Genomic DNA, 144,179 nt, shown 5'->3' with positions numbered 1-144,179 from the left:
CAGTCCAGGGATTTGAAATCCTCGCTCTTCTCCCTCTTCTTCATGCTGCACTTTCGGGATGGACCAGATCAATTCTGCTTGGCCAGCGCCATGATAGTAAATCTATCTAACCCTTTAACTGCAGCAGAGCAAAAAATCAGTTCTCCTGTTCTGCCAGACAGTGCTGTGTGGCACATCTCTGTCAGTCTCAGGACTGGATGGACAGAGATACAAACAGCTTCCATATGCAGTGGGTATAGAAAAAAATCACCCCTCCCCAGGTGACGTCCATGGACTGAGGACACTATCCCCAGACCAAGTCTGTCCCCGGTTTTGTCCCCGGCAGGGGCGGCGCCAGATAGGTGTTTGGGGGTGCTTAAGCACCCTCAAAAATTCTCACCCTCATAGCACTCCCAAAATTCAGATGCCATTACTTGCATATGTCACAATTTAGTTTTTTTGTACCTGCATATCCTTTATTGATGCCAGAAGGCTGGGGACTCTTTTTTTCCCTGTGGAGGGATACAGCTGCTCCAGCTGCATAAACCGATAATCTTTATTTAGACCCGGCAGCCTGATTTCAGAGGCGGATTGATATATAGTGTCAGGGACCTGCCAGCACCAGACCGGCGCATGTGCGTGCGCCAATGCGTCGACGTGCTTCTGCTCAGGCAATTTAGCAATCTCCAGCTGTTACCGTGCGTCAGCGCGGCGCTCGGGTGCGCGGCGCGTGTGTGTGCGCGCGCGGGTGCGTTCGCATTAGCGGCGTTTTGGCGCCAAGAGGTGCATAAAAGTTCTCCTATTGCAGGAATGCGCTGCTGTTTCGTCTCAGCTCTGTGGATCTGCTTAACCTGTACCTGACTGATTGATTACCTATTGACCCGGCTTGTCTGACCATTCCTCCTTCTCCAATCCGACCCGGCCTGCCTGATTCTGCTACTGCATCTACCAATACTGTTGCCGACCTCTGCCTGCCTACCGACTCTGCCTCTGCCTACTGTATTAACCGCCTTGCTGCCTGCTGACCCGGACTGTTTGACCTTGCCTGTGCCTGCCGTTTGCCTGCTGTACTGTTGCACCCTCAGCTCCAGCTCCAGTGACTTCTGCATCTGCATCTTCAGTGCTGCAGCCTGCTGCTTCCTGTCATCACCTTACCTGCAGTCCAGCCATCCCTGGAGGGATCTCTACTCTGCTCCAGCATCAGAGCCTTCATCTCAAGCAGGCACTCCTACCCCACTGTGCTCACAAGACCACTGTCCCCACTCCAGTGGCTCTTGAACCAGCGTTGTATGAGAGGTCTTCTCCTACAAGTCAGGCTCACTACCAGGTACCTAACAGTACGAAACAGCCATGACTGAGCCTGCAGGAGAGACCTCCCCGATGAAGGAGATCTGCACGCACCTTGCGGCCCTCACTCAAGCGGTGCAAGCCCTTCAGGACAATTATACCAGACTTGAGGGACAAGTTCAGAATCTCGCTGGCCCTAGTCCCATGGCTTCCTCCTCAGCTGCAGCTCCAACACCGCCTGCTCATGCTCCCTCCGTGGTGATGCTCCCACCTGAACCAAGGGTCCCCATCCCAGAGAGGTTTTCCGGAGATCGGACCAAGTTTTGGGCCTTTCGCAATGCCTGCCAACTCTTCTTTGCTCTACAACCCCGACCCTTTTCACTGGAAGTTACTAAAGTGGGGTTTGTGATTTCCCTCCTACAAGGGGGTAGAGTGGGAACCTCAAAAAATGGGGATTTTTAAGGCAACAAAGGCAAAAGTATTTAAAAATTGAATAAATTTATTGATACAAAAATAGTATTAAAACGTAGATTAAATAGATCACATGGACATGTACATTAGAAAAAATAAACAATATAATATATTACAGATGTGGCAAAAAAAATCCTGGGATAAACTTTGCCATAATCTGGAAAGCATAAGGATAACATAAGTGTACATACATACATATTTACAGTACCAAAAATAATAATGTGTGAAGAAAGCTTACAGTAATCATGATTGACCCAACGAATTCTCAGCATAGCGCTCCAAACATCTCCCCATCCGGTTAATGAACAGTCTTTTATCGTGCAGAAGAGCCCCCAGATATCAAAATCCAAGGAGAGACGCCAAATTACCCCAAGTGAAAGAAAAACACTTGGGGGGAGGGGGGTGTGTGCAATCTGAAAAAATATATATATATATATATGTAAATTTGTATATCCTCTGTGTGAAAATATCACATCTGCGGAGATCAAAACCAACCTTGTATAAAAAATGATTTGAATATGTCTTCGAGTATAAGAAGTTTATTTTCCGTATGTAATAGAGAAGGAAAGTATTCCTTCCTAAAAAAGAAAAAATCAATAAATAAAATGTAATAATTATGAATGGGCATAGAAGGTACAGCACAGCAGCGGAAATAATGCCAAAAAAAAAAAAAAAAAAAAAAAAAAAAAAAGGTTGGTAAAAAGATAGAGTATGTCATTCAAGCAAGAAGACAAAATGCGGTAATGATTAAACCTTACCGAGTATAGGATCCGCACGCAGTTCCAGAGGGGACAGAGATCAATTCTAGATCAGAGCACAGGCCCAAGGACTGTCCGTTCTCCTCAACAAGTAGCAGAGAAATGACGCTGGCGGCTCAGGGGCTCCCGGCTTTCTCCTTAAGAGTCCGTGCGCTTGTTACGTTTGACGAGCGTGGGACACTGACGTCACTCCGTCAGAGCGGAAGTGGCGTCACTTCCCTCGCTTCATTATTGATTCCTATTGTCAGAACATAGGGAAAGACAGGCCGATCCTCCACCCCGCCCCCCCCGGGCGTCAATGACCGGAAGGGTGCTGTGGAGGAGACATGTATTGCGGACACTGAGAAAAGGACACTCACGTGTCCGGAAATAGAGACAGGCTAATACTTAGGCTCCGCTCACCACTTAACCTCCATGGTCAAAGACACATGTAAGGACAGGGGCAGGACAGTACTGCTGCACAGACCATCCGCAGCAGATTCCAGAGGATGCAAAAACATCCTCAATCCGATCCACATGTGCACGGGAGCATGTCAAAAGGCAGCTCCCAACCCATTGTGGATCGAGCGGAAAGATTTACTGTACAATACGTATCCTGGTCTCAAATAAAAAAATATATATAAGTGTGAATAATGCATGGAAAGTCAATCACTACAAGATTATTGTGTATAACTGGGCAAGTGGGAAGGAAAAAATTACCACATGTCCAGTATACTTAACCTCCATAGTCAAAGACACATGTAAGGACAGGGGCAGGACAGTACTGCTGCACAGAACATCCGCAGCAGATTCCAGAGGATGCAAAACACATCCTCAATCCGATCCACATGCGCACGGGAGCATGTCAAAGGGCAGCTCCCAACCCATTGTGGATCGAGCGGAAAGATTTGCTGTACAATATGTATCCTGGTCTCAAAAATAAAAAAATAAGTGTAAATAATGCATGGAAAGTCAATCACTAAAAGATTATTGTGTATAACTGGGCAAGTGGGAAGGAAAAAATTACCACATGTCCAGTATTAGGGCAGAGACTCATTATAGGAGGAAAAGAAAACCTCAAAAGAGGAATAAATCCTCCAAAGGAGAATAAAAAGCCCCCGACACAGAAAAATCCATTATGGGCCAACCAGTGGCATCCAAAAGGCGCCCATGGATGGCAATGGAAAAAGGGGGCCCTTAAACAGAAGTCTGGGCCCCCCCACTGTGCCGGGTGCACGATACGACCACAAATCCGAATGGGGGGAGGAATAGGACCGCCATCTAAGAAAAACTGTCCCATCATGAGAGCTGAAGCAAAAACATTTTTGTGAAAACAAAATCATAAGAGATAGTGTCATGGACGAAAGAAGGGAGAGCAAGACAAAAAGTTCTCCCCACCAGCCCATGAGCTATCAATATGTAAAGGACAACAATAGAATATTTATGAATCATATATATATATTAGAAAATACCCCAATAGACATTATCATTTCATATATTAATCCTTGGGCTACATAAGTATGGAAATATAGAGATAGGAAGTGGGGAAATGGGGAAAAGAGGAAGGAGGGAAGAAAAGAGAGAAGACGTTCAAGCCATGAAAATACAAGAGAGGCAGGGAAGATTAAATTCAGTCTGTTTTGCCAGAGCTAAAGCCTTCAAGAAAAGGTCTGAAACTTTCTGCCTCGTTTAGGCCTGGCGGGGTGGTGGCATCTAGATGTCTAATCCAACGCATTTCGCGCTGCAGAAGAGTCTTATTCCAGTCACCCCCTCGCAGGGGAACATGGACACGATCAACCACCGTGAAATTCACAGATGGCATCCTGTATCCATGTTCCCTGGCTACATGTCTGCCTAGGGGAAGATACAGGTTTCCAATCTGCATACTTAGCAGGTGTTTGCTGACGCGCTGTCTGAATTCTTGTCGGGTTTTGCCAATGTAAAAGGCCCCGCATTGACATTGTACCATGTAAACAACCCCTTGGGTCTGGCAATTAGCAAAGTGTTTTAGTTGGAAATGCTCACCATTGGGTAGCAAAAATGAGGTCCTCTTCCCTATCACACTGCAAAAGGAGCAGTTGCCGCACGGAAAAGTCCCCCATGTTTTGCAGGGGTCCCTTCTTTGGTTCCCCTTATATTCACTTTGAGTGAGTAGATCGGCCAGAGAACCTGCCTTCCGGAAGGTGATTTGAGGTTTTGAGGTTAGCAGACTTCCTAGGATTGGGTCATCGGTCAAAATTGGCCAGTATTTCGTGAGAATTTTTCTTATGGTGCTGTGCTCGTTGGAATAGCGTAAGATGATCCTTGTGGTGTCATCAGATTTGCGAACTTTGGTCCCAAAGATTAAATTGTGTCTATCCAGAATTTTGACACGATTAAAAGCTTTTTTCAAGGAGGATTTGGTGTATCCCCTTGAAAGTAATCTTTTGCTGAGCTTATCCGCCTCACTCTGGAAAGTTTCCATCGTGGTGCAGTTGCGCTTCAATCTTAGGAACTGACTAAAGGGTATTGATTTTTTCAAAGGTTCCGGATGGAAACTGTCAGCGTGCAGGAGGGTATTGCCGGCAGTCTCCTTCCTAAACAATGTGCTGGCCACTTGCCCATTTTTGTTCTTGTAAATGGTAACATCTAGAAAATTGATTTGTTGGCGGTCATAGGACATGGTGAAAAATAGGTTCATATTGTTCTGATTCATTGCCTTGAGGCAACTTTTCAAAATATCCTCTGGGCCGTTCCATATCAGGAAAATGTCGTCTATGTATCTTTGCCATAAGACAACGTGTTCTGTATACATGGTTAGCTCATCGTTGGTCAAAAAACCCTTTTCCCACTCCCCCAGGTACAGGTTTGCGTAGGAGGGGGCACAACAGGTCCCCATAGCAACACCCTGTACCTGGAGGTAGTGGGAACCTCCAAAAAGGAACACGTTGTGTCGGAGGATAAAATCGAGCATTTCCAGAATGAATTGATTAAATTTCCATTCGGTGGTGGCCCTTTGGCCTAGAACACGACCCACCACAGCTACCCCCAAGTCGTGTGGTATACTGTTGTACAGTGACTCAACGTCTATAGTCACTAAAAAAGATGATTCTGGAATTATAAGGTCATCCAATATCTGTAATAAATGGATGGTGTCCTTGGTGTAAGATGCCAATTCTAAAACATGAGGTCTGAGATGTTGGTCGATGACCTGACTAATGCTTTCTGATATACTACCATTACCCGATATAATCGGGCGACCCGGAGGATTGTGTAAATCTTTATGCACTTTGGGAAGTGCATACATAGTGGGAATGCGAGGATGTTTGGTGCGTATGAATTCCAATAGCTCACCAGTAATTGCTCCTATTGCAAAAGCTTCATCCACTAGTTGATAGAATTCTTGATTGAATCCATCGACTAGGGATGCTGAGATTTTTCGATAACATTTACGATTATTAAGGATCTTTAAACACATCTCCTCATATTTGGAATTATCCATTAATACGATGTTACCGCCCTTATCAGATCCCTTGATTGTTATATCTAAGTTGTTTTTCAGAGAATGTAAAGCACCTTGTTGCTCATGAGTCAAGTTTCTGATAGATTTGTCTTTGTTTAATAATTCGATTTCCTTAGAGGTTTGTTTAACAAATAGAGCCAGAGCCGGGTTCTGGCTAAGTGCTGGAAATCTGTGCGATTTCCTCTTGAAACGTTTATGTTGTTTGGAAACATCAGTTTTTTCCTCTTCGCTATCATCACTTTCCCAGGCATCTAGCCAATTTGACTCAATTCCCTCATTTTCCTGTAACAGTAGATTTAGGTCTCGAAGGGCCCTAAAATCCGCTGCTTTAAGATTTGGTGCAATTGTTTCTTCCCCTTTCTTGGTTTTAGTATACATACTTTTGAAAAGTAATTTTCTTGCAAACATGAAAATATCTTTAACCACCTCAAAGTTATCAAGGCTTCTACTGGGACAAAAGGAGAGTCCCAGAGAGAGAACCTCCTTCTCAGCCTCAGTCAATATGTGTGAAGATAAATTGATAATATTTAGCCTCTCGTCTACACACTTGGAGTCGGTGTCGAATCCTGCTCCTTGTGTGTAGCTAGGGCCTGTGTTAGGGTCATCTTGTCTAAAAAAGTATCCAACTGAGTTTGATTTTTTGGAATAGCTCCTAAATCTTTAGTGGTTTTGATTGCTTTGCTTCTCCCGGAGCTGGGTGTCTTACTACTATCCATGGGTCTTGATGTAATCTCACCTTTACTTCCCCGTAAGGTGTGTGGGGTATCTATATTCTTTTTCTTATGGATTTGTTGTAATTCACCCTCCATTTCTTGAGTTTTAGCAAAAGGACCCTTTCTCTTCCTCACAAAACGATCTGTGAGGGAAGAGGCTGAGGAAGAAGCATTGGAATTAGTGTCTGAACTATAATCACTTTTTTCCCCTTTGTTTTTAGAGGGTTTTTTGGTGGTTTTATTTCTGAAATCTTTATTTTGGTGCCATCTATAAGCTCTATTTTCCCTAAATGCGTTTTTATCTCTCCAGAATTTTTTATCTTTTTTCTGGAGAATAACTTTGCTAGAGGTTTTGAGATGTTCCCTCAGTTTTTCTTCAAGGGTTAGATAGTCTTCATGTGTTTTCAGGGGAGTTAAACGAGCATAGAGAGCATCGATTTCAGTATCAAGATTGTTCAATTGTAATCTATATTCATCCTGCAACAACATCATAAGATTCCTAGAGCAATCATTCAGTTTGGATTCCCAATTTTTCTTCAAATTATCAGAGATATGATCCACCATAGGGAAGATTTGAATCCTTAAGCCTATTGGATTAATGTTTTCTTGAATGTACCGCTCAAGAGATTGTATGTGCCAATGTAAGGCACATTTCTTTTCCAAAGCTTTAGTAAGACTATGGAAAAGTGAGATCAGGTCAGTTTTAACTTGTTCTTTTAGTTGATAATTGCTTTTGATAGTGGACATGAGGTCCTCCCAATTCTCACCCAAAAGATCACCCATCCTGAATAGCCACAAAGAGAAACAGTAGAAGATAAATAGTTATGATATTTGGTCAAAAAAATAGCTAAGGACCAAAAAATGAAAAACCAGAAACCGGAAGTAACTCCCTTAACAAAGGGCCATCCCCGGAATTTCACAACCAATAAATATATAAGGTGGTCTAAGTGTGGGGTTCACAACTAAAAGAGAAAGTCTGAGATTTGAGGATATGGGTGTATTATCCACCCCAAGAATATAGAAATAGTATAGACTCCTCAGAGATAGTTATGAAAGAGTTGCCATCATCCCTAAACAGCATAGAGTGGGAACCTCAAAAAATGGGGATTTTTAAGGCAACAAAGGCAAAAGTATTTAAAAATTGAATAAATTTATTGATACAAAAATAGTATTAAAACGTAGATTAAATAGATCACATGGACATGTACATTAGAAAAAATAAACAATATAATATATTACAGATGTGGCAAAAAAAATCCCCAGACCTGGGCTCACCGTTTACTGGAGGGGGACTCAGCCTTAACCCAATCGTTACCCTCCTTTTTTGAAGCCATGGCTCAACTCTATGAGGACCCTCAGCGGACTGCCACAGCTGAGTCAGCTCTGTTCGCGCTCCAGCAAGGCCGCAGACCGGCTGAGGACTATGTCACTGACTTCAGATGCTGGAGCGCGGACACGCAGTGGAACGACGCGGCCCTGCGTCATCAGTTCCGCATGGGCCTATCTGAAGGGCTAAAAGATGAACTTGCTCGAGTTGGCATACCAGACACTCTTGAAGCATTGATTTCCTTGGCAATCCAGATTGATCGTCGTCTTCGAGAACGTCGACCCGAACGCTCTGCCCAGCAAACCCGCCCGGCCTGGATGACAGCACGGGCTCCGGTTCGTGCAGCACGTTACTTACCTTCACCCAGTATGAATCCAGTCAACACCACACCCGACACTTCGGAACCCATGCAGCTAGGACTGATGCGACCTGCCTTGTCCCCTGAAGAACGAGCACGTTGTCGTCAACTTAACCTATGCCTCTATTGCGGTGGAACTGGTCACTATGTCCATAATTGCCCAGTCAAGATAAGTAAGTGCTCATCCTCTATGTCTACCAATCTCTCTGCTTTGTCTGCCAACTCTACCCACCTTGCCATTCCTCTCTCGTTACAGCTCCAGGAAGAGATAATTCCAGTCAACGCCATCATTGACTCCGAAGCTTGCAGCTGCTTTATTGACTTGACCTTTGCCAGCCAACATAACATCCCGTTACGGACTAAAACCCATGGACTTTCTGTTTTCTTAGCTGATGGCTCCCGCATTAGATCTGGACAAGTAATTCAGGAAACACTTCCCTTGCCTAAGGCCATAAGGAACTGCTGACCCTTGATGCAATTACATCTCCTCTTTTTCCAATTATCTTGGGCATTCCCTGGCTTCAAGCCCACAATCCGCACATCAACTGGGTCTCTGGAGAAGTAAAATTTGTATCATACTACTGTCAGGAACACTGTCTGGTGAGAGACCCCGACTCTTCAGCTACTCTGCTATGCCTTGACACTGACCAGAAACTATGCCAGTCCATACCTAAACACTACCATGAGTTCATCGATGTTTTTAGTAAGAAGGGGGCAGACCCCCTTCCTCCTCATCGCCCCTATGACTGCCCAATTGAGTTGTTGCCAGGATCCAAAATTCCATTCGGACGTATCTTCCCTTTATCGGAGAAGGAACAAGAGGCACTAAAAACATATGTTGATGAGAACTTGGCTAAGGGGTTCATCCGCCACTCAACTTCCCCAGCAGGTGCCAGAATATTTTTTGTCACCAAGAAGGACAAGACTCTTTGCCCGTGTATAGAGTACCGGGAACTGAACAAAATTATGGTTAAAAATCGGTATCCCCTACCCTTGATACCTGAACTGTTCCAAAAGTTAAGGACTGCGGTTATCTTTACTAAACTCGATCTAAGAGGCGCTTACATCCTGATCCGCATTCGGGCCGGGCATGAGTGGAAAATAGCTTTTCGGACCCGATTCGGGCACTACGAATACTTGGTTATGCCCTTCGGACTCTGCACCGCCCCTGCGACCTTCCAACATCTGATTAACGATGTTCTCAGGGACTTTCTAGACATGTTTGTGATCGCATACCTGGATGATATCCTAATCTTTTCTGAATCTCTTGATCTGCATCGAGAACATGTCCGCAGGGTGTTGGGTCGCCTCCGTTTACACAGACTTTATGCAAAGGCAGAGAAATGCAAGTTCGAGCAACAAAGCATCCAATTTCTGAGACTAATAATCTGTCCAACAGGCATTAAAATGGATCCCCAGAAGGTATCCGCTGTGCTGGACTGGCCGGTACCCCTAGACTAGAAGGAAATTCAGCGGTTTATCGGTTTTGCAAACTTTTATAGAAAATTCATCAGGGGATTCTCGGCCATAATTGCACCCATCACGCAGTTGACCAAACAGAATGCCTGTTTCTCCTGGAACCAGTCAGCCCAAGATGCCTTTGAGAATCTCAAAAAACTGTTTACCTCAGCCCCAATCCTCAGCCATCCTGAACCGTCACTACCGTTCATTTTGGAAGTTGACGCTTCTAAAATAGCAGTGGGTGCAATACTATCACAACGAAGGGACAGCAAAGACCTAATGCATCCTGTGGGGTTTTTCTCCCGTGAACTTTCTCCCGCGGTGAAGAACTACGATGTTGGCGACCGGGAGCTCCTCGCTATTAAAACTGCTCTGGAGGAGTGGAGATACCTGTTGGAGGGAGCTGTGCATCCGGTATTAATATACACTGACCACAAGAACCTAGAGTACTTGAGATCTGCTAAACGCCTGAAGCCTCGGCAAGCCCGCTAGGCCCTGTTTTTCTCCCGTTTTTGTTTTCATATAACTTACCGGCCAGGCTCAAAAAATATCAAACCGGATGCATTATCACGCATGCATGACAACCCGAAGGACTCATCCATTCCTGACACCATCCTGCCCGCAAACAATTTCCTACTCCTGCAAACGGATCTACTCTCTCAGATTAAAGAAGCATCCGCTGAGTCATCTAGGCCTACAGGGATTACTCTGACATCCAGAGATGAATTGCTATGGAAGAAGAGTCAAATTTTTGTCCCTGAGAAGGTTCGGATCAAGGTCTTGACGCTTCTTCATGATCATCCACTAGCAGGCCATTTTGGGGTCCGCAAGACCCTGGAACTTGTGCAACGCACATTCTGGTGGCCCAATCTGAAGGACTTTTGTGAGAAATATGTCATCTCCTGCCCTACCTGCACCCAGAATAAGACATCTAGAAATCGAGCTTGGGGTCTGTTAAAACCTTTGCCTGTACCTGATAGACCCTGGAAAATGATTTCCATGGACTTTATAGTAGAGCTTCCATGTTCAGCCATCTTTGTGGTGGTAGACCGCCTAACCAAGATGGCCCACTTCCTTCCGTTAAGGGGAATTCCATCTGCTATTGAAACCGTCCGCATATTCATTAAGGAAATCATCAGACTACATGGAGTACCTGCAAGCATAGTTTCAGACAGAGGGGTACAATTCACCTCACATTTTTGGAGAGCCCTGTGTGAAATCCTAAAAATTGAACTGGCCTTGTCCTCGGCCTATCATCCTCAAACTAATGGGCAGACAGAGAGGACCAATCAGACTCTTGAACAGTATATCAGATGCTTTACTTCCTTCACACAGGATGATTGGGTGTCCCTGCTACCCTTAGCAGAATTTGCATACAACAATGCCAAACATTCAGCCACCGGTCAATCTCCTTTTTTCACCAATTATGGCTTCCATTTAACCTTTCTACCCGATTTCCTTTCAGAATCCTCATTTCCGGCAGTGCAGAATACAGTGGATTTCCTCAGCCGCAACAACCAGATGTTGCAAGAGGCGGTGTCCAAGGCCCAGGCGGACAGCAAGAGAGTCTTCGATCGAAGAAGAAGAGGGGAGTTGAAGTTACAACTTGGTGATCAGGTATGGCTTTCTACTACCAATATCAAGTTAGCATGTCCATCTAAGAAGCTGGCACCTAGATTTATGGGACCTTTTCCGGTTAAGAGAAAAATTAATGAAGTGTCTTATGAACTGACTTTGCCTGATTCTCTCAAGATTCACCTGGTATTTCATGTGTCTCTGCTTAAACCTGCTATACCTGATCCCTTCCCTGATAGAGGAACTAGACCTCCTGAACCCGTCTTAGTAGATGGAAGCGAGGAATTTGAGGTTGAGGCTATTCTTGACTGTAGAAGAAGACAAGGACAAAATCAATTTCTCATTAAATGGAGAGGTTACGGCCCAGAAAGTAACTCATGGGAACCAGACAGCAATGTCCACGCCAGGCGTTTAGTCCGCACTTTCTTCTCTGCCCACCCTGAGAAAAGAAGGCGTGTGGGCATCCGGAGGCTGCCCTTTGGAGAGGGGCAATGTCAGGGACCTGTCAGCACCAGACCGGAACATGTGTGTGCGCCAATGCGCCGACGCGCTTCTGCTCAGGCAATTCAGCAATCTCCAGCTGTTACCGTGCGTCAGCGCGGCGCTCGGGCGTGCACGGCACGTGTGTGTGTGCGCGCGCGTTCGCATTAGCGCCGTTTTGCCGCCAAGAGGTGCATAAAAGTTCTCCTGTTGCAGGAATGCGCTGCTGTTTCATCTCAGCTCTGTGGATCTGCTTAACCTGTACCTCACTGATTGATTACCTATTGACCCGGCTTGTCTGACCATTCCTCCTTCTCCAATCCGACCCGGCCTGCCTGATTCTGCTACTGCATCTACCAATACCGTTGCCGACCTCTGCCTGCCTACCGACTCTGCCTCTGCCTACTGTATTAACCGCCTTGCTGCCTGCTGACCCGGACTGTTTGACCTTGCCTGTGCCTGCCGTTTGCCTGCTGTGCTGTTGCACCCTCAGCTCCAGCTCCAGTGACTTCTGCATCTGCATCTTCAGTGCTGCAGCCTGCTGCTTCCTGTCATCACCTTACCTGCAGTCCAGCTATCCCTGGAGGGATCTCTACTCTGCTCCAGCATCAGAGCATTCATCTCAAGCAGGCACTCCTACCCCACTGTGCTCACGAGACCACTGTCCCCACTCCAGTGGCTCTTGAACCAGCGTTGTATGAGAGGTCTTCTCCTACAAGTCAGGCTCACTACAAGGTACCTAACATATAGCCTCTCTGTAGGGCCGGTGCTACCACTAGGCATAGTAGGCAGCCGCCTAGGATGCACTACCCCCTAGGGTGCAGCCACGGCCTCTGTCCCTGTGAATCTCAAGGCAAGTGTGAGCTCGCCCCTGTCCCGGGAACACATCTGCATGCCTCCAATCCCCCAATGTGTCCCGCTGAGCGCCCCGCTGTTCCCTCTCTTCACAGAGTAAAATCTCACAGCGCCGCTCTGGGACTCCTTTGCTCCAGCCTGTCCCTCTGGGAGCGGCGCTGTGTGTCTGTGTGTGTGCAGCGGAGGGGCGGGGCTCATTGGAGATCGGAGCATCGAGAAGTGCAGCGTCTGTTAGCTGACCTCCCGGCCGGTGGGGACAACATAGCAATACTGCCCACCCAGCGCTGAGGAGAGCCCGGATGTGATGGTCGATGAAGCAGAGGTAAGAAGGAGGATAGATCCTCCCTATCTACATCGAGCTGTGTGTGTGGGGGATGGGGGGGGTGAGTAGTGCAGGAAATAGGAGTCAGGTAGGTCAGTGTGTGTGTAATGGTCAGGTAGGTCAGTGTATGTTGAAGGTAGATGAGAAAATCCGGACAGCCGCACTCCAGGAAGATGTAGTTCAAAAATTGTTTATTTATACTTTCATGAGCATATAGCATACAAAACACTATGGCAGAAGGTACAGGCAATCAACTAACGCGTTTCGCACTTATGCTAAGTGCTTACTCATAGCTAACAATAAGAGGAGTGAGACCACATTTATATTTTCTGTTGGGAATTATGTGACTATTTGATAATGACAAAATCTGCATCAGGCGCAATGTGGCAGTGAGAAATGTATGCACCTGTTTATAGACAGCCAGTGCTATAAATAAATAAATAAATGAAAGATTCCTGTGAAAATATATTAAATGTGTGTAAGGGATGAGAAAATGAAAACCTAATGGGAATTGTAAATGTTAAAACAGATTTGGAATTAGAAATAAAAGTTAAAAATTAAAAACTAAATAATGTGAATGATTAAATGACATGTGAGAAATGATGGATATAAGTGAACAGTCATCAATATGGTTAATACTAGAAAGGAAACATACATATATGAAACTGTGTATGTGTGTGCCGTGTGAAAATTAAAGGGACATGTGTGTCACCGTGATTATCATATTTAAAAAACATTGTGAAAATAATAATAGTATATATGTGAATGAATAAATAACAATAAGTAGCAACGTGACATAAAATTGCCGTGAAATACACAAAAGATGATCAACAATGTGTATAATAACTGGAGGATATATATAAAAGAGAAAAATATTATAATAAAATATAAAAATGATATAAAGAAACTTTTTCTCTGTAGACGAGACACATGATTATATAAAATGTACAAATTTGTGTTTCTGTTATCCTTCTCAGTAAGACTGTATATCTAGGTAAAAGTACAAAAGTTCACATGTGTACCCACATATGAGTTGAATAAATGTATGATTTTGGGTCTCCACAATCTATGTATACGTAGCCTCTCTCTTGAAAGGAGAAAATAAATAAACAAATACATGTATCAATGGGAGAGATCGAGCAAATATACATAATAAACGAAAAATAAAGCATAAAAATCAAAATGTAAAAACAAATGTTTAAAACATATCTTTCCGTGTATGTATGGAAAAGGAGACGGGAAGGGCTGAAAACACGGGAACAGAAAGAAAAGAAAAGAAAAGAAAAGGAAAAGAGAAAAAGCGACATCCCCATTGATTACATGTATGTATATATATATATATATATATATCCATGCATAATATTAAAAAGTTATTTTGTATGTTCATATATGTCACCACCCACTGAACCACTCTGTATCCAGTTGTGTATATATCTAAATCCGGCGGATGACAAACTGTAGAGTGTTCTAATAGTGCAGGGGTGTGTATGTGTTGTATATACAAGACCCATACGTGCCTATGGGTATACTATATTTTTTTATTTTTTTTTCTACCTCAGTGAATCTTATAAGAGACTTAATCCACATTATCAGTGTCATCCATGTCCCTTCAACTTTTTCACATCATTGTAGCTTTGTTTGCAGATATATAAATCTTTTATTATTAATAACAGTATACAAAAAATACATACTAGAGGCCTTTACTTTATCTTTTACCCCAGCACTTCCCCAAAACCCCCCCCCCCTTACCCCCTCACCTTTACCCCTTCTTCGCCCCCCCCCCCCCCCCGTGCACTCTTGGTTAACTTTGTTCTCTTCAATCAAATCTAGTTTTCAATCCCTCAGTAATACTCCACGTTTTTTTAAATTCCTTCCAACACTGCCAGTTGTTGTTATCTCCTATTATGTCGCCATCCCTCCCATGACTCCCTTCCTCCATAAAGCGAATACCTTCCACTTCATTGACCCACTTCCATATTGATGGGCATTCTACCATCTGCCACTTTTTTGGGATAGTTTTTTTTGCCACGTTAAGCAAGTGTGGTACCAGGGAATCTTTATACTTTTTAACCTCCCCCCCTATTCCATGATGTAGTACTATCCAGGGGCATAGGCGTGCGCAGCCTATTACATTAGGGTGTGCACCGAAAGCTCAAGCACACATACGTGTGTGTGTGTATATATATATGTATTCAAAAGTATTGGGACACCTGCCTTTACACACACATGACCTTTAATGACATCCCAGTCTTAGTCTGTAGGGTTCAATATTGAGTTGGCCCACCCTTTGCAGCTATAACAGCTTCTACTCTTCTGGGAAGGCCGTCCACAAGGTTTAGGAGTGTGTCTATGGGAATGTTTGACCATTCTTCCAGAAGGGCATTTTTTGAGGTCAGGACTCTGTGCAGGCCAGTCAAGTTCCTCTACCCCAAACTCGCTCATCCATGTCTTTACAGATCTTGCTTTGTGCACTGGTACAAATCATTTGGTGGAGGGGGGATTATGGTGTAGGGTTGTTATTCAGGGGTTGGGCTTGGCACCTTAGTGCCAGTAAAGGGAACTCTTCTGTCGTCAGCATACCAAGACATTTTGGACAATTTCATGCTCCCAACTTTGTGGGAACAGTTTGGGGATGACCCCTTCCTGTTCCAACATGACTGCACACCAGTGCACAAACAAGGTCCATAAAGACATGGACTTAGCAGGGGTGGTGGGAAATTAACTTAAAGTGCAATAATTCACATTATAACCGTAACTAAAACATATACAATTAAGTGTAACACTCTAAAAAATAAAAATTCCAAAGTCCTATAATGGTGTGAACCTCCCAACTAAAAAGTTGTTGCACTTTAAGGTAATTTGTTTTGCAATTATCTGTAGAGGGGTTTCCACCATCCCTGCTAAGGCAGCACTGATGGGCACTGATAGGCTGCACTGATTGGCAGCACTGATTGGCAGCATTGATGGGCACTAATTGGTAGCACTGATGTGCACTGATAGGTGGCAACGATAGGCAGCACTGATAGGTGGCACTGATGGGCGCTTATTGTCAGCACTGATTGGCACTGATGGGCACTGATTGGTAGCACTTATGGGCACTGATAGGCTCTGATTCGCTGCACTGATAGGCAGCATTGGTTGGCACTGATTTACAGCATTGGTTGGCACTGATAGGGTGCACTGACTGGGACTGATTGCCACTGATAGGCAGCATTGGTTGGCACTAATAGGCAGCATTGGTTGGCACTAATAGGCAGCATTGGTTGGCACTGATAAGCAGCATTGGTTGGCACTGATAGGCAGAATTGGTTGGCACTGATAAGCAGCTCTGGCACGGATAGGCAGCACTGGTTGGCACGGATAGGCAGGCAGCATTGGTTGGCACTGATAAGCAGCACTGGCACTGATAGGCAGCATTGGTTGGCACTGGCACTGATAAGCAACACTGGCACTAATAGACAGCATTGGTCGGCACTAATAATCAGCACTGATTTGCACTGATAGGCAGCACTGGTTTGCACTGGTTGGCACTGAAAGGCAGCACTGGCATGGATAGGCAGTACTGGTTGGCACTGATTGGCAGCATTGGTTGGCACTGATAAGCAGCACTGGCACGGATAGGAAGTACTGGTTGGCACTGATTGGCAGCATTGGTTGGCACAAATAGGGGAGAGGGGGAGTTTCACATTCAGCAGATCATGAGAATTGCCAGAGCTGTTCAGTGTATGAAACTGTCAGATGATGACAGTGACACTGCATGCAGGGAGAGACACCAGCTGTTAAAAGTCAGCGGTGATGTTGGTGGTGGGCGGGACTGAAAAGTTACCAAACAGCAGCCAATAGGATGGGTCTGGGCGGGCCACTACATTTCTCTGGCTCCGCCCTCTCTCTGAAGTAGCCCAATCATTGGCTGGTGGTGGCGCTTGGTCCCGCCCACCCCCGACATCACGGCTGAGTTGTGATGACTTACAACTGAACCGCGATGTCGGGGGTGGGCGGGACCAAGTGCTATAAACACCAGCCAATGTTTGAGCTGCTTTAGAGCGGGGGCGGGGCCACATAAATGTAGCGGCCCGCCCAGACCCCATCCCATTGGCTTGTGTTTGATGGCCGTTCAGTCCCGCCCACCCCCGACATCACCCTGACATTAAGACAGCTGGTCTCACTTCCTGCATGCAGTGTCATTATCTGTCAGCTTCATACACTGATCAGCTCTGGCAATTCTCACGATCTGCTGCCTGTGAAACAGTTTCACAGGCAGCGGGGGCCACACACTCTCTTGGATGCAGCATTTTGGGGCAAATCTCTGGAGACAGCACCGGGTGATTAGGGTGTGCCCAGGCACACCCGGCACACCCCGTGCGCACGCCTATGTCCAGGGGTCTGCTTTTACTTCTATCTTTATTATTTCCTTGATAAACCCCAGTATTTTTACCCAGTATCTTTTAATTTCAGGACAGTCCCACCACAAGTGGGCCATATTGCCCACTCCTTTACATCCCCTCCAGCATTCCGATGTCTTATCCCTTTGGTATTTACATGTTCTATCTGGGGTAACATACCAACCCGTCAGGATCTTAAAATTCATTTCAGCAACATTGGTGTCAATTGACGAGCCATGAGTCAGTTCCAATATTTTCTATGTTGCTATCTATCTGCGTTCCTAATTCTCTTTCCCATTTTATGATGTATGGAGGTACCTCCCTCCTACCCGCCGCCAACCCCATTTTATAAATTTTTGATATTATGCCCTTATTATTATTAGCCAGACACAGCCTTTCCAACTCTGAAAGCTCCTTTCCCGACCTTATTGGCTGTGGCAGGCGATGAACAAAATGGCTTAACTGGAGGTATCTCCATCTATCTATCACCCAGGCTTCCCTATTGTGCTTTAACTCGTGAAACGGAACAATCTTCCCCTCTTTTATTATGTCCCTTAGTTGTGCCTTTTCCTTCTTAATCCAATTACCTCCTATTTTCGTTTTCCCCAGTGCAAAAAAATCATTTTCCCTAAGTGAAATTAAGGGGAAGTTGAATGTCTTGTTTATTTGTTTATGTATTGTGTCCCACTCTCTAATAACCGCCTTCGTCAATGTGTGTGTGTTTCCATCTAGTAATCTATAATGTGGGGGGTTCCAAATTATGTGTCCTAAGTGTGCCTTACTTAAATTATTTTCTATATTTACCCATCTCTTGTGTTTATTCTCTCTGACCCACTCGATCGCTCTTGACACCAATATTGCTTTATAATAGCCCTGAATGTCTGGGACCGCCAGGCCCCCTTTCTTTTTTTCCTGTTTTAGAGTGTCAAAAGAGACTCTAGCCCTTCTGTTTTTCCAAACTGTTTTCCTTATGATTGAATTGAGTTTCCTCAGATAAAACTGTGGTAATGCCAGTGGGAGGATCTGTAGCTTATAGATGATTTTTGGTAGCAGGATCATCTTTATAGCATTAATGCGGCCTAACCACGATAATGGTTTACCCATTATCCTTTTACTCTCGGCTTTTATTTCATCAAGGAGTGGAATAAAATTTAATTTATACATTTTCCCTAATAAGTTTGCTCATTTTATGCCCAGATAGTTTATTTCTTTTTTCCATGTAAATTGGAATTCTTTTTTCAGCTTACATTCCTCTCTTTTACCTAAGTTTATATTCAGTATTTCAGATTTTGCCATATTTATCTTGAAATTAGACACTTCTCCATATTGTCTCAATACCTTCAATATATTTGGCATTGTGATTCTCGGGTTGGCTATGAAGAGCAGCACATCGTCAGCAAAAGCTGCGACCTTATGCTCCTCATCTCCAACCCGAAATCCGCTTATATCCGGGTCCTCCCTGATCACCGAGAGCAGAGGCTCCAGGGAGAGGACGAAGAGCAGGGGGGACAAGGGACAACCCTGTCTCGTCCCATTTTCCATTTCGAATATGGCCGAAGAGGACCCATTGATTTTTATCGAGGCCGTAGGGTGGTTATACAAAGCACAGATCCATCCAATCATTTTCGGGCCCAGTCCCATGTGTTTGAGAGTTTGGAACAGGAACCCCCAGTCCACTCTGTCAAACGCTTTTTCTGCATCTATAGACAAGAGTAGACCTGGGGGTCCCCTATCCTTAATATTCTGCAGAAGGAGGAGGGTACGCACCCCATTATAACTCCCTTCTCTTTTTGGGGTGAACCCCACTTGATCTGGGTGTATCCATTCACTCATCCACTCTTTCAACCGATTTGCTAATACTCTAGCATATAGTTTCACATCTGTGTTAATCAACAATATTGGCCTATAGCTAGAGCAAATCTTAACATTTTTTCCCTCTTTTGGAATAACCGTGATCTCAGCTTTCAGCGCCTCCCTACTTAACTCAAACTCCGTGCCCAACCCATTCATATATTCGCAGAGTCTGGGGGTTAGTATATCTTTACATTTTTTATAATAAAGTGAAGCGAATCCATCCAGACCCGGACTTTTCCCCGGAGCTGACTCCCCTAGTGCTCTGTTGATCTCCTCCACTGTTATAGGGCTTTCTAAAATATCCCTACAGTTCTCCGTGATCTTGGGAAGATTTGCTTTTTTTAAAAATTCTCCTATCTTTAATTTATGAGATCCGTCCTGACTTCTATTTTTCCCTCCTGTGTATAAATCCTTGTAATAATTCCTAAAGGATTCCCCTATTTCGTTTGTTGTATGTACCATGACTCCTTTGCAATTTTGAATTCTTTCTATATAGTTTCTAGCTTTCTTTCTTCGCAGGATTTTGGCTAGTAGTCGGCTGCTCTTATTCCTACTCTGATAACTTTCTTTTTCTACCTTATAAAATGCTTTTTTAGTTTCTCTATCTATTCGACCTGTAAACCTCAAGTTGAGATTATTGTCATTGAAGTAAAAAAGCCAATCATTTATGTCAGCATTTTCATCAGATGTGATAAATAGGAGGTCATCTATAAATCGACAAAAGATTACTGTGTCAGCACGGCGGGGGCTATCACATCCAAGATCTCGTTTACTTTGTAGACGAGAGGTTTTCTGGATTTTTTCTTTGAACACTAGAATCCCTTTAGGAATGAATTTCGAATGGGATGTTTCTTACTATTATGATTAATGAATAGTTTTTTTGTTCCATCCCCTTCTTTCCCTTCCTTTTGTTCTTTTGTTTTTCTATTTCACTTGGAAGCTCTACCTCAAAGATTTAGATTGGATCCTCATATATCGTAGAGTCTGTGGATACAATGCGGTGTCGGTTTAACCCCCCGCTCTGTTTAGTTCCACACATATCTATTGCAGAGTGTAATATTAACTTGTTCACTCGCTTACACAGCTATATTAATATGTTTACACCACCACATCTACATGACAAGACAGATATTGTAGTTCAATATTACTATGAAGGGCTCTAAACATTTCAAGTTTTAAAAATCTTAATAGATACCCCCACTAATGGGCGCAGTAGATTAATAGCTAAATATTCTGATTAGTTCTTTTTAGCGCTCTTTCTCCCAAATGTCTTAATTGTTTCTATCATACAATATTTCTAGTGAGATTTAACACCTAAAGCTTTGTCTTGCTTTATCTTTGTCTTTTTATTACCTTGATTTAGACTGCCCATCATCATGACAGATCGCTGTGCCCACCGACACAGCGATATTCTTAACATAGTTCTCTTGTTCTTCTATTCTATTTTACTTGGAAGCTCCACTTCAAAGATTTAGATTGGACATCCTAAAACTCTTATATATCGCGTAGTCTGTGGATACAACGCCGTGTCGGTTTAATCCCCGCTCTGTTTAGTTCCACACATATCTATTGCAGAGTGCAACACCAATTTGTTTATTCGCTCACACAGCTATATTGATATGTTTACACCACCATATCCACATGGCAAGACAGATATGGTAGTTCAACATTGCCATAAAGGGCTTTAAACATTTTAAGATTTAAAAATCTTATTAGAGACTTCCGCAAATGGGTGCAGTAGATTAATAGTTAAATATCCTGATTACTCCTTTTTGGCGCTCCTTTCTACTGCTTTTCCTCTTTCCTTTCCCTAAATGTCTAAATTGTTTCTATCATACAAAATTTCTAGTAAAATTTAACACCTAAAGTTTTGTCTTGCTTTATCTTTGTCTTTTTATTATCTTGACTTAGTCTGTCCATCATCATAACAGATCGCTGTGCCTACTGACACAGCGACATTCTTGACATAGTTTTAACAAATACATATGCGGGGTTTAACGGTGTCTGTGGACTTCTGTCAAAGCGATTATGTTTATTTATATATATTTACACACACGGATTTCTAGGAATCGTTGTAGCTGAATTGTGCCATAGCTGGTTTAAAAAGCTACAAGATATCTATTAATGTTACTGATTTCCTTACAAAGCATAACAGGTGATCTTGTGAGAGTTCCTTTTTTCCCGTACCCTTTTCCCTTCCTTCCCTCTTTCCATGGGATTTATCTTTTTATTAATACTGGTTTAACCAATTATTTAACGTTATATAGTATACCCATGGTTAGAAACTTGGGCACGTATGGGTCTTGTATATACAACACATACACACCCCTGCACTATTAGAACACTCTACAGTTTGTCATCCGCCGGATTTAGATATATACACACAACTGGATACAGAGTGGTTCAGTGGGTGGTGACATATATGAACATACAAAATAACTTTTTAATATTATGCATATATATATATATATATATATATACATACATGTAATCAATGGGGATGTCGCTTTTTCTCTTTTCCTTTTCTTTTCTTTTTTCTTTCTGTTCCCGTCTTTCAGCCCTTCCCGTCTCCTTTTCCATACATACACGGAAAGATATGTTTTAAACATTTGTTTTTACTTTTTGATTTTTATGCTTTATTTTTCGTTTATTATGTATATTTGCTCGATCTCTCCCATTGATACATGTATTTGTTTATTTATTTTCTCCTTTCAGGAGAGAGGCTACGTCCACATAGATTGTGGAGACCCAAAATCACACATTTATTCAACTCATATGTGGGTACACATGTGAACTTTTGTACTTTTACCTAGATATACGGTCTTACTGAGAAGGATAACAGAGACACAAATTTGTACATTTTATATAATCATGTGTCTCGTTTACAGAGAAAAAGTTTCTTTATATCATTTTTATATTTTATTATAATATTTTTCTCTTTTATATATATCCTCCAGTTAATATACACATTGTTGATCATCTTTTGTGTATTTCACGGCAATTTTATGTCACGTTGCTAATTATAGTTATTTATTCATTCACATATATACTATTATTATTTTCACAATGTTTTTTAGAATATGATAATCACGGTGACACACATGTCCCTTTTCATTTTCACACGGCACACACATACACAGTTTCATATATGTATGTTTCCTTTATAGTATTAACCATATTGATGACTGTTCACTTATATCCATCATTTCTCACATGTCATTTAATCATTCACATTATTTAGTTTTTAATTTTTAACTTTTATTTTTAATTCCAAATCTGTTTTAACACTTACAATTCCCATTAGGTTTTCATTTTCCCATCCCTTACACACATTTAATATATTTTCACAGGAATCTTTCATTTATTTATTTATAGCACTGGCTGTCTATAAACAGTCTATAAACAGTCTATAAACAGGTGCATACATTTCTCACTGCCACATTGCACCTGATGCAGATTTTGTCATTATCAAATAGTCACATGATTCCCAACAGAAAATATAAATGTGGTCTCACTCCTCTTAATTTTAGCTATGAGTAAGCACTTAGCATAGGTGCGAAACGCGTTAGATGATTGCCTGTACCTTCTGCCATAGTGTTTTGTATGCTATATGCTCATGAAAGTATAAATAAACAATTTTTGAACTACATCTTCCTGGAGTACGGCTGTCTGGATTTTCTCATCTACCTTCAACATGATTGAGCATTAGCCAGCACCTGGGGCTCTTTATCCTGGAAGACAACGGAGTTCACACCTGGTGTAGATCCATACCTGTGCGGTGAGATTTTTTTCCTAGGTCAGTGTATGTGCCAGGTAGGAAGGTCAGTGTGTGTGTGTGTGTAATGGTAGGTTACATATTGCAAAGGGGGTGGAGTCATGGGCGGAGCCAATGGGGTGGCAAAATGAGGTTTCGCCTAGGGTGTCAAAAATTATTGCACCAGCCCTGCCTCTCTGCTGCTTCCTCAGCCAATGAGAAAGCATTGTACCCGCCCCCTTCCTCAGCCCGCCTGATTTAACTTCTAAGCTAAGCTGTATAAGGAGGAGGTGCCGGCAGATCGATAGGAGGAGAGGAGTGGAGAGAACACAGCCTGCTATGGAGGATGGATTACAAGAGGCAGCCTCTGCAGTGAGCCCATTAGTCTAAAGAAACAGCTTCTGCCAGCAATGAGGGAGCAGAGGCTGTTATCAGTGTGTGATACAGAAAGTTAGAAGAGCAACACCAGGACAGGATGTCTGTGTGTTCTATCCCTCCCTCCCTCTATCCATCCCCCCATCCATCCCTCCTTCCATCCCTCATTCCATCCCTCTTTCCATCCATCCCTCCCTCCATCCCTCCTTCCATACCTTCATCCATCCCTCCTATCCCTCCTTCCATCCATCCATCCCTCCCTCCATTCTCCATCCATCCATCCCTCCCTCCTCCATCCACCCCTCCCTCTATCTTAAATCCATCCCTCACTCTATTTAACCATCCCTCCCTCTATCCAACCATCCCTCCCTTCATCAACCCATCCCTCCCTCCATCCAGCCAACCATCCATCCCTCTTTCCATCCCTCCCTCATCCATCCAACCATCCCTCTGTCCATCACCCTACCATCTCTCCATCCATTCCTCTCTCCACCCATCCCTTCAACCATCCCTCCCTCATCCATCCATCCAACCATCCCTCCCTTCATCCCTCCATCCCTCCCTCCATCCAGCCAACTATCCATCCCTCTTTCCATCCCTCCCTGATCCATCCCTCCATCCAACCATCCCTCTGTCCATCACCCAACCATCTCTCCATCCATTCCTCTCTCCACCCATTCCTTCAACCATCCCTCCCTCATCCATCCATCCAACCTTCCCTCCCTCCATCCATCCAACCAACCATCTCTTGTTCTATCCATCTTATGATCCCTCCCTCTATCCATCCAAACATCCTCCCATCCCTCCCTCCAACCATCCCTTGCTCCATCCATCTATCCCTCCCTCCATCCATCCAGGCCATCAGGTCAGGGCTCTTGCACACAGGTGGCTGAGCCTATTCAGTGTAATTGCAGCCCAGGCGCTGTGTGCTGCTGTATTATTCTATACGGTGATCATAAACAGGAGTACAACAGCGTACAACTATTCATGTCAGTGAATATGTGTAAGTGTGAGTAAATAAGCGGTGTTGGTTCCTCCAGTATATCATGTATAGAGTTGTTTTGAGTAATCAGGCATCCAAGGTCCTGGGTTTGGTTTTAGTATACTATGGTATTTGTATGTTTCTTTAAATTATTTTATTTATGAATAAAATAGGTTGTTAAAGGAATCTCACTTCTAGTCCTTTGGTTTATACATTTTTTTAAGTTTTTTTTCTATAACACATTGGTGATAGGTTTTGGAAGTGGTCAATAGTAATTCACATGACCGGGAGATGTGTAACGTATTATAATACATTTTTACCAAGGATTCTGGACTCAACAGACAGGTAGATTTTTTTATTTAGAGTATTTCTAGCAATAAATCAATAGTATCACAATAGTTACCTTGCCCCAAGCTGAAGTGTAGCATTTATAGATTGTTAGTTGTCTGGCTGTCAGAATGAAGACATAAATACTTATTGACATACTTTCTCTCCGGTCACTTACTCATAGGGGGGTTTGTAGAAAAACTTCTGTTTGCAAATGTGTCAATCATTTCCATCAGCAAATCTTTACCATCATTTTCCTAATACATGTATGTTCTAGGATCATCAGCACCATCTAGTGGCAATAATGTAGTATTTTTAATGACTGCAGTATTTCAGTAAAAGTAAGCATTTTTGGTGAGATATTTCCAAAAGGAACACATCTAAAGGGGTGAAGGCCCAGCAGATTTCCTCATTAGTGCCCTGCAGCTGCCACAGCTGACTGATAATTATGAAACCACTCCCATTAGACCCACTCAGCTCAGAGGCACAGACAAACACACAGGGATTTTCTTCAGAATAACAAAAGGTAGGAATCTGCAACAAAGGTTGTTGTAATCCTTGCAATGTACAGAGATCACCCAAAGGGGAATGTTTATTTCAACAAAAGGGGAGTTACCCTTTAAGCAAATGACAGAGGAGATTTGTTGTGATTATGTGAATAATGGACATATTTGCAAACACATTTGTGATACATGAACCTCATAAAGTACTAAAGTCATCATCATGACAGCTAGGGAATTCATTTGCTGGAAAGATTCATCCTCACTAATGTCAGGAACCATAAACCAGACAGAGAGAGAAAGTGCAGTTTAAATCACACCTTTAACCACCTCAATACCGGGCACTTTCACCCCCTTCCTGCCCAAGCCATTTTTCAGTTTTCAGCGCTGTCGCATTTTGAATGACAATTGCGCGGTCATGTTACACTGCACCCTAATTAAATTTTTGACGTTTTTTCCCCACAAATAGAGCTTTCTTTTGGTGGTATTTGGTCACCTCTGTGGTTTTTATTTATTGCGCTATAAACAAAAGAAGAGGGACAATTTTGAAAAAACACAATATTTTTTACTTTTTGCTATAATAAATATCCAATTTTTTTTTTTTTTAACCACTTGACCACTGGGCACTTAAACCCCCTTCCTAACCAGACCAATTTTCAGCTTCAGTGCTCTCACACTTTGAATGACAATTACTCAGTCATGCAACACTGTACCCAAATGAATTTTTTGTCCTTTTTTTCACACAAATAGAGCTTTCTTTTGGTGGTATTTAATCACCGCTGGGTTCTTTATTTTTTGCGCTATAAAAGAAAAAAGACCGAAAATTCTGTAAAAAAATGCATTTTTCTTAGTTTCTGTTATAAAATTTTGCAAATTAGTAATTTTTTCTTCATATATTTTGGCCAAAATTTATACCGCTACATATCTTTGGTAAAAATAACCCAAATTAGTGAATATTATTTGGTCTTTGTGAAAGTTATAGAGTCCACACGCTATGGTGCCAATCTCTGAAAATTGATCACACCTGAAGTACTGACGGCCTATCTCATTTCTTGAGACCCTAACATGCCAGAAAAGTACAAATACCCCCCAAATGACCCCTTTTTGGAAAGAAGACATTCCAAGGTGTTTAGAAAGATGCATGATGAGTTTTTTGAAGTTGTCATTTTTTCCCACAATTCTTTGCAAAATCAAGATTTTTTTTTTCTTTTTTTTTTTTTTCACAAAATTGTCATATTAGCAGGTTATTTCTCACACACCGCATATGCATACCACAAATTACACCCCAAAACACATTCTGCTATTACTCCCGAGTACGGCGATACCACATGTGTGAGACTTTTACACAGCGTGGCCACATACAGAGGCCCAAAATGCAGGGGAGCACATTCAGGTGTTCTGGAGCACCCAGGCCAATTCTGACATTTCTCTCCTACATGTAAAAATCATCATTTATTTGCTAGAAAATTACATAGAAACCCAAAACATTATATATATTTTTTTAGCAAAGACCCTAGAGAATACAATGGCGGTCGTTGCAACTTTTTATCTCGCACTGTATTTGCGCAGCAATTTTTTGAACACGTTTTGTTTGAAAAAAAAACAGTTTTGTGCTTTCAAAAAAAACAAAACGGTAAAGTTAGCCCAATGTTTTTACATAATGTGAATAATGAAGTTACACCGAGTAAATAGATACCTAACATGTCACCCTTCAAAATTGCACACGCTCGTGGAATGGCGCCAAACTTCGCTACTTAAAAATCCCCATAGGGGACGCTTTAAAAAATTTTACTGGTTACATGTTGTGAGTTACAGAGGAGGTCTAGGGCCAAAATTATTGCTCTCGCTCTACCGATCGTAGCGATACCTCACATGGGTGGTTTGAACACCATTTTCATATGTGGGCGCAACTTACGTATGCGTTCGCTTCTGACTGCGAGCACACGGGGACACGGGGAATTTTTTTTTTAATTTTTTTTTTTTATTGTTCATTTTACTTTATTTATTTTAGTTTGAGGCTTTTTTCCAAAAAATAAATTTTTTGATCACTTTTATTTCTATTACAAGGAATGTAAACATCCCCTGTAATAGGAATATGGCATGACAGGTCCTCTTTACAGTGAGATATGGGGTCAATAGGACCCCACATCTCACCTCTAGGCTGGGAAGCCTGAAATTAAAAAAAAAAAAAAATGATCCTGGCTTCGATTGTAGCGGTGAGTCGGTAGAAGCACCTGAGGGCGGCGAGAGGGGGGGGGGGCGTCCCCTCTCGCCTCCCGTAAGAATGATCAAGCAGTGGGACAGCCACTATGATCATTCTTATGGTGTAGGGAATCGCCGGCTGAAAAAGATGATATCTGAATGATGCCTGTAGCTGCACCCATCATTCAGATATCCCCGCACAAAGTCAAGGACGTCGTATGACGACATACCAAAAATGACCCCCCAAAATAGATTCTCCTGCTCCTCCTGAGTACGGCGATACCACATGTGTGAGACTTCCACAGCCTGGCCACATACAGAGGCAGAGTACAGCCGAGCATGGCCGAGTATGGCTGAGCATGGCAAAGTATGGCGGGGCATGGCGGAGTATGGCGGGGCATGGCGGAGTATGGCGGGGCATGGCGGGGTATGGTGGAGTATGGCGGGGCATGGCGGGGCATGGCGGAGTATGGCGGGGCATGGCGGAGCATGGCGGGGTATGGCGGGGCATGGCGGGGTATGGCGGAGTATGGCGGGGTATGGCGGAGTATGGCGGAGTATGGCACAGGGTTGCACAGGATCATTGCAGAGTATTGCACAGGGTTGCAGAGTATTTCACAGGGTTGCAGAGTATTTCACAGGGTTGCACAGGGTTGCAGAGTATTTCACAGGGTTGCACAGGGTTGCAGAGTATTGCACAGGGTTGCAGAGTATTGCACAGGGTTGCACAGGGTTGCAGAGTATTGCACAGGGTTGCAGAGTATTGCACAGGGTTGCACAGGGTTGCAGAGTATTGCACAGGGTTGCACAGGGTTGCAGAGTATTTCACAGGGTTGCAGAGTATTGCACAGGGTTGCAGAGTATTGCACAGGGTTGCACAGGGTTGCAGAGTATTTCACAGGGTTGCAGAGTATTGCACAGGGTTGCAGAGTATTGCACAGGGTTGCACAGGGTTGCAGAGTATTTCACAGGGTTGCAGAGTATTGCACAGGGTTGCACAGGGTTGCAGAGTATTGCACAGGGTTGCACAGGGTAATTGCAGAGCATAGGGGGGGGGGATGGCTGAGCATGGAGGGATGGATGGATGTGACTGGACATGTCACTGAGCTGCGCTGTGGGCACTACACATCCAGCCCACAGCGCGGCTCACATCCGATCTCTCCCCCTCTGTACCGATCGGTACAGAGAGGGGAGGGAGGAACCGGCGTCATGACATGACGCCGGTTTGTTTACATGTGATCGCTCCGTCATTTGACGGAGCGATCACATGGTAAACGGCCGCGATCAGCGGACCAGAGGACCCGGCGGTCACGGATGTTCCCATGTGCGTGCCCCAGGGGGCGCGCGGGAGCAGTTTTCTGGAATCACGTCATATGACGTGATCCCAGAGTTATCCAGCCGCCCTGCAGCCGTCATTTGGCTATAGGGCGGTTGGCAAGTGGTTAAACAAATTTTTTCCTCAGTTTAGGCCGATATGTATTCTTCTACATATTTTTGGTTAAAAAAAAATTGCAATAAGCGTATATTGATTGGTTTGCGCAAAAGTTATAGCGTCTACAAAATAGGGGATAGATTTATAGCATTTTTATTTATTTATTTATTTTTTACTAGTAATGGCAGTGATCTGCGATTTTTATTGTGACTGTGATATTGCGGCGGACACATTAGACACTTTTGACACATTTTTGGCACCATTCACATTTATACAGCGATCCGTGCTATAAAAATGCACTGATTACTGTGTAAATGTGACTGGCAGGGAAGGGGTTAACACTAGGGGGCGATCGAGGGGTTAATGTGTGTCCTAGGGAGGTGATTCTAACTGTGGGGGGAGGGGACTCACTAGGGGAGGAGACCGATCGGTGTCCCTGTGTACAAGGGACATAACATCAGTCTCCTCTCCTCTGACAGGACGTGGATCTGTGTGTTTAAATACACAGATCCACGGTCCTGCTCTGTTAGCCGGCAATCGCGGGTGCACGGCGGACATTGCGGCCGCCGGGCACGCGCACCGGGTCCCGAGCGATGTAGCAGGCAGGCGCGCGCCCCCTAGTGGCTCGGGAGGGCGATCACGTCATATGACGTCCGCCCAGAACAAGAGCTGCCTCTTCCCACCGTCATATGGCAGTGGGCGGTAGCTTAGTGGTTAATGAAATGGCAAAAGTACACAGTTCAGGAACGTAGTCAAAAACAGATTCAGGGATTGGATGCCAGAGCGGGTAGTCAGACGAGCTGGGATCAGGAGACCAGAAGTCAGCGTAGTGAGGAGTAAAAATCAGGAACATGGATTGAAAGGGAAGTCAGCCTGGCCAAGTCATACACAGGAGCACAGGAAGGTATGCACTTATGCCCCGTACACAAGGTCGGACTTTCCGATGGAATATGTGCGATCGGAACGTGTTGTCGGAAATTCCGACCGTGTGTGGGCTCCATCGGACTTTTTCCATCGGAATTTCCGACACACAAAGTTTGAGAGCATGCTATAAAATTTTCCGACAACAAAATCCGATCCTTTAAATTCCGATCGTGTGTAGACAAATCCGACGGACAAAGTGCCACGCATGCTCAGAATGAATTAAGAGACGAAAGCTTTTGGCTATTGCCCCGTTTATAGTCTCGACGTACGTGTTTTACGTCACCGCGTTCAGAACGATCGGATTTTCCGACAACTTTGTGCGACTGTGTGTATGCAAGACAAGTTGGAGCCAACATCCGTCGGAAAAAAATTATGGATTTTGTTGTCGGAATGTCCAAAAATATGTCCGACCGTGTGTACAGGGCATAAGAGATTATAGACCACGCAAGGGCAAGGAGGAAATGAGCTAAGCTGTTTAAATAGTAAAAAGGGTCTGGCTGTAGGCTGGACTAATGAGGCAGGTTAATGGTAACCAGGTGAGTCACTAAGGTAACAAGTGGCTGATAATTAACTGACAGCTGAGCAGCTTCTGAGCACTGAAAGAAAAGAGCTGCTTGGTAAAGCGGAGTTCCACCAAAATTTTTTTTTTAAAGTCAGCAGGTACAAATTCTGCAGCTGCTGACTTTTAATATTAGGACACTTACCTGTTCAGAGTGCCCGTGATGTCCTCACCCGGAGCCGACCTGTCCCTCGGCACTCGGGTGGAGGTGCCGCCATCTTCGGTAAGGGAATCAGGAAGTAAAGCCTTGCGGCTTCACTTCCTGGTTCCCTACTGCGCATGCCCGAGTCAAGCTGCGCTATCTCACTGGCCCCTGCTGTCTTCTGGGACCTGTGTGTCTCCCAGAAGACAGCAGGGACGGATGGAGGAGGGGCATAGCGTAGATTGCCGCACATTCTGCGGCGATCTATGCCCGGAAGTGGGAGCAAAATACCTGTATTAGACAGGTATATGCCCCCGCCTCCCCACTGAAAGTTGCCAAATGTGACACCGGAGGGGGGGAGGATTCCGAAAAGCGGAAGTTCCATTTTTGGGTGGAACTCTGCTTTAAGTAGCAGGAGCCCAGGTCTGACAACTATTTATCCCAGTGACAAAAAAATGATGGAAAATGTTCCCAATGGAATACTATTTATAGATAATTTCCTGCTTAGAAACTGAATGTTGTTCTTGAAATGCACAGAGAAAAATTCTTTAGCTCTAGAGCAGCGGTTCTCAACCCTGTCCTCAAGTACCCCCAACAGGCCATGTTTGCAGGTTTTCCTTTATCTTGCACAGGTGCTTTAAGTCAGAGTCAATGGCTTGGTATTTTGGACAGCTATTTTATCTAAGAGAAATTCCCAAAACATGTCCTGTTGGGGGGTACTTGAGGACTGGAGGTCGAGAACCACTGGTCTAGGGAACATCCAAATAATTAACACATGTAACAATGATCGTGTGAAACTAACTACAGAGCTTTAACAATTTCTTTATGTACAGGGAAAATACTGATTTATGTCAATGGCTTTAAAAAAAAAATGTGTTTTGATAAAAATTGTGATTTTACAATACAATGATTAATTATGAATTTTAGACCAGTTTGGTAATTGATGTGGCACCTCTAAAGTCCTATTTAGCAATATGCTTGAGTTTAAAATCATTTCATTTGGACTTCGTTATGGGGTGACAACTGCCATTTGTGCTCTTGCATTGTCACCCTGTCACACACATGGCTCTGGGGGGACTACAAGCTGACATGCCAACATATTTGTTCAGGCATCGTCCACCATGTCTTAGAAGCCATTAGACAACTTACTGTACTTCTGAGATGTGCACGATGGAAATATTTGTTTTGGATTCATCCATTAAGTTAAAAAGTTTGTTTCATCATATTCGTTATGTTAGACTGATTTGTTTTTGGAATTCGTCATGTATATTCGCTATCTTCAAATCAATTCGAAATTCGAATTACACAAAATGGCTATATTCATTTTATTTTTATTCTATTGTATTCTTTTTTATTTAATTCTATTTTATGCTACTCTATTTCTTTTCCTTTCTATTTTATTTCATTTTATTTTATTGTTTTATTCTATTTTGCTTTATTCTATTCTATTTTTTGTATTCTACTCTTTTCTATTCGATTTTATTCTACTTTATTCTTTTCTATTCTACCTTATTCTATTTAGTTTTATTCTATTCTTTTCTATTCTATTTTATTTCTCTCTAGTCTTTTTTATTCATTTTATTCTATTCTATTTTGTTCTATTCTATCCTTTTTTATTCTATTCTCTAAGGCAGCTTAAAGTGGGGGTCCACCTACATCAACCAAAAAAAAAAAATATTAAAAGCCAGCAGCTACAAATACTGCAGCTGCTGACTTTTAATACATGGCCACTTACCTGTCCCAGGGTCCAGCGATGTTGGCAGGCGACGCCGAGAACCCGCTCAGTTCTCGGCAGCTGCCGCCGCCATCCTAGGTGAGGGAATCAGGAAGTGAAGCGTTACGGCTTCACTTCCCGGTTTCCTACTGTGCATGCGTGAGTCGCGCTGCGCATCGTAAATGGTCCCCGCTATCTCCCGGGAGCTGTGTGTTTCCCAGGAGACAGCGCGGAGGGACAGGAAGAGGCATAGACTCCCATGGGAGTCTATGCCGGAAGTGGGTGCAAATACCTGTCTTAGACAGGAATCTGCACCCCCCTCTCCCCTGAAAGGTGCCAAATGTGACACCGAAGGGGGGAGGGTTCCGAAAAGCGGAAGTTCCATTTTTGTGTGGAACTCTGCTTTAAGTAGGATTCCTCTTATGTCACTTTTTTACCCTATGCCGCATACACACGATCGCACATTCTGACAATAAAATCCATGTTTTTTTTCAGACGGATTTTGGCTTAAACTTGTCTTGCATAAACACGGTCACACAAATGTTCCGAACGTCAAGAATGCGGTAACGTACAACACGTACGACGAGCCGAGAAAAAATGAAGTTCAATAGCCAGTACGGCTCTTCTGCTTGATTCCGAGCATGCGTGGAATTTTGTGCGTCGGAATTGTGTACACACGATCGGAATTTTCCAACAACGGATTTTGTTGTCGGAAAATTTGAGATCCAGATCTCAAATTTTGTTTGTCGGAAATTCCGACGGAAAATGTCCGATGGAGCCTACACATGGTCGGAATTTCCAACAACAAGCTCACATCGAACATGTAACGGTTTCCGACCGTGTGTACGCGGCATTACTGTATTTATTACAATACTGTATGTTTCCATTTTGAATTTGAATTCAAATTCATTATCAAATTCATATTTAAATTCAGATATCATTTATTTCAGATTCGTTGAAATTTGCTAGTATTCTGATACGGAAATTAAGATGCATCCGAATCTACAAATAACGAAAATTGTGTCCAAATTTTGATTCTTAACACAACGAATCTCCAGCTGCTACATTTGTCTGGTACGCATTCATCCTATTATAATAGATAAGTAGCAGCTGCACTCTGAATTCTGGTCTCAATGTATTGATTGATGCCAAAAATTCTGACCCTGAACTTTCATAGAGCTCAATTAGGAGTGAAATGTGTCGCAAGGAGGGGTTGGTGCATTGCTACTCTCTAATCTGTGATTGGTCCGTTGGAATGAGCCATTGAAGGACCCACCCCCAAAGTGGAGGAGGCATGGCAGGACGGTGCGGTAAGGGGGGTCATATTTATTTTCTATTATACATAGGAGGAATGTGACTCTAGCATGCCAGGTGGATGTTAATTGGGCATATCCCCCAACTTTTAGAGATGGGAATGAGGGACACCTATCAGCAAAAGTATGCAGGCATAGGACACACCCCTTGCCACGCCCCCTTAAAGGAGAATCATACAAAAAAATAAAACATTGGTTCAACCCAAAAGTGCTTTTTTACCACTACTATTGCTTTATATTGGCTTTTGGAATTTACAAATGCAGCAATTTAGAAATCAGATGAAAGGTTTAGCACTGGGAAACACTTTTTCATAGATAAAAAGTGTATTTTTTATACATCTATATAGATCAGACCAAAATGAGGGAATGAGGGACAGAGGGACATTTCTCCAAATCAGGGACAGTCCATCAAAATCAGGGACAGTTGGGAGCTATGCTTGGGTGAATTCCCCAGTAAATCCTTTACAAATAGACCCATCTGATCTCTTTCTGTATTTGTACATCATGTTTAATCGTTCAAAGGAAAATAAAAAAATACACACCTTCACAATATAATAAAAATTCTGGGGCAACAAAAGTGGCTTTCAGAAGTGTGTTCAAGTTTATTACGATACTATATATTTTTTTTTTTTTCAAATTCTTTATTTATAGTAAGGAGGAAAACATCCATCAGGGCAGAACAATAGAGAATGGGATCAATGTCCCTCGTTAAGTAAATACAATCCAAAGTAACATGGTAGCATCATTTGAGGTACATACAGTACTATTATATTTTTATTTCATTATAGACAAAAAGATATGAGATTTATGTAGTAATTCCATTGCTACATGATTTTCTTAAGCATATACAGTACATTATTTACTTGTAATGCAGATACAATATGCGCTGTTCCACGCTATAAATTTAAAGAAAGGAAAAATCTATATATATATATTTCATAATGTGTGATTCTTTCTGCAACCACTGCACAATTAAATGAAATATTAAAGAAAACGTTGTGATTGGTAAGTGGTATATAGGATATAGAATACATAATATATGTCATAATTAATAACACTTAAAGCTCAACTCCAGGCAGAACCTTGTTATGCATAGACTGCGGGAGAGGTTTAAACCAATGATTGTTTTTTTATTGTGGACTTCAATTGCTATTGCTTAATAAATTGTATATTTAGACAATTTTAATTTACATTTTGGATAGTGTGGGGACCCCTCTCTCTTTTTTTTTTTTTTAACACCACCACAGTAGTCGTAAATAGGGAACAAGGGAATTACGGTCAGTTTTTTATTTTTTTCCCTGTTGGAGATTTTCCCTCATCTCCAATTTGATGAAACCGTTATCACCAGAAGAGAAACTGATGGGAAATCTCTAACGGAGCCACAGATATCAGTACAATTAAACACAAGTTGTATTCCCTCCCTACTCCATCCAAAACTGAAAAAAAAAAACACGTTTGGGCTAGACCATGGGTGTTCAACCTGTGGCCCTCCAGCTGTTATGGAACTACAACTCCCATCATGCCTCTGACTTTGGGAGTCGAGCTTGTAACTGTCAGCAGCATGCAATGCATCATGGGACTTGTAGTCCTGCAACAGCTGGAGGGCCACAGGTTGAGCACCCATGGGCTAGACTAATGATGTTAAAGAGACCCTGTCACCAGACCATTCATTTCAACAGCAATTTTCCTATAGGATTTTATGTGTATTTAACTTATTTTATCCCAGTTATTTATCTGTAAAATAATCTCTTGTGTTGACATCCAAAAGCCCTCAGACAGCTGCTTGGTGCCGCCATCTTGGATGTGATGTCAGCAGCCCCAGCAGACTCAGAGCTCTCATTCAAGTAACATTTTAAAGTATTTACCTTTGCTCCTCTTTTTGGCAGCTAGATAAAAAGTTAAGTGGGGAGGGGAAAATTAGCTGGGCCAGCACAGGCACTGAAAGTAAGCATTTAAAATACTGGATTTTCTGTGCTTTGCTTAATTTTTTTATTTTTATTTTTTAATTAGTGACAGATTCTCTTTAGATGAGGTTGTTAGACTACAGAGGCTAAACAAGCAACGTTTCCAATATCTTTTAGAGTAAGGTGTACATGGAAGAGCTGTGCATGGAGCAAACAAAGCAAAATTTCACAGCACACTTAGCTAGCCAGTAAAACATGACATTTGCACATACACTATATTACCAAAAGTATTCAGACGCCTGCCTTTACACACACATGAACTTTAATGGCATCCCAGTCTTAGTCCGTAGGGTTCAATATTGAGTTGGCCCACCCTTTACAGCTATAACAGCTTCAACTCTTCTGGGAAGGCTGTCCACAAGGTTCAGGAGTGTGTCTATGGGAATGTTTGAAGAAAGAAGGAGGGCGCACCGACCTAGTGCATTACCACTGGTGATGATGTATGTAGACGGCAGGCATTATTGTATGAAGTTGGTCGCACCACACACTAGGAACTAGACACCCGAGCGCAGGAAAGATTTCTATTGTTTTATGGGAATGTTTGACTATTCTTCCAGAAGCACATTAGTGAGGTCAGGCACTGATGTTGGACGAGAAGGCCTGGCTCGCAATCTCCACATCTAATTCTTCACAAATGTGTTCTATCGGATTGAGGTCAGGCCAGTCAACCCCAAACTCACTCATCTATTTTTTTTGGCCTTTGCTTTGTGCACTGGTCCAAATTATTTGGTAGAGGGGGGATTATGGTGTGGGGTTGTTTTACAGGGGTTGGGCTTGGCCCCTTCATTCCAGTGAAGGGAACTCTTAAGGTGTCAGCATACCAAGACATTTTGGACAATTTCATGCTCCCAACTTTGTGGGAACAGTTTGGGGATGTCCCCTTCCTGTTCCACCATGACTGCGCACCAGTGCACAAAGCAAGGTCCATAAAGACATGGATGAGTGAGTTTGGGGTGGAGGAACTTGATTGGCCTGCTCAGAGTCCTGACGTCAAACCGATAGAACACCTTTGGGATGAATTTAAGCGGAGACTGCGAGCCAGGCCTTCTCGTCCAACATCAGTGCCTGACCTCACATGTGCGGTTCTGGAAGAATGGTCAAACATTCCCATAGACACACTCCTAAACCTTGTGGACGGCCTTCCCAGAAGAGTTGAAGCTGTTATAGCTGCAAAGGGTGGGCCAACTCAATATTGAACCCTACAGACTAAGACGCTATTAAAGTTCATGTGTGTGTGAAGGTAGATGTCCCAATACTTTTGGTAATATAGAGTATGTGCAATTGTCATGTAATATAGTGTAGATGTAGAAGCCGCTTCGCCTCTCCTCTGTATAGTGCGGTCCTAACACTCATCTATGGCAGTCTCCTTATTGGAGCATACATAGCAATGGATAATTTAAGGTGAGGTACGCCCAGAGGGAGCCCATTACTCCTTAAAGGTGCAGGGACACATCAGAAGCCCAACACAGCACAATGGCAGCTGAAAACCTCCAATGTGTGCCCACCCCAATACTGGCAGGTTAAACAAAATTGCAACTGGCCAATAAACAGAAAACATGATAAGATTGTCAAGTTTTTTTGTTCAGCTCACAGGAAATGACGAGGACACTGCATTCCTTGCAAAATCAAGAGATTTCCCTACTAACTGCAAAACAAAACCACCATATGTAGCTGCCACATCTAAGGACTAGTAAGCTTCAGAGGAAACACTGATCTGTGCTGGATCTCATTGCTAGAGAATGGTTTGTTCATGTAAATTTAAGACTAAAGTGTGTATAGTGGAACCTGGGATTACGAGCATAATCCGTTCCAGGATCCAAAGTACTTGCATATCAAAGCAAGTTTTCCCATTGAAGTCAATGGAAACGAAAATAATTTGTTCTGCATTGACTTCAATGGGATGCAATACCACATGCGGCCAGAGGCGGGGGGCGCCGGAGAGCCTCGGAAACGGCCCAAAGGGCCCGAGCACACTTAGGCTGACCTCGGCAAACCTCGGAAAGACTCCATTCACAAGACTTTGCCGAGGTCAGCCAAACTGTCCTTGGGCCTTTCCGTGCATTTCCGAACGCCGCTGATCGGCGACTTTCGGCTCTGCTCGGCTCCAGCGCCTCCCACCTCAGGCCAAAAGCGGTACTGCACACCGCTTTTGGCCTGAATCCTGCTCGTTTTGCGAGACAACACTCGCAAACCGAGTTAGGATTTTTAGAAATACAGTGCTCGGTTTGCGAAACGCTTGTTAACCGCGTTACTCGCAAACCGAGGTTCCACTGTAGATACACTGCTGTCTTTCAGCCCATATGCTTCTTTACATTTACTCCCTGACTTTGGGAATTCAGCCACTTTCTAGAATGTTCTGGATTACTAGAGTGAGCGCCGGGAGTACAGCTATTGCTCTTCTTCTGATGCCCCAATACTGGACCCTCTGGTCTCAGCTCCTACAGCTGCAGAGTTGAATGCAGTCGCTGTGCCCGCCCCTCCCCTCCTACCAAATCACAGAGCACCAAGTATTATGTGAATATATTTATGAATGGGCAGCAGAGGGGAGGGGCGGGTAGAGATGCAGTGTATGAGAAAACAGAATCTATCCTCTCATAGCCCTGGGAGTGTAGAGAAAGCTGTGCTGCCAAAGCTCCATAAAATGGTCAGTTGGAAATAAAAGAAGCGTCCACAAGGTGGCATGCACATTGCTGGCCGTAACTCATAGTAAGCCAGCACATTTAAAAAAAGGGACTTAATACCCTGGAGTTCAGCCTTAAAGCGGAGTTCCGCCAAATTATTTTTTTTTGCTATACACTTTGTATATCTAGCTCTGGCACGGAATAACCACTTTTTTTGAGGAACCAACTGGGACGTTTATATATAAATGATATGTCTTGTTCCATAATAATTTTTTTCTTGTATAGTCACGTCATGTTGGACGTAAAGCAGAGTTGCGCCAATTTTTTTTTTTTACAATTACTGCAGCTGCTGACTTTTAAAAAAAGGACACTTACCTGTCCAGGGTGCCCGCGATGTCGGCACCCGAAGCCAATCTATCCCTCGGCTCTCAGGTGGAGGTGCCGCCGTCTTCGGCGGCTTCACTTCCTGGTTCCCTACTGCGATTGCGCGACTCACGCTGCACAATCCCACTGGTCCCTGCTGTCTTTTGGGACCTGTGTGTCTCCCAGAAGACAGCATGGGGGGGGCGGAGGAGGCGCCGGAAGTGGCGTAGACAGCCGCGGGTGGCTCGGCTATCTATGCCTGGAAATGGGAGCAAATACCTGTATTAGACAGGTATCTGCTCCCCCCTGAAAGGTGCCAAATGTGACACCAGAGGGGGGGAGGATTCCGAAAAGCGGAAGTCCCATTTTTTTGTGGAACTCCGCTTTAAGGTCACATAAATGTACCCAGATATTGCATAGGAAAAGGAAGTGCCGTGTTGAATATTTTTTTCTTCCAGTTTATTATTTTAGGGTATATAACACCTGGAGTTTAGCCTCAAAGGAGAAGTCCAGCCAAAGCTCGTTTGGCTGGGCTTCTCCTATGGATCACAGGAGTGCAATTCGTCTTGCAGAGAGTGGGCTGAAGTCCGCCCTCTGACGTCACAGAAATCAGTCCAGGCAATGGGAGTCTGGATCCGCCAGCTGCCTGGACTGACACCCATCTCAGCGAGTCACTGAGAGCCTGAGATGGCCGTTCTGCCCCCTCCACAGCTCAGCTCTCGGGTGAGCGTAGAGGGATAAGAGCGAAGAGTTGTGACTGACAGTCTGCAGCTCTCTGCTCACTTAACTCTGAAAAACAAGTGATCGGCGGTAATCGATTGCTCGGTTTTTAGTGCAGAGGCGCCGGGGGACAGATGCAGCATTCATCTAGGTAAGTATGATTATGGAAAAAAAAAAAGAAACCCTGACTTCTCTTTTAAGGTCAAAAAAACGTGCCCAGATTTTGCATATGAAAAGGAAGTGCCGTGAAGAATATTCTTTTTTTATCCTTCAATGTATTCTTTCATGTTATATAGCTCCTCTAGACTCTCCATTGCTTGTTGCTGTGTAATTTCTTTCCAGTCCTCTGGAAACTTAGCTGGTTTGGCCTTGTATTCTTTCGCAAACTGGTCATTAAATTTCATTAAAATGAACTTCCAGTAATCAGAGGCAGTGATGGTTTCATCAGCCTGAATGGCCCAGTCAGGAAAGAATTTTCGGTAATCCTTGTAAAGGTGAGTTTTCCATTCAGTTTCTCTACTCCGGAATGTACCATTTCCATGCACATTGGTTGAACATATATCGTGACTCAGGATTTCTGTTTCTGAACATCTATATCTTCCTAATCCTTCAGGTCGGTGCACTTCTGCAGAATGCTCTGTGTGATTTTTACCTCCAGCCTCACAGGGGACTTTACAGAATGGACACAGCTTTCCACATCCAAAAACTCTGGTGAAGAGCTCATCTTGTGGGTTCAGTGTGAGCCTGGAGAGAACGTCTTCTATATTTAAAGACCTCATCTCTCGTGTGATTTGTTCTTCTGTGTCAGTGAGAAATATCTTAATGTCACCAGAGAACTGACGCACAGAGGCCATATTTTTAAACTCTATTACCTTCAAGTCATTTGATGAAATAACAAGATCTTTATTTAACATTTTACAGAATGTTTTCAAAAACTCTTGCACGTTTAAACAATTTTGAAGTTTTACATCATTTAGAGCTTCAACCACAACATTCATAATTGAAGTCAGAATTTTAGATTGCAGCTTCTCAATATCTTTGTTCTGCTTGTATTTATCTTTAATGTATTGTGTGATCCAGTCTTTCACAAACATCTCATAGTTCCTAATGTAATCAACATACTGTTTAAAGTCATTATCTTTCAGCAACTTTTTGAGCAAGGAGAACTGGAAAAACTTCCGGCTGCGGTATGTTGTGGAGTTTTCTCCTTGTAAAATATTATCCACTATTTCTGTCCCAAGATTTTTATCAATGAATTTTATTAGTGCGGGTTTCAGGCAAATGTCACAGAAATCTTTTGCCCTGTTTTGGCAGTCATCTTTTTCATTAAAAATATTCTGAAATGTGGACAGATATTTTTCCTTGTGTTTCTCCAAACTGAGTTTTGGATCATTCTCTTGGATGAAATCGTGGTGCATCTTCTGAAGCAATGGTGCTAATTTGCCCAAAATGTGAAGTTTCACATCCAACTCAAACATGGGAGTGGTGTGGAGCTTCTGTGAGTCATTGTTATAAAGCTCTTCTCTGATCATTTTTAACAATTCCTGACAGTAAGTCTCATGATAGTCCGCTTTCAAATTCACTTTCTCTGTAACATAACTATTGCATTTCCTTAATAGAAGGAAATAAAGATTTTGGTAGTCCTTTAAATATTGCATTTTAAATATTTTTTTTTCTAAAACAGCTCCCATATCCCTAAAAATGTTTTCTACGTGTACTTCTGCAGCATTAAAGTCCTTGTGTTTGAAGTCATTTAAACTATGTATATTAGCTAATTTTTCTGTGACAGCTCCAACACTGTTGCTCATGTCTTTCTTCAGTTGTCTCAGGATGTCTTTCTCAATATTGCGCTCATGGAATCGGCTCAGCTTCAGACTTGACAGTGTGTCATTCCACATTTCTTCAAACTGGGATTTGACTTCCTTATTGCCTAAACTAAAGTTATTGTTTTTGCATTTGTTAAAAAGACTAGTCACCCTTTCGTCAATAACTTTCTTGAAATCTCCATGAATTCCTTTAACTGCATTTTTTCCTTTCTGAATTTGTACAAGTTCTTCTATTCTGTTGCTTAGCTTGTTTTCTTGATGCTCTCTGAGAAGTTTTACACTTGTGAAAAACTCTTCCCTGTATCTTTCTATTAGAGAAGCGTTCTCAGATCCACCCTCAAAATATTTTTCTAAAGATTCTCTCATAGTTGTCTCTTCTTTATCTACCTTGACATTCAGGTCATGTTGAAGCTTGTTACATAGGTCTTCTTGTGAACTATTTTCAGCTTTATTTTGTATCATATTTTCAGTCTTCATTATCCAGTTATACATCACTTTGGAGAAGTTCCATTGCAGATTATTGTACCTACTAGACAATTTCTCATAGGCCTCAGCAACAAGACTATTCCGGAAGTTGAAGATGAAGTTCTCGTGTTTCACAGCATTCCATAAACTTCTTATCCATTTAGAAAAATCACACAATCTTTGAGGGTTATATGACTTTTGAAAAAAATCAAGTAAATGCTTCTTAAGTTGGTTGATATTTTCACTGTAACCACTGTTCACTGAAGCCATTGGTGGTACACCGTGCCAAAGACCAGGGATATAACACGTATGGTTCTCCATGTCATGGTCAATAACATCTGAAAATGACGTCACTCCAGTTCTTTTCTCCATCTTTGCTGCAAGTTGTGTCATCTCATTCAGTTGCTCACTGAATTTCTTTCTCTCTCTCATGTTCTTTTCATAAGCAGAAACATCACCCACATTCTGATGTACAAACTGGCAGTAAGGTTTTTTTCCAGCACTTTCCATCCGAAGAAATGCATGGACAACAATTTGCAAAACATCCTTCATTTCTGTTGTGTTCTCCATTGCCATGTTGATCATTGTGATATCACTCAGTCCTATAAATAACGTTGCCAGTTCGTTGTCATGTTCATAACTGTCATTCAGTGACGCTAATTCAAGAGCCTTAAGTCCTTCAGTGTCAATTATGAGGATAAACTGACACCCCAGTTCCCTTTGGACATTTTCCTTCACTCTAATGAGAGTCATGAAGGCTCCTCGTGTGCATCGTCCACTGGCCACTGGGAACTGCAAACCAAACATGGTGTTCAGGAGGGTGGACTTTCCTGTGCTCTGTACCCCCAGTACAGTTATTACTCTCATTCTGCATTGACATTTCATCTTCTTATCAACCGCCTCTAGGACATCAGTTATCCATTGTAGGGGAATGTTAGAGGCATCTCCATCAATGAGTTCCAATGGAAACCCATCCAGCAGAAGATCAGACGCTATTTCAGGGAGTTTGTAAAATTGTCTCTCACTAATTTTACCATCATTTACCATAAAACATTCAGCTTCATAAAACTGCGCAAGCTCCCTTAGGAAGTGTTCAATACCAAGGGAACTTTCAGATATTCTTTGGTCCAATGCTTTAATTTCCATACGATTGATGGATTGAATATTACATTTTTTTTTATATTCATCCTGTAACTTTGACAGATTGACCCGAGAGGATGAATCAAGGAGAATTTTTAGCCATTTCAGGAAAAAGTGTTTCTCCTGTGGGTTTGACTGTATGATTGCATCTATAAAAGTCATTATACCAGGGGGTGGAATGTGTCGGTTTTGTTCTTTAAGTAACTCTTTTCTTCTGTTGATGAGCTTTGCTCTGTAATGTTCTCCATCATCCTGATCAGTTTGGTGTTTCATTCTACATAATTCTTTTTCTGTTTTTGCAAGCTCCTTCCATAGATGTCCCTGAAGCTTCATTGTTTTTTCCTTGTATTTTGCCACATCCTGTATGTTTTCAGTGATTTCCAGAGCTCGACGTTTTGCTGTCTGACACTCCTTTGACTTTTCATCCACATGGATGCCAAGCTCACTGGCGGTGTCAATCATCCCTTCAAATTTCACAAAGCAATTATGTATCAGTTCTTTCATGATTTTTTGCACATGCTTTACCAAAGTTGCATCATTAACTTTGTTTCTTTTTACCATTATTCGACTATCATCTAGGTTGAGCACTGGATATAGTTTTTTTAATGTGTTTTTTTCTATTTTTGAAGGATTTGTCAGAATAACAAAATATTTTGTTTTTGAATTATGAACACTTGATAACAGCTGGTATTCTGTCTCACTAATACTGTCTGCAAAAATGAACACAGCTGTTGATATCTGAGTTAGGAAAGTGAACTGAGTCCAGTTAGATAAAATGTCTCCTCTCAAATTCAAAACTGCAAGTGGGTCTGTAAAGATATCAGATATTTCTTTTCCAGAAGGAAAAAAACAGGACATCTCCACTAAACCATCTGATATTTTACGAGGGAGGTTTCCACCTTCCATATCTCTATGTACAAAATAATCATTGTGTTGCTGACTTTGGGTTAGAAGTTGATTAATAATAGCAGACTTTGATAAACTGCAATTTTTCAATCTCACAAAGGAGTAAAATGGTAAAGAAATGTTTACCAGGTTGTCCTCCATGAAGCCCTTTGTCTCTTTTAATGACAGAGGCCTCCACCTTTTCACTATGTCCCTCATTGCCCAAATCATAAAGGTACAGTCTGGACCATCTGCAGATGGCAGTAAGATGGGGACAGCAAACTGGCACATGGCCATTTTGGACACAATCTCCTGCTGTAAGAAACTGTCTGAACAATGCAGAAGAGTACACTGGACATCCAGAGGGTGAACAAGACAAGAATCTGCATCCGAGATATTATCATCAAAATGTATAAAGCTTATGTCTGTATCCTTGCTAGATTCCTCCGGCTGCAAGTTTCGTGCTTTTACATTTAAAGCCATGAGATTATATAAGAAATACCAAGGAACATCTTGTACTCGTTGAAGCTTGATCCCCTCTAGATTTTCTTCCCCAATTTCTAAAATGTTGCCCAAGGTGAGTTTAGAATTCATGTAATTTTCCATCTTGAGCTGTAATAGAATCTTCTGAAAATCTTGTCTTTTGACTGGGGAAACGAAAAAAAACATAAAACGTTTCATTAAGACTGTACGATTGGTAGATAGAAATAGAGAACATTGTTATAATGGAAGAAATGTCATCACTTGATTAAGAAATGTTGTCTTTAAAATTTAGGATAGCTGAATTACTTTCAAACACATGCAAGCTTTGTGTTTTTACTTTTGAATATACCTCTAAGATTGGTGATGGTCAACTTTAAAATCATAGAGGGTCTCAAGTGCAGCCCTTGACACTTCCAGAGGGCACAATAGCAGTTTATTTTCCTACACTGAGGTGTATTTACTCAAGTTAGGAAGCCCATCCAAAATGATTACCCAAAAATGTTGGTCCTGCGGCATTCTTTGCAGCATATTGCAATTCACACTGAAGAAATTAGAGTACAACAACCCACAGTTTTCGTTCTTAGGTACCTCTGGTGCGTGTGCATTGAATTTAATATGTGCATGTATGTCGGCTTAGAGGGGCCCAATATTTTTTGGGAGGAAGGAATGCTTGGACAATTTCGTTAATTCATTACCATTTTTTTCATTTATTTTTTATCTTGGAAGTGCAATAGTTTTAGTAAACATAAACTGCTTAATACCTTTTCTCCTCAGCAGTATATAGCACTCTTGTGACTTCTGTTAGTGTCTGGTCAAAGCTTGTAGGAGGAGATTTCATGCTGCATTGACTGTCCTTTCAGGATGCATGACCCCTGACCCTCTGTCTGGACAGTGCTGTCTGACCCTGTGCTGATCACATGCACTCTCCCAAGAAATAAAAAAATTCTCTAGCAATATACTCCAAACTGAGCATGTGCAGCCTGACTCCTCTAACACTGTCTTATCTGGACATGTTTTGGAGTCAGTGGAAGAAGGGGAGGATCTGTGCATACAGGATCAAACAACCTTTATACACAATGCAGATGATTAACCCATTAGGTTCCACAGTGAGTATAACAAGCATGCTTTACTGCATAGACAGACTAGACATGTGCAATTCATTTCGGTCCGAATTGCAGTGTGGGGCAGTGAGCAGTAAGAACTGGAAGTGCAGAAGTGTGGCGTTTGTGGTATGTAGCAGAGTAGTGAGTGCAGGGAAGTGACTGGCATGCATAAGCACTACATAGTACTAAATAGAGCAATGCACAATATCTAGTGGGAGTGTAAGGCAGGCCAAGAGCTTTATGCTGAAATGAATAACAGTAACCATGCTCCCACTTATAATAATCACTGGTGGGCACTGGTTAGCTGCACTGGCTGTAACTGTGTGGGACCGATTTTCCATTTACACAAGCTGGTAATCTGCTTTTTTTTTTCTCCTCACGCTGTCAACGTGAGGGGGAAAAAAAAGCAGATTACCGGCTTCTGTTTACATCATGTGATCAGCTGATCACTTGGTAAAGGGCCAGGATCGGCCCTTTACTCCGATCTGTAATTAGCCGAGTCCCAAGAACTTGGTGATTACAGAGCACGCTGCCCGCGTGCCACAGGGGGCGCGTGGGCAGTGTGAGCACCGGAAAACATCCATGTATGCCTTCCCGGCAATCTAAACCATGCTGCAGCTGTCTTTCGGCTATAGAGCGGGCATCAAGTGGCTAATTTCCTGTAAAGCCAGAGGCGGTACAAGAAAGTGTCTGTATATTTATTTCAATTGGCCATGTTCAACGCTTTTGTGCTATACAAAGCATCGGTAAGAAGTGGATCCTTCCTAAAATTTCAAGAAGAGATCACCACAGCCCTTTTGTATCCAGAAGGTGCTGTGGCACAATCACTTCTCCTCTGCCTCCTACACACAATTTGATTGCACGTGAATCAGTGTCACATGATTACAGGAGGCGGGACATTGTTACTGTGACCCGAGCCATTCAAATACATCTCCGTGACACACGGAGGAGATCGCTGCTGATCCGGGCACAGGCAGGCTGCATGACAGGCACTGGTAGGCTGCTGGGCACTGGTAGGCTCCTGGGCACTGGTGAGGCACAGGCAGGCTGCATATGCTGGGCACTGGTAGGCTGCTGGGCACTGGTGAGTCACAGGCAGGCTGTAAATGATGGGCACTGGTGAGGCTGCATTGATCTCCTGTACCATGTCTGCAGTCTCTGACCATCTCCTGTACCATGTCTGCAGTCTCTGACCATCTCCTGCATTATATCTGCTAGAGGTGCACCACATGGAAATTTTGTTAATACTATTAGCAATGTGTTGTATAAAAATACGTTTTATTTAACCACTTCAGCCCCGGACCATTTGGCTGCCAAATGACCAGGCCACTTTTTGCGATTCGGCACTGCGACGCTTTAACTGATAATTGCACGAAACAAAACAAAATTGACGTCCTTTTTTTTCCCCACAAATAGAGCTTTCTTTTGGTGGTATTTGATCACCTCTACGGTTTTTATTTTTTGCGCTATAAACAAAAATAGAGCGACAATTTTGGAAAAAAAGCAATATTTTTTACTTTTTGCTATAATAAATATCCCTAAAAAATATATTAAAAAAACATTTTTTTCCCTCAGTTTAGGCCGATACGTATTCTTCTACATATTTTTGGTAAAAAAAAAAAATCACAATAAGCGTTTATTGATTGGTTTGCGCAAAAGTTATAGCATCTACAAAATAGGGGATAGTTTTATGGGATTTTAATCTTTTTTTTTTTTTACTAGTAATGGCAGAGATCAGCAATTTTTATAGTGACTGCGACATTATGGCGGACACATCGGTCACTTTTGGCGCTATTATAGGACCATTCACATTTATACAGCGCTATAAAAATGCATTGATTACTGTGTAAATGTGACTTGCAGTGAAGGGGTTAACCACTAGGGGGCTAGGAAGGGGTTAAGTGTGTCCTAGGGAGTGATTCTGACTGTTAGAGGGCGTGGCTACGAGTGACACATCACTGATTGCTGCTCCCCATGAAAGGGAGCATACAATCAGTGACAGTGTCACTAGGCAGAACAGGGAGATGCTTGTTTACACTTGCCTCTTCCCGTTCTGCAGCTCTGTGACCCGATTGCGGTACACCGGTGGACATCGAGTCCGCGGGTCCCGCGTGCACGGTCACAGAGCTCGTGGCAGGCACGCGCACGCACACGGCGGCAAATTCAAAGTGACAGAAATATACATCTATTTGCCTGTCCGTACCATTCTGCCGACGCATATAGTCGTGAGCCAGTCAGCAAGCGGTTAAAATATATAAAAATATTTTTTAAAAACAGTAATTTTAGGTTTCGGTTTTCAGCCAAGTGTATTTTTCATTTTCTGTATCAGTTTCGGCATCAAAAATCCCATTTGGTGCTCCCCTAAAATTAATCGTCGCACCTTGGGACATTGCCACCATATATGGTATATCGTTCCATCTTGCCCACAACCTCGAAAACAGTTCGGAGAAGCTCCCGAAACATATATAGCCAGTCTGGTCGGCACCATGTACCATCTTAAAAGGACCTTATAGTTTGCCCCTATAATAGAGGTGTTAATAAGTGATTTGGAAGCTGCTTGGGCAATCGATTGGAACTCCTCTAGTTCGAGGTTTTCTTGGAGGTCTTGCTCCCATTTGATCATGTAATCTTGTTTGACTGACTTAAGATAGAATACAATTCAACAATATGACCTTTAGTTTTATCATATTTATAATATAGATATTCCATGGGCGACATGGTCGTCAGATCACTATTGTGAGATAAAGTGTTTAGGTAGTGTTTCAATTGAATATACCGATATTGTTCAATATCTGGCATCTGGTATTTATCTATTTATCTATTAGGGTCTGTTTAGTTAACATGCCCTTGTAACAAGGGAAGACATAGCACACTACTCAGCATATAAGACATCAAACTGATATAGCTCTACATGTTTGAATGCTTCTTCAGGAGCCCGTTTGAGTCACCTGTAATAGGGAGAGAGAGAGAGGAGACAAACACAAAAGTAATACAAAATGTTAATATTCACTTTAAACCTTGTTAGTAATGCGTCTCAATCAATATCCGTGAACACCATGGGGAAACCAGTCAGTGGACCTAACAGCCAACAAGCATAAGGTGACAAACAATTACATGCGGGGACATGTCTGGTAATGAATCCATAGCAGGTATAGACCCCGGGAAGGCGATAGAATAAAAAGTCCCGGCTGCCAAGTAAAAGTTATATAGAGCCAAATAAAGCTTAGAAGGTGGTAAAATTGTGGCAACACTCCATATGAGAGGAAAACAAAAAGAAAAAGAAAAAAGGGAGAAAAGGAGAGAAAAAAAGAGATGGGAGGGGGGAGTTGGCGGAAGGGAGGGCGGGCAAAAGAGAAAAGGGGGGAGGAAAAAGGGGGGAGGGGGGGGAGGAGGGAAAAGGGGGGAAGAAAGGGGGAGGGGGGGAAAAAAGAAGGGGAGGGGAAAAAACAAGATGAGGAGGTGAGCAGACACTAGATGGAATAAAAGGATTAATGATGTTACAGAGGCATGTACAATTAAGCCTACCTCAGAAAGAAATTAGATCTGCCAATAACTGGGAAGTGTATATTGCCATAATCGGCTTCCAGATAGCCAAGCTAAATTGGATAACCAATAGCATTGATTCTAATGCCGCGTACACACGGTCGGACTTTTCAGCTACAAAAGTCCAACGGACGCTGACGGACTAAAGCTGGCTGGTAATCCGATCGTGTGTGGGCTTCTCCGGACTTTCAACGTACTTTTTTAGCCTCAAATCCGACGTACTTTAGATTTGAAACATGCTTCAAATCTTTACGTCGTAACTACGACGGACCCCGAAGTCCGCTCGTCTGTATGCTAGTCCTACGGACAAAAAAACGACGCATGCTCATAAGCAAAAACTAAACGGAAGCACTCGGTCTAGTAAAACTAGTGTTTGTATTGTAGGTAGCACATTCATCACGCTGTAAAATCTGTGATCGTTGAATGCAGCGCATTTTATTTCTTCTTTACGAATGCTCTAAAGAACGAAGGTGTTTTGCTGTTCATAATCAGAGTTCTCCCAAACTGATTTCTGGATTCTTTTTCTCTTTGATCTCATGAATGATATAGTATGCTTTTTAAAAACAATGTTTCCATACTAATAATACTTTTTCCCTTATATTTTTTTTTTTTTAGGTTTGTAAAGTTACCACAAAGAACCCATTATTCTATTTTTTTTTTTCGAGTGATTATTTTTTAGTTTTTAGATAAAGTTAATCCAAAGCACCGTTTTTGGTTATGTAGATTTTTTTATTTTCAAGACTTACCACTTGAACATTATTAACATTAGTAATGTATTTTTGGTGTGTTTTTTTCAAACTCAATGAGATTGTTGTCCCTTGTTAATTTAACATTGTGTGTAAAATCAATGATTTAAAAGAAAACACATAAAGTCTTTTGCTAAACTCAAAAAAGATCCATTTATTCATGGTCAAAATAAAATAAAGAGGAAGTCAACGCTGGAAAAAGTCGTTGTACAAGAAAATTGGGATCTTGCGGAGTCCATATAAGAGGGAGCACAATCTGGTCCAAGAATCCCAGAGATCAACAGCACCAGCAGATGATCTAGATGTCCCCAGACTGTGGTCCTACAACAGCCTGCGTCTTCTGTCAGACCAGACTGAACCCAGGTCATCACTTTCTTCTCTTCCCTGCAGCCTTTCCTCCACGCTGCCCTGCAGCCTTCCCTGCAGCCTTCCCTGCAGCCTTCCCTGTAGCCTTCTTTTGAGGCTGTGGCTCTGGTGTTTCAGTTGTGGCAGGAGGAGGAGGAGGAGGAGGAGGAGGAGGAGGGGGGGGGGGCTGCCTCATGTAGCTGGGTGTTTTGTGTTAGCGTGCCCTGCAGCCCCTTATGGATTGTTTCCCCAAATAGTCGCTCACAAATGAGGCGCTGCTCCCAATCCATCTGAAGAAGCCTGCTGGCTAAGTAGCAGCCATAGGATTCTTCCGCTTCGGGGGGGCTCGTTAAAAAACGGGTGGCCTCTTGCATGAGGCGCAGGGATGCGTCCTGTGTGACCATCCCCTTCCTGGCCCTTTTTTTGGGAAGGTGGAGGGGAGGCACTTGGGATTGGGTCAGGCTCCTACTGGGCCCAGCCACCTCACTTGGCCCAGCCACCTCACTTGGCCCAGCCACCTCACTGGGAGCAGCCACCTCCTGCCTGACACTGGGCCCAGCCTCCTCCAGGATGATGGTGAATCCGGCCTCCTCCAGGCTGTCCATGGGCCCGGTCTCCTCCTGCCTGCCACTCTCCCCACATTCCTCCTGGATGGACTCATCCTGTGTATAAAAAAAGGACAATAGTTTTAGTATATTTTTTTGGGTTCATCAATGACACACAGTTTGCTTCTCATGACTAGCAAATTCAATGTGAATACATCTCTTTAATAAAAGAGTCTAATCAGACACCCTAATTATTTCAAGCAGGTGCCAAACATATTTAGCCACTACTTTTGATATGTATACACAATTTTGAGTGCAAAATTATTTTAGACAATTATAACATCCAGTTAACATCATTAATATTAGTACAGTAAATATTTGTTAAAATAATTTACCTGACTCCAGATGGTCATATCCGGTTCATCCAGGATGGAAGACCCAGCTTGCTCCTCATCAGCCTCTGCTGGGGTGGAGGGAAGGGTGGAGGGAAGGGTTGAAAGTGATGCCCTGGCTTCATTCTGGTCATCAAGAAAACGGAGTTGATTGTAGTACCACAGCCTGGGTACATAAACATCATCTGCTGATGCTCCTGATCTCCTTGATTCCTGGATCTTCCTATGCTCCCTCTTATACATGTTCCTCAAGACCCCAATTTTCTTGAGCACTGTCTCCATTGTTGCTCCCGGGATGGTCGCCTGGACAAAGGACAGAAGTCTCTCCAGCGTTGACTTCCTCACATGCTTTGCATAATACTGAGGGTGTTTCACCTCCCACAAATTCCTCATCTCTCGATATTTCGAAATAAAAGCTGTAAGGAACTCTGGATCCTTAAATAGGGGATTCATTATATCTGGAAAAGAGAAAGTCACAAGACCAAAAACACTTATTATAGGTTTCTGCTAACCCCTCATCATCTTCTCCCTATGTAGGCCTCATCAATCTATCAAGCCATATAGGCCGCTTGCTACAAAGTCATGACCTTAAAACCCCCCAAAAAAAAACAAAGAAAAAAAAAACAATAAAATTACCTTCGTTTTGTAACGTCCTGGTCCACTATCACCTACGCACAGAACGTACGTACGACACGTGCGCAAGGCCCCTCTTTATACACTACGCATGTGTGAAACTCCGCCTGCGTCGCCCGCCCCTGACGTTCGAAATTAACTCATGTTCTCCGCCCCCTAATTCGACGCACAGAACGTACGTACGACACGTGCGCAAGGCCCCTCTTTATACACTACGCATGTGTGAAACTCCGCCTGCGTCGCCCGCCCCTGACGTTCGATTTTAACTCATGTTCTCCGCCCATTTTTAGTTACGGCGCGTAGTGGGGTAAATAATGGCGGAGACACCTGACATGTCCTCAGGTAGTGGAAAAAGCCCGGAGGCTGGAACGTCCACAAAATCTGTGAGGCCTAGATTTAAGGCCTCCAATATGAGTTTTAAAGAAATGGTGGAGATGGTGGCCATTCTTCACAAAGACGACTATGATGGGAAGTATGGGCCGTACGCACGGCCAAATTTGCGCAAGGCCAAAATAATGGTGAAGGTCGTGGACACTTTGCAGGCTTCTTTTGGGGTACAGCGCTCCCGAGATCAACTTCGCAAAAGATGGTCTGACCTGAAACTCAGGGAGCCGGATCAATATAGACGGATCCGGAAAGTGCTTAAAAAAAGTAAGTACTTGTCGTGTTTTTCTCTTGTGTTTATTACCTTGTATACTGCTCCGTGTGCTTTTCCTTCCTATACGATTTTTTTGTTCATCGTTTCAAACGATCTTTTACAAAACCTCGTTACATATCTATAGATAGATCTATGTAAAAATATATATATATATCTAAAAATATATATATATATATCTAAAAAAAATATATATATATATATATATATATATATATATCTAAAAATATATATATATATATATATATATATATATATATATATAAAAATATATATATATATATATATATATATATATATCTAAAAATATATATATATATATATAAGATCAAAAGATTATTAACTATATTTTGAGATATTGATATCTAGATATCTATCTATCCGATATGTCTTTATAATTTTAAATATTGAGGTAAAATAGGAACTCTACACAAACCACTTCACTACAAATGTTAGAAAATGACTATGTACTAAAATATCTGTGTGCTAAGTAGATTAATAATTTTTGGTTTCACATAGGGGAAAAATCACTCAGCCAACAAGAAGACAGTCCACCCCAAGCCAAACATGATTGGGAAATCAGCCCAAGCCCCACTGAGGATGTGGAGGAAGGAGAGGTGGGCGACATGGGCACCCCACCAGGTGAGTGTCTGACACACCAGCTTACGGTAATCTATGCATGGCTGCCTTTTGTTTAATTTAATTTTTCTACTCTATTTTAGGGGATCTGGTTGTGCTTGAGTCAAGCAACAGTGCCACCCCCGAGGATGTGGAGGAATTAGGCTACATGGGCACCCCACCAGGTCGGTGTCTGAGACAACAGCTTTATTATGGTAAGGTAAACTATGTATGTGTGCATATTTCTAAATACATTTTTTGGTTTCATTCCACTTTAGGTACACAAAGTGACTATTTCACTTCTGAAAGTGCCCAACGGCTAATTGGTCAAATAATGGCCTGGAATAAGGACATGGATGAAATGCGGAATCGGCTGGATCGTATGCAGCAGGAAATGAAGGACATGATTGATGTTTTGGGCCGAATATAAATGCCCTTTTTGAAACCCCAAAACATCGATCATGTCCTTCATTTCCTGTTTTGCTGACCCCATTCTGGGCCTTCTCTTTATTTTTTTGGCTGAACATAAATGGCTGTTTAACCTAATTTTAAAAAGGAGGGCTGTTTCTCGAAAATACATTCAAAATCCACAAAAAAATAAAACTTGATTTTCAAAAAAACAACAACCCAAAAAAAAAAAAGATTTTAAATAAAAAAAAAAAGAAAAAATTGATTTTAAAACCCAAAAAAAAAAAAAAATTGATTTTCAAACCAAAAAAAAAAATAGAAAAATTGATTTTAAAAACACAAAAAAAAGAAAAAATTGATTTTAAAAACACAAAAAAAAGAAAAAATTGATTTTAAAAACACAAAAAAAAAAAAGATTTTAAAACACAAAAAAAAAAAAAAAAGATTTTAAAACCAAAAAAAAAACAAAAATTGATTTTCAAACCAAAAAAAATAAAAAAATTGATTTTAAAAACACAAAAAAAAGAAAAAATTGATTTTAAAAACACAAAAAAAAGAAAAAATTGATTTTAAAAAACACAAAAAAAAAAAAAAGATTTTAAAACACAAAAAAAAAAAAAAAAAGATTTTAAAACCAAAAAAAAACAAAAATTGATTTTCAAACCAAAAAAAATAAAAAAATTGATTTTAAAACCAAAAAAAAAAAATATTGATTTTCTCAAAAACAAAATAAAAAAATAAACTGGATTTAAAAAAAAAAAAAAGCCTGTTTGCGAAAATCAAAAAGCCAAAAATATTTTTTTGTGGATTATGTCTAAATATTTAAATATAATTATATTTTTCAAAATTATTAAGATATCATTATATTTTTGTCTATGAACATTTTATACTAAATGCAGAACTGAATGCATAACAACCATTAATAAAAACATCTCCTTATAGGAATTAAATAAATGTGTGGTTTGTTATTTCAATGCTCAGTATCAGTTTGGTTAGAATTGTCAAAAAGTTGTTTACAGTGGCAATGGAGCTTTTATTTAGACATTTAAAATGAAAATACAGTTGGCACTACAACTGCTCGACCATAACCTAGGAGAAAGCCCAAAAGAAAGGCAAGCAAGAAATATAATTCAAGATTTCATCCATATTTTTTTTATTTTAAAAAATTAAATATCATGGCCCATTGCAATGGCCCCCCTACCCATAAAATAATTAACATATTGCTGTCTAACTTGACGGGCACTTTGGGGGGCCAAGCCAGTACGGACATTATCCAGGCCCGTAAGGTTGTCATCTATAAGTCCGGCCTCAGGCCCAACTGTGCCTATATAATTCTGAGAATGTTTGTTTAAAAAGTTGTGCAGAATGCAGCACGATAAAATGATAAAATTAAGTTTGTATTCCGCCAAATTAATGGCTGTTTGAAACAGGCGGAACCGGCTGGCCAGAATTCCAAACGCATTCTCAACCACTCTTCTAGCTCTGGCCAGCCGGAAATTAAAAACCCTCCTCTCCGGGGTGAGGGTTCTTTGGGGGAATGGCCTCATGAGGTGCTTGCTCAGAGCGAAGGCTTCATCGGCAATGAAGACAAAGGGGAGTCCTTCCACATTATCCGCATCAGGTGGCAATCCCAGGCCACCACTCTGGAGACGCTGGCAGAACTCCGTCTGGGCAAATACTCCTCCATCCGACATCCGGCCATTCTTCCCCACGTCCACATATAAAAATTCATAGTGTGCAGACACCACCGCCATTAAAACAATACTGTGGAACCCTTTATAATTGAAATAGTATGACCCCGAATGGGGTGGTGGCACAATGTGGACATGTTTCCCATCTATAGCCCCTCCACAATTGGGAAAGTCCCAACGGCTGGCAAAATGGGATGCCACAGTCTGCCATTCCTGTGGCGTTGAAGGAAACTGGGGAATCAAACAAGAAAACCAAAATCAATTAATTTGGAAGCTAACATTGCAATAAAATTAGACAATTCAAAACATTATTCCCCAGCATCAGTATAACATTAAATAATTTAATTCTTCTGGAAAAACTAATATGGAAAGGCACACTTATCAGATTGCTCACCCCCTCTGATGGAACATTGATTACATTTTAGGGGGTTGTGAAATCCGTAAAATAGATTTCTTTTAGGACACGCAGGAATTTAGGGACTAAAAAGGCTACAAGACTGCAGTTGTCGCACTCTGCAGTTGCAGTTGCTAACCAGCTTACAGTAAATGAGGTAATGTAAAAAGGCATTCATGTTGCAAGGAGTACACAATCACATGCAAGGGCAATTAATGAGGCTTGCATATGATTTGATGATGGAAATCAGCAGAGCTTCTGCTCATTTACTAAAGCACTGGAACAAATGCACTTGTAGAGTGCACATGCATTTTGCAAAGTGCAACATATATTTTCTTTAGACAAATCAACACCACAGAACATTCAAGCAAATTTTTACGAGGGGGGGGGGGGGGGGGTTGGGAAATCTAGCTAATTGCTAATTAGCAGCACACTATTTGGAGTGAGTTTAGGTGGGGGGGGGTTGGGAAATCTAGCTAATTGCTAATTAGCAGCACACTATTTGGAGTGAGTTTAGGTGGGGGGGGGGGGGTTGGGAAATCTAGCTAATTGCTAATTAGCAGCACACTATTTGGAGTGAGTTTAGGTGGGGGGGGGTTGGGAAATCTAGCTAATTGCTAATTAGCAGCACACTATTTGGAGTGAGTTTAGGTGGGGGGGGGGTTGGGAAATCTAGCTAATTGCTAATTAGCAGCACACTATTTGGAGTGAGTTTAGGTGGGGGGGGTTGGGAAATCTAGCTAATTGCTAATTAGCAGCACACTATTTGGAGTGAGTTTAGGTGGGGGGGGGGGTTGGGAAATCTAGCTAATTGCTAATTAGCAGCACACTATTTGGAGTGAGTTTAGGTGGGGGGGGGTTGGGAAATCTAGCTAATTGCTAATTAGCAGCACACTATTTGGAGTGAGTTTAGGTGGGGGGGGGGGTTGGGAAATCTAGCTAATTGCTAATTAGCAGCACACTATTTGGAGTGAGTTTAGGTGGGGGGGGGTTGGGAAATCTAGCTAATTGCTAATTAGCAGCACACTATTTGGAGTGAGTTTAGGTGGGGGGGGGGGTTGGGAAATCTAGCTAATTGCTAATTAGCAGCACACTATTTGGAGTGAGTTTAGGTGGGGGGGGGGGGTTGGGAAATCTAGCTACTTGCTAATTATAAGCACACTAAATACACTCAAACAAAATACATTCAAAATGAGTAGACTAGGTAGATATGTTCCCATCACTGCATGCTGGGGAGGTTATTGAAGGAAAATATACATGCATGACAAAAAATAACAGGAAAAAAATCCAGCATGTGTGAGGATAAAAAGGGGACATTCACACTATATTGCAATGATGGTAAGTAGTGTTTGAAGCAATAAATACATTACATTATCAAAGATTACATAAAAGAACATGTGATGCTAATAAAAGCAAAATATCTTACCTTAATATAGTCCTTCTGCAGGACCTGGATGATGGCAGAACAGGTCTCTGGGATAATGATCCCCAGAGCCTGGGGGGAGATGCCTGTCGAGAACTTAAGGTCCTGCAGGCTTCTCCCTGTGGCCAAATACCGCAAGGTAGCGACCAGCCTCTGCTCCGGAGTGATGGCTTGCCTCATGCAGGTATCCTGCCTGCTGATATAGGGGGTCAGCAAAGCCACCAAACGGTCAAAAACGGGGTCCGTCATCCGGAGAAAGTTCCTGAAATCCTCAGGATTATTCTCACGGATCTCACGGAGCAATGGCATGTGACAGAACTGGTCACGCTGGAGCATCCAATTCTTGGTCCATGAACTCCTCCTCGCCCTGTTCATGGACTGGTCTTGGGCTGAAGAATAAACTACAGCACCAAACACATACAATGCACGAGCTCGACGACGAGTACGTACAGGTAACATGGTTTCAAAACGGTCGGCTGGTCAGAACGCACTAAACAGAACGCACTGAAGAACAGCAAGGCCTGTGAACGACCTGAAAATCAGGAACGAGCGGCCAATAAAACAAAGATTTCTCAATGCCAACTGACCAAACGCACTGAAAAGCAGATACAAACCTCACAAGCACAGACTGAACAACAGTTAAAACGAACTGAAAAATACGAGTCTCACAAGCGCGAATCGTCTCTCACCAAACTTCTACTAACACGAGATAAACACGAGATTAGCAGAAGGAGCCCAAAGGGTGTCGTACGGGCTATTGAACTTCCGTTTTATAGTCTCGTCGGACTTGGTCTACGTCACCGCGTACTAAGCTGTCGTACTTTTGTGTGATCGTGTGTGGGCAAGTCCGTTCGTAAGAAAGTCTGCCGCAAGTCCGCCGAAGGTACGCCGGAAGTATGTCGGACAGGCTGTCCGACTTTTGTAGCTGAAAAGTCCGACCGTGTGTACGCGGCATAAGGAGTACAGACAATATATAGTAAAACAGAGTTTAATATCGCTATATGTATATATGAAAACATATGTATAAAAAAGAGAGTGATAATAGTATAGAACTATTACAAAGGCTCCGATAAAGCCATATATATGTATACAGCAGAGTCTCACCTTGTGAGAGGTAATGCAAGCCAAACGAATCTTGTGAAAAACGATCACAAGTTGTTTCCTTACAAACCAACCACCAAGAGGAACGTAGCAGGCAGGGCTATACTGGGATTTTAAAAGTACCAATAAAAGCAGCTTGGCAGCAGTCAAACGAAAGCCATCTATAGAGGAAAAGACATAACTTAGTGTAACCAGTAAGCCCCCATACAAGGGGTGTAACCACCAGAAGTATGCCATAGCTAGAGTTAAAGCCAGAGGAAAATCTTACCAGGGAGCTTGTGGTGGTATGGATGACGCCCAGGAACCAGAGCGCCATCAACAAGAGTGGCGTGGTAGTAGGCTAAACTGTTAGCCTTTAATACACGCCCCAATCAGGTGTGCATCTAGTGCATCACCTGACTCGGCCAGGCAGGGCTGCGCGCGCATCCACAGCGAACCGCTCATGCGCAGTAGCCAAAAGGCCAACTGCCATAGACACGGATGTGTGGAAGGAGCGCAGTCCTAAAGGTAGCAGGACCGGGAGCTCCCCCAGTGGCTCCTCCTAGGTAACGGCGCTAAAGGCGCTGTATGAGGCAGATGACACTAGCCTGAAGATGGTATAACAAACGATGAGGAGGTCCACGACGCACACCTAAGGGGAAAGACACAAGCCTGCACCCAAAGCCGCAAAATCCGTTTCCTATGGAGCGGAATGCGGCTACCTGGCCACACATGTGGTTTAGTACACCAGCAAGTCGGCAGGGTCCAAAGGCTAGCAGTACCCGGGTCCTCATTGCAAGCCCGAAACGCAGGGCCAGTCAACACAGGTACATAGTAATGACTATGAAAGGGGATTCAACTCTTTCATAGTGCATAAAAAATGAATAACAAAATAATAATAATCATATACATCAATCTGCAGACATTTAGCGAAATACAGTGTGACTCAGATTGGAATTTCCTGACAGTGAAAGACAGTATGAATGAAGGAAACATCTGGGATAACAGAAATTAACTCAATCAAGGTATGTTCAACAATATCTAACGGGTAGGGAACCCCAAAAGCAGGGGAAGGGACAGGAGGATCATCAGCCTACAAAGAGGAAAAGTGGACTGATAATGTATATCGATACTATATGCTCACTGTAATAAATCAAAGATTTGTCCTTTTAAAATCGACAGAGGTCGTTATCAAAGGAAAGATTTGTAAGATTGTACTTCATTAATCCCTGGCCAACGTGTGGCATTCAAATGTTCAATTCACTTTGCCTCATGCTGAAGTATCCTCCTATCCCAATCGCCCCCTCTTGGGTCTTGTGGGATCACTGCCAAAGCAATGAAAGTTGCAACAGAAGTGTCGAATCTATGACAAAGATCAAGATGTCTGCTAATAGGGCTGAGCATCTTCCCATTAGTTGAGTAATAAACGTGATCGCGTATCCTTTGCCAGAATTGGCGGATGGTCTTGCCAACATAAAAGACCCCACATTTGCAAGTCATCAGATAGACCACCCCCTGGGAATGTGGGTAAAACATCTCGCCATTAGGTAGTTGGAATCTACGACCCGTGGAGACCCAAGAACAGAAGGAACAATGACCACATGTATGCATGCCCACTTGGTTGATCGTGTGATCCTGTAAAGGGACAAAATGACTTTTGGTCAGTTTGTCACGTAGGGAAGGTGCTCTTTTGAACACAATTTCAGGGTGGTCGCTGACGTATTTGCTCAGAATAGGGCCATCACCTGACAATTTCAGGGTGGTCGCTGACGTATTTGCTCAGAATAGGGTCCTCACATGAGGACCCTATTCTGAGCAAATACGTCAGCGACCACCCTGAAATTGTGTTCAAAAGAGCACCTTCCCTACGTGACAAACTGACCAGATTGGGATAGGAGGATACTTCAGCATGAGGCAAAGTGAATTGAACGTTTGAATGCCACACGTTGGCCAGGGATTAATGAAGTACAATCTTACAAATCTTTCCTTTGATAATGACCTCTGTCGATTTTAAAAGGACAAATCTTTGATTTATTACAGTGAGCATATAGTATCGATATACATTATCAGTCCACTTCTCCTCTTTGTAGGCTGATGATCCTCCTGTCCCTTCCCCTGCTTTTGGGGTTCCCTACCTGTTAGATATTGTTGAACATACCTTGATTGAGTTGAATTTCTGTTATCCAGATGTTTCCTTCATTCATACTGTCTTTCACTGTCAGGAAATTCCAATCTGAGTCACACTGTATTTCGCTAAATGTCTGCAGATTGATGTATATGATTATTATTATTTTGTTATTCATTTTTTATGCACTATGAAAGAGTTGAATCCCCTTTCATAGTCATTACTATGTACCTGTGTTGACTGGCCCTGCGTTTCGGGCTTGCAATGAGGACCCGGGTGCTGCTAGCCTTTGGACTCTGCCCACTTGCTGGTGTACTAAACCACATGTGCGGCCAGGTAGCCGCATTCCGCTCCATAGGAGATGGATTTTGCGGCTTTGGGTACAGGCTTGTGTCTTTCCCCCTAGGTGTGCGTCGTGGACCTCCTCATCGTTTGTTATACCATCTTCAGGCTAGTGTCATCTGCCTCATACAGCGCCTTTAGCGCCGTTACCTAGGAGGAGCCACTAGGGGGAGCTCCCGGTCCTGCTACCTTTAGGACTGCGCTCCTTCCACACGTCCGTGTCTATGGCAGTCGGCCTTTTGGCTACTGCACATGCGCGGTTCGCTGTGGTTGCGCGCGCAGCCCTGCCTGCCTGCACTAGATGCACACCTGATTGGGGCGTGTATTAAAGGCTAACAGTTTAGCCTACTACCACGCCACTCTTGTTGATGGCGCTCTGGTTCCTGGGCGTCATCCATACCACCACAAGCTGCCTGGTAAGATTTTCCTCTGGCTTTAACTCTAGCTATGGCATACTTAATCTTGGTGGTTACACCCCTTGTATGGGGGCTTACTGGTTACACTAAGTTATGTCTTTTCCTCTATAGATGGCTTTCGTTTGACTGCTGCCAAGCTGCTTTTATTGGTACTTTTAAAATCCCAGTATAGCCCTGCCTGCTACGTTCCTCTTGCTGGTTGGTTTGTAAGGAAACCGCTTGTGATCGTTTTTCACAAGATTCGTTTAGCTTGCATTACCTCTCACAAGGTGAGACTCTGCTGTATACATATGTATGGCTTTATCGGAGCCTTTGTAATAGTTCTATACTATTATCACTCTCTTTTTTATACATATGTTTTCATATATACATATAGCGATATTAAACTCTGTTTTACTATATATTGTCTGTACTCCTTAGAATCTATGCTATTGGTTATTCAATTTAGCTTGGCTATCTGGAAGCCGATTATGGCAATATACACTTCCCCAGTTATTGGCAGATCTCATTTCTTTCTGAGGTAGGCTTAATTGTACATGCCTCTGTAACATCATTAGTCCTTTTATTCCATCTAGTGTCTGCTCACCTCGTCATCTTGTTTTTTCCCCTCCCCTTCTTTTTCTTTTTTCCCCCCTCCCCCTATCCCTCTTTTATTCCCCCCCCTCCCCCTTTTCCCTCATTCACCCCCTCCAACCCTATTTCCCCTCCGCCCTTTTTCCTCCCCCTTTTCTCTTTTGCCCCCCCCTCCCTTCCTTCCCCCGATTCCCCTTCCCACCCCCCCCCCCCTTCCGCCAACCCCCCATCTCTTTTTTTCTCTCATTTTCTCCCTTTTTTCTTTTTCTTTTTGTTTTCCTCTCATATGGAGTGTTGCCACAATTTTACCACCTTCTAAACTTTATTTGGCTCTATATAACTTTTTTTGTCAGCCGGGACTTTTTATTCTATCGCCTTCCCGGGTTCTACACCTGCTATGGATTCATTACCAGACACGTCCCCGCATGTGATTGTTTGTCACCTTATGCTTTTTGGCTGTTAGGTCCACTGACTGGTTTCCCCATGGTGTTCACGGATATTGATTGAGACGCGTTACTAACAAGGTTTAAAGTGAATATTAACATTTTGTATTACTTTTGTGTTTGTCTCCTCTCTCTCCCTATTACAGGTGACTCAAACGGGCTCCTGAAGATGCATTCAATTGCGAAACATGTAGAGCTATATCAGTTTGATGTCTTATATGCTGAGTAGTGTGTTATGTCTTCCCTTGTTTTAAGGGATACCCCTCTGTAGGCTTGCACCTATGTTTGAGAGAGTACCAACTAGTGCTTTGCAATTTATTGCAATGTTTTAATATGTATGTGTTTTTGTTTTTTTGTACTTTTTGTATAATAAAATACCTATATTGAATTTTATGATTGGTGCCTACAAAGTCCATTTTTTCACTCCCTTGGGTGTTTTTTTGAGAATTTGTAGATTTAGGACGTTGGCACTGCTCTACCTATGAAATCTCCACATCCTGTGGTGAGATTTGTTACCCCGTTTCCTGCTCTAACATGCCCTTGTGATCACAAATGTCTGCAATGCGCAGGAGACCTTTATTGGTCCACCAGTTGAAATTATGAGGAGTGAGGCCTAGGGTGAAATCTTTGTTTTACAACAAAGGGGCCAATGGGCCACGCGGGGACTTGAACAAATGAGATTAAGATACTCCCAAATGCTAAATGATAGGGAGAGAGAGGGGCATAAAATCATAGGTCGGCCCGAGTCAGTATCCACATGATAAGGGATATCAAATTGGATGGAGATGAAAGTAATTCTATATGCAGCCACAATGAGTGGGGCTGAGAGGAGTGGAACCTGATAAACTGGGACAGTTGAGCGGCACAGAAATATTTGAGCAGGTCAGGGACTCCTAGACCACCCTTCATTTTTGGGTTATATAATGTGCGTCTATTCACCCTAGGCCTCTTGTCACCCCAGAGAAACTGAAAGAGCCTTCTTTGAAAATGTAATAAATCGGTTCTGACCAGAGCAATAGGCAAAGTGAGAAAAAGGTACAGAATCCTGGGAAGGATATTCATCTTTATAGAGTTTTGTCTGCCGAACCACGATGGAGTATAGATCTGTCAGTTAAACAAGTCTGCAGTTAAGCGCTTATAGAGTGCAGGGTAATTTTGGGAATACAGGGTGTGTATGGAGGGAGTTAGACATATACCTAAATAGGAGAAAGCAACAGGTTCCCAAGCAAACTTGTATGAAAGTTGGAGGGCTTTCATTATCCGATCCAGTAGGGAGATATTTAGTGCTCTGGATTTTTCCTGATTAATTGAGAGACCAGGGAGCTGTGAGAAGGGCTGTAATATGTCATAGAGATTGGGAAGGGTGGTGATGGGCATGGAGACCATCAGTAGGATATCATCCGCAAGAAATGCGCATTTATGTTCCCTGTGCCCACATTCTATACCTTTTATGTCTGGGCACTAGAGGATTTTGATAGCTAACGGTTCTATAGCCAGTACAAACAATAAAGGTGATAGTGGGCAGCCCTGGCAAGTCCCCCTTTGAATTGGAAAGGAGTTAGCTATTAATCATTAAAGACGCTGTAGGGGAACTGTACATTACTTTTTGAGTCGACAAAAACTGCGGACCAAATCTGTATCTAGATAAGACATAGAAGAGGTAGTCCCATGATAAAAAATCAAAGGCCTTCCAAATATCTAGGGATAGCAGCATGCCTCGTCTAGGCCCCTTCCCATCCCAATCTGGATAGACAGCTGAAATAATGTCTATTATTCTCCTGGTCTGGTCAGACGCCTGGCGGCCAGGAATGAATCCTGCTTGATCAGGATGTAAGAGCAAGAAAAGAATTCAGTCTACAGACCAATATTTTGGACATTATTTTCAAATCCACATTTATCAAGGCTATTGGGCGGTAATTGGAGCAATCTCCATGGTCCTTACTTGGTTTCGCTATGCCGTGTATATACACCATATTTTCATGAGCTGGGATGCAATCACCCCTATGGATGTCATTGAAATAGGTGCATAAGTGAGGGAATCTCTTAATATTTCTAGGTTGGGGAGTTAAAGCCATTGATGTTAAGGGTAGAAATGGAATATGTGGAGTCCTGTGTCTTATCCATCGTGGTGGGGCAGAGCACTCTCAGCTGGATATTTGTATTATGTTGTCAGGAGCCAAACGTTGGATATTGCAGCAATCTTCTCTTGTTGGGGTGGGCCGTCAGAACCAGAGCCCGGGGTCGGAGTCCAATGTGAGGGTAGGAGGGGAAACACAGAAAAAGGGTAAGAAAGTGAAAGCGAAAAGGAGAACATGTTATATGGCCATTTGACAGTTATGCAAAGTATTATAGTCATTAAATCGTACAAGTAGCAATGGGCTGGAGCCCTCCCTGGGGTCAAAGCCCAGGGCTCAAAACATGAAGTTGCCTCCATCATCTGGTAAACTCAAGATCATAGGAAGGGCATGTATATTCACCCCGGCTCAATATCAAAAACTCAAGAATAAAAATCAGAAGGCAGGTATAGGTGAGAGAATTGGCTAAAAAACAATAAACTCATCTTCAATGGTTAGGTAATGTCTGGGTGTTATCCAAGGTCCATCTAGGGTAAGCCCAAATCAAATAAAGCACACTTTGTGGACCGCAGATCAACCAATAAAACTATAGAGGAGTAACCAAGGTTAATCTATAATTATATAATCAGTTATCAGAACAGTAAACTCATCAACAATTAACTGAAGAAGGACGTGGTGAGTCTGGAGTGGTAGTGGTCATACCACTACGATCAACAGGAGGGATGAATTTCCTGCACAGTGTAGATTTGGGTAATCCCCCAGGAATGCCATGGGGGAAAGGGGTGGCAGTTCCTTCAGGTGTTGGGTGGGGACCTTCTAGCTGGTTGCGACCTCTGTGCCGACCACAACGGGGACAGGGGGCGGGTCATCTGACGCTGAGGGGAAGATGTTTGCGGTTTCTCTGGAAATGATGCCCAACTCCAGCAGCAGATCATCTCCATCTTAGAAAGTGGGGTTTGCCTCTATAAATGAAAGACAGTTTAAACGGGAATGACCATCTATATTTGATCCGTTGATTGAGTAGTTGCTGCAGTAGTGGCTTCAGGTTTCTCCGTTTCTGAATGGTCGATGGAGCAATATCATTGAATAATTGTATGGGCGCGTCATAGAGGAGTAAATCCTGCTTATTTCTGGCTGCCAGCATTATTTTTTCTTTTATGTTGTAGTAGTGTGGTTTGGCAATCACATCTCGCGGCAGACCGTCTGCCTTAGGGGCCGTCAGGGCACGATGGATCCTATCAATTTCCATCTAATGGGGGGGAATGTCCGGAATCAGGTTTTTCATGAGTACATGTATGGCTCTCTCTAGATTCGTGCAGTTTTCAGGGAGCCCCCTGATGCGCACGTTGTAGTGGCGTGACCTGTTCTCCAGATCTTCTGCTTTAGCGTTGGCATTCGCCAGCCTGTCCTGGAGCTCAGTGATCATAGTAGAATTTTCATTGACCCGTGCGGATGTGTTATCAACTTTGATTTCAATGGCCTCAATTCTGTCTCCTATGCTCTGGATATCTCGTTTGAGATCAGTAGTGATGATAGAGCAGGCTTTGGATAGCTCTTGCTGGAGCATGGTGGAGAATTGGGCCAGGAGGACTGCGTCCCCTGCATATGGGGCCTTCAGAGGGTTTCGGTTCGTCCTGTTCAGGGCTGGGTTGGCTAAACAGCAAGTCGGCCATTTCAGCCATATTTATGTCCATAGAAGATGTTGGGAAATCTGCAGCCTCAGTAGCGCATAGAGGGTTAGCATGGGAGGGGGACACTAAATACATCACCCCACCTCCATCTGCTGCTCATATCTGGATGGAGGTGAAGGTGATGGTGATAGGAGTTGAGAGGGGCCCGGGCTGCCTTGTGTCTCTCGTCTTTCCGCCGCCATCTTGGAAGACTGTGCAGGGACAGGAGGGGGGCGCACCGCTCTGCTTCATTTGTCCTGTTTATATTGCCGTTTCACCGGCTCTCTGGATCCCCGTCGGTGCATCACCCTCCCAGGATGGTGAACGGGTGGGTGAGCAATCTCTAGCTCTGCTTCTGCCCGCTGTTATCACTGTGTTGAGCTGGTGATGCATGGTGCTCACTCACTGCATGACAGATCCCGAGCCCGCACGCATGCGCACTCCATTTCAATTTTCAAAACCTTGTGACAAAGTCTCAAAATACTCACCATGCCTCTTAATAAATTCCTTGAGGTGTCTGCTTTCCAAAAAGGGGTCAATTTGGGGAGTTTTGTGCCATCTTGGGATTTCAGGGCCTCCAAAACTGTGACAGGTAGTGAGAGGTGCAATGAGTGAAAAAAAAAAAAAAAGTTTTTTGTCGTTTTCCAGAAACTTGTGGCAAAAAATAAAGTATTATATGGGCTCAACATGCCTCCCAGCAATTAGCTTGGGATGTCTACTAGGGATGGGCAAACGGTTCGGCCCGAGCATAAGTTTGGGCTGAACTTACGTTGTTCGGTCGTTCGGGAAACAGCCGAACTTTTGGGACGTTCGACCGTTTGTTCGCCACCCCCGAACCAACCACAATGCATTGCAGGGCTGAACAGTGCATTGCAAGCCCTGATTGGCTGAAGCAGTGAAAGCTTCAGCCAATCAGGGCACAGAGCACTGTCAGAGTCATGATTGGACACTGTCATCATGACTTTATCCAATCATGGCTCATTCCCACCCCACAGTATAAAAGTCTTCTTTCAATTGCAGCCATTATCAGTGTGATTTTGGCATGGAGAGATAGAACAGGGCTCTGTTCAGTGCTATTAGTTAGTTAGTGTGCTATTTTGCTTCAATTGTCAGTATAGAATATTAGTTTAGTGTCAGTCTAGGGATAGTGTGAGTGTAGTGAGGAGGACCATCATTCAGCTTTGCATAGTGTGCAGCTAGAGTAGGGACAGCTCAGATAGTTTACTGTAGTGTAGTGAGACCGTGTCATTCATAATACATTAGTGTAGAGTAGGGACAGCTCAGGTAGTTCCAGTGTAGTGTAGTGAGACTATGTCAGTAATCTTTACATTAGTGCAGCGGTTCTCAACCCCGGGGTCAATTGCCGATTCGCCAGGGGGTCGCGAATGCTAGTCCAATCTGCAAGGCTGGCCGAGACAAACCCGAAGTTACTGTGTGTACGCCAGAGTCTGTCCGTCTTGGCCAGCGAGACGTCACTTCCGGGAGAGGAGAGACCACGCGGAAGTGACGTTCCGTCGCTGCCATCTTGGTACTCTCGTCCGCAGTAAGGCTACAGTTAGATGTCGGTAAGCGGACATCTTTTTACACCCTCCGAAATCCTGCATTTTACAAGTATTTTTACCAGTAAACTGAGCTGATATACCATATAAAGCTTATATAGTATATCAGCTCAGTTTACTGGTAAAAATACGTGTAAAATACAAGACTTTGGTGGGTGTAAAAAGATGTCCGCTTGCTGACTTCTAACTGTAGCCTTACTGCGCACGAGAGTACCAAGATGGTGGCGACGGAACATCAAATTTTATTTAGTCAGCAACTACAAATACTGCAGCTGCTGACTTTTAAAATAAGGACACTTATCTGTCCAGGGCGCCCGCGATGTCGGCACCCGAAGACGATCTGTCCCTCGGCTCTCGGGTGCTGCCACCGCCATCTTCGGTAAGGGAATCAGGAAGTGAAGTCTTGTGGCTTCACAGCCTGGTTCCCTACTGCGCATGCGCGACTCGCACTGCGCTATCCCACTTGTCCCTGCCATCTGTCTTCTGGGAGACACACAGGTCCCAGAAGACAGCGGGGGGACAGAGAAGGTGCTGGACGTTTCTTAGATAGCCGTAGGTGGCTCGGCTATCTATGCCCGCAAGTGGGAGCAAAATACCTGTATTAGACAGGTATCTGCTCCCCCCTTCCCCCTAAAAGGTGCCAAATGTGACACCGGAGGGGGGGGGGGGAATCTGAAAAGCGGAAGTTCCATTTTTGGGTTGAACTCCGCTTTAACATCATCAATTGATTGTGAATAAATAACAGATTTATAATATTTTACACATAGGTTGGCGCAGTTATTCTTGTGTACTAATAAAAACCTATATGGTGTCACTAAAGTGCTCCGTGCAAAGTATTGGTAAAGGGATCTTCTCCCATGGACAATATAGAACACAAACAAGAAGTGCTCTGTGCTGGCAGTTATCTTGCCCAAATATGATTTTACAGCACTTTTCTGGTGGGGGATAGTGGCCCTTTGGGTGGGTCCTAGTAGTCCTATAATGGTCTCCTCTTGTCTCACATGTCTCCCGGGGTCAGTATTATACACTCCGCACTCCTCTCCCCGGTACACGGTCAGTATTATACACTCCACACACCGCTCCCCGGATCTCTTCCTGCCCAGCCAGGCACACCGCACACTTCACCGCATTCAGAGTCAGAGAGCAGTCCAGAAGTTGTTTGTGTTGTTTTATTGAGGGGTTAAACTTGGATTGCGATTGGGAATACAGGATGCCCACTTGATCAAAGGATAGTTAGAGTAGGACCAAAACTATGTACACTCCTTCTGCCTCCTGCACAACTCTTGCTTGCAGAAACTCTCCTCTTCCTCCAGCACAAACTCGTAGAACTACAGGTCCCAGGATTAGTTAGATAGCACAATTTTTGGTTGATCTGGCACAGACTTGCACAGCCAGATTGAGAGAACCGCCCTTTGCAGGCAAAGGCCCTCGAACCCCTTTAGTGTAGCAAAAATGTCCCTGTGCTAGCTATCTCACTTGTGGCTACTAAGCCCAGTACCACCTCTTCAGGCACTGCCAGCCCTCCTGGCTGCAACTGCCCCTTTCTCCTGCCCACTCCACAGTCCTCCTGACTGACCTTGCATTCATCCCAGACAGCTCCCAGTCCCATCAGGCATGCACTTCAGTCCTCTGACTGTGAACTCACCAGCCCACATGGCTGCTTCCTCCATGGAGACTCCCAGGCAGTGTTCTCCTGCTGTCCTCAACCTTGCTCCCGATGCCTTCAGGTGGAACTCTAGGGAAGATAACCCTGCCATCTATGATGTGCTCTGTCATTAACATCACAATGCAATGTTTGGTATGTCTGAGTCCCCTTTAGCAATTTTATCACCTGTTGGCCCCGCAGTACAGCTATTATTTTTCCAGTTCCTGTAGGAGGGTGACAACGCTCCATGTTCTGCAGTGAAATCACACAGCGGCCGTGTCACCCTGTAGGCAGGGTAGTCTTAGGTAAGTAAGATTTTATGATTTGCATATAAGCAGCTTGTTGATCATACTCACGCTGTCTGAGAACATGGTGTGGTCCGCTATGATGTAAATTTATTTACCGAGCTATGTGGCTGAGCACAGTCTATGCTATTGAAGCTATTCTTATAATATTTTTATCAGCGAGCCGATGACAATGGAGCATAGAAAAAGGAACCTTAACCACTTGCTTACTGGGCACTTAAAGCAGGGGTCCACCCACACTGCCAAAAAAAAAAAAATATTAAAAGCCAGCAGCTACAAATACTGCAGCTGCTGACTTTTAATACATGGCCACTTACCTGTCCAGGGCGCCCGCGATGTCGGCAGGCGACGCCGAGAACCCGCTCGGTTCTCAGCAGCTGCCGCCGCCAAGCGTTGCGGCTTCACTTCCCGGTTCCCTACTGTGTATGCGCGAGTCGCGCTGCGCATCCCAAGTGGTCCCCGCTCTCTCCTGGGAGCTGTGTGTTCCCAGCAGACAGCGCGGTGGGGACGGGAAGAGGCATAGATTCCCATGGGAGTCTATGCCGGAAATGGGTGCAAATACCTGTCTTAGACAGATATCTGCACCCCCCCTCCCCCCTGAAAGGTGCCAAATGTGACACCGGAGGGGGGGAGGGTCCTGAAAAGCGGAAGTTCCATTTTTGTGTGGAACTCCGCTTTAAACCCCCCTCTTGCCCAGACCAGTTTTCAGCTTTCAGCGCTGTCGCACTTTGAATGACAATTGCGCGGTCATACAACGCTGTACCCAAATGAAATTTTTTACATTTTTTTCCCACAAATAGAGCTTTCTTTTGGTGATATTTAATCACAGCTGGGATTTTTATTTTTTGCTAAACAAACAAAAAAGATGGAAAATTTTGAAAAAAAAAAATCATGTTTCATAGTTTGTTATAATATTTTGCAAACAGGTAATTTTTCCCCTTCATTGATATGCGCTGATGAGGCGGCACTGGTGGGCACTGATAGGCTGCAATGATGGGCACGGATAGGCACAGTTAAAGCGGGACTGATAGGCACAGTTAAGGCGGCACTGATAGGCACAGTTAAGGCGGCACTGATAGGCACAGTTAAGGCAGCACTGATGGGGACAGATAAGGCGTCACTGATGGGCGCTGATGGGTGGCACTGATGGATGGCACGGATGGGTGGCACGGATAGGTGGCACTGATAGGTACCACTGATGGGGGGCACTGATTGGCGGCACTGATGGGGGGCACTGATGGGTGGCTCTGACGGGCAGTGATGGGCGGCACTGATGGGCACTTATGGGCACTGGTAGGTGACAATGATGGGCACTGATAGGTGGCACTGATGGGCACTGATAGGTGGCACTGATGTGCAGCACTGTTGCACTGATGTGGGCGTTAATGGGTGGCACTGTGGGCACTGATGGGTGGCACTGTGGGTGGCACTGATGGGTGGCACTGTGGGCACTGATGGGTGGCACTGTGGGCACCGATGGATGGCACTAATGGATGGCACTGTGGGCACTGATGGGTGACGCTGGAACAGTTTTACCCCATATAGTTTTGCGTGCGTTACTGCCAGTTTAACGCCATATATTTTTGCCTGCGTTACTGCCAGTTTAACGCCATATAGTTTTGCGTGCATTACTGCCAGTTTAATGCCATATAGTTTTGCGCCGTTACTGCCAGTTTAACGTCATATAGTTTTGCGTACGTTACTGCCAGTTTAATGCCATATAGTTTTGCGTGCGTTACTGCCAGTTTAACGCCGTATAGTTTTGCGTGTGTTACTGCCAGTTTAACGCCATATAGTTTTGTGTGTATTACTGCCAGTTTAACGCCATATAGTTCTGTGCATCACTGTATGTTTGGCGCATTATATTGCAGTATATTATATTGTATCCGTGGAGTGTGTCTGTGTAGTGCAAGTACTCAAATTTAAGGGCACCAAACACCTCTTTACATTGATTAAAGTGCATCTACGTACAGATTTCAACTTCTCCTTTACATTTGCTTATAAGCACTGCCCCCTCCCTCCAAATAATGTCTGGGAGGACAACAAGGAGAGGCAGATATTCCCTTGGCACTGTAAGGGGGCCAGCAACAAATGTGTCCACAGGCAAAGGTGGATGTGGTGGTGGTCAGTCCTTAAGCAAGGCATCATTTGCTCTGTTTAGTGAGTTTGCCCGTGCTGTCCAGCCACAGCATGCAGAGGAGGTGGTGGACTGGCTTACTAAACCTTTCTAATCCTCCTCATCCTCTGTTACACAAGCAGAGAGAAATGTGCAGTCCTCTGCAGTTGTCAGAGTGGATAAACCTGCCTCCATGTCCACATCTATTCCTACCATAGCCCTAACATCAGCCATTGAGGAGTCAGCTGAGCTATCTGACCACAGCATCAGCCACTTGCGCCTTGATGATGCCCAGCCATTACTGGATTCAGATGCTGATTCTGAGGTTGAGGATGACAGGAACATGAGCCTAGATTGTGGGAGGAACACGGGTAGACAAATTGGCATTAATGTTCCGCAAGCCGCAGTGTATTGCCAAGTTGTCTCCAGTGGTAATGATGAAGATGGAGGGGATGGAGATGATGATGATGATGAGGTCACTGATGCGACTTGGGTGCCAGATAGAGCAGAGGAGGAAACTGAAGGTGAGGTGGCACAACCCCAAGGAGGTCGACATCAAGAAAGAATAGAGGGCAGCCACCCTATTCCATCACATTCTGTAGGTGTTATCTCCCGGCCCACTCCCCACAGCTCAGCTGTCTGGGCCTTTATCAGCACATCTGCAGCTGACCGCACTGTTGCTATCTGCAAACTGTGTCACAGGCACATCAAACGTGGCAAAAACACCAACCATTTGGGTACCACATGCCTAACAAGACATTTAGCGTCCAACCACTCAGCCCGTTGGCAAGAGCACCTAAAAGACACACAAAAGGGGCACAAATCTGTCCCTCCTCCTCCTCCTCCATACCCACTTCAGTCTGCCCCTGCGATACCGAGTCATTACCTTTCAGCAGCCTCCACTGACAGGGAAAAAAATACAGTCCCTGCCACCCACATGCCCAGCGCCTGAATGCAAGCTTGTCAAAGCTGTTGGCTCTGCCTTTCAGCCTGGTGGATTCTGCCCCCTTCCGTGAATTTGCACAATGTGCTGTACCACAATTGCAGGTTCCCAGTCGCTACTACTTTTCACGTAAGGCCGTTCCATCTCTCTACCATCACATGGAAGGGAATATTCTGGCATCATTGGGCAAGGCAGTCAGCCGTAAAATCCACCTTACTGCTGACACGTGGGCATGGGCAGGGACGATATATTTTGTTCACAGCACACTGGGTAACGCTTCTTGCAGGATGCAGGACAAGGCTCAGTGCTGCAGCTTGTTGTGCCCCCATGTCTCCATACACTGGTGGTGATGATGCCAGACCTGTGAGCTCTACCCCCACCTCTTCCTCCGCCACCTCCATGCCCTCCTCTGCAGAATTGTCCTATGAACATCAGGTACCCCCTAAGGGTTCAAAGGGCTTTTCCCAGAGTCTAAATGGTGCCATGCAGTGCTTCAGCTGGTGTGTTTAGGGGACAGGAACCACACCGGAGCAAGGATTCTTGCAGCTCTGCAAGGACAGGCCCTAAGGTGGTTCACATCACACCACACCAGCTGGAGCCAGAAATGGTGGCTCAAACCTCCTGTCCGCCCTTAGACAGGGAAAGTTGACACATGTGCCATGCCTGGCACATGTCCTCAATTTGGTGGTGCAGCGTTTCCTAAGTACGTACCCAGGGTTGCAAGATGTACTAAAGCAGGCCAGAAGAGTCTGTAGCCATTTCAAGTGGTCATACACAGCCAGTGCTCGGTTGGCTGAAATTCAGCGGGAATTACACCTGCCCATAAACCGCCTGATTTGTAACATGCCCACCAGGTGGAACTCAACTTTGGGAATGCTGCAGCGGCTATACATGCAGCAGAGGGCTGTCAACAAGTACTTGTGTCAGTACGGCACGACGACAGGCTCAGGCCGCCTCGGCTTTTTTTCCCCACGCCAATGGCTGATCATTAAGGATGCATGCACTGTATTGTCACCATTTGAAGAGGCCACAAGGATGGTGAGCAGTGACAGAGCATGCATCAGTGACACAATCCCTGTTGTGTTCCTGCTGGAGCAGACTCTGCGTGGCATTATGGACAGGGCACTGGAGGCAGAGCAGCAGGAGGAAGAGGAGGACTTCCTTTCCTTTCAAGGCCCACTTTATCCAGACACCATCATTCCTATGTCACAGAACACACAGGAGGAGAGAGGGGAGAAGGATGAGGAGGAGGATTCTGGCACTTTCATAGGCTTTGAAGAAGAGGAAGACATGCGTCAATCTGTAAGCGATGGCTTTCCAACCCCAGGATCTTTGGGAGTAGTACGTGGCTGGGAGGAGGAAGTTCCAGATGCTGTCATCCTGAGTGACCCCGAGGAGTCTGCTTCTCAAGCCTCTGCAAATTTGAGGCACATGGGCAACCTCATGCTTCAAAGCCTGAGAAAGGACCCAAGAATATGTGGCATAAAGGAGAAGGATGATTACTGGTTGACAACCCTCCTTGACCACCGTTATAAGGGGAAGGTCTCTGAACTCATCCCGTCCCCACAGAGAGTGCAGAGGATAAAATCTCTTGAGGACACATTAAAGAGGATTTTATTGAACGTTTTTCCTGACTCTAGTAGGTTACAGTGTGGTGGAAAACGTTGTTTTGAGTCTTCCGTTGGTCAAGAAAGGAGCATTGGAGCAGGCGTTCCTATGTCACAGAACACACAGGAGGAGAGAGGGGAGAAGGATGAGGAAGAGGATTCTGGCACTTTCATAGGCTTTGAAGAAGAGGAAGACATGCATCAATCTGTAAGCGATGGCTTTCCAACCCCAGGACCTTTGGGAGTAGTATGTGGCTGGGAGGAGGAAGTTCCAGATGCTGTCATCCTGAGTGACCCCGAGGAGTCTGCTTCTCAAGCCTCGGCAAATTTGAGGCACATGGGCAACCTCATGCTTCAAAGCCTGAGAAAGGACCCAAGAATATGTGGCATAAAGGAGAAGGATGATTACTGGTTGACAACCCTCCTTGACCACCGTTATAAGGGGAAGGTCTCTGAACTCATCCCGTCCCCACAGAGAGTGCAGAGGATAAAATCTCTTGAGGACACATAAAGAGGATTTTATTGAACGTTTTTCCTGACTCTAGTAGGTTACAGTGTGGTGGAAAACGTTGTTTTGAGTCTTCCGTTGGTCAAGAAAGGAGCATTGGAGCAGGCGTTCCTATGTCACAGAACACACAGGAGGAGAGAGGGGAGAAGGATGAGGAAGAGGATTCTGGCACTTTCATAGGCTTTGAAGAAGAGGAAGACATGCATCAATCTGTAAGCGATGGCTTTCCAACCCCAGGACCTTTGGGAGTAGTATGTGGCTGGGAGGAGGAAGTTCCAGATGCTGTCATCCTGAGTGACCCCGAGGAGTCTGCTTCTCAAGCCTCGGCAAATTTGAGGCACATGGGCAACCTCATGCTTCAAAGCCTGAGAAAGGACCCAAGAATATGTGGCATAAAGGAGAAGGATGATTACTGGTTGACAACCCTCCTTGACCACCGTTATAAGGGGAAGGTCTCTGAACTCATCCCGTCCCCACAGAGAGTGCAGAGGATAAAATCTCTTGAGGACACATAAAGAGGATTTTATTGAACGTTTTTCCTGACTCTAGTAGGTTGCAGTGTGGTGGAAAACGTTGTTTTGAGTCTTTTGTTGGTCAAAAAAGGAGCATTGGAGCAGGCGTCCGCCTAAGTGAGGCATTTCTGAATTTTTTTAGTCCTCGCCACCCAGGCTGTCAGCTTCCACTTCCCATCAGCAGCGTCTGCATCACAAGGTGGACGATTACCTCGGGGCCAAAAAAGAGATGGAGAGCTTTCCAGCTGACGATCCACTGGCTTACTGGTTCATGGGAATAGACCACTGGCCAGAACTTGCCCAGTATGCTATTGAGTTGTTGGGCTGCCCGGCATCCAGTGTGCTTTCAGAACGGGCATTCAGTGCTGCAGGAGGTTTCGTTACTGATCATAGAACGCGTCTGTCCACAGACTCTGTGGACCGTTTGACTTTTATAAAAATGAATCAGTCCTGGATTACCAGCTATGAAGCCCCTGATGCCGATGTCACTGATTAAGTCTTTTTGGCATGTGGAATCTCTGCAGGACTTTGAGGCTGCCTAGCTTTGAGGGTGTTCAATCATTTCATCTGCAAGAATGTTTTTGGTACAGGTTTCATGGGCACAATTAACACCCAAAGACCAATTTTTCAGCACCTGTTTGACAATGCAATTTTTTACAGCAAGGCAAATTCTTGCTTTCATCAAGAGTACTGTAACGATACCCCGAGTATGAAAGGGGTTAAAGTCATTTAGGACATTCCATACCCAAACACAAAGGCAGCTACCGAGCACTTCAATCAGCCGAACAAGGAACCCATACAAATAATTCTCCCCCAAGTACGAGACAAGATGCTCTGTCTTGAGGTTCAAGCAGGAATGACTCTTTATTCAAACACATGTTATACAGATCCCACTTCAAAACACTTCCCCCAACCCTTGGAAAACAGGGCGGATTAAACTGTCCAATGACAATGGACACACAGGTCAGGTGTGCTTAACTTCTCATCAGTAAACAGTCTTAGCAGGGGGGCTGCTGGAGGAATCCCCCCTCCCTCCATAGAGATAAACATCCCATAATCCAAGGCAGACAGACACAATAGAACATTGGAATACAACCACACCCCAAACTAGCACAGCAAATAGTACACAACACAATGAGACAGCACACATTATATATACATATATACAGCATTGAGTCTGACTATCACAGATCACAGTGGGGTTCTCACCCACCCCGTGCCCCCACCAGTGACTCTCGTCACAACGGCACATCCTGGGTCCCCAGAGTCTGTGTGTCTTGAGGGTCATGGACCCGAATCTAAAGTAACGTCACCTCAAGGGCCCCCAGAGCACACAGCTCACAAAGAGCACCGCTCCCCCAAATGCCAGGGCCCATAATCAGTGGGCAAGAGGCTAGCATTCAGTCCCCTCCAAAAGCCTCTGTCCTGCCTAGGTCTGTCACAAGTACCTCTATAGAGTTACGGTGAGAAGGCGCCACCGACACCTAAACACCAATTTTTCAGCACCTGTTTGACAGGTGCATATCGTTGCAATTTTTACAGCAGGGCAAATTCTTGCTTTCATTAAGAGTACCTCTATAGGGTTACGGTGGGAAGGCGCCACCGACACCCAAAGTCAAATTTTTCAGCACCTGTTTGACAGGTGCATACGTCTCCCAGGCTCCTCTCGAACACATTCAGGAATCTCTGATCCATGATCCAGTTCGGGTCTTGGTCCTCTTCCCCAGGCTAATTTAAGCTCACCTGAGGAGACAGCCTTTGCTCTCTGCCTGGGAAACACAGACAACACTGGTCTGTGAGAGCAAAAAGGTTGGTAAAAAGCTGTTAAGCAGTTTATGTGGAAACTGATAAGTGGTAGGCTTGCTCAGCCTGGTAGTTAGGGCCTGCATAGTGTATAGTTAGAACCGAGCCACGGCTAGGTTTTTGTTTGGCTATTTTGTTCTGTTTTTTTTTTTTTAACACTGTACAGCACCTCTATAGACTTGTAATTATCACCATTAAACACTTCACTGTTTGTCACTACTTCACTTGTTCTGGTATCTGTGCCTGAAAGCCTGCTTATCCCAGGAAGCTTTTGTACCTGCTACCTGTCCCCCAAGTTACAAGGGTTACGGTGGGAAGGCATCACGATACCCAAAGACTAATTTTAACACACCCGTTACTTCTATCCAAAGTCAAAGTGACACCAGAATGTATCCAAAAAATCTCTAATCTTGTTCCCAATGCACTACATTGTGGCCTCATCATACACACTGGCTCCCCAGCTGTTGCTGAGCAAAATAAAGGCAGCTTAAAGGAAAAATATCAAATTTTTTTGGCTTTATAAATTCAATTATTGCTACAGCAGATTCTAGACATGGTACAGATCTGCCACTTTACAGTTAGACTAATGCCGTGTACACACGGGCGGACTTTTCGGCATCAAAGGTTCGACTGACTTTTGACAGACTTCCGACGGACTTTCGAACGAATGGACTTGCCTACACACGATCACACCAAAGTCCAACGGATTCGTACGTGATGATGTACGACCGGACTAAAATAAGGAAGTTGATAGCCAGTAGCCAATAGCTGCCCTAGCATCGGTTTTCATCCGTCGGACTAGCATACAGACGAGTGGATTTTTCGACCGGACTTCGAGTCCGTCCCAAAGATTTGAAACATGTTTCAAATCTAAAGTCCGTCTGATTTTCGCCCGAAAAAGTCCGCTGAAGGTCCGATGAAGCCCACACACGGTCTGATTGTCCGACGGATTTGTCCCGTTGGACCAGTCTGGTCGAAAAGTCTGCCCGTGTGTACACGGCATAAGGGGACCCCCCAGACACTATATTGGAAGGAATTTTTCATTTTTAGGTTTTCATTTTAAAAATCCAAAAATCACTACTCATTTAAAAATGGCGTTTTTTACAAAGTTTTTTTTTTATTGATACATGTCCCCCAGGGCAGGACCTGGACCCCTATAACCATCGTATGCCTAATTACTTGCATTTAAGCCTTCAAAATGGGCATTTTTGATATTTGACATTCGGGTTCCATTGACTTTAAAGGATCACTAAAGTTAATTTTTTATTTTTTTTTTTAAATAACAAACATGTTATACTTACCTCCACTGTGCAGCTCGTTTTGCACAGAGTGGCCCCGAACCTGGTCTTCTGGGGTCCCTCGTCGGCTGTCTCGGCTCCCCCCTGCAAGGACTCAACACCTTCATGCGAGCTCCCTCACATGGTGTTGAGTGCTTGCGGGCGCGCTCCCGTGATACAGCCGGCGGCCATAGCCGCTCACTGTATCACTCGGCCCTACCCCCCCGGCGTGGCGCGTCATTGGATGTGATTGACAGCAGCGCGAGCCAATGGCTGCGCTGCTTTCAAGCCATCCACTGTAACCAATCAACAGCCAGGCTGAGCGGCAAAGAGGATGTCGGGAGCGAGCGCGGGACTTTCGAGGGGTCAGGTAAGTAAAACGGGGGGGGGCTGGGGGGGCGGTATTGTCAGATGTTTTTTCACCTTAATGCATAGAATGCATTAAGGTGAAAACTTTTACCTTTGCAACCTCTTTTAATGGGGTTCGTTATTCGGGTCCGAACTTTCGCGGTGTTCGAAAGTTCGGGTGCGAACCGAACAGGGGTCCGTTCAGCCCATCCCTAATGTCTACTTTCCAAAAATGGGTCATTTTGGGGGGGGGGTTGTGTTATCTTGGCATTTCAGGGCCTCCAAAACTGTGAGGTCGTGAGGAACGAAACAAGGAATTTACGGCCTTTAAAATCCTGAAGGCACTCATTGGTTTTCGGCACCTGTGCACAGCTAGGTTGCCAAATAGTCTCACACATGTGGTATCCCCATACTCAGGAGAAGCAGCAGAATGTATTTTGGGGTGTAATTCCACATATACCCATGGCATGTGTGAGCAATAAATGGTTTAAATGACAACTGTGTAAAAAAAATTTTTTTCATTTTTTAGAAACTTGTGGCAAAAAAATAAAATATTCTATGGGCTCAACATGCCTCTCAGCAAATGTCGTGGGGTGTTTACTTTCCAAAAAGGGGTCATTTAGGGTGGGGGGAGGGTTTGTCCTATCTTGGCATTTCAGGGCCTCCGAAATTGTGATAGGTAGTGAGGAAGTGAAATAAGCAATTTACGCCCTTTGAAATCCTGAAGGCATTGATTGGTTTCCGGGGTTCTGTACGCGGCTAGGCTCCCAAAAAGTCTCACACATGTGGTATGCCCGTACTCAGGAAAAGCAGAAGAATGTATTTTGGGGTGTAATTCTACATATACCCATGGCATGTCTTAGCAATATCTAATATATAGGTGACAGCTTTGTGTAAAACCAAAAAAAAAAAAAAAAAAAAGTTTTTTTTTTTTTTTTTTTTAAAGAGGTTGTAAAGCCGCGTGTTTTTTCACCTTAATGCATCCCATGCATTAAGGTGAAAAAACAACTTGCACTGTCCGGGCCCCCCCCAAACCCCCGTTTTACTTACCGGAGCCCCAAACTTCCATGGGCGCGATCCTGCATCGTTCTGGGCTCTTCATTGGATAGATTGATAGCAGCGCAGCCATTGGCTCCCGCTGCTATCAATCAAATCCATTGATGCAGCCGCCGGGGGGGGCGGGGCAGAGTCATACACTTGGCATCTATGTACGCCGAGTGTATGACACGGGAGCGTGCCCGCAAGGGGGTTAGCTATTGCGGGGAGGAGCCAAGAGAGCTGCCATGGGACCCCAGAAGAAGACGATCGGGCCATTTTTTTAAATGTAAACCTTTAGCACAACTTTAATTTTTCAAAAACTTGTGACAAAAAATAAAATCTTCCATGGTCTCCAGTCACATGCCTCTCAGAAAATTCCATGGGGTGTCTACTTTCCAAAAAGGGTTAATTTGGGGGTGGGGGGTTGTACTTCCCTGGCATTTTAGCACCTCAAGAAATGTGATAGGCAGTCAGAAAGTAAAGGCTGCATAAATTCCAGTATATACAGTATCTCACAAAAGTGAGTACACCCCTCACATTTTTGTAAATATTTTATTATATATTTTCATGTGACAACACTGAAAAAAATGACACTTTGCTACAATGTAAAGTAGTGAGTGTACAGCTTGTATAGCAGTGTAAATTTGCTGTCCCCTCAAAATAACTCAACACACAGCCATTAATGTCTAAACCGCTGGCAACAAAAGTGAGTACACCCCTACATGAAAATGTCCAAATTGGGGCAAAAGTGTCAATATTTTGTGTGGCCACCATTATTTTCCAGCACTGACTTTAACCCTCTTGGGCATGGAGTTCACCAGAGCTTCACAGGTTGCCACCTGAGTCCTCTTCTACTCCTCCATGACGAAATCACGGAGCTGGTGGATGTTAGAAACCTTGCGCTCCTCCACCTTCCATTTCAGGATGCCCCACAGATGCGCAATAGGGTTTAGGTCTGGAGACATGCTTGGCCAGTCCATCATCTTTACCCTCAGCTTCTTTAGCAAGGCAGGGGTCATCTTGGGGGTGTTTTTGGGGTTGTTATGTTGGAATACTGCCCTGCGGCCCAGTCAGACCATGACACTCCCACCACCATGCTTAACTGTAGGCAAGACACACTTGTCTTTGTACTCCTCACCTGGTTGCCGCGACACATGCTTGACACCATCTGAACCAAATACGTTTATCTTGGTCTCATCAGACCACGGGACATGGTTCTAGTAATCCATGTCCTTAGTCTGCTTGTTTTCAGCAAACAGTTTGCAGGCTTTCTTGTGCATCATCTTTAGAAGAGGCTTCCTTCTGGGACAACAGCCATGCAGACCAATTTGATGCAGTGTGTTGCGTATGGTCTGAGCACTGACAGGCTGACCCCCCACCTCTTTACCTCTACTGGCAGCACTCATGTGTCTATTTCCCAAAGACAACCTCTGGATATGACTCTGAGCATGTGCACTCAACTTCTTTGGTTGACCATGGCGAGGCCTGTTCTGAGTAGAACCTGTCCTGTTAAACCGCTGTATAGTCTTGGCCACCGTGCTGTAGCTCAGTTTTAGGGTCTTGGCAATCTTCTTATAGTTTAGGCCATCTTTATGTAGAGCAACAATTCTTTTTTTTTCAGATCCTCAGAGAGTTCTTTGCCATGAGGTGCCATGTTGAACCTCCAGTGACCAGTATCAGAGAGTGAGAGCGATAACACCAAATTTAACACACTTGCTCCCCATTCACACCTGAGACCTTGTAACACTAATGAGTCACATGACCTCGGGGAGGAAAACATTTTCACTTAGCCTCTAACCATCTCCTGTACCATGTCCGCAGCATCTAACCATCTCCTGTACAATGTCCGCAATATCTAACCATTGCTTGTATCGTGTCTGCAATCTCTGACCATCTCTTGTATCATGTCTGCAATCTATGACCATCTCTTGTCTTTTATAATGTCTGCAGTCTCTGAGGAGGAGTCTGGAGAGGAGTCAAGAGTGGGAGCGCTGCTGGGATGGGGGTCACGGGAGAAGTCAGATGTGTGTGGACCTTGGAGAGGAGATTACCTCTAATAAAGTAGAAAGTAGTAGAAGTTTTTGTATAAAAGTATTGTAGTTTATTAATTTGCCATCTAAAAATCATTACACATGACCTAACCGTATATATAATACAATGGATGCATGCAAACAGGGAGAAATAGATCTATGAAGAGAATGACCAATTGCAATGATACAGGTAAGTAAAAAACCAATGATCAAAGAAACCCGACGTTTCGAGGTAAGCAAAAGGGTTGACCTCTTCTTCAGGGGTAACGACAATTGGTCAGAGTGGGTATTTCATCTAAAAAGTTAACAAAAAGCAGAGCAGGAGTAAGTGGATGAACATCTCAGACATTCACAGCAGGAGGCAGTAGAGAGCATGTAGTTTACATTACAAAGGTCAATTGACATTAACATGTATTACATCATTTGTAGGTTCTAGGCATATACATACAGAAATTTCATACTGACCCCTTAAAATTCATATGGTAATTCCCATGGACATTTCCAGCATCCAGTGCAAAACAAGGGATTGCCGTCCGTCACGGCCACACAGGGATCACAGGCCCGAGGTTCGAGGAGAGAAAGAGGAGGCCAGGTAGATCACAGGAATAAAAGGCCAGTTAACCGTTTATTTACTTATAATATTTCCCTGATGTGCTTTATAATCTGAAGACCTATGCGGGCTTACACCCAACCTGGGAACCTGCATACCTTTTTGGATTCCTGCCCACTCTGACCTTGGGTATTATCTAAATATCTCCTTGCTGCATGAACTGGGATCCATGATCTGATTTCACTCACCCCCATTTTCTTAGGTACGTGTCTGATATGTTTTATACCCACAATCCCGGGTAGATCTTATCTGCTAACCCCAATACCCCTCATACTTTTGAGAATAGTATTGCATTCATACTAGGCTCCCTTAAGATTCTCATTAAAGTATTTATATTGCAGCGGGATTTTACCCCCCACCCTCTAATTCCACCAAACAGGCTGTTTTAAGCCTCGCAGTGAAGGGGTGACGGTGTCTGTTTCCTTTGTTGGGGATATTCTTTGTGAAGCAACCTCAGTCTACCCTGGCCTTTTATTCCTGTGATCTACCTGGCCTCCTCTTTCTCTCCTCGAACCTCGGGCCTGTGATCCCTGTGTGGCCGTGACGGACGGCAATCCCTTGTTTTGCACTGGATGCTGGAAATGTCCATGGGAATTACCATATGAATTTTAAGGGGTCAGTATGAAATTTCTGTATGTATATGCCTAGAACCTACAAATGATGTAATACATGTTAATGTCAATTGACCTTTGTAATGTAAACTACATGCTCTCTACTGCCTCCTGCTGTGAATGTCTGAGATGTTCATCCACTTACTCCTGCTCTGCTTTTTGTTAACTTTTTAGATGAAATACCCACTCTGACCAATTGTCGTTACCCCTGAAGAAGAGGTCAACCCTTTTGCTTACCTCGAAACGTCGGGTTTCTATGATCATTGTTTTTTTACTTACCTGTATCATTGCAATTGGTCATTCTCTTCATAGATTTATTTCTCCCTGTTTACATGCATCCATTTTATTGTATATACGGTTAGGTCATGTGTAATGATTTTTAGATGTCAAATTAATAAACTACAATACTTTTATACAAAAACTTCTACTACTTTCTACTTTATTAGCAGTAACCCCATGTAAAAAGTCCCGTCAGAGGAACTGCACTCCGATAGGGGGTGCTTGGGTTTGGTAAAAAAATTGGGATGGGGGTTCACCTCTAGAAACATACAGTGCCTATTGGGACGACACCTCCCTCCTTTCTAGATTCGCCAAGATGGAGCCATCTGACTGAGCCCTGCATGGTGCACTTGGTGTGAGGTCAGTGACAGCGCCGCCAGGCCAGTCTGAGGGGGGGTCACTGATGTAAGGGGAAGTGAATGCAATAATGTAAGGGGGCACCGATATAAAGGTTCCACCTTATATCAGGAACCCCCCCTTACCTTTGGGTATTCACTCTGCGGAAGGTGATCTTTGGTCACCAAAGTCCCCCCCACCCCACATCAGAGTTCCCGACATTCCCCTTTACATCAGAGCCTGCAGGATTCCCCCTTACAGTGCAAGGGGGAACTCTGTGGACCCTGATGTAAAGGCAAACTCTGATGTAAAGGGCAATTCTGCAGACACTGATGTAAGTGGGATCTCTGATATAAAGGGGAATGCAGTGGACTCTGATATAAGGTGGTCTTTGTTCACCAGAACCCCCCTTACATCAGAGTTCCCCCTTAGATCATGATCTGCAACGTTCCCCTTTGTCAGAGTTCCCTTGCACTATAAGGTGGCATCTTGCAGACTCTGATGTATGGGAGAACTCTGTGCTGGCAAGCTTATATTAACCTGACCGTCATGTAAATGGAGAAATATAGGTTTTTTTACTTTCGTTTAACTTAAACACATCGCTAATAGCTTTAGCTACGTGTTTATAGCTTAAATATTGATATTTGCACTGTTTAGCACTACAAAAGGCCATTTTAGGTACTTTTTTCTGTGTCAGTAAAAATTTGTGGGGGGGGGGCAGGAAACTTGGGTTAGTTCCCAGACGTTTTTTCCCAGGACTTGACCCCTGATCTCACCAATGTAGAAAATCATAGTTATAAAAATGACAGATGTACATGAATTAGATCACCTTATAGTTGGTAAATTGAGTGTTGTGACTGCACCCTGTAATGCATGTTTTAAATCAGAAAAGTTTCTCCTCTACCTCAGTCATTTAATAATTATAAATGAACTTACTTTTCAGAAAACATAAGGATGGAAATTTTGATGTCATGTTCTCCAAATGCTCCAGCAATGTTTTAGAGGCCAATTCTCCTTCCTTCAGAATAGTGTTTAATATATTATGAACTTTCTGCACGGGGCTATTATACAGGTCAACATCATTTTCCTTGGTTATTAAACTCAGAGAGTCCAACTCATCACACAAACCATCCACATCTTCTGAAAATATGTCGATCAATTTTCCTTTCAGATGGTTCAAAATGTGTGACGCTGAGTTGAGGAAAGCCATCACTTCAACACTTCAGGATTGCTTGAGGCTGTAGAAAAAGAACATAGATGATATCATTGTGGAAATGTATACTTAGTCAAGACTTAGTTCTGTCAAAACTTGACAGAACTAAGTTGTGCAGGAACAATTAATGTATCTCTGAGGGAAACAGACACAGTATGATCTATAGAAGCGGACCCCAACCTCACTAGACTCTTGGCATTTCTCGGCTTATTAGGACAGCCAGCGACAAAGTGGCCGTGGTTGCCACAATATAAGCAGAGTCCCTGAGATCTCCTTCTAGCCTTTTCCCCAGGGGATAAATGGGTAGCACCAATTTGCATGGGTTCATCCTTCTGGAGAGGTTGAGAGGGCTCAGGAAATTATGAAGAAGAAGGCAGCGTACTGGGGGACAAAGAAACAAACCTCTCTGTACGCCTTTCCTGTAAACGCCTGTCTATACGGATGGCTACTTGCATGGCTTCATTCAATGACTTTGGTTCAGGTTATTGTACTAAGGAGTCTTTGATGGGGTCTGATAAGCCTAACCTGAACTGACTTCTTAGAACTGGGTCATTCCACCCAGAGTCAGGTGCCCAGCGGCAGAAATCAGAACAGTATTGTTCAGTGGTGCGTTTATCCTGACGTAATGACCTAAGGTTAGCTTCAGCTGAATGGGCACGGTCAGGATCATCATATAGTAAACCTAAGGCTTTGAAAAAGGCTCCAACTGACCCTCTGGCTGGTTCATCTGCGAGGAGACTAAAAGCCCAAGAGTGGAGATCCCCCTGCAACCATGTAATAATCAGGTTAACCCCCTGCGCTTCAGAACCAGAGGAGTGTGGCTTAAGCTTAAAGTATAGCATACTATTTCTAAAGTTGTAAAGCACATGGGGGTCAACAGAAAAACGATCAGGTGGGTTAACATTGGACTCTGGCTCCTGCATTACTGCTGGAGGTGTGTTTACATGCAAAGACAGTTCCTAGACTTGGCGTGTCCGTTTGCAAATTTAGCGAGCCTGTGTAGAGTCCATCTTCACAGAAAATTTGTGTTAAAGGCTTGTGATAATGGCACGAAGGTCACGTCTACCCCAACGCAGGTGGTCAGACACTACATCTAGCTACTATGTGCTTCACCTATAGCAGCCCCCTTTCCCTTACGACAAGCAGGCCTACTGGTACTTGTTTGCCCCCAGGACTTATACACAATGCTATAGTGCCTGGCCACCACGCCAAGGCAGATGCAAACTGAGTAAAGCAAACAAATACTTGCAGTTTAGCAGACAGATAGCATGGTTCTATGATAGTCTATGATAGTCCAGGTAAAAGGCAGGCTGAGTTCAGGGAATAGTCCAATATCCGATCTGGGTCATACACAGGGAAATCCAGACTAGCATAGCAGGGCAGACAAAGGCAAGGCTTGAACAGGAACAATGCAGATATACTGTCTCCATCACAAGCTAGGGATAGAGTGTTTGGTTTGCTTATAACAGGTGACTGACCACCTTGCAGGTTGACACAAACAGGGAGAATGCAGCAGCCAACACCCGGATGCTGGAATGAGGAGCAGGAGCACAAAAGTGATCCTGACAAGCGCGATGTGCAGTGAGAGCCAGTGGTGTATTTAGGTTTTGTGCTGCCCTAGGCCTGACTAAATTCATGCACCCCCTAATTTAAATACGACCCACCCATCCTGTCGAAGCCACACCCCTTCTTATTTAAGACCCACCCTACATCTGTAAACCACACCCCTTCCAGACCCCCGACCCTCCATCTCTCCCTAGCAGCAAAAATACCCCCTTTCAGCACAAATCCTCACCCTCATATAACCCCTTCCAGTACAAATCCCCCTTCTCAGCACAAACCCTTGCCTCAATCTCCCCTTTCCCAGCACAAATCCCCCCTCTTAGCACAAATCCACCCCCCATCTCACTCTCCCAGCATAAATCCACCCCATCTCCTCCTCCCAGCATAAATCCACCCCATCTCCCCCTCCCAGCATAAATCCACCCCCATCTCCCCCTCCCAGCATAAATCCACCCCAATCTCCCCCTCCCAGCATAAATCCACCCCCATCTCCTCCTCCCAGCATAAATGCACCCCATCTCCCCCTCCCAGCATAAATCCACCCCCATCTCCCCCTCCCAGCATAAATCCCCCCTCTCATCACAAATCCTCCCCCATCTCCCCCTCCCAGCATAAATCGCCCCTATCTCCCCCTCCCAGCATAAATTCTCCCTCTCATCACAAATCCTCCCCCATCTCCTCCTCCCAACATAAATCCTCACTTTCAGAAAAAAAACCTCATCTCAAACCTGTGCCTCCTTCTCTCCCCTCCCAGTACAACCCCCCCCCCCCCAGCTCCTTCTCCTGTTCTGTAAGAGCAGCCTCCTATGCTGGGACTTGTAGTGCCCTCTGTGGGGGGCTGAGATATGGCAGCCTCCTATACTGGGACTTGTAGTGCCCTAGACTACAGGGGACTGAAGAATGGCAGCCCACTCTGCTGAGACTTGTAGTGCCCTCTGTGGGGGACTGAGGATTCCTCAGTCCCCCCACAGTCTAAGGCACTACAAGTCCCAGCATAGGAGGCTGCCATATCTCAGCCCCCCCCCCCGAGTGCACTACAAGTCCCAGCAGAGGAGGCTGCCATATCTCTGCCCCCCCCCCCCCGAGTGCACTACAAGTCCCAGCACAGGAGGCTGCCATATCTCTGCCCCCACAGAGGGCACTACAAGTCCCAGCACAGTAGGCTGCCATATCTCTGCCCCCCACAGAGGGCACTACAAGTCCCAGCACAGTAGGCTGCCATATCTCTGCCCCCCACAGAGGGCACTACAAGTCCCAGCACAGGAGGCTGCCATATCTCTGCCCCCCACAGAGGGCACTACAAGTCCCAGCACAGGAGGCTGCCATATCTCTGCCCCCCCACAGAGGGCACTACAAGTCCCAGCACAGGAGGCTGCCATATCTCTGCCCCTCACAGAGGGCACTGCAAGTCCCAGCACAGGAGGCTGCCATATCTCTGCCGCTCACAGAGTGCACTACAAGTCCCAGCACAGGAGGCTGCCATATCTCTGCCGCTCACAGAGGGCACTACAAGTCCCAGCACAGGAGGCTGCCATATCTCTGCCCCCACAGGGGGCACTACAAGTCCCAACACAGGAGGCTGCCATATCTCTGCCCCTCACAGAGGGCACTACAAGTCCCAGCACAGGAGGCTGCATCTAAGCGGGAGGAGGCTACGGGAACCGGGACTCAGGAGGACAGGACAGGGGAAGTTTTTTTGCAGGGGGGGCGGCTGTTCTGCCACCCCCCGCAGAGTGCCGCCCTAGGCCTGGGCCTTGTTGGCCTAGGCCAAGACACAGCACTGGTGAGAGCCGTGCTTTGTTTTTTTATTTTTTGCGCTATAAACAAAAATAAGGCCACCGTGTAAGCAGCCTTATATAGTTTGGGGCGTGGAATTGGCCAAAGACACCCTGCCTTTGGCCAATTCCACATCCCAAACTATATAAGGCTGCTTACACGGTGGCCTTATTTTTGTTTATAGCTCAAAAAATAAAAAAACAAAGAGGTGATCAAATACCACCAAAAGAAAGCTCTATTTGTGGGGAAAAAAGGACATCAATTATGTTTGGGTACAGCGTCGCACGACCGCGCAATTGTCAGTTAAAGTGACGCTGTGACGTATCGCAAAAAATGGCCTGGTCATTAAGGGGGGAAATCCGTCCGGGGCTGAAGTGGTTAACAAGGGGGCCCCCCAGATCCCGGTCCCCCCCCCATGTGAATAGGAATCGGGTACCATTCCCAAAAAAAAGTGTCAAAAAGTAAAAACCACAAGAGGCAGTTTTTGACAAATCCTTTATTAAAAACGAAAAAATAAATAAAAAAGCTACACTCCTGTCACCCCTATCCCAGCCCTGCAGAACATCACACCTGTCACCCCTCTCCCAGCCCTGCAGAACATCACTCCTCTTACTTCTCTCCTATCCCTGCAGAACATCACACCTGTCTCCCCTCTTCAAGCCATGTCTACCCTCTTCCAGACTTTGAGACTCCTGCTTTATTCTGTTTGAAACTCGAATTTCCAGGGTGCTAAAAGACTAAAGGAATGCTGGGCAAGCAGAATGACGTCTTGATGATGAAACACGTAGGGATGAGCTTCTAGCGTCTTTGCATTACTTGGAACGCAAACCGCCCCGGCTTCCTGGTTTTAAAAGCTTTTTACTTACTGAGATAATGTGAGTATGTTATTCATTGTTTACATTTAAATAAACCCACTTGAAATACGGAATTATGCTATGGGAGTATCTCTTTCCTACATGTGGGTGATCTGGAGTAACATCTAAAATGTAAAGAAAAGATATAATTGGGCAAGTAAAGGGGCACATTAATACACATACTACAGGAGAGTGTCAGAGGGTGAAGACATACTGCGTAAGAGATTCAGAGACTGCGGACATACTGCAGGAGACAATCAGAGACTGCAGACATACTGCAGGAGATTACCAGAGACTGCGGACATACTGCAGGAGATTACCAGAGACTGCGGACATACTTCAGGAGACAATCAGAGACTGCGGACATACTGCAGGAGACAATCAGAGACTGCGGACATACTGCAGGAGATTACCAGAGACTGCGGATATACTGCAGGAGATTACCAGAGACTGCGGACATACAGCAGGAGATTACCAGAGACTGCAGACATACTGCAGGAGATTACTAGAGACTACGGACATGCTGCAGGAGACAATCAGAGACTGCGGACATAATGCAAGAAATTACCAGAGATTGCGGACATACTGCAGGAGACTACCAGAGACTGCGGACATACTGCAGGAGATTACCAGAGACTGCGGACATACTGCAGGAGATTACCAGAGATTGCGGACATACTGCAGGAGACAATTAAAGACTACGGACATACTACAGGAGACAACCAGAGACTGCAGACATTATACAGGAGATGGTCAGAGACTGCAGACATTATACAGGTGATGGTCAGAAACTGCGGACATACTGCGTGAGAGGTTCAGGGACTGCGGACATACTGCAGGAGACAATCAGAGACTGCGGACATACTGCAGGAGATTACCAGAGACTGCGGACATACTGCAGGAGATTACCAGAGACTGCGGACATACTGCAGGAGACAATCAGGGACTGCGGACATACTGCAGGAGATTACCAGAGACTGTAGACATACTGCAGGAGACAATCAGAGACTGCGGACATACTGCAGGAGATTACCAGAGACTGCGGACATACTACAGGAGATTACCAGAGACTATGGACATACTGCAGGAGATTACCAGAGACTGCGGACATACTGCAGGAGACAATCAGAGACTGCGGACATACTGCAGGAGACAATCAGAGACTGCAGACGTTATACAGGTGATGGTCAGAGAACTTTCAGCAACGCACAGCTTTACAGTTGAATAACACAGCTCAGGGTTTAAACAGTCAGGCATTTTATGGGTGTAAGGACATACCTGGCCAGCCAAACTTACTACATACATTCAGGTCTGTGGGCGGGGCTTTCACTCTCGGCTCTCACTACAACAGCCGGGAGCTCCACTGATGCTTTGTTGGGGGACCCGCGTCACCCGTGAATTGGGGCCCCGATGACGGCTTTGCAGAGCGCACAGAGGACACGGGAGGATGTATTCCCGTGCTAGCCAGCTGAGGGGGGCGGGGCCGGGAGCTCCACTGACGCTCTGACCCCGCCCACATGCAGCCTGTATATTCGGAACAGAGCGACTGTAGAGAGAGCCAGTGATCGGAGTGGGATCGTCAGTGGAGCTCCTGGTCGCAGCCCCCGGACCTCTGTATTCACCAGCCAGTATAGATGGGGCGGGGCCGGGAGCTCCACTGACGCTCCCACTCCGATCACTGGCTCTCACTACAGACGCTCTGTTCCGAGTATACAGGCTGCACGTGGGCGGGGTCAGAGCATCAGTGGAGCTCCCGGGCCGGCCCCCTCTCAGCTGGCTAGCGTGGAAATACATCCTCCCGTGTCCTCTGTGCGCTCTGCAAAGCTGTCATCGGGGCCCCAATTCACGCGTTGTGCGGGCCCCCCAACAATGATTGGGCCCAGGGCAAGTGCCCCGTTTGCCCTGCGCTAAAGACGGCTCTGACAGTGGCAAATACTGTGAAAGTGTGAGGGGTGAGTAGTTCCGGTGAGTGCATTACCTATAGGGGGCACTGTAAGAAGCACAAAGGAACACGTTTGAAGAGCACCTGTCACTTTTTGAAAATTTAAATTTTTATATTTTTATATATTTTCAATTTATTTTTATTTTTTGCATATGGACTGAATTGCACGACATCATTTTCAATTTGCAATACTGCATAACAATCAGCACTGTTTTTCATATTACAGAATCACTCAACACTTGGCACTTTGTATATAATTTGCACAACTGCATGTCATATATGTATAGCAGATTTATGCTTATATGTGCATTTTTGCACGTTATATCTGTATAGCAGATTTATGTTTACATATAGCACCAGATATTTATCACACAAACGTTTTTATTAGTGTAACGGTACCCCCCCCCCCCCCCCCCCGTAAGGGCTGCTGAGTTGGTTATAGCAATCCGCCAATCACCCTGCTGTCAACCACTCATCCACCATTTTATAAACAATAAACAGTATCCATTTTGTTGCTTTTTATTGTGAGGGTGCAACTTGGTTGAGAGAAAAGGGGAAATATGAGATGCCACTGATACAGCACATTCTTGAGATTACTTGTGACCTTGGCCTTGTATCTTTATATTACCATGCATTAACTTCTTTACTAACTGGTGCTTCTTTACTTTGTGCAAATCCTTTACTGCATAGTTACTGAGTTGCTGGCTTCACTTCCAATGGAACAGTCACTCAGTCTTTGGAAGTTATTACCAATGTGCTAACCAGGCCGGAGACGACACGGCATCTCTCCCCATTGACCTGACACATGGCAATAAACGGACTACTACTTTCAGCCAGTCTATTCTTAACAATGCTGTGCTCCCCGGCCACACAGCATTCTACACTGCTCTGACCAGTTTGTCTTCTTATATTACACTGACCTTCTCCTCCAGAACAGTTCTGTGTCCCAGGTCACAGAATGCTGCTCTTAGCTCTCCGCTTAACTGCTACTTGCTCTGCTCGATCCTCTTTACATCCAAGTCCTGTGTTCCCCGGTCACAGCAACTTGATGCCTCCTTAGAGATGAAGATCCTCATCTTTAGCTCCTTCTGATGGTCCCTCCATCCCTCCTCCACGCATGGCGCATCCCCGCATGGGGATGCCCAGAACAGCACCTGCTACTCCATGCTGTCTTTCCTGGAACTCCAGACTCCCCCTGGAAGCATGTGACCCCAGCTCATATGAGGGGCCTGCCCCCTGCCAATGCAAGTTAATGATTGGTCAGGGCTCCTCGCATGAGCTGCCTGCCACTTAGATCTCAAGTCCAACCTCTCTTCCAGAATCATCCCTCTGAAAGCAGGGGAGGCATCTCTGAGTCAGAGTGTAGGTGGCCACATCCCCCACTACACTGATCACTCCCAGTCCCAAATCACAACAACCAGACCCAGCCTAAAGCATAAGCCTGGTTAAATTTACCTGCACTTGGGCCCTGCAGCTAGAAAAATACTACTCTAGCACCTACCTTTAAGTAGAGGCTAGAGTTACATTCGATTTATATTAGACTTTGCATATGTGAAGGAGGTGCAGCATTGGCATATGTCAGACCCTAAGGGGTTGTGTCACCTGAACAGCGCCATACCTACCCTTAAATTTCATATTTGCATTTTTGACTCCACTTAGGTGGTTGTATTGGTAGGGGCAGTAGTTCCTAAATATTCAGTTACAGCCATCTGTGTGGGATCATCCATAATCTCTTCCAGATAAATTGGACTGTGCTGGGCTCTTGGGACACAGGCTTCAAAACTTCAAGAGCCAGAGGCTGTCCCTCTGGATGCTGTTGGCGGAAACCGTGGCCTAGGCAGAGCTGGGAACTCTCACCCTGAGGGCTGCATCGCTGGGCACAGGCTGGCTGTCACCGCATCCGCTGCACAGCTGATCAGGTCCACATTTCATGCACAACCATGCGGTCATCGCTGAGTTCCGGAGTCCACAGGAGGCCAGTCAAGCACCTCTGTCAGGAAAGGGTCCATCCGCTGGTGAGATATATCATTTGGCGTGCAGTACTGGGGTCCACCAGCAGGTGTCTCCTGGCAGTTTGGAACTGTCAGGGGAATCTTTCCCTGCTGGTGTTATTTCATCTTTTGGCCACAGTACTGACGTCCACCAGTGGATGGGTCCTGGCAGTATGGAGCAGACAACACTCCCTGCGCTCAGGTGTTACTTGAAGTCAATTATTGTCAGTCCCATAAATACCCGGCAAGGCCTCACATGCTTGCCTTGGTATCTCTCTCCTTGAGCCCTGACCTTGTTCGCCTGTTACCCGCTCCTGAGCCTGCATCTGACCTTGTTCCCGAGCTTATCCTGACCCGGTCCCTTCTGTGTTCCTGTACCCTTCAGCCCGATCCATTCCCCCTCTGTCCTGTTGGTTCCCTGTTCCTCGTTTATTGATCTCCCTGTGTATGACCTTGGCTTGACTAACGTTTACGTTCTTGGAATATCCCTTGTCCTGCTGACCTGCTGTGTATGACCCTGGTCTGGCTGACTTCTGTGATTCTGGTATTGCCCCTTGCTGTATATTTTGTTGTTGGTGGGTTTGTTGGGCTGTTTGGGCACTGTTTGTATTTTTTGATTATCATCTATTTTAATAAATATCATTATTCACTCTACATGGGTTTTGGGTTATCTCTGTGCAGTCCATACAGTCTGGTCTACTTATTCTCCTGACAGTATACCAAGGCCATCCCTGACCAGAAGTGACTGCACTGAGGAGCCTTTTTGAAAATGCAGGCAGAAATAGTGATTTATCTTTCCTCATTTGTAACTGAGGATAATAGTTATTGCCGTCTGGTATTGAAGGAGTGGGCCAGGGATCAACTGTTAGAGTGTATCTGTCTGGCCCATTCTCTGGTGGATCAGGGCGGTATGCTATTTGAAAATGTTCAGCCTCTGATTCAGCTGTGTGCAGAGCTAGCCTTGTCCAGTACTCCAGAGGGCAGGGATGATTTTTCTCCCCCCTTCAGTTTTGATCAGGTTAAGTCTCTGGTGTGGTTATTAGAAGATGACTCGGTTTCTTTCTTTGAACATTATTAAGTGTTCTTGCATAGCAAGACCACTTACTGTTATCTCACATATATATTATTCTTATTATTATAGCCAAATTTACCACCCTAAGTCCTCCCACAGTTTTTACACTACATAGACAAGTAATATACCGAAACGTGCGGATTGTTCCCGAATGGTGTGCTATTACTTTGTGGAACGTTTCGCCGAATGGTTCACGAAATATCGTCGTTTTTGCGGCGAAATTGGTCCCATAGGAATGAATGGGGAAACTAGAGTGGGAGATGACAAAAGCTGGAAAATCAGAACATGATTTCTAAACTGCCGCCACTCCCTCATTTTCAAGCCCACCTACACAAATCTTATATCAAAACGTTCAGCTATCCCTGCTGCCACTAAAAATGTCCACGGCTAAGCCATAGTCCTGATAGTTTTCACAATATGACCATTTGTTTGCAACTCACGCCGTCCATTGACATTCATTGAAACTACACTCTAGCCCCCTCCAAATTTGAAGGGCAATTTCTAAACTGCGACCGTGCCTTCATTTTTAATATTTCAGAGACATACTATACATCAAAATCTAGGTCTGGGTCTTGTGATTCTCACAATATAAAGATCTTCGCTGTAGGATGTATAGTTTTTAAAATACGGCCATTTGTTTAGAGGTCATTTCAGGAAATTTTAGCCATTAATCAGAGTGTACTGTAATGCCGCGTACACACGAGCGGACTTTACGGCGGACTTTGCCCGGCGGACTGGATTTCGTCGGACAATTCGATGTGTGTGGGCTCCAGCGGACTTTGTTTTCTCAAAAGTTGGACGGACTTAGATTTTAAACTTGTTTAAAATTTATCCGTTGAAATCGAGTCCGGTCGAAAAGTCCGCTCGTCTGTATGCTAGTTCGACGGACAAAAAGGCACGCTAGGGCAGCTATTGGCTACTGGCTATGAACTTCCTTGTTTTAGTCCGGTCGTACGTCATCACGTACGAATTCGACGGACTTTGGTGGATTGTGTGTAGGCAAGTCCGTTCATTCACAAAGTCCGTCGGAAAGTACGTCGAAAAATCCGCCGGGCAAAGTCCGCCGTAAAGTCCGACCGTGTGTACGCGGCATTAGTGTTTGTTTTGTTGCCATGGTTAGCAAAGCTTCTGTTATACACAGGGAGGAAGGTGCCTGGAGCATCTCAGCTGATTACAGAGCCCGGGGGAGGGGACAGACACACCATGTACTGATTTATAATAGAGGAATACTAGAAAAGGTACAATTTCTGGGGAAATTGTGAAAAGTGTTCTTGCCTCTACATCTGGAGTGAGCGGAGTAACTGGGGGGAGTGCCTGGAGTAACTGTTGTGTGGTTGGAGTAACTGTGGAAAGGTTGAACTGGGCAGATGGGCAGAGTAACTGTGTGGAGTGTTTGTAGTGAGTAAAGATAGTAAACATTACACTAACCAATTGATTGATCAAATTTAAAAAGTGCACAAGTGCTAATGATGTAGAAGGTAGAAATATCAGTAAATGACTTTGTCGGACACAGACTTAAGGGTTACCAGGATTTATTCCGCCCCAGCCAAAGCATAGCACCTGACGGACTCGCGTCCCAAAATCAAGTGTGTCAAAAACAGTTTACACAGTGTACATATAATTTCAATATATTGCATCACAAGCGAACTGGCGGTATATTTCCGTTATACATTAACATTAACATTAACATTTTGAACAGTCAACTTTTTGAACTTTTTGGATACAAGGCAATTCATTAAAGCATATACTTTAAACCCTTACAAATTTTCAGTTTCTCTGCAGTTTTGCTCCTTGCTGTTTCTTTGTCTTACTAATCAGCAAGCAGGCTATAGCACAGGAAGGAGAGGGTGAGTGTGATGAGGACAGTGTGATAGGGCGAGCTGACGTGCTGCATCTACCGTCTGTAGGACGGGTGATCGTTTTAGCCAGCCGGCTTCTTATGCTTATTTGAATCTGCTACACTGTAAGTGTTATTTTAATTCTTTTAATAAACCTCAAAACCAGGATTACGCTATGTTGTTTCCCTCTCTTTTCCCGGGGTACCCCTAAATGAGAACAACCCCCCAGCTAGGAGTCTTTTATTAATCTCCATGATAAGAGTGATTTCCTGTGACTTGGTGGACTAGTGGTATCATCACCCTTTGGCTGTATGAAGTGGCATGTCGTTTCCTAGAAGCCCATCCAATGAAAGGCCCTGACCGGGTTAAGGTCGCAAGCCCCCTTGTGCTTGCCGTTTGGTAAGCGCGCATTTTATTTTCAGCTACCACCGTGGTGCGGTGGAGGAATTTTTTCTATTTTACATTTCCTGCTTTAAAAAAATGGGGTCTGAGCCTATGTATTTTCACAACATTTATTTGGACTTTATTCACTGTGTTAGGACTGTCCAGTGAACACTTATTGATTTAGGTTTCAAGAACTGTGTTAGTTATTTAATTTGGGTTCTAACCAATTAGTCCTATTCAACACTGGTACTAGTATTTACTCCTATTTACAGCGCTGCTATATTTGTTATATTGTTGTATTAGTGTGTGTATCTCACATAGAGTGGCTGCTTTTGTTATTATGCAGTTTTTTTTAATTTTTTTTCACTAAGTTATTTTCATCACTATTTTGGTTATCCCCTATTTGGTCATTCACAATATTTCACGAACAGGTACCCTTTTTGGGTGCACTACAGCGCGGTATTCCTCTTACTATATGATGAGGACAGATGTCTGTGATGGATGGGGGGGAGTAAGTGAGTTCAGTGTCTAACAAGTACACCGAACATGAAATATAGAGAATGATGTTTAGCTAATTGTAAATGGTCCCACATAACTATGGCCACGTAAACTGACCCTCATTGCCACTTTATCTGTTTGATGACCACTGTCTCACAACCACTGTTTCCTGGCAACACTCATGCCCTGTTTATGCAGGCTCTAAGCGTGTTCACAACCACTGCTCAAAACACAATACACAGGATAATGGTAGCTGTAATAACTGTGCAGTACTCCTGACTGGAGACACTGCTGCACCCTGAGGATGTAAATGTGATCCAACAGTGTGTTTTTTTCTGTGGTGGCTGCCCAGACCAGTTGAGTATATCCTCTTGAGTGAAGAAGGTCAGATATTGGCTTCTTTTCTCTGCACAGAAAATCTTCATTGAAATCTCCACAGAGTATTATAGGTTGGCAATCCATTATTTCCAAAGATTCCAAGAGGCCCAGCAGGTTAGTAAGGAATTGGCCAATACTGTAATCCGGTGGCCTGTAAATGACAGCGATCAAAGCTTGTACAGGGGACTCCAGTTTGACAACCAAGAACTCCAAGTCAGTCACATTGTGATGATACTGCTTTTCATAGGCCTTGAAATGGTTTCTGACATACAAGGCGACACCTCCGCCACTTTTACTTGCAATGTCAGGAAGGTTTGTGTACGAGAGGTGTCTGTTGCGTTTGAACAGGTTGTAGCCCTCCAGCTGGAGACTTTCAGCAACAGAAGAGCCTGAGAGATGAGTTTCAGTGAAACATAAAACATCTCCAAGTGTCAACTCATGGTGAGATTTGATATCTTCAATGTGAGCTGGTAATCCTTCCGTGTTGTGATGGATAATTGTTAATGTTTGCTGTTTGTCTGTTGTCTGTAGAAACTTTAAGAGGGGCATAACACTTTCCAGTGATGCTTTCTTCATTGAATCCAGGGAAGCTGTGATTTCAGGATCAGCAAAGATCTTCTTCTCATCAAAGTCGGTTATGTACAGTCCTTGTAGTGTAGTCGTTCTACTCAGAGCAACATAGGCCATTCCCGGTTGGAAGACCCGTTTCAATGAGACCACTGCCGACTGTATCGACATCCCCTGACACTTATGAATCGTACATCCAAAAGCCAACTTCAGGGGGAACTGCCTGCGAACAACTCCTTTCTGTCTCAGGTTTTCCTCTACCCTTTCTATGTACACCAAGTTGTCAGCATCACAAGACGACTTGTTACGGTATCTCTGTCCTGCATTTGGATTGTCCAGCACAAGCCCAAGCTTGTTTACCGTAGTAGCACCATTCTCAGTCTGGATGATTATTCTTGCAATCTTGCCAAATGTCCCGTTAACAAGCCCGTCTTCTACATCAATGTTTCTTGTGATCATGATACGGGCACCTTCAGCTGCTTGCAGTGTGTCAATCAGGATTGTCTTTGTGTCCTTTGAAAGGTTGGTGTTGCCTCAGCATCACTCCTGTCTTAGGGTCTTTTCTGTAATCGTCGGCATCTATGTTGGTGATGTTTGAATGGAGAACAGACACAGTTGCAGCATTATGTTTGTGAACCTCTTTGTTAGTGGCAAATATGTGTAGCACGTCATTAGGGCAGTGGGTGGGATATGTAAAAGACTGAGCAAGCAGAGCTTTGTCATCATTGCTTAAGGTGACAGTCTTCTGCTTGACTCTGATTCTATTCAAAAGCTCAGCAAATGAAATGTCATCCTTCTGTCGCATGATCTCTGTCAGCGTGATCATCTGAAAGTTGTCTTTCCAGACGTCATTGGTATTTTCCTCAAACACGCAGAGTGGCTTACTTTTTCCCAGCGGGGGACCTGGTAAAAGTCTCCTACTGCTAGTACTGACATACCACCAAAAGGTTTCTTACTGCCTTTGATTTGCTGTAATCTCCAGTTGATGTAGGCAAACAGAGGCTTTGAAATCATTGACACCTCGTCAATAACAATGATCTCCGCATTTGACAGCCGTGCCCTCACTTCATCTATTAGATTTCCAAGTCCTTGGTAGGGTGGCTTCAAGCTTCTTGGCAACTTCAGCAGAGAATGCAAAGTGTTGCCTGAAATGTTGAAAGCTGCTGTTCCTGTAAATGCAGTTAGTAAAATGCTGGGCATGGATATGTCTGCTTCCTCACGTAGTCTGGTAAGTTTACAGAGTATCTTTGTCGCCTCAGCATAGATGCACTTTATCAGGTGTGATTTGCCTGTCCCTGCACCACCAGTGACAAAGTAATAGAATGGGTCAGGATTTAGGCCACGCACACGGTTAGTGCACCAGTCACAAACTGAGTAGAATGTCTGAGCTTGTGTCCGGTTAAGGTTTCTGTACATTTTCCGAAGGAAATCAGGGCACATTTGTGGGGCCTTCACAGTAAGCGCAATTCCACCTGTTTATTTGTGACGTGTATACTCCGGAACATCATCTTGTTCATTCTCATGAAGTGGCTCCCCTTCTTTGCGTTCCTCTATACATTCCAACCTATCCAACTCAGCTTCTGGGGCAAAGGTGTTCCAAGCATCTTCAACAGGGCCGTTTTTTACAAAGTCATCCAAGACTTGTTCCACAATTTTGTTGTGTTGTTCGAACTTCTTTTGGTTGCTGGTAACAATTGCAGACACTGCTCGGATTGCTTCTTCTCCTGGTAAGCTCACACAGGCGCCTTTGGAAAAATCCTGGTATGTTGGGAACCTTACAGTTTTCAGTGATGACTCTGAACGGTGGGGGAGGTAGAGTTTAAGCAGTCTGCCGTAGTAGTTCTCAGGGTCCTTCTTCTCTGAGAAGCGTGCGTACCTGATGATTGCAGGCTTCCCTCTCGTGCGTTTTTGAATCATTCCCATTTCATTCAATAGGCTGACACGCTTGCTGTCTTCCTTTTGCTTGCCATCTTCCTTCTGCTTGCCATAGACAACCCTGTAATGGGATGCAAAGTCTGCCAGACACATGGACTCAAACTCTGGTGTTTCGGGTCTGGCTCTGTATTTGTCGACAAAACTCGTCATCCACACATTAAGAGAATCGGCTGGTTTGTTCTGCAATGCACTGAGCGGGAGACTCATTTTCAGTGCGTTGTCCCCAGTTGGCAGAAAAACAACCTCACGTGAGCAAGACTTCATTTTCAAGCTGCACGTACGGGCCACAGACTCCTGGGCGCTGACCTCTCTGTGTTTTGAATAAGCCTGAAGAACCTCTTTCATTTCTTCTCGTTCTGTCGCTGTTTCTGGGCTCATTTCTTTGACTATTGTTTTGAGATAGTCACTCAGCTCCCGTTCTGGCTTGGATATGTAGGACAACATGTACATGATGCAACCATACTCATCAAGAATGTACTGGATGTCCATGTTGGCGGTCCAGGCCGTCAGTAAATGTGGATTGTAGTTGTTCACCCAGCAGTCCTTGACATCGCGCTTCATTAGAATCACGCTTGAGGAGGTCAATGCCTGAATGTACGAGGTGTACTGATTCAAAGTCATATCACACTGTGCCAGTAGCTGTGACATGTCTTCAAGCTGCACTTTTGGGTTATTAAGCAAATCCCAGACTGGTTTCAGTTTGTTTTTGGCTGCTTGTGGTTTCATTGCACAATCTCCTTGTTCTTCTGGCATCGGGTAAGTTATCCTCGTTTTTCTAATAGGTGGCTTTGGAAATCCAAATCTGCATACTCTGTTACCTCTCTTGCATGATTTTGAATGAGATCTGCTGTGCATTTGAAGTTCTGTTACAAATCTGTGAAGTAAGGCCTGTTTGGCTTCATCAGGCAGCTGGCATGAGATGTTATGATCTATAAAGGCACACACCTTGTCATCACTGTCTTGTCCAAATATAGGAGCTCCTGCTACCCAACAGAGACAATGTATATGAGGGCTCCCTCTCGCCTGAAATTCAACCCGGTAAAAGTAATCGATAACTTCACCAATTGGCTGTGCAGGACCCAACAGCAGCTCTCGCATCAGAGCATCAACCCGTTTGTCAAACATGCGCATGGTGGTCACTGGGTTGCCTCGAAGAATGTCACACTTTTCAGCCCAGTCTAGCCCCGCAAAATCCACCTTTTGACCTTGTTGTGCCTTTATTGCCGTTATTACCTCTGGCCATCTGAATTCTGCAGCAGAGAAGGTAAGAAAAAATGTTGGCTTACCCAATTGTCTGACCATGGCTAGCAAATTCTTCAGATTTTTATCCCAGTAAGCTGGACTCCCTCTCAGTGGTTGCATGAACCTTGTGGCATCTCGGTTTCGCACCAACCTCTCAACCTCACACTTGTCCTGTAGCAGCTTGTTGGATATTTTCCGTCCATCCCTGGTATTGGGTTTTCCTTTCCTTAACTGGATGGACATGCTGCTTTTGGCCATGTGTGTTTCTGTGACAAACTGCGCAAAGAAGAGGTAGCTTGTGTCTCTTGCAAAACGAGTATCAACACAAAAAAGCCTTGCATTGAAATACATGCTCGGGGACAGTTTGACTTGTCTTGCCTGTCAAATTCTGTCCAGTAGGGAACTGAACAGGGAAAGCCATTGCCTCAAGCCTAGGAACTTTAAAGAAGCTGACAGGTGTGTTTCCTCGTGCAGGTGCAATGCTGAATATTCCATCACCGTGTGTCAGTGCTTCCTCTCCAAGGTCAGATGGCTGCAAACAACTGTCTAGGCCAATTCCAGGTCTTAGTGTATCCTTCTCATCCTCTGCATTGGGAGGTTGTTGGTCATGGCCTTCCTGTTGCTCAGAAGCAGCCGGTAAACATGCAGACTGTACCTCTGATGGATCACAATTTTCGATGCGTTCAAGTATCTCCATCATTTCAGTTTCGTCACAACTGTCGAGTTCCATCCCATCATCATTATCATCATCATCAGCGATTGTCTCATCCACTCTAATTGAAATGTCACTGTAGTCGGGGTGTGTGTCAATGAGTTTTGACAGACCTGCTACTACATTTCCCATGTTGACATAATGAAACAGCTGGTGGCCTTTGTAAGTCAGACGCCTTTTCAGCTTCACTCTGTGTAACTGGGATTTGCTGTGCGATCTTGGTAGAGTATTGACCGTGGTTTCCACCTCGGATGGCACACACACTACAGCGCCATGTATAGCTGCCTGTCGACCTTTGGGAAGTGTGATGATCTTGGCAAATGGCAGTATTTTGGCCAAAAGTTGCCTTTCCAGCACATTCAAATCGCAGAGCTCTGGGGGAATGGGCGCCAGCTCCATGTTGTTAGCTACAGCGATGGATGATTTGTGTCCTGCTTTTAAATGTAAATCACAGTTGTGACAAATCCATTCTTTGGTCCTTTCATCTGGTACGGTGCATTGTTCAGGTCCTTGACAGTGATTGTTGCACACATGGACATATTTCCCTGTCAAACAGGCAGCAACAATGTGTAGATTCTTCTTGTAATTGCTGTGAATGCAATGTTTCACTTGGTTAGGGAAAAGGGTGCGATGACACATCGTGCACACAAATGTTGGCCCAGCTTTAATGCATTCATGGAAAGTGGATATAGCTGTCTGCATTAGGCTGTTGTCCACTGGTTGACTGCATTCCCGCATGACACGAGTCCATCGTCTGTATTTCATTCTTATTTTGAAGGCACATTGCATCTTATGGGTTATGCGAAAATCTGCTTGGGTTTGACGCTTCATTTTCATGTAACTCATGCAATGTTGCAAGTGACGTTTTCTGAAAGCAGGATCATTATGATATTTTCTGGTGATGTATTGCTTCTGCTTCAACTTGAAATCGACATTTGTGGCATATTTTCTGGTGATGTATTGCTTCTTCTTCAAGTTGTAATCTGCATTTGTCACATATTTTCTGGTGGTGTACTGCTTCTGTTTCAAGTTGAAATCTGCATTTGTCGCATATTTTCTGGTGATGTATTGCTTCTGCTTCAAGTTGAAATTGGCATCTGTTGCATATTTGCGAATGATATATTGCTTCTGCTTCAACTTAAAATCAGCATCTGCTCTGTATCGGCTGGTGATGTATGTCCTTTTCTTATTGGTGACAGACATCTTTGTAGCCTTGAAATCACGCCTTCTTTCATTTCTGTGTCTTGTCTTCAGTTTTTGTCGTCTCTGTGCATTTAATTTGGACAATGCCTTACTGTCCTTCCATATGCTCTGTGAGGATTTCGCATCAACTGACCGTGGAGAATGCTTGCTGGCTGGGAATCCAGTGTGTGTTACATCTTTGGTCATCTGTGTCACTTTGTTCTCCACATGCTTTGCATTATGTGGTTTGTCAGATTGCACCAGTGGGGACAGCAAACCATCTGACAGACGTCTTGCACGATGAAATGAGACTGGCATGAAGTCATACTGCAGTCCATCAATAGGGCCTCTGGTGTCTGTAAGGAGCAATTCATACAACTTATAAATCCTTGCCCCCATATCACTCAAATGTGTAAAAGTGATCATAACAGCTTTTCCTTTTCCAGTGGCAGGAAGTCCATCCTTATTTCGACTATGAGAATCAAACAGTCCATATCTCCCAGACTTGTCTCTGAACAATGCAATGCAATATGGCACTACTATAAAAAGTGCATGTGTAACATCTGCATTGAGGCACTGAAGTCTTGTGGAGAGGTCAACAAACCAACCTTGGTTGTCACCGTCTACCGTGTCTCTCATACATCCCGATAACACTGGAGATTTAACAACGTTATACTCATATTTGTCAGTGTTGACTCTGAGGGGCACTTCTTCCATTGTCAAGTGTTGATGCTGATAGACATTTCTTTGTTTTAGCTGTTTTATTGTTGAGCCATACAAGCTGTTGCCCTTCTTCAGTATTTGATCAAGATCACCCTTTCTCACATCATCAAGCTCACTGTGGTATGCCAAAAATGTCAGAGCCATGCATGTACACTGTTTGTTCCTTAACCTTCCATAGCCATGATGACCCTGATGAAATGATGCCTGCACAGAAATCTCACTTGGTACACATGGTTCTTGCATGCCATGGTTTTCAGAAGTGCCCATCACACTGTCACTGTGCTCTTGAACTTGACACTGAGTTGAACATGAAAATGACACCACAGGTTCACTATGTACCTCCTGGGCACATTCACTGTCACAAACCTCCATATCCACTATGCTGCTGTGGGGCTCCGGATCCAGTTTAGTCCAGCGTATCTTTGCAGCTTTAGATCTCTTTCCTTTAGATGGCATGATGATATTTGTGGAAGGAGCTATAATTCTCCTCAGAGCTTTGTTCGAAGAGCTATAATTCCCCTCAGAGTTGTGTTGGAGGAGGAGCTATAATTCGCCTCAGAGCTGTGTGGGAGGAGCTATAACTCCCCTCTGAGCTGTGTGGGAGGAGCAATAATGCTATAATTCCCCTCAGAGCTGTGTGGGAGGAGATACAATTCCCCTTAGTGTTGTGTGGGAGGAGCTATAATTCCCCTTAGAGCTGTGTGGGAGAAGCTATATTTCCCCTCAGAGCTGTGTGGGAGAAGCTATAATTCCCCTCAGAGCTGTTTAAAAGGAGCTATAATTCCCCTCACAGCGGTGTGGAAGAAACTATAATTCCTCTCAGAGTTGTGTGGGAGGAGCTCTAATTCTCCTCAGCTGTGTGGGAGGAGCTATAATGCTAAGCTGTAATTCCCCTCAGAGCTGTGTAGGAGGAGCTATAATTCCCCTCACAGCGGTGTGGGAGAAACTATAATTCCCCTCAGAGTTGTGTGGGAGGAGCTATAATGCTAAGCTATAATGCTATAATTCCCCTTTGAGCTGTGTGGGAGGAGCTATAATTCCCCTCAAAGCTGTATTGGAGGAGCTATAACTTCCCTCCAAGCTGTGTGGGAGGAGCTATAATGCTATAATTGTCCTTAGAGCTGTGTGAGAGGAGCTATAATTCCCCTCAGAGCTTTGTGATTTTTTTTTTTCAAAAATGATTTTGTTTTTTTGTTTTTTCAAAAATGATTTTTTTAAATGATTTTTTTTTTCAAAAATGAAATTTTTTTTTTCAAAAATGAATTTAGTTTTTTTCAAAAATGATTTTTTTTTTTATTTTTTTTTTTTCAAAAGTAATTTTTTTTTCAAAAATATATTTTTTTTTTTCAAAAATATTTTTTTTTTCAAAAATTAATTTTTATTTTTTTCAAAAATATTTTTTTTTTTACATGGGGCGGTCATAATGTTTTGGCTGATCATGGGGTGGTCATAATGTTTTGGCTGATCATGGGGTTGTCAGCTTTTGTCACCTCCCACTCTAGTTTTGAACATTTCGCCATTCATTCCTATGGGACCAATTTTGCCGCAAAAACGACGATATTTCGTGGACGATTCGGCGAAACGTTCCACAAAGTAATAGCACACCAATCGGGAAAAATCCGCACGTTTCGGTATATTACTTGTCTCTGTAGTGTGGAAAATGTGGGAGGAGTCTACAAGCATTATCAAGTCTAGCAGATGAAGTCACATGCATTTGGGGTGTCTCAGCATCTTGTGTTTACAACCACTGTTTCCTAGCAACATTTCCTTTTGAACATTTTGCCATTCATTCCTATGGGACCAATTTCACCGCAAAAACGACGATATTTCATGGACCATTCGGCGAAACGTTCCACAAAGTGATAGCACACCAATCGGGAACAATCCGCTCGTTTCGGTATATTACTTGTCTCTGTAGTGTAAAAACTGTGGGAGGAGTCTACAAGCATTATCAAGTCTAGCAGATGAAGTCACATGCATTTGGGGTGTCTCAGCATCTTGTGTTTACAACCACTGTTTCCTAGCAACGCTCATGCCCTGTTTATGCTTCCCAAATACTACTTCATCAAAACTGCCCCATCAGAATTACCCCATCAAAACTGCCCCATCATATTCCTCTATTATAAATCAGTGCATGGTGTGTCTGTCCCCTCCCCCGGGCTCTGTAATCAGCTGAGATGCTCCAGCCACCTTCCCCCCTGTGTATAACAGAAGCTTTGGTAACCATGGCAACAAAACAAACACTAACAGTACACTCTGATTAATGGCTAAAATTTCCTGAAATGACCTCTAAACAAATGGCCGTATTTTAAAAACTATACATCCTACAGCGAAGATCTTTATATTGTGAGAATCACAAGACCCAGACCTAGATTTTGATGTATAGTATGTCTGTGAAATATTAAAAATGAAGGCACGGTCGCAGTTTAGAAATTGCCCTTCAAATTTGGAGGGGGCTAGAGTGTAGTTTCAATGAATGTCAATGGACGGCGTGAGTTACAAACAAATGGTCATATTGTGAAAACTATCAGGACTATGGCTTAGCCGTGGACATGTTTAGTGGCAGCAGGGATAGCTGAACATTTTGATATAAGATTTGTGTAGGTGGGCTTGAAAATGAGGGAGTGGCGGCAGTTTAGAAATCATGTTCTGATTTTTCAGCTTTTGTCATCTCCCACTCTAGTTTCCCCATTCATTCCTATGGGACCAATTTTGCCGCAAAAATGACGATATTTTGTGAACCATTCGGCGAAACGTTCCACAAAGTAATAGCACACCAATCGGGAACAATCCGCACGTTTCGGTATATTACTTGTCTATGTAGTGTAAAAACTGTGGGAGGAGTTAGGGTGGTAAATTTGGCTATAATAATAAGAATAATATATATGTGAGATAACAGTAAGTGGTCTTGCTATGCAAGAACACTTAATAATGGGGCAGTTTTGATGGGGTAATTCTGATGGGGCAGTTTTGATGAAGCAGTATTTGGGAAGCATAAACAGGGCATGAGCGTTGCTAGGAAACAGTGGTTGTAAACACAAGATGCTGAGACACTCCAAATGCATGTGACTTCATCTGCTAGACTTGATAATGCTTGTAGACTCCTCCCACAGTTTTCACACTACAGAGACAAATAATATACCGAAACGAGCGGATTGTTCCCGATTGGTGTGTTATTACTTTGTGGAATGTTTTGCCGAATGGTCCACGAAATGACGTTTTTGCGGCGAAATTGGTCCCATAGGAATGAATGGCGAAATGTTCAAAACTAGAGTGGGAAGTGACAAAAGCTGACAACCCCATGATCAGCCAAAACATTATGACCACCCCATGATCAGCCAAAACATTATGACCGCCCCATGTAAAAAAAAAAATATTTTTGAAAAAAAAAAAAAAAATTTGAAAAAAGTAAAAAAATAATTTTTGAAAAAAAAAATCATTTTTGAAAAAAAAAAAATATTTTTGAAAAAAAAAAAAATATTTTTGAAAAAAAAAAAATTATTTTTGAAAAAAATATTTTTGAAAAAAAAATTACTTTAAAAAAAAAATTATTTTTGAAAAAAATATATATTTGAAAAAAAAAATATTTTTGAAAAAAAAAATTATTTTTGAAAAAAAAATTACTTTAAAAAAAATAATAATTTCGAAAAAAAAATTATTTGTGAAATAAAAAAATTCATTTTTGAAAAAAAAAATTACCTTTGAAAAAAAAAATCACTTTTGAAAAAAAAAATCATTTTTGAAAAAAAAAAATCATTTTTGATTAAAAAAAATTCATTTTTGAAAAAAAAAATTACTTTTGAAAAAAATGTTCAGCTCTTTCAGCGAATGATGGAACTTTTTTACTTCTATTTATACTTTTTAAAATATTAAGCTTTTTAACACTTTTCACAGTTACTCAAGCCACTCCACCCCACCCAGTTACTCCGCCCACTCCAGTTGTAGAGGCAAGAACACTTTTCACAATTTCCCCAGAAATTGTACCTTTTCTAGTTCCTCATGTTCTCAGCAGGTGTGTTAACTCAGTGCAATCTCTTGTTAGACAGGCAGCATGTAAACCAAGTTTTGTTCAGACATTATTCCAAGCCTGGTCTAATATATTGCACTCAGCCTCACTCCGCTCACAACACCCCATGTCTGCTACCAAACACCTACCTTCCCAAGAATCTTTCTCTCAGTCGCCCATGGCAACCTCAGCTACAGTCCAGTATACACAGCTTCCCACTAAGTACTACACACTGCACCTATCCTGCTTTCAATCCACCTGCCTCTTCTCTTCCACTTGTAAAAATCCCACAGACGCCTCCTCCAGCCACTGTTCCCTGGTATTCCTTTTGCCCAGTTACATCCCTTCCTTACAGCCCTGCAATTACCTACAAGGCTGTGCTGGCTAAACCAAAAAAGAAACGAAAGTTCTTTCCTACCCACACAATCCTGCCAGTAACCCAACCTGCTTCCACACCAACACACTCACTCGCTAAACCTGATAACCCACCTGATTCTGCCAAACCTCTGCCTGCTATCCAGCCCGAAGTCTCGGTGCCCACTTTCCAGTCTGATGTGCCTGCTATCCAGTCTGATGTGCCTGCCTCCCAGTCTGATGTCCTGATGTCTACCTTCCAGCCGGATGTCTCGGTGCCTGCCTTCCAGCTTGATGTCTCTACCTTCCAGTCTGATGTGCCCGTCTTCCAGTCTGATGTGCCCACTTCTCGGTCTGATGTCTTGATGCCTGCCTTCCAGCCGGATGTCTCGGCGCCTGCCTCCCAGCTTGATGTCTTTGCCTCCCAGTCTGATGTGCCCGCTTTCCAGTCTGATGTGCCCGCTGTCCAGTCTGTCCTGATGCCTGCCTTCCAGCCCGAAGTCTCGGTGCCTGCTTTCCAGTCTGATGTGCCTGCTATCCAGTCTGATGTGCCTGCCTCCCAGTCTGATGTCCTGATGCCTACCTTCCAGCCTGATGTCTCGGTGTCCGCCTTCCAGCCGGATGTCTCGATGCCTGCCTTCCAGCCGGATGTCTCAGTGCCTGCCTTCCAGCTTGATGTCTCTGCCTTCCAGTCTGATGTGCCCGCCTTCCAGTCTGATGTACCCGCTTTCCAGTCTAATGTGCATGCTTTCCAGTCTGATGTCCTGATGCCTGCCTTCCAGCCTGAAGTCTCGGTGCCCCCTTTTCAGTCTGACGTGCCCGATTCCCAGTCTGATGTCTTCATGCCTGCCTTCCAGCCTGATGTCTCGAAGCTTGCCTTTCAGCCTGATGTCTCGGTGTCGGCATTTCCACCTGATGTCTCGATGCCTGCCCTCCAGCCTGATGTGCCAGCTTCCCAGCCTGATGTGCCAGCTTCCCAGCCTGATGTGCCAGCTTCCCAGTCTGTTGTCTCAGTGCCTGCCTTCCAGCCTGATGTCTCGAAGCTTGCCTTCTAGCCTGATGTCTCGAAGCTTGCCTTTCAGCTTGATGTCTCAATGCCTGCCTTCCAGTCTGATGTGCCAGCTTCCCAGTCTGATGTGCCAGCTTCCCAGCCTGATGTGCCAGCTTCCCAGCCTGATGTGCCTGCTGCCCAGCTTGAAGTGCCCGTGCCTGCTGCCCAGCTTGAAGTGCCCGTGCCTGCTGCCCAGCCTGATGTGCATGCTGCCCAGCCTGATGTGCCTGCTGCCCAGCTCGAAGTGCCCGTCCCTGCTGCCCAGCTCGAAGTGCCCGTGCCTGCTGCCCAGCTCGAAGTGCCTGCTGCCCAGCTCGGTGTGTTCCTGTCTGCTGCCCAGCTCGGTGTGTTCCTGTCTGCTGCCCAGCTAGGTGTGTTCCTGTCTGCTGCCCAGCTCGGTGTGTTCCTGTCTGCTGCCCAGCTTGGTGTGTTCCTGTCTGCTGCCCAGCTCAATGACCCGGATGTGCCAGCTGTCTGCCCGGATGTGCCTGACGACCAGCCTGAAATACTTTCTTCCACCATTCTGCCTGATGCCATAGACTATGGACAATTAAGACTAGTTGGAGCGTCCGGAGGCCGCTCCTTTAGGGGGGGGTACTGTCAGGAAAGGGTCCATCCTCTGGTAAGATATATCATTTGGCGTGCAGTACTGGGGTCCACCAGCAGGTGTCTCCTGGCAGTTTGGAACTGTCGGGAACCTTTCCCTGCTGGTGTTATTTCATCTTTTGGCCGCAGTACTGACGTCCACCAGCGGATGGATCCTGGCAGTATGGAGCAGACAACACTCCCTGCGCTCAGGTGTTACATGAAGACAATTATTGTCAGTCCCATAAATACCCGGCAAGCCCTCACATGCTTGCCTTGGTATCTCTCTCCTTGAGCCCTGACCTTGTTCACCTGTTACCCGATCCTGAGCCTGCATCTGACCTTGTTCCCGAGCTTATCCTGACCCAGACCCTTCTGTGTTCCTGTACCCTTCCACCCGATCCATTCCCCCTCTGTCCTGTTGGTTCCCTGTTCCTCATTTATTGATCTCCCTGTGTATGACCCTTGGCTTGGCTAACGTTTACGTTCCTGGAATATCCCTTGTCCTGCTGACCTGCCGTGTATGACCCTGGCCTGGCTGACATCTGTGATTCTGGTATTTCCCCTTGCTGTATATATTGTTGTTGTTGGTGGGTTTGTTGGGTTGTTTGGGCACTGTTTGTATTTTTTGATTATCATCTATTTTAATAAATATCATTATTCACTCTACACGCGTTTTGGGTTATCTCTGTGCAGTCCACACAGTCTGGTCTACTAATTCTCCTGACAACCTCACTACGGACATTTAAGAGCCTGCACAGGGACTTCGTGCTTCACAGATACCCTTCACAGATAGGATTGGTGAGTGGGCAGGACACTGTTCTCAAGGACACTGCATGCAGACGCCATTACACCTGACCAATTGGAGGGTCTTTGGTGGGAAAATATAACACCTTTTACATTCAGCCTCATTGCCTTGTAACATCTCTGGGTCCCACCATAGCTAGCTGAAGATTGTGGGTACCCACATTACAAGGACCTTCTTTGCTTCAAATGAGACTCTGCTTACAGAACTTGTGGCAGAATATAATTTACCAACCATTACATTACTGTTTATTAAAAAGGGAATTCCTTCTAATTATCTCATTGGGAGAAGGCTCCCCTTTCATTAGTGGTCAGTGAAAGAAGGCTCCCCTTTCATTGGTGGTCAGTGGGAGAAGGCTCCCCCTTGTATTGGTGTCATTGGGAGAAGACCCCCCTTTTATTATTAGTCAGTGTGAGGGGGCCTCCCTTATATTGGTGGTCAGTGAGAGAAAAAGCCCCTTTTATTAATGGTCAGTGGGAGAAGGCTCCCCCTTATGTTGGTGGTCATTGTGAGAAGGCCCTCCTTTCATTAGTGGTAATTGGAAGAAGGCTACCCCTTGTATTGGTGTCATTGGGAGAAGGCCCCCCTTTCATTAATGGTCAGTGGGAGAAGCCTCCCCTTATGTTGGTGGTCACAGGCCTTTTGTATTATAGAAGACACGTGACGGTGTCGTAACGCGTAGGGATTGGCTGGAGCGGTACACACGATTTGAAGCACAAAGTGAGAGGGCGCTGAGAACGCCAGACCTTTTTCTCATTTACTCTGCCTGTTTTTAAAGTTATAAATGTAAGAGCAATACTTAAAATAAATATCCCCCTTCCAATTTTAAAACTATATCACACTAGTGGAGCCTTCTTTTCTCCCCCTCCCCTATTTGTTTATTCCCTCCACTGCTGAAAAAACTAGAGCCGAGCCATACAGAAGGAACCATGGAGGAATAGTAACAAAGAAAGTGAGGTTCCCAGTGACCACGGCTACATCTTAAAACTACAATCACTGAATGCCTGTTTACTACAAATTGAAGGTGAGGGTCCTGTGAGACCATATTAGGAGACACCACCAGCAGGAATACATATTTACTATACTCTACATGCCAGAATTGAATAGAAGAATTATTTATAAACTGTTTATATGCTGCTACCCATTTATCTCCTTCAAGAATTTTTCATTCCTATAATCTGCACTTAAAATGAACACTGAAGCGGACTGTCATTGCATATTTTTTATGCTTGCCATTTTTTATGTCTGTTGTTTTATGATAATATTTATAATATTTATTGTTTTGGTGCACAAATCACCCATCAATAATTATTTATTACTGCAGAAAGTTTTGTTTTTATTCACAGTACTTTTAAATATAATTTATATCACCACTGCAGGTAGTTTTTGTTTTTTATTCACGGATATTTCAGATATAATATATCACTACTAGAAGATAGTGGCGATAGCTATATGCTGCAATATAGAGATCTTTGATCCTTGCAACAATAGCTTCAGCAACCACTACCCTAATTGTTATCACCTTGTTTCTCTTTTGCACAGATTCCACATATTTTTGATTTATTATTTATAATAGTAAAGAACCCAAAAAGGGTTAACGCTGCGCTAGAAAATTATATATTTAAAAGTAAATTGTAAAAGCCGCCAGCACTAAAAGTCTAATACTAAACTCCAATACATCAGATAACAAAAGTAAGTGCAGCGCTAAAACTTAATATGAAAATAACACATATCATACTAAAAATACCTGAAGAGTGATTAACCCACCAAAAGTAAAATAAATGAAAAGAAACAAATCTCCCATAGAGAACTAAAACAAATATCTCACCATATATAAAAAGTGAAAAATGAAAAATATTAAATCCAGATTACAAAAGTGAATCAAGTCCCAATGACAAGCAATGCAAAACTCAAAAGTCCATAAACAAGGTGAATTGAAGACCAATGTGCATATATTCAGAGGGAATGTGAAACAGGTGAGTCCAACATCCAGAGTAATTCACACCCAAGTAAGATATGAGGCTCCTTACCAGCTCGAGGTGACCACCATAACAGTGGTCTCACCAGGCATTTGGGAAATTATCAGGTCACCCACAAACCTATGCCGATATTCACAGTTGAAAACGTAATACTCAAAAGACAAAAACAAGAAAGGCTCCCATAGTGTAAAATTGCAATACAGTGTGGTTTTATTGGACTATAAGGTTGCACTTACAAGAATTTTCATCCATTAAAAGCATGTAGCCAAACATGAGGATCGCGGCGTCTCCATGAGCTTCCGCCTGCTTACTGTGTATGTCCCATCAATCACAAAAGAAAACGTAATGACGTCAGCGTCACAGGCTTCTCCCTACGCGTTTTGTCACGATAGGACGTCGTCTGGGGATTGGCAGAGTCTGATTAGAAAGACATGGAAGCGGTTGGGCGCTGTTATTTAGCTGACAATTTAAATACTTTTTTCTTGTACAAAAGGTTTTTATTGAAAATATATATCAACAAAAAAAAGAATACAAAACAGTGATGGATACATCATGAATTAACTGGTATTCTGACGTAACGGTATGATATCAGTACGTAATAATATGATTGCAAACATACATAGATAACTAAAAGTTACAATGCGAAATGTTGTTGCAATACATAACTTTAGATGAAGAAACATATATATATATATATATATATATATATACATACATATACATATATATACACATACATATACATACACATACATACACACATACATCTACACATACATACATACACATATACATACATACACACACATAAAAAAAGCAGAATAAAAATAAAATAAATACAAAAAAAAAATTATAAAAACCAGTATAAATTCAGATTAAATGGAATAACCTCAGAGAGAATGAGATAACTCTGAATGCAATAAAATTGTTTGTTATGGTAATTTTCTGATCATTGTAGAATTAAGCCCGAGGGCCTGAATAAAGAGAAGGAGAAAGAAATTGAAAGTAAAAAAAAGGAGGGGGGAAGAAAAAAAGAGAAGGGAAGGGAAGGAAGGACCCTGGGGTGGGGGGAACGAAGGCTTATTATAAGGAGAGGAGCGTTAGGTCAAATCTTGATGGGCGACTGTAAGTCACCCAGGGTTGCCATATCCTGAGGAACTTATCGTGTTTGTCCAGCAATATGGCCGTAAGTTTCTCATTTACCATGATATCATTCACGGTATTTTTAACTGCTTCAAAACTAAGGTTCGGGGTTTTCCAGGCTCTTGCTATGGTAAGTTTAGTTGCAGTGAAGATCTGTGCTGCTAGCTGACGTTCAGGACGAAGAAGTTCTGCAATTGGTTTCCATAAAAGGGCTTCGAAAGGATCCCGCTTTATGTTAGTATTTAAAAAAGATTACGTAATAGTGCATATACTCTAACCCATAGTCTGCAGACCCTGGGACAGGTCCACCAAATATGCGCCATCGTGCCCTCCTGTGAGCACCCGCGAAAACATAGGGGGGAGTAAGATGGGATAAAACTTGCTAATTTAGCCGGAGTATAATACCATCTGTAGAAGACTTTATACGCATTCTCTAAAAAGAGAACATTCTTGGAACACTTAGATAGCGCAGTAGTCATACTATGCCAGTCCTCCGGGTCTAATTGTTTCCCAAACTCAGCCTCCCATTGTAGTTGGTAAGGTCTCAATGATGTTGTCTTAGAGTTAATTATTGCGGTTTAAATACTTTTTTTCCTATGTAAATGTCAGTGTTGCTATAGTAGGTTGTATACACAGGGAGGGTCAGGGAATCCCCAATGCTTCACTTTAATAATTACTAAAATTTCTGCTCCCGGCAAAACTGAGTTTTTACAGTTTTTTTGCTTCAGCACGTTTCCCCACAGATCAATGCCCAAGCCTCTGCCCTTCCCCCATGCCATCTGTATGACAATCCCTTGCCTGTTAGCTTGGAAAATAGACATTCCTGTCTTTTAACATTCGATCCCAATCAACTTCAGATTCTGAACCCAAACTTTAGAAATGTTTGCCAAACATGCCCCGAACCATTAGTGGTCATTGGTAGAAGAATCCCCCTTATATTGGTGCTCAGTGCAAGAAGGCCCATCTATCATAAGTGACCAATAGTAGAAAACCTCCCTTTCATTAGTTGTCATTGGGAGAAGGCTCTCCCTTATATTGGTGGTCATTGACAAACGGCCCCCCTTTCATTAGTGGTCATTGGTAGAAGGCTCCCCTTTCATTAGTGGTGAGTGGGAGAAGGCCCTCCCTTTTCATTAGTGGTCAGTGGGAGAAAGCTCCACATATTGGTGGTCAGTGGGAGAAGGCTTCCCTTGTATTGGTGTCATTGGTAGAAAACCCCCCTTTAATTAGTAGTCAGTGTGAGGGGGCCCCCCATATATTGGTGGTCAGTGAGAGAAAAAGTCCCCTTTATTAGTGGTCAGTGGGAGAAGGCCCACTCTTAAGTTTGTGGTCATTGGGAGAAGGCTACCCCTTATATTTGTGTAATTGGGAGAAGGACCCACTTTCTTTAGTGGTCTTAGGAAGATGGCTGCTCTTTCAATAGTGGTCAGTAGGAGAAGGCCCCACTTTCATTAGTGGTCAATGGGAGAAGATTTCCCTTATGTTGGTGGTCAGTGGGAGAAGAATCTCCTTACATTGATGGTCAGTGGGAGAAGGCTTCCCCTTACGTTGGTTTTCAGTGAGAGAAGAGTACCCGTTACATTGATGGTCAGTGAAAGAATATTAGATTGGTGGTCAGTAGGAGAAGGCCTCCTCTTTCATTGGTGGATCAGTGGGAAAAGGCTCCTCTTTAAATTGGTGGTCAGTGGGAGAAGACTCCCCTTATCCTAAAGGTCATTGGAAAGAAATTCCCTTACATATGAGATCACTAAGAACAATGCCTCCTTACAGAGACCTGTGGGAACATACTGTATCTGAGAGGTAGAAATTGCTCACAGCTCAATGATCCCCTACCAACCTCTGGAGGAACCCTAGAGATACACAGAACCTTGGTTGAAAATGGCTTCACAAGACAATTTAAAGATTGCAAATTGTGATCTATGTGTAACTCTCAAGGTGTTCGTTCAGAAATACAAAGCATAAAAATGTCTTGCTTACCTTACTGACCCTGGCCAGGTCTATAGCATTGTAAATTGCGTCCGAGAGGAAGTCTTCAGAAGTCTCCACATAGAAAGCAATGCCACATACAATCCCTAAATCAAAATAATATAACCGTCCTGGCTGTGGGTTTGTCTCCTTGGTTTTCCCCTTCTCAGGTTCTCATATAAGGAAGGTTCCCCAGGTGCAAAGGTTCTTCTGCAGTTTCCGCAAAGATCTGAGCCTTACATTCCTGACCTTTTACTGATTGGAATATAGCAGCCAAACTGTTCCTGGTTGCCGAATATGTTTTAGTGGGTTTATGTTTATTAAAGATGATAAAGATGCAAACATAAAATACAAAATGAATATATTTTAGCTGCATTCACATTGCCGTGCAAGTGTTCACGTTTTTAACTTGCTATGTATTGCATGAGCCTCGCAATGCACAAATATGAGTAAAACAAATGCACCGGACTCTCATCGCACCCTGCTGTGCATTGGAAAAATTGGGGTATGTGCTTTTTTTTTTTTTTTTAAAGTGCAAATAATGCAGGTCTGTGTTCATTAATATATCAATAAATACTATTTTTTATAATTACAAGCAGTATAAACTAAATCTGAATCAGCTTCTTGCAGTCCCCTGTACAGCAGAGCTAAGACTAGGAGAGGGGAAGAAGAACAAGGAGCCAATCAGTTGTGCTGTATTGCTCATGTGCTAACAGGGAACATACTGATAGGAAGGAGAGAGCAGGGTGCCAGAGGGAAGAGCTCATCGGTCTGCTGCTTGTCCTTTACCTCCACAGGCTGGGGAAGGAACACAACCTGTAAGTGTTATTCAAGGTGTTAGTTTACCTTTACAGAAAAAATGTAAATGTGAACTAATACCAGACACCCTCCCCACCGCCCTGGTCACCGATATACTTAGGGGTTGGCAAGCTGTCAGCACCCCAGCAGTCCAGGAATTTGAAATCTCCGCTCTTCTCCCTCTTCCTCATGCAGCACTTTCAGGAAGGACCAGATCTATTCCGATTGGCCAGCGCAGTCACTGTGATTATATATAATCCTTTAACTGTAGCAGAGCAAAAAAAATCTGTTCTCCTGTTCTGCCGTATAGGGCTGGGCTGTGTGACACAGCTCTGTCAGTCTCAGGACTGGATGGACAGAGATACAAACAGCCCCCAAATGCAGCGGGTATAGAAAAGAATCACACCCCCCTTTAAAACAATTTGAGCTCCAGTAGCTCTTATATTGGATCGGACTACACTAGGGTGACCAGACGTCCCCAGACTGAGGACACTGTCCCCACACCAAGTCTGTCCCCGGTTTTGTCCCAGGCAGCAGGGCGCCAGGTGGATGCTTGGGTGTGCTTAGAGACTAATGCCGCGTACACACGGTCGGACTTTTCGTCTACAAAAGTCCAACGGACGCTGACGGACTAAAGCTGGCTGGTAATCCGATCGTGTGTGGGCTTCTCCGGACTTTCAACTGACTTTTTTAGCCTCAAATCCGATGTACTTTAGATTTGAAACATGCTTCAAATCTTTCCGACGGACTCGAGTCCGGTCGAAAAGTCCGCTCGTCTGTATGCTAGTCCGACAGACAAAAACCGACACTAGGGCAGCTATTGGCTACTGGCTATGAACTTCCTTATTTTAGTCCGGTGTACGTCATCACGTAAGAATTCGACGGACTTTTGTGTGATCGTGTGTAGGCAAGTCTGTTTGTTAGAAAGTCCGCCGCAAGTCCGTCGAAAGTCCGCCAAAAGTCCGTCGAAAGTCTGTCAGACAGGCTGTCGGACTTTTGTAGCTGAAAAGTCCGACCGTGTGTACGCGGCATAAGTTCACCTTTTTTTTTTTCTCTAAGAGCCCTTGCACACTGGGGCGGGGGGCGGCGTCGGCGGTAAAACGCCGCTATTATTAGCGGCGTTTTACCGTCGGTATGCAGCCGCTAGCGGGGCGGTTTTACCCCCCGCTAGCGGCTGAGAAGGGGTTAAATACCACCGCAAAGCGCCTCTGCAGAGGCGCATTGCCGGCGGTATAGCCGCGCCGTCCCATTGATTTCAATGGGCAGGAGCGGTAAAGGAGCGGTATACACACCGCTCCTTCACCGCTCCGAAGATGCTGCTGGCAGGACTTTTTTTACCGTCCTGCCAGCGCATCGCTCCAGTGTGCAAGCCCTCTAGGCTTTCACACTGGGATGAAAGCAGCGGCACTTTCGGGGCAGTTTGCAGGCGCTATTATTAGCGCAATAGCGCCTGCAAACCGCCCCAGTGTGCAAGGGCTCTTAATTCCAGCTCCCCTATGCACCAATATAGCATTCATGTACTTTTTTTGCAAAAATATCAAAGCTTTCCAAAAAATCTACAGACACGTACCTTACTGTCCTTCATCAATGATTCTAAACGTATCTATTGCAGACATCCCAAACTGCAAAAACTCATTTCAGGGAGGTGGCAAGCTCATTTCAGGGAGGTCACGCTCCGTGCCGACAACCCCCCCCCCCCAATTCATAATAAATTACTATAATAAAATAATACTTTAAAGATAATTAATAATATAATGCCATAAAAAAATAATACTTTAACCACCTCAATACTAGGCACTTTCGCCCCCTTCCTTCCCAGACCAATTTTCAGCTTTCAGCGCTCTCACACTTTTAATGACAATTACTCAGTCATGCTACGCTGTACCCAAATGAAATTTTTATCATTTTGTTTGCACAAATAGAGCTTTCTTTTGGTGGTATTTATTCACGACTCCGTTATTTTTTTTTCGCGATATAAGCGCAAAAATAGTGGAAATTTGGAAAAAAAACAATATTTTCTTTTTTCTGTTTTAAAAGAAATCCAGTAAAATCGAATTTTGTCATAAATTTGAGCCAAAATGTATTCTGCTACATGTTTTTGATAAAAAAAATCCTGTTAAGTGTATAATAATTGGTTTGTGTGATCACGGACATATGTACGCAAATGATCATGTACAGATGTGTGCAGGTGATCACGTACATATGTGTGCAGATTACCATTGGGACATGTGATTTTAGTGGGACATATGTGGGGCACAGCTTTTTTTATTATTTGGGGACATGTGTTTTGGAAACATGTGTGTTTTACATTATGTGGGGACATGTGTGTGTGTTTACATTATGTGGGGACATGTGTGTGAATTACATGTATGAATTTACATGTTTGTTGACACTAGGCTGGTGATCAGTGAGTAAAAAGCTGTAAAAAACAGCTCATACTCACTGATCATCAGCCGGCTGCAGCGATCCCCTCTCCTCTCCTCCTCAGCGACAACTTCCGTGTGAGGAGAGGAGAGCTGATCGCCTAGCAACCGGCTGTGTTTACATCACATGACGGCTGTGATTGGACACGGCCGTCATGTGATCAGGAGGGCCAATCACAGAGCCCTCCTGCCGATCCGAGATGCGCCGTGTCCGGGTGACACGAGCGCATCGGGATCGCGCCACTGTGCGGGCACGCGCGCGCGCGATCCCGCTTCTTCTGAGGGACGTTCCTGAACGTCCACTCAGAAGGAGAGAGCACCCACCCGGCCGTTTATGTACATTGGCCGGGTGGGAAGTAGTTAAAAGATAATGTTGTGTCACACTCACCAACAATGCACCCTCACGGCGCCCATTTGCAGCCTCATCAGTGCCAACAATGCAGCCTCACTGTGCCAATCTGCAGCCTCACTGTGCCCATCTGTGGCCTCATTATGCCCCGTACACACAAAACCGTGGAATTTTGTTGGAAGGTTGTTGGCTCCAACTTGTCTTGTATACACACGGTCACGCAAATGTTGGCCAACAATTAAGAGCGTACTGACATACTACGTGGTTTTTCAGCTCTTTAGCGCCACCCTTTGGGCTCCTTCTGCTAATTTCGTCTTAGTGGAAGTTTGGTGAGTGTTGATTCCCGCTTTTCTTTTTGCGTTTTTCATTTAGCGCTATTATTATTCTTGATACCACTAGAAAAAAAAAGCCTTTGAAAATTAGTTTGCAATAACTCCATCAGTATCACCAGCAAAGCAGCTTCATTATTATCCCATTAAAGAAGAAGAGAATTGTGCGCTGCATTTCGAGATTTCATAATTTGCCGCGTCACGAATGTTAATTCTCCATTACGAACGCTAGTTTACAAGACCGACCGCTTCTGCTTCTGAGCATGCGTGGACTTTTGTCCGACGGACTTGTGTACACAGGATCGGAAAGTCCGACAACAAAAATTTTGTTGGCGGAAAATTTGAGAACCTGCTAGCCAACATTTGTTGGCGGAAAGTCCGACAACCAATGTTCGATGGAGCGTACACACGGTCGGACTTTCCGTCAACAAGCTCACATCCAACAATTGTTGTCAGAAAATCCGACCGTGTGTACGGGGCATAAGTCTCAACATTGTGTCATCGCATTGCTGTGCAGATCACATGCAACGTCTGTGTGATACGAATTCCGCCATACAAAATGGTGCAGGACCCTTTTTTTTGGTCAGCGCTGGAATCGGATTGCATGGGTGTTCACACGTATGCGATCCGATTCCTGCACCATTTGACAGTTCGCACTGCGATCTGCGAACCAATCTGGGGGTGTCATTAACTTTCTATTGACAGCCACAGCAGTTTGCATAGTGCAGTGTGAACTGCCTGCCAGTCCTATACGATGTGGGGACTGAGACATGGAATCGCACTGGTTCCCGCATCGCGCTAGTGTGAACGAGCCTTAATGATAATGGTAAACAGAGAGGGTAAATCTCTTTAGTGGTTCTAAACCCTTAGGTCCAGTTCACACCATAGATATGCGTTCCAGATGCTTTTCTGCATGCAAGTTTTTGATGCATTCCAGTGCGTTTTTGATGCAGTCCAGTGCATTTTTTCCCCCCTCTTTTTTTCTTCACCTTAAATAATGACATGTGTGTTCCAGTGCGTTTAGGTAGGTTTCAGTGTTTTTGATGCGTTTTACAGCGTTCCTGTGCAGGAATAATGCAGCATGGAACGTACTGGAACTGCAAGCACTGGTGTGAATTATGCCATTGAAATCCATATAACCTACTTTCCATGCATTTTTGATGCAAAAAAAAATGCACTGGACTGCATGTGGTGTGAACTGGCCCTAAGTAAGGACATATGTGTTCCAGTGCGTTTTTGGTGCATTCCAGTGCGCTTTTTATGTGTTTTACAGCGTTCCAGTACAGTCCAGTGCAGGACAAATGCAGCATGACAGGTCCACCAAATATGCGCCATCGTGCCCTCCTGTGAGCACCCGAAGCTCCAAAGATGCTGCTGGCAGGACTTTTTTTACCGTCCTGCCAGCGCATCGCTCCAGTGTGCAAGCCCTCTAGGCTTTCACACTGGGATGAAAGCAGCGGCACTTTCGGGGCGGTTTGCAGGCGCTATTATTAGCGCAATAGCGCCTGCAAACCGCGCCAGTGTAAAAGGGCTCTTAATTCCAGCTCCCCTATGCACCAATATAGCATTCATGTACTTTTTTTGCAAAAATATCAAAGCTTTCCAAAAAATCTACAGACACGTACCTTACTGTCCTTCATCAATTATTCCAAACGTATCTGTTGCTGACATCCCAAACTGCAAAAACTCATTTCAGGGAGGTGGCAAGCTCATTTCAGGGAGGTCACGCTCCGTGCCGACAACACCCCCCCCCCCCCCAATTCATAATAAATTACTATAATAAAATAATACTTTAAAGATAATTAATAATATAATGCCATAAAAAAATAATACTTTAAAAGATAATGTTGTGTCACACTCACCAACAATGCACCCTCACGGCGCCCATTTGCAGCCTCATCAGTGCCAACAATGCAGCCTCACTGTGCCAATCTGCAGCCTCACTGTGCCCATCTGCAGCCTTGTCAGTGCCCATCAATGCAGCCTCAGTGTGCCCATCTGCAGCCTCAGTGTGCCCATCTGCAGCCTCACTGTGCCCATCAAGGCAGCCTCATTGAGCCATCAATGCAACCTCACTGTGCCCATCTGCAGCCTCATCAGTGACAAACAATGCAGCCTCACTGTTCCCATTTGCAGCCTCATTAGTGCCAACACTGCAGCCTCGTCAGTGCCCATCAATGCAGCCTCACTGAGCCCATCTGTGGCCTCATTATGCCCCGTACACACGAAACCGTGGAATTTTGTTGGAAGGTTGTTGGCTCCAACTTGTCTTGTATACACACGGTCACGCAAATGTTGGCCAACAATTAAGAGCGTACTGACATACTACATGGTTTTTCAGCTCTTTAGCGCCACCCTTTGGGCTCCTTTTGCTAATTTCGTCTTAGTGGAAGTTTGGTGAGTGTTGATTCCCGCTTTTCTTTTTGCGTTTTTCATTTAGCGCTATTATTATTCTTGATACCACTAGAAAAAAAAAGCCTTTGAAAATTAGTTTGCAATAACTCCATCAGTATCACCAGCAAAGCAGCTTCATTATTATCCCATTAAAGAAGAAGAGAATTGTGCGCTGCATTTCGAGATTTCATAATTTGCCGCGTCACGAATGTTAATTCTCCATTACGAACGCTAGTTTACAAGACCGACCGCTTCTGCTTCTGAGCATGCGTGGACTTTTGTCCGACGGACTTGTGTACACAGGATCGGAAAGTCCGACAACAAAAATTTTGTTGGCGGAAAATTTGAGAACCTGCTAGCCAACATTTGTTGGCGGAAAGTCCAACAACCAATGTTCGATGGAGCGTACACACGGTCGGACTTTCCTTCAACAAGCTCACATCCAATATTTGTTGTCAGAAAATCCGACCGCGTGTACGGGGCATAAGTCTCAACATTGTGTCATCGCATTGCTGTGCAGATCACATGCAATGTCTGTGTGATACGAATTCCGCCATACAAAATGGTGCAGGACCCTTTTTTTTGGTCAGCACTGGAATCGGATTGCATGGGTGTTCACACGTATGCGATCCGATTCCTGCACCATTTGACAGTTTGCACTGCGATCTGCGAACCGATCTGGGGGTGTCATTAACTTTCTATTGACAGCCACAGCAGTTCGCATAGTGCAGTGTGAACTGCCTGCCAGTGCTATACGATGTGGGGACCGAGACATGGAATCGCACTGGTTCCCGCATCGCGCTAGTGTGAACGAGCCTTAATGATAATGGTAAACAGAGAGGGTGAATCTCTTTAGTGGTTCTAAACCCTTAGGTCCAGTTCACACCATAGATATGCATTCCAGATGCTTTTCTGCATGCAAGTTTTTGATGCGTTCCAGTGAGTTTTTGATGCAGTCCAGTGCATTTTTTTCCCCCCTCTGTTTTTCTTCACCTTAAATAATAACATGTGTGTTCCAGTGCGTTTAGGTAGGTTTCAGTGTTTTTGATGCGTTTTACAGCGTTCCTGTGCAGGAATAATGCAGCATGGAACGCACTGGAACTGCAAGCACTGGTGTGAATTATGCCATTGAAATCCATATAACCTACTTTCCATGCGTTTTGGATGCAGAAAAAAATACACTGGACTGCATGTGGTGTGAACTGGCCCTAAGTAAGGACATGTGTGTTCCAGTGCGTTTTTGGTGCATTCCAGTGCGCTTTTTATGTGTTTTACAGCAATCCAGTACAGTCCAGTGCAGGACAAATGCAGCATGTTCTACTTTTTTTCTGGAACTGGAACGCACTGAAACTGACTGCATTGGTGTAAACTGATGTCATTAAAGACCATATAACCTACTTTCCACGCGTTTTTGATGCAGAAAAATAACGCACTTGACTGCATGTGGTGTGAACTGGCCTTTTTCCTGTTTTTTTTTTTTTTTCACTGTACTGGGGTCTAGTGCCTCTTTGATGCATTTTTGATGAGTTTTACTGCGTTCCAGTACAGTCCAGTGCAGGAAAAATACAGCATGTTCTACTTTTTTTTTTATGGCACTGGAATGCCCTGAAAACTGACCGCACTGGTGTGAACTACATAACCTACTATCCATACATTTTTGATGCAGAAAAAAAATGCACTGGACTGCATATGGTGTGAACTGGCCCTAAATGCAGGTAAACTGACAGTTCAAAATCGCATGGTAAGTCGCATCCCTTTACCGGCAATCAGTGGTGGCTGGTGCTGGAGGATTTTGGGGGGGGGCACAGGCGGGCCCCTTCAGGTCCGCACTCACCCTACACTGGAGCGTAGGTGAGTGCACACCTAAAAGGGGCCCTCCTGCGCCCCCTCCAAAATCGCCCATCACCAGCCACAACTGATTGCCGCTAAAGGGGTGCGCCTTGCCACGGCTCCCCTAATGCCAGACGCCGTGGCTTCTGTCTTCACCCAGTTTTCTTTCTGGGTTCTGGGACCTGTCGTGATTGGCTGCAAAGCCGCTGGTATTCGCTGATATTGCAGGGGGGTGGGAGGGCTCTGCGCCCCGAGGACAATATAAAACTAGCATCTTGGGGCCTCAGCTCTGGTCACGTGCCTGTGAGGGGGTGACGGACCTGGTAGAGACCTGTTGGTCCAGAGCCCCGCACAGTGCACTGCCACACAGATGGTGTAGGCTGGGGGTGGGGGAGTGGGCGGAGCCCCTTGTGGACCGGCCGCCACTGCTGGCAATGGAACCGTTCATGTCGCAGTGACTTTGAAAACGGTTCCTGTACTATTTCTGTACAATAAAATGTGTGACCTGTGTAAATTAGACATGTGCACACTGAAATATTTTGTTTCAGAATTTCGGTTTCGTCCAAAAAATACATTTATTTAGTTATGCCCAAAATTTGTTTTTTATTTATTTAGTTTAGTTAAAAACGCATTTGTACGAAAATCCAAATTAATTAACTAATTGCCGCCTGCCATATAATGACGGCGGCAAATTGGTTGTGTTATCCTGACCGGATGTCATATGACGTGATCAGGATAACAAGCCGCTGCACACCCCCCGGGGCGCGTGCCGCGCCAATCGTTGTTGCAGCGTGTCACTCTGACACACCGCAACTCCGATCTAGGTAAAGAGTCTCTGGCGGAGACTCTACCACGTGATAAGCCGTGTCCAATCACGGCTGATCAAGATGTAAACAGGAAGAGCCGTTAATCAGCTTTTCCTCACTCGCATCTGACAGGCGCGAGTAGAGGAGAGCCGATCGGCTACTCTCCTGACAGGGAGGGTCAGAATTGTTTATCAGCACAGCCCCCCCGCAGATGCCAACCCAGGACCACCAGGGATGCCACTAGGACCACCAGGGGTGGCAACCAGGTACGGCATCCCTGGTGGCCATGGGTGGCAATGTGTGCCCACACATGATGCCAATGTATGCCCACACATAATGCCAATTAGTGCCCACCAGCAATACCTGCCAGTGCCTCCTAATCAGTGATGCCCATCAGTGCCATTAATCAGTGCCACCCATCAGTGTCACCTATCAGTGCCCATCCATGCCCATCAGTGTCACCTATCAGTGCCCATCCATGCCCATCAGTGCCCACCTATCAGTGCTGTCTATCAGTGCCCATCAGTGCCACCCATAAGTACCCATCAGTGCGGCCTTTCAGTGCCGCCCATCATTTTGCATATTAGTGCCCATCAGTGCCACCCATAAGTACCCATCAGTGCGGCCTTTCAGTGCCGCCCATCATTTTGCATATCAGTGCCCATCAGTGCCACCTCATTGGTGCCACCTCATCCACGCTCACCAGTGCCACCTTATCAGTGCCACTCAGTGCAGCCTCATCAGTATATATAAAATTGTATAACAAACAAAGAACTTTTTTTTTTTTTTTCAAAATTTTCGGTCTTTTTTTTATTTGTTTAGCAAAAATAAACCCCAGAGGTGATCAAATACCACCAAAAGAAAGCTCTTTACTTGTGGGAACAAAATGATAAAAATTTTGTTTGAGTACAGTGTAGCATGACCGTGCAATTGTCATTTAAACAGCAACAGCGCTCAAAGATGAAAATTGGCCTGGGCAGGAAGGGGGGGAAAGTGCCTGGTATTGAAGTGGTTAAGGTCGAATCTGCCAATTGAAGGCTTATGGTGTCTGTCCGATGATCTGACGAAGCAGCTAAACTGTACGACGCCGCGATCATACATTTCCGGTCTAATGCTCCGCCCATAATGCTATATTAGAATTCTAATGTTTTACTAGTGATAATTATTATTGCTAGTCAAACAACATCAGAATTCTTCTATAGCCTATGGGCAGAGCATTTGACCATAAAAATGTCCGCTCGCGGCGATCGTATGTTTTTAGCTGCTTCGTCGAATCTTCATGTCGAACGGTATTATACATATTTTTGATTGTGTCGATAATCTTGAACTAACAGAGTTAGGATAGGCACATTTGACCTCATCCCTTTAAACTCGAACACATATGAATAACATGGGTTCTGAGGCTAATTAAATGCAGATAAGGCACCAAGTGAGTTTAATTACCACCTTAATCAGAACCCGTGTAATTAATATGTGTTCGGGTTTAAAGGGATGCTGCTGTGTACAGACATGAAATGACGCGTCACTATGTGACAATTCAAAAAAAGTTATAACAAAGGAAACAGGATGCACTGAAGCATGTAACGCTCACTCGCGTGGTGAAACTTTGACCCCAGGGGCCAACCTGAACCTATCCTCATCCATATAAACAGGTTACACTGTCAGTGAGGATGAGGCCTAGTGCTGTGTTTTGGACAGATAAGGCTGGGTTGCTTGGCAACACCTGAGACAGCCAAGCCCTTTCCTGTCATTGGCTGTAGTCTGCACATGCTCAGTGAGTATCCCTGGCTGTGTTATGTGTTCCCCACCCTGTGGGTGTTCCAGGGCTTGGCAGACATAACTTTTGTTGCCTGGCAACCACAGGAGCGAGTTTGTTTACTCCGAATCTGCTTCCCTGCCGGTGGAGCGTCAGCTCTGTGGGCCGTCTTATTGAAGGAGGTATTTAGCCCTTGTTTATAGCATGACCGGCCCGCTCTTTATTTCTCTGCTTTATTTGGGGTTATGGCGTCAAGAGTAGGGTTGCCACCTCATCCCTTTAAAACCTAACACATATTAATTACACAGGTTCTGTGGCTGAATAAGGTGGTAATTAAACTCACTTGGTGCCTTATCTACATTAAGCACTTCAGCCCCAGAAGATTTTAACCCCCTTCCTGACCAAAGCACTTTTTGCGATTCAGCACTGCGTCGCTTTAACTAAAAATTGCGCGGTCGTGCGACGTGGCTCCCAAACAAAATTGACGTCCTTTTTTCCCCACAAATAGATCTTTCTTTTGGTGGTATTTGATCACCTTTGCGGTTTTTATTTTTTGCGCTATAAACAAAAAAAAAGCGACAATTTTGAAAAAAAAGCAATATTTTTTACTTTTTGCTATAATAAATATCCCCCAAAATATATATATATACAAAATTTTTTTCCTCAGTTTAGGCCGATATGTATTCTTCTACATATTTTTGGTTTAAAAAAATCGCAATAAGCGTATATTATTTGGTTTGTGCAAAAGTTATCGTGTCTACAAAATAGGGGATAGTGTTATGCCATTTTTATTATTCATTTTTTTTATTAGTAACGGTGGCGATCTGCGATTTTTATTGTGACTGCAACATTATGGTGGACACATCGGACACTTTTGACACTATTTTGGGACCATTGTCATTTATACAGCGATCAGTTCTATAAAAATACACTGATTACTGTGTAAATGACACTGGCAGGGAAGGGGTTAACCACTAGGGGGCGATCAAGGAGTTAAGTGTGTCCTAGGGAGTGATTCTAACTGTGGGGGGGAGGGGCTACCTCGGACATGACAGCGATCACTGCTCCCGATGACAGGGGTCGGTGATCTCTGTCCTGTCACTAGGCAGAACGGGGAAATGGCTTGTTTACAAAAGCATCTCCCCGTTCTTCCGCTCTGTGACACGATCGCCGGGAGACCGGTGGACATCGAGTCCTTGGGTCCCGCGGGCACAGTCACGCTGTACTCAGTGGGCGCGTGCCTGCTATCCACGGCTCTTAAAGGGGACGTACAGGTATGCCCATTTGCCCACCGCTGCTATTGTGCTGACGTATATCGGCATGCAGCGGTCGGCAAGGGGTTAAAGTCACTTGGTGCCTTACCTGCATTAAATCAGCCACAGAACCTGTGTACTTCATATGTGTGTTCGGGTTTAAAGGGATGAGGTGGCAACCCTAATCACGAGACAGGTTGCCGTGGGTTACACCAGGATATACGTGTGAGCGTTATGCTGCCTTGACAAGGGGGCCCTGCGAGGCCCCCCCCCCCCCCCCCCCCTGAAAAATTCAAAATCTCAAACTCTATTCACATCTCGCCATTTGGGAACGCAGGCAAATTCGTGGCGATTCTGCCCATGATCCCAAATCGCGGCAAACGGGCGACTCGCTTTTGAGTGCTAATATATCTTTTATGGCAGCCCCAAACGCAATGCAGTTATGCCGCAACCGCCACTTTTAAAAAAGCAGTGTGCCTCTTTTTGGACGACAAACATTCACCAGGAAGTGACTGGGCTGCAAAATCGCATGCAAATCGCTCGATCAAAGACGCAAATGGGAACGGGGACAGTAAACATGGGAAACGCCGTCATTTGGAGCGCCATTTATATCTGGTTCTCACCCGGCACCACACAGTGTTCACCTCGTTAAGGCCCCATCTGCGTGTTCCAAGAGCATGCTCAGAAATGCGTGTTTCTGTGCATCTTCTGGGAACGCATGAAAGACACTTGTCACGCTTCCTGTACCATAAGGCTCCATTCGCACTTGTATGACTCCGAAGTCATGCGACTTTGGATGGGTGCGATTTGGATGCCATTTTGGCTTTGACCAATGATAATGAACAACTATTGCACAACTGTCACCTGTAAAAACATTCAGATGCAACATTTGAGGGTTAACATTGAAGTCTATGGCCCTCAAGTCAGACCAGTAGAAGTATGATTACTACTTTGTAATCACTGCGACTTTAAGTTGCATAGGTGTGAACGAAAGGTACTCATTGAAAAACATGGAGTGTGACTTGTCATACGACTTTGATTTCCAAAGTCGCATGACAAGTTGCACAAGTGTGTACGGAGCCTTAAGGCTGGGCTCGCATATAGGTGGTGCGGGACAACGCATGTGATTTGAATAGGAATCGCAACACATTCCTATTACAATCACATTTGTACGACTCCAAAGCCATACGACTTTGGATGGGTGCAACTTGGATGCCACTTTGCCGCTTTAAGCAATGATAATGGACAACTATCGCATGTAAAACATTCAGGTGCGACTTTCATGCAACTTTTTAGGGCTACCATTAAAGTCTTTGGCCCTCAAGTCGCATGAAAGTCGGAACAAAGCAGCGCATGAAGTCATTTGAAGTCGCTGCGGCTTTAAGGCTGCATGGGTATGAACGGTACTCGATGGAAAACATGGATAATCATGTCCAAAGTCGCATGACAAGTCGCACAAGTGTGAACAGAGGCTGGGCGCACATATATGCGGTGTGGGACAACGCATGTGATTCAGTTCGGAATCGCACAGCATTCCTGTTCAAATCATATGCAATGTCTGTGCGTAGCGATTTGAGCCATTCATTTGTATGGCTTAAATCGCACTGCTTCTGCACAAAAAAGGGCACGGGACCCCTTTGTTTCACATTCATGCGATCTGATTCTGTCAGTCGCCCTGCATTATAAGAACTGGTTTGGGGTGTCATTAACTTTGACACCCCCTGCAGTTTGCATGAACGCTGTGCGATTTCAACGCAGTTGTGGAAAACGCACAGGATTCGCTTGCATATAAAGGAACCGAGCCCAAGGCTCCGTTCATCTCGCGATTTGTGACCGTGGGCAGAATCGCTGTGATTTCCAAATCGCACAGCAATCGCAGTACAACACGCTGCACACATTTGGGTGCCATTTATCCCTCAATGGCACCCCAACTCTGCCGCAATTCTTGAGCAACAGGATTGCCCGGCAGTCGGAGCAAACCACAGCAAGAATCACGCGGAGCTTCTTGCCAGGTGACAAACGTGCAGAACAATTGACCCCCCGTAGCGGGGAACGAACTATGTGATATTAACAGGCAATTTGCCTGCGATTTTTGACTGTTGCATAGGGCAATGGGCTTCCCTTTGCCACGCACAGAATCGCAGGCAAATAAGCTGTCAATATTGTGTAGTGGGAACGTTCCCCGCTATGCAATAATGTGAATGGGGCCTAACTGTTAGTAGCATCCTAAAAGCGGCTGGGAAACGTGCATTTTGTGGTGCAGTAATTATGCCGCATCGCACAGTAAAAAAAATAAAACTGTGCCGCTCACCACCCAAAAAGGTGTGGAAGCCTCTTATATGGTGCGTTTGTCACTCGTAGGGCAGCACTATGCCGCTGGGTGAAAAACTCACACAAAAATGCATGTTAGCGCGACAAGCAAATGTGAACGGGGCTTAAAGGTCCATTTTACAGATTTCTATGGCTGGCGCACTTTCCCGCACCAAGGCATAGAAACTTGGGGGAGTTTTGCTTTGTTGGATGCGCATGCGTAGGCGAAACGGCAGTGCAAAGGGGCATTGGCATTTGCAAGAGTATAATGGCGTACAGCGATTCTCTTTGTATGGCGGCTGTACGCAGCATGTGGGGCTCCCCAGGTGAGGGAAAGCGTTGTAGGAAATTACGCTCGGCATAGAAAGTGTCTGTGAAATCCAAAGTGGATGAGCCCTCAGGGGGGCGCACTGCATGGAGCGCAGCTTCTGATTGGACTACTGAGCTAGGGGCGGCAAACCGCTCTGCTCTGCAGTAATGGTGGCATGTAAAAGGGGGACTGTTATAGGGCCGCTCCACAACACAAAAACTCACTCCGGATCCGTTCTGGATTTGTTTCTACACGTGCTGTTTTCATGCGTTCCTGTGCATTTTTGTTGTGTTTTCTATGCGTTTCTGGATGCATTCAAGTTGCTTTATTCCTTGTTTTTTTCCTCTTCTTTTTTTTTTCTCTGTACTGGGGTCCAGTGCATTTTTTTAAATGCATTTTTGTTGTGTTTTTAAATGCGTTTCTGGATGCATTCCAGGTGCTTTATTTCTTTTTTTTTCCCTCTTCTTTTTTTTCTCTGTACTGGGATCCGGTGCATATTTTTTATGCATTTTTTATGTGTTTTTATGCGTTTCTGGATGCATTCCAGATGTATTTTTTTTTTTTTCCTCTTTTTTTTTTTTTTCTCTGCACTGGGGTCTGGTGCATTTTTTTTAATGCATTTTTTATTGTATTTTTTATGCTTTTCTGGATGCATTCCAGATGCTTTATTTCTGCCTTTTTTTTTTTTTTCTCTGTACTGGGGTCCGGTGCATTTTTTATGCATTTTTGTTGTGTTTTTTTATGCGTTTCTGGATGCATTCCAGATGCTTTATTTCTTTTTTTTTTCCTCTTTCTCTGTACTGGGGTCTGGTGCATATTTTTTATGCATTTTTGATGCATTCCGGTGCGTTTTTGAATGTAGCATGTAGCATGTTCTACTTTTTTTTTTTCCCTGGAACTGACGGTGTGAGCTATGCTATATATGGAAAGCATATAACCTACTTCCCATGCATTTTTGAGGCAGGAAAAAAAACCGCACTGGATTGGTGTGAACAGGCCCGTACAGCCAAGAGCAACAGTTCCTATTTACCCCACGGGAGCCAATCAGAAATCATCTTAGACAGATTGATGAACTCCAGACTTCACATCTGATTATAACAGGTTAAAGTGATTGTAAGGGTTTGTTTGTTTTTTTTTGTTTGTTTTTTATTAACAAACATATACTTACCTCCACTGTGCAGCTCGTTTTGCACAGAGTGACCCCAATCCTCCTCTTCTAGGGGCCCCGACGGCTCTCACAGCTCCTCCCCCCATCAGATAACCCCCTAGGAGAAGCGCTTTCCCTGGGGATTAACTTGCAGGCGGGCTCCTAAGTCCAGCATTGGCGTCCATTGCCATGAATGCCGGACTCGGCCCCGCCCCACCCCCTAGCGCTCGCGTCATTGGATTTGATTGACAGCAGCTAATCAAGAGCTGTGAACCTCGGGCAGAGGGAAAATGCATCCCCATGGGTCAAGTTCCGGGGCTCAGGTAAGTAGAACGGGGGGGCTGGGGGGCCGGTCACTGACAGGTGTTTTTTCACCTTCATGCATAGGATGTATTAAGGTGAAAAAACACGAAGGTTTACAACCCCTTTAAGGCTCCCCAGATAGAAATTGGGCTGCAAATTTGAAAAGGACTTGCTGAGCTATTGATAGACTTTCCAGGATTCACAAGTTTGTTGCACAATTGCAGAAAATCCACATTACATGACTCCAGATCAACTTTCTTTGCAAACATTCTGCAAGTCTACTGCAAGTTCTACTTCAGTTATGTTGTGCAGTAGTCCTCCCACCACAGGGGGTCACTGTGGCTGAATTTTCATGCGGTAGACTTGCAGAGCTCTTGCTGTAGACTCACCACTGCAACTTTGCTCTTGCTAGAATCTGGTACCTGCCATGCAAATTCACTACAGATTAGAAAAGTGTCAGCTAGAACTTGTGCTTCGTGTGCTCTGCAAGTGTACAACCTGCTAGTGATAATGTGCAGCAAGTTAACAGACTTACAATTCAACACTGCCACAAATTTGGGGCAAGTTATCCTTACTATCTGGGTCTATTCACATACTTTATAATACCAAAAGTATTGGGACGCCTGCACACACATGAACTTTAATGGCATCCAGTCTTAGTCTGTAGGGTTCGATATTGAGTTGGCCCCCCCTTACAGCTATAACAGCTTCAACTCTTCTGGGAAGGCTGTCCACAAGGTTTAGGAGTGTGTCTATGGGAATGATTGACCATTCTTCCAGAAGCGCATTTGTGAGGTCAGGCACTGATGTTGGATGAGAAGGCCTGGATCGCAGTCTGCGCTCTAATTCATCCCAAATGTGTTCTATCAGGTTGAGGTCAGGACTCTGTGCAGGCCAGTCAAGCTCCTCCAATAAACTCGCTCATCCGTGTCTTTATGGACCTTGCTTTGTGCACTGGTCCAAATCATTTGGTGAAGGGGGGATTATGGTATAAAGTATAAACAGGAAAGTCACCCACATCTATCAGAGCTCCCGGGTGCTCGATCCACAGTCACTGGCTGAGTAAAGTAATGTAGGAAAAATGATCAACACTCCGATTGTTGCTCTTAAAAGATCTTCGTTTAATTCAAAAGCCACAGTGAGCAAACACAGATGAAGTCAGTTGACGCATTTCAGCCTATAAGGCCTATGATCATTTTTCTGGGATTATGGTGTGGGGGTTTTTCAGGGGTTGGGTTTGGCCCCTTAGTTCCAGTGAGGGGAACTCTTAAGGCGACAGCATACCAAGATATTTTGGACAATTTCATGCTCCCAACTTTGTGGGAACAGTTTGGGGGATGGCCCCTTCCTGTTCCAACATGACTGCGCACCAGTGCACAAAGCAAGGTCCATAAAGACATGGATGAGGGAGTTTGGGGTGGAGGAACTTGACTGGCCTGCACAGAGTCCTGACCTCAACCCTATAGAACACCTTTGGGATGTAGAACGGAGACTGTGAGCCAGGCCTTCTCATCCAACATCCTAAACCTTGTGGACAGCCTTCCCAGAAGAGTTGAAGCTGTTATAGCTGCAAAGGGTGGGCCAACTCAATATTGAACTGGACTGGGATGCCATTAAAGTTCATGTGTGTGTAAAGGCAGGCGTCCCAATACTTTTGGTAATATAGTGTATGTGTGGTGACAAAGAGGGCAGGCTTTAACACTAATGCCCCGTACACACGATCGGACATTGATCAGACATTCCGACAACAAAATCCTAGGTTTTTTTCTGACGGATGTTGGCTCAAACTTGTTTTGCGTACACACGGTCGCACAAAGTTGTCAGAATTTCCGATCGCCAAGAACGCGGTCACGTACAGCACGTACGATGAGACTATAAAAGGGCAGTTCAGAACCAAGCGTGGCACCCTTTGGGCTCCTTTTGCTAATCTCGTGTTAGTAAAAGTTTGGTGAGAGACGATTTGCGCTTTTTCAGACTCGTGGTTTTCAGATCGTTTTCTGCGGTTCAGTTTGTGCTTGTGGGTTTGCATCTGCTCTTCAGTGCGTGCAGCAAGTTCCGCGTGACTTTGTCATTGTGTTCTTGTTCGTTCGTTACTGTTTTTCAGGTCGCTCTTCACAGGCCTTGCTGTTCTTCAGTGCGTTCTGTTACTTCGTTCTGAGCAGCCGACCGTTTTCTAGCCATGTTTCGTATACATACTCCTCGTACAGTTCGTGCTGTGCGGGGGCTTGGTGTTGGGGTCCTGACCTTGACACAAGTCCTGTCCATGAACAGGGTGGGGAGGAGTTCATGGACCAAGAATTGGTTGCTTCAGCGTGACCAGTTCTATCACATGCCTTTGCTCCGTGAGATCCGTGAGAATAATCCTGATGACGGACCCCGTATTTCACCGTTTGTTGGCTTTGCTGACCCCATATATCAGCAGGCAGGATACCTGCATGAGGCAAGCCATCACTCCGGAGCAGAGGTTGGTCGCTACCCTGCGGTACTTGGCGACGGGGAGAAGCCTGCAGGACTTGAAGTTCTCGACAGGCATCTCCCCCCAGGCTCTGGGGATCATTATCCCAGAGACCTGTTCTGCCATCATCCAGGTCCTGCAGAAGGAGTATATTAACCACTTGACAACTGGGCACTTAAACCCCCTTCCTAACCAGACCAATTTTCAGCTTTCGTTGCTCTCACATTTTGAATGACAATTACTCAGTCATGCAATACTGTACCCATATGAAATTTTTGTCCTTTTTTTCACACAAATAGAGCTTTCTTTTGGTGGTATTTACTCACCGTTGGGTTTTTTATTTTTTGCGCTATAAAAGAAAAAAGACTAAAAATTTGGTAAAAAAATGAAATTTTCTTTGTTTCTGTTATAAAATTTAGCAAATTAGTAATTTTTCTTGGTAAATTTTAGCCACAATTTATACTGCTACATATCTTTGGTAAAAATAAGTACAAATCGGTGTATATTATTTGGTCTTTGTGAAAGTTATAGCGTCCACAAGCTATGGTGCCAATATCTGAAAATTGATCACACCTGAATTACTGACGGCCTATCTATATTCTTGAGACCCTAACATGCCAGAAAAGTACAAATACCCCCCAAATGACCCCTTTTTGGAAAGAAGACATTCCAAGGTATTTAGTAAGAGGCATGGTGATTTTTTGAAGTTGTCATTATTTTTCCCCACAATTCTTTGCAAAATCAAAATTTTTTTTTTCTTTTTTTTTTTTCCCACAAAAATGTCATATTAGCAGGTTATTTCTCACACACCGCATATGCATACCACAAATTACACCCCAAAACACATTCTGCTATTACTCCCGAGTATGGCGATACCACATGTGTGAGACTTTTACACAGCGTGGCCACATACAGAGGCCCAACATGCAGGGAGCACATTCAGGCGTTCTGGAGCACCCAGGTCAATTCTGACATTTCTCTCCTACATGTAAAAATCATCATTTATTTGCTAGAAAATTACATAGAACCCCAAAACATTATATATTTTTTTTTAGCAAAGACCCTAGAGAATACAATGGCGGTTGTTGCAACTTTTTATCTCGCACGGTATTAGCGCAGCAATTTTTTGAACTTTTTTTTTGGGAAAAAAACAGTTTCGTGCTTTAAAAAAAAAAAAAACAGTAAAGTTGGCCCAATGTTTTTGCATAATGTGAAAGATGAAGTTACACCGAGTAAATAGATACCTAACATGTCACCCTTCACAATTGCACACGCTCGTGGAATGGCGCCAAACTTCGCTACTTAAAAATCCCCATAGGCGACGCTTTAACATTTTTTACTGGTTACATGTTTTGAGTTACAGAGGAGGTCTAGGGCCAAAATTATTGCTCTCGCTCTAACGTTCGCACCGATACCTCACATGGGTGGTTTGAACACCGTTTTTATATGTGGGCGGGACTTACGTGTGCATTCGCTTCTGCATGCGAGCACACGGACAGGGGCGCTTCAAACAAATTTTGTTTTATTTTTATTGTTCACTTTACTTTAATTATTTTAGTTTGACACTTTTTTCCAAAAAAAAATGTTTTTGATCACTTTTATTCCTATTACAAGGAATGTAAACATCCCTTGTAATAGGAATATGGCATGACAGGTCCTTTTTACAGTGAGATATGAGGTCAATAAGACCCCACATCTCACCTCTAGGCTGGGAAGCCTGAAATAAAAAAAATTTAAAAAACGATCCTGGCTTCGATCGTTGCGGTGAGTCGGTAGAAGCACCGGAGGGCGGCGGGAAGGGGGGGGTCCCCTCTCGCCTCCCATAAGAACGATCAAGCAGTGGAACAGCCGCTATGATTGTTCCTATGGTGTAGGGAATCGCCGGCTGAAAAAGCTGATATCTGAATGATGCCTGTAGCTGCAGGCATCATTCAGATATCCCCGCACAAATTCAAGGACATCGTATGACGGCCGGCGGGCAGGAAGTGGTTAAAACGCATTTTTTTTTTTAACACAAAGTTGTCCATTTATACAATATTTCTAACACATAACATGTACATACCAAAAATGACACCCCAAAATAGATTCTCCTACTCCTCCTGAGTATGGCGATACCACATGTGTGAGACTTCCACAGCCTGGCCACATACAGAGGCCCAGTACAGCTGAGTATGGCTTTGTATGGCTGGGTATGGCTGCGCATGGCTGGGTATGGCTGCGCATGGCTGAGTATCGCTGAGTATGACTGGGTATGGCTGGGTATTGCAGAGTATGGCTGGGTATGGCTGCGCATGGCTGAGTATGACTGGGTATGGCTGGGTATTGCAGAGTATGGCTGGGTATCGCCGAGTATGACTGGGTATGGCTGGGTATTGCAGAGTATGGCTGGGTATTGCAGAGTATGACTGGGTATGACTGGGTATTGCAGAGTATTGCGGGGTATTGCAGAGTATTGGGGGGTATTGCAGAGTATTGCGGGGTATTGCAGAGTATTGCAGGGTATTATAGTATGGAGGGATGGCTGAGCATGGATGGATGGATGGCTGGATGTGACTGTATTTGTCACAGAGCAGCGTTGTGGGCACTACAGATGCAGCCCACAACGCTGCTACCATCCGATCCCTCCCCCGCTCCTCCCCCTCTGTACCGATCGGTACACAGAGGGAAGGGAGGAACCGGCGTCATGACATTTTTTACATTTGATCCCTCCGTCATTTGACAGAGCGATCACACGGTAAAGTTCACCGTGATGCGCCGGGTCCTCCGGACCCGGCGGTCACGGAAGTTCTCGGGTGCGCGCCCCAGGGGGGGCACGAGAGCAGTATTCTGGGAGGACGTCCATGGACGCCCTACCCAGGATAAGCCGAACCACGCTGTAGCCGTCTTTCAGCTATGGCCCGGTCGGCATGTGGTTAAGGTAAGATTTTTATCCTTTAACATCACATTTTATTGTATATAATGTTTGATAATATATTGTATTTCTTTCCTCATTCCCGAATTACCATGATTGTAATATGCTGTGAATGTCCCCTTTGTCCTCATGCATGCTGGATTTTTATGTAATGATTTTTTTTGTCCTTCATGCATATTTTCCTTCACTTACCTCCCCAGCATGCTCTCCTGGCCCTATATTCTTTTCAATCTTAGTTTATTTCAGAAAAACATAATACAAAAGGAAATATAACAGAGAGAAAAAGTTTGCTACATTGTACTCTTACATCACGTGGTTACATGTATTGTGTAAAAAAAACAAACAAACAATGTTATAAAACTATACCATATATGAACAGCTGTATATAGTTTGACATAAAGTCTCTGATTAAACAACGAGATATCACATTGTAAACAAAGGTCTTTAGACGTATGGGAAGTATGTTGTATGAGTGGGATCCAACATATGTTTACTTTTATGGTTTTGTGTATTAGTGTAATCGGAGGGATCTCCCCCTACATGATAAGCTGTCGGGGCCTTTTTTGCTCACTTATACAAAGTATTGATGTCGTTAGCCTAATCTGGGTATATGGCCTTTGTTCATAAGCTGAGAAAACTAGTTCAAAACATAGAGAGGAATAAGTGGATAGAGGGACGAGAAAAACACTGTGAAAAAAGGTAAAGAATGATGAAGAAAGTGGGGAGCATCCCAGCATGGCTAGCCAGTATATGGTAGTGGGGCATCCCTGACCCATACAGAAAAGTCATCGGAATAACGAAACATTATTCCGCGGTCCAGGTGATGGAAAATTGTTCCTCCTTCCCCATTTCCTGCGCCAACAGACGCTCCAGATCTCTAATCTGATCCATCTCCACAGCCCAGTCGCCCAAAGAAGGTACCTCTGTTGTTCTCCAGTGGTAGGGAATCACTGTCCTGACTGCGGCTAAAAAGTGGCGCAATATATCTTTTTTAATCGTTTTGAGGGGGCCTGGAAGCAGAGATAGTAGGGCTATCTCTGGAGTAGGTTTAATTGAGGTCGCCATCAGCCTGCTGTATAGATCGAAGACCTTTTGCCAAAGTTTCCTGATTGGAGGACATTCCCACCAGATGTGGAGCATTGTCCCTTTAGAGGACATGCACCGGCAGCAGGTATCTGACAAGGATGGATTAAACCGTTGGATAGTCACTGGGCATCTGTACCAGCTCGTTAGTAGCTTAAATCCTTTTTCTTGGGGCTTAGTCGCTAAGGAAATCCTATGCTTCAGGATAAAGCTTTTTTGCCAGTCAGCAGGGGAGATGGAGTGTTGTAGGTCTATTTCCCATTTATGCGTGAATGTTGGAAGGTCTGGACCTGGCCCTATATTCACCTCAATGTAGTCACTTAATAGTGTATTTTGTCAGCTCCATAGTAGTGCTTTACCCCAAACACCCCCTAAAATGTTTTTGAAATGTGATTTGTGCTTTAAATTCAGGCAGAGTGCCAAAGGCTTTTTTTGGGGGTCCCCAAATCCTTTTTAACCCTCCCTCCCCCCAACTGCTAAGTCAGCTGATACCAATTCTCTACCCATACATACCCATACACACTATACCCATCTCTTTTGTGGTCAGATTTATGGATGAATTCCCCAAAGCATGTAGTGCAAGGGTCTGCCTGTATACTTTCAAATGGTACTGTTAAAGGTTTTTGTATTCTTTTATTATCTTGATAGGTAATAGCAGAATGTCCAAATGTGCTAAAATGTGTACAATGTGTATTTATATCTTTGTATTATGACACTTCTTACCTGTCCAGTGGGCTGCCAATAGTGTAACTAAGGAGGGGCTGGCCAAAGTCTTACCCATTATTTAGGCATTCATCTCTCAATGAAGTGGAGAGGGTTACCTGTCCAAGAGTCCCCCCCCCTATAATGTTATAAATGGCCCATGAGGGGGGGGGGGATATGATAGTTGTACCTTATACTTTGGTCTTTAAAAAATACCTACAAAAAATGTTATCTTGATGTTGGCCAAGAATGTTTGTGTCTAATCTGCTTTCCCTGTTTATGTGCAAAATGACTAATTTGTGATTTTGTTTTGACTCCACAGTTTCCTTCCATGCCACAGGAATGGCAGACTGTGGCCTCCCACTTTGCCCAGCGGTGGGACTTTCCTAACTGCGGAGGGGCAATTGATGGGAAACACGTCCACATCGTCCCACCACCCAACTCGGGGTCGTACTATTACAACTACAAGGGGTTCAATAGTATTGTGATATTGGCGGTGGTGTCGGCTACTTACGAGTTCCTGTATGTGGACGTGGGGAAGAATGGCCGGATGTCCGATGGTGGAGTCATCGCCCAGACAGAGTTTTACAGGCGTCTCCAGAATGGCAGCTTGGACTTGCCACCTCCAGAAGACAATGTAGAAGGACTCCCATTTGTCTTCGTTGCGGATGAAGCCTTTGCACTGGGGGACCATCTTATGCGGCCATTCCCGATGAGGACCCTCACCCCGGACCAGAGGGTTTTTAATTACCGGCTGGCTAGAGCCAGAAGAGTGGTGGAGAACACGTTTGGAATCATGGCCAGCCGGTTCCGCCTATTTCTTACACCCATACACATGGCGGAGTACAAACTGAATCACATTATCCTGGCGTGCTGTGTTCTACACAACTTTTTACGGAAACATTCTGCCAACTATGCTGGCTCAGTTGGGCCTGAGGCCGGAATTCAAAATGAACCAACCCTGACGGCGCTTGAAAGTGGCCGTCCTGGCTTGCCCCCCCTGAGTGCCCGTGATGTCTGGCTAAGATACCTTGAATTCTTTGCGGGTAGGGGGGGCATCAATATGCCAGACAATGTCTAAAATATTTTTAAAATAAAAAACTTAACTGTTAACTGTGTTCCCTAGGTGTGTTTCTAACTGTAGGGGGAGGGGACTAACCTAGTGGAAGTGACGGATCGTTGGTTCCTAGCCAATAGGAACTCACGATCTGTCACACCTCACAGAACAGAGCAGGGATGTGTGTGTGTACACACACACACACACACACATCCCTGTTCTGCCTCTCGTGCCCGCGATCGATCGTGGCCGGCGGTCATCGCGACCGTTGGCCATGAGCATTGGCACTCCCGCTGTGCAGCGGGCGCGCTCGCGCCTTCAGTGGCACACGCGCACCTGCTATCCCGATCCTGCCGACGTATAGCAGTAAAATGATGGCAGCTGGTTGGCAAGCGGTTAAGTACGTTTCCAGAATCATTTTTAATACAACACTGCCCCTTGTGGTAATTATGTCAAAAGTCCAATATGGCCCCCTAGACAGTGGTGCCATGGTTACATAGTAAACAACACATCATTTCACATCATTAATTACGTGAAAAGTAAATACACACCCACTCTTAGGGGGGATAAAGGTTATATACACATAGCAGTAGAGAGGACGGAAAAAAGAGGGAGAACGAGAGGTGAACGGAAAGATCGAGAAAGAGAAAGGTGTCCAGAGGACAAGCATTTGACATTTCTCAGACAAAAGATTTTGATCTTTCTGCTAAAGAATAACTTCTATTTATCTGTTAGAAATACATTTTTTGAACATACATATAATGGAACCAGTTTGGTCCTTGTAACTTATAGATTTGAATTGAAATATGATTCTAACTGCAGTATGAGTGTTCCTTTTTAAATCAAAGAGAAAAATATCTACATATATATGTACAGTATCTCGCAAAAGTGAGTACACCCCTTACATTTTATGTAAATATTTTATTATATCTTTTCATGTGACAACACTGAAGAAATGACACTTTGCTACAATGTGAAGTAGTGAGTGTACAGCTTGTATAACAGTGTAAATTTGCTGTCCCCTCAAAATAACTCAACACACAGCCATTATTATTATTATAATTATTATTATACAGGATTTACATAGCGTCAACAGTTTACACAGCGCTTTACAACAGCCATTAATGTCTAAAACTCTTGCAACAAAAGTGAGGACACCCCTAAGTGAAAATGTCCAAATTAGGCCCAATTAGCCATTTTCCCTCCCCGGTGTCATGTGACTTGTAAGTTTTACAAGGTCTCAGGTGTAAATTGGGAGCAGGTGTGTTAAATTTGGTGTTATCGTTTTCATTCTCTCATACTGGTCACTGGAAGTTCAACATGGCACCTCATGGCAAAGAACTCTCTGAGGATCTAAAAAAAAGAATTGTTACTCTACATAAAGATGGCCTAGGCTAAAAGACGATTACCAAGACCCTGAAACTGACCCTGAAACTGAGCTGCAACATGGTGGCCAAGACCATACAGCAGTTTAACAGGACAGGTTCCACTCAGAACAGGCCTTGCCATGGTCGACCAAAGAAGTTGAGTGCACGTGTTTAGCGTCAAATCCAGAGGTTGTCTTTGGGAAATAGAAATAGAGTGTCAATGACGGTGTAGGCGTCGGATGGGACGTGCAGCCATTCAAGCTTCTAGAGCCACTGACTGCAGGGGCTTCATTGGTGCCCTCTTTTTGGTACTATAGACCAGACAGTGCCACTTGAGACACCCTCACTCTAGCCTGCCATAGGGGTAATCTACCCTATATATGGATTGACAGTGGACAATAATACTTCACAACAACCAACACCTATAGTGTCACAAGCTGGCGGGTAGGACGCCCTTTGTGTCGTGTCCTAGGTTAGGGACGTATTCAGTCCTTCAGTGATAGCAGCGGCTTTTTGCTTTGAACCCTACTGGCAAACCATTCCGTCACCTCTATTTTTAACCTGGATGCTATTTGATGCTGATCAAGAAACAACACGACAGATAAAATACCTCACTATCAGCCCCTGAAGAAGAGGTCTCAACATTGATAAAACCTTGAAACGCTTCGGGCTTCACTGTACAGCTTTGTTCTTGCTGAAACAGCCTTTGTGGGGTTAAGTGTATCTTTGAAATTTGTCATGTACAATTGTTGTATCATCATCAATTGAAATTCTGGCATCCGCTTTTCTATTTTCAACTTTTTTACCATTTGCTATGTCTTTTTAACTTTTTGATAAATAAATAAAAATCATTGTTTATACTTTAATGTATTGCTTTGAGACTCCTGCCCTACAAAGTCCCACTAAGAGGAAAATTCTCTACTGTGGACTTTTTCTTCACAGTATTGGTGGATTAACAAGGCTGTGAACAAACATTGGCAAGTATTAAAAAGTGATAACATTCATAGTTACATAGTTACATAGTTACATAGTTAGTCAGGTTGAAAAAAGACACAAGTCCATCCAGTCCAACCATAAAAAAAAAAAAAAAAAAACGTACAATCCAATATACCCAATACTATACCCACAGTTGATCCAGAGGAAGGCAAAAAACCCCAGCAGAGCATGCTCCAATTTGCTACAGCAGGGGAAAAAATTCCTTTCTGATCCCAGAGAGGCAATCGGATTTTCCCTGGATCAACTTTACCTATAAATGTCAGTACCCAGTTATATTATGTACATTTAGGAAAGTATCCAGGCCTTTCTTAAAGCAATCTACTGAGCTGGCCAGAACCACCTCTGGAGGGAGTCTATTCCACATTTTCACAGCTCTTACTGTGAAGAAACCTTTCCGTATTTGGAGATGAAATCTCTTTTCCTCCAGTCGTAAAGAGTGCCCCCTTGTCCTCTGTGTTGAACGTAAAGTGAATAACTCAACACCAAGTTCACTATATGGACCCCTTATATATTTAAACATGTTGATCATATCCCCCCTTATTCTCCTCTTCTCAAGAGTGAACAAATTCAGTTCCTCTAATCTTTCCTCATAGCTGAGCTCCCCCATGCCTCTTATCAGTTTGGTTGCCCTTCTCTGCACTTTCTCCAGTTCCCCGATATCCTTTTTGAGAACTGGTGTCCAAAACTGAACTGCATATTCCAGATGAGGTCTTACTAATGATTTGAACAGGGGCAAAATGATATCTCTCTCTCTGGAGTCCATACCTCTCTTAATACAAGAAAGAACTTTGCTTGCTTTGGAAACCGCAGCTTGGCATTGCATGCTATTATTGAGCTTATGATCTACCAAAACCCCCAGATCCTTCTCCACTACAGATTCCCCCAGTTGTACTCCCCCTAGCATGTATGATGCATGCATATTCTTAGCCCCCAAGTGCATAACTTTACATTTCTCAACATTAACATTTCTGGGTCCTAAGCTTCCAGAAAAACCTAATGTCATCTTTAGGAAAAAAAACTACACTTAGAAATACTCTGGCATCAAGCACCATTAATCCCCCTGTGTCTACAGTAGGTGTGTTTGGAAATCTGAAAGGCTTCTATCCATGCAGAAGGTGCAAAGTATGTAGAACATCTAGAACCATTAGAACCTCCTCTTTTTCCTCTAATGCTACGTCTAAGGTGTACGAAATTGAAGATTTTTTTTTTTACTTGCGGGACAGTAGGAGTTATCTATTTATTAATTTGTCTGTCTGGGCTCCAATACGTGGGGAGAATCACACAGATGTTAAAAGTTAGAATTGGGGAACATCTGACCAATATCTGTAAAGGATTTATTGGCCATAATGTTTCTAAACATCTTCATGAATGTCACAAGAGAGATCCCTTGGAGCTGAAAGTCATAGCTATAGAAAGATATACCCCCCATTGGAGGGGTAGTAATATGAAAAGACAGATTTCCAGAAGGGAAACCCAATGGATTTTTGACCTTTTGCTCTTATAATTCTATGGGGCTCAACATAGAATGGGACATTAATTGCTATATTAACAACAGCTGAGTGTACCATTTGTTTTTGTGCCTTTTTTTGGCATATGTTGCACTAACCCTGTCTTTAGGGGCTGTCGGACGGGATAGTTATATGATCTGAATGTCATTATGAACTGATTCATTTTTTATGTGGGTATTAACCAATATTGAATTAGAATTTAATATATCCTTTTTATTTTTTAATTTTCAATTTTAATAATCTGTGACCACATGGTGGTTAGACTGTTTTGTGTATCACAAATATCATTCTGTGATACTACTGCTTGTCAGATAAAAGTAATTAGTTATTGAATAGCATTTTGATGATCAATATATTTGAGTGTTCTGGAATTTTTAGTATTAGATCCAAGATGATATCCGATTTCCAATGGTAATTATGTCTATACGGGAGCTTTAGGAAAAAGGTTGTAAAGATTTTTTTTCAATGTGGCGGCTCATGATGATTTTGCTTAAACATATTGTTGTTGTTAAAAATGTGTTGTATTTGTGACACCAGGCTGGGAGGAACAGATGAGTTTTGTACTTCTGGTTTCTCTCCTGCCTAGTATAAATTACGTGGTGAGTGACGTCCCAGAGTTACTTCTGTTCCCAGTCGATGCTTGTTACAGGGAAATGTGTTGGTTGGAGAGAATCTTGTGATGTCATCACGCACCTGCTGGCAGTCTGAAAAACCTGTGGCTGTGTCTTTGTATCGTATTTCTTTTCTGTGCTTAAGAAAATTTTATGGAATAAACTACCATTACTTACTGCACCATGAAGTTCCTTTTCTTCTAAATCCCTTATACTTACTGGATGAGTGTCGGGCAGAGTGACTGGAAGGTGGAATTTTATTAAAAATGTCCCGTTGTCCATGATGGAGCAAAGTGGCTAGTGTTTGGAGCGGTCCAGATGGAACATCACAGCTGATTACTGTGCATATCAGGTGAGCTTGATCCCTATAACTTGGGGTCCATTGTGTCCAGTAAGAGGTCATCTGGCTTTTTTAGCTTACTTCTTTGCTGGGATCTAAAGTAGTGATCAGTTGCCATTGCAGAGTTGTAGGTGCTGCACCCGAAGTTGCCTTCATTGTTCCTTCATTGTTACTTCATTTTTTTCGTGTGATTTGGGACTTTTATAACCAATTAACTAGAAGTTGTTTTTAATTGTTACATTTTACAAAAAATTATTTTTTGTTTTTTTTGGGGAATTTTTTTACAAATTAACAATTGATTCACATGAACATATTTACTCACATGTTATGTGTTTTTGCATGAGTAATTAATAATGTGTTTTTAGGTTTTGCGCAAACTTTTTTTTCTTTCTATATATGTTGAATTAAGTATTTCATTTTTGGAGATAGCAGCATACATTTACACATATTTTTCTATTTTTTCACTTATAATATCATATTTTATATAATATTGATTACATCATTAAGATCGGTGAGCGCAGAATAACTAAACTATATACATATACTTAACTGGATTGTTTTCAAAGAGAAATCACCCATCTCTAACGGATCCCATTGTTAAGACGCTAAGATTTGTTTATACGGCTAAACTCTATCTAAATA

General features: G+C 44.1%; 1 pseudogene; it reads right to left on the bottom strand.

The window, feature by feature from the left end:
- Window positions 1-39,409: 39,409 nt before the first annotated feature.
- Window positions 39,410-115,153, bottom strand: LOC141147971 (interferon-induced very large GTPase 1-like; annotated as a pseudogene).
- Window positions 115,154-144,179: the final 29,026 nt, after the last annotated feature.

The sequence above is a fragment of the Aquarana catesbeiana genome, linkage group LG06 (assembly GCF_042186555.1).
Source record: "Aquarana catesbeiana isolate 2022-GZ linkage group LG06, ASM4218655v1, whole genome shotgun sequence".
Classification (NCBI taxonomy): Eukaryota; Metazoa; Chordata; class Amphibia; order Anura; family Ranidae; genus Aquarana; species Aquarana catesbeiana.
This window is presented reverse-complemented; position numbering and strand designations above follow the sequence as displayed.